The sequence below is a fragment of the Pseudoliparis swirei genome, chromosome 9 (assembly GCF_029220125.1).
Source record: "Pseudoliparis swirei isolate HS2019 ecotype Mariana Trench chromosome 9, NWPU_hadal_v1, whole genome shotgun sequence".
NCBI classification, from domain to species: domain Eukaryota; kingdom Metazoa; phylum Chordata; class Actinopteri; order Perciformes; family Liparidae; genus Pseudoliparis; species Pseudoliparis swirei.
The window spans coordinates 3,321,092-3,465,270 of record NC_079396.1 but is presented as its reverse complement, the minus strand read 5'-3'; the positions used below and the strand labels follow the sequence as shown (position 1 = coordinate 3,465,270).

The window sequence follows — 144,179 nt, the reverse complement described above, 5'->3', positions numbered from 1 at the left end:
TTCCCCCCCCTGAAAGGTTTTTTTTCAATTTCTTGGGAGTTGTTCCTGATCCGATGTGAGGTCAAAGGTCAGGGATGTCGTATGCGTGCGGATTGTAAAGCCCTCTGAGGGGAATTCGTAATTTGTAATATTGGGCGATGCAAAATAAACCGAATTTAATTGAATTATATAGCCTGTAGGTCTGAGTATGAACGACAATAAAGGGACAGAAGTCAATAGAAAGACAAAAATATTGACCCTAAGATGAAATGCGTTATTCAAGCCAAGTCCTTCAGGACTGAGGCAACATGTTCTTGGTGAAGGAGTTCGGATGTGTGACGAATCGCAACCAACGATAAACCGACGGCCTTTGTGCTAGAAGACCTTCTACACCCCACAAAGGTCTTCATTGTCTCCCTTCTACCTGGAACAATGCGTCCTCACCAACGCTGAACAGCAGCCGCGTGCAAAGAAACACCACAAGAGGTTCTGTTGTCTTCTGCCTGAACACCTGGGGAAGACGCTCCAGATACTACAGAGAGACTCGGAGAGTCACCAATGAGGACCTACCCTCACCTCCGGATCGTCATCTCTTCACGTGAGGCTGCATCCAGACCACATCAGGCGTTCTCACCATAGAATTGGAGAAAGAAAAACCCTGTTACTCCTTTTTGTGTCTGTCTGAGTGAGTTTTTTAGGCAACGCAGCTGTAATGTAATGGTACTACTTCATAGACATGCGGATTGATACGGAGGTATGTGTTATCAGAGGGGGGGCGTGAGCAGTCGGCAGTCCGCTCTTGGAGTTGCCCTTATCCAGTCAGTCTCAGTGTTATGTCTGGTTAAGCCAATAAAAGATACTACAAGATACAACGGTCTCACACCCTATTGTTTCATGACACTACAACACTTGGTTTGTTGGAGATCACACGCTAAATCATTTTCCTGGAATACCGTTATTTCCCCGCAGATTTTTCTATGAATCCCGGATGAGAGCATGGCTGAGATGTAACAAGAACATGAATGCAGCACGAGCTCCGACATCTCTTTACTTTCTGGACACGATGGAGTGATCGATCTCCCCTACGATGCATCTTTCAGGGAACCGGCACCCCGTAACGTTGAAACTGTAAACATAAAAAGCAAGTGCCTCCAAAAAAAGACTCCTCAAAAGATGTTTTTCCTGAATCAAACAAGACTAAAGTAAAGCAAATACAGATAATGCAGGTTTTCGGAATTCGTGTTGCGAAAGCGGAGGAGGAATTTATCGGATTTTTTTTTCTCTGCGAGGGTTTGCGGTGCCAAGTATTCACTGAAGATAGAGCGGTAACGTCCGTGAGCCAAGAGGCGATGGGATGTCAGCGAAGACACAGAGAGAACCTGTTTTTTTTTTACGGCCTCAGTGGTCTGATTTATACTTTACAGTCTGTGGTGGATTTACTTGACGGATCCACATCTGCAACTCCATCGAAGGAGATTTGAATTCCCTTGTTAAACAGCAGCAAACAGGTCATCAATCACAGGTCATCAATCCCATCCAGCACGGACTTCTTGGAAGCAAAGGTAGAGGAGAGCAGGAGAAAGCAAAAGAATAGAAGAATCTGTTTAGTGCCCACATGACAAACAGGTCAACGACTTCTAGAAAGAAGTATGACGGGTAAACATTGCCCACACAGCCACTCAAGACGCTGCATTATGTAAATCCTCAGTAAATGCTTTTTATACCGCATTCATGTAGCTATTTTAAACAGGGTTAATCTACTGGCTGAGGGGATTTAATGGGGATATTAATCTGTCAGCAAAGTCCCACACATACAGACATAATTCTGCTGTTTAAAAAAAAATCACGGCTGAATAGCCACCGAGGTTCCTCAATGGCGCTCAGGATGATGAAATCCTTTCGCTTCCCACTGGATTGTTGTACGGACGCAATAGGTGGATCAGGAATGCTGTTTTTTGGCAAATAACAGAGGAGATAATATAACAATAATCAAATAATAACTGCGTACGAAAGCCCTCGCATACTCCCACGTTTAATACAGAGCGACTTCCAGAAGATCCCCCAGCTCGGTGTCATTTGCTTTGTTGGTTTGCGTGTTTGATTTTAGTTTCTTTACGTCCGCCACACATACGCACACGGCCCTCGTTTCATCATTAAATCACGATTTGTCTCCGTTTTGGATTCTTTGAAGGGGAAAGAAACTAATTATTCTTTAAGTATTGAAGATAACACAGACTGAGTACTTCCTTTTAGAATAGTTTGTGGATTAAGTGGCCCTTTAATGTGTACTTATTCCATATGTTTCAAATTATAGACATTTTTTGACAATTTTTAAATAGTTCTCAATTTAATTCCTTGTTCTTCTAAAGATGTGTATAAATTCCGGTGCATTCTTTTTGTTTTTTGTTCGTTGCTAATATCAAATACGCTACTTTGTTTTTTACCTCATACTTTTTGAACAATGATAACAAGTAATAATACTTGTATAATAATAAATAATACTTACAGATAACAATTTGCACGTGCAGCATTTACTTTTATTGTATTTTCTCTATTTGAATACATTTTTTATTTTATTTTATTTTCTCTATTTGAATACATTTTTATTTTATTGTATTTACTCTATTTGCACCCTTTATTATTTTATTGTATTTTCTCTATTTGCAGTTTTTTCCATTTTATTGTATTTTCTCTATTTGCACACTTTGTATTTTATTGTATTTTCTGTATTTGCACCATTTTTTATTTTATTGTATTTTCTCTCTTCCCACGATTTTTATACTTCATTGTATTTTCTCTATTTGCAACATTTTGTATTTTTGCGTATTTTCTCTATTCGCAGCCTTTTTTTCTAAATGCTGCACACAGCATTTTGTGTGTGTGTGTTTCTTTTCCTATTTGCATGTGTTGTCTTACTGTGCAGTGTGTTGAGCCCTCGGGGCCACCGTAGGATTTTCAGGCCCCGTAACGCACAAAGCGTGTCAAAGCGGGTCGAAGTGGGCCGAAGTGGGCCGAAGTGGGCCCGGAGCTTGTGGCTTCCTCCTCTGCTCAGAACAAATCTATAAAAGCAGATTATCGTCGTTCTCCACCAGCGAGGCTAACTGCTTCCACATGGGCCTTTTCTCTCTTTTCTTTTTTCAGAACCCGCTGCTATTCTGGAATTTCGTTTATGTTCATTGTCAAACCTTCTCACACTGTGAGAATAAAGGCATACAAGCAATTAGGGGCCGGGGAGAGGCGAGAGCGAGAGCATAGACAAGGAGGGGGAGGCAAACGAGAAGCTGCATGTGATGTGCGGTGCCAGGCCCTGGTGGGGTTTGGGGGGGATGTGATGCTATGTGTGTGTGTGTGTGTGTGTTAGGGGTTGGGGGGGGGGGGGATCCCTCTGTGTTTCCATTCACACGGGAAGCAGAGCGGTGCATCCTGCTTCTGGAGGATCCTCTGGACCAACAGCTCCAGGCTTCGGGTCCATCTGATACCTCAACTCCCCGAGTCTCCTCTGACCGCCGCCGTCCCGCCCCCCCGACTTCACGCGGGGGTCCTGGGAACACGCACACACAGGAAGGAGGCGTCCCGCTACACACACCCCCGCGTTCTCACTTTTCATTTCTTTAAAAAAGCATCTACAAGCCTCAAAAACCTTAATTCAGAGATGTGGGGGAACTTTGAATCCTGATCGTGTTCTCCGTGTTCACACAGATAAATAATGGTTCTAAAATGGTTCTTTAAAAGGCTTTGTGGTTCTACGCAGAACCATAACCTACTGAAGACCTATTCTTTCAATTTAGACACCCTTATAGGTTCTTTGAAAAACTCTTTAAGGAAATGGTTCTTTAAAGAACCGTGGTTTGAAAGGTTTTGTCGAACCAGCAATGGTGCCTTAAAGAACCGTTTTTTAGGGTTCTTTGAGACACATTCATAGGTTATTTGAAATGGTTCCTTAAAGAACCATTTCTGGTTCCACAAATAACCTTTCAAACCAGGGTTCTTTAAAGAACCATTTCCTTAAAGAGTTCTTCAAAGAACCGACAATGGTTCTTCAAGAAATAGTTCTTTAAGGAACCATTTCTGGTTCCACAAAGAACCTTTCAAACCAGGGTTCTTTAAAGAACCATGTGTTTAAAGAGTTCTTCAAAGAACCTATAATGTGCCTCAAATGAAATTGATGGTTCTTCAGTATACGTATTGGTTCTTAGTAGAACCACACATCCTTTTAAAGAACCATTTAAGAACCATCATTGTTCTGTGTGTATACAAGCAATAGAAGGAGAAATAGCTGTGGAGTTGAGGAGGTTGATGAAGAGGTCCAAATGTAAAGAACGTGCATGATGATGATGATGAGCATGTGCGGGAGGAAGAGGACGAGCCGGATGCCGGGAGAAAGAAGCCGCCGCCCACCTCCCATCAGCCCTCACCGAGCAGCTCCTCTTCCTCTCTGCTCTTCTTAAAGAGAGCTGATGGCGAGCGAAAGAAAGGCAAAACTTCCCCCGGGCTATAATTAGCAACCCTCAATTTGACTCATCGTAGGCACTGTGCATGTGTGTGTGTGTGTGTGTGTGTGTGTGTGTGTGTGTGTGTGTGTGTGTGTGTGTGTGTGTGTGTGTGTGTGCAAGCCATGTGTTTAACTCTGACATAGCTATCAAGTCTTTGGGAACGTAACATGATTGTAAGTCGCTTTGGATAAAAGCGTTAGCTAAAACGAAATGTAAAGTTTCAAACTCTTTGCAACCAGAATCCTGTTGGGCTCCAGCGGATTTTTGGGATCGGGAGGAGTGTATATATTCTTCCCAAAGTTTTGGCTGTCCGACCTCTGCAGAGTTCAGATTAGAAACACAATGTTTTGTGTGATAAGACTGGAATTTGAGAGTAGAAAAGTAAGAATCTATATTCATACACATATGGGATCTATATATATTTATATTTATATACATATATATATAATCCCAAATGATATATATATATACAAAATAGTATATTATATGTATATACAGGACTGTCTCAGAAAATTAGAATATTGTGATAAAGTTCTTTATTTTCTGTAATGCAATTAAAAAAACAAAAATGTCATGCATTCTGGATTCATTACAAATCAACTGAAATATTGCAAGCCTTTTATTATTTTAATATTGCTGATTATGGCTTACAGCTTAAGAAAACTCTAAAATCCTATCTCATAAAATTTTAATATTTCCTCAGACCAAGTAAAAAAGATTTATAACAGCTGAGTGTTTGTCAAGGCTCAGGAAACCCTTGCAGGTGTTTCGAGTTAATTAGACAATTCAAGTGATTTGTTTAATACCCTACTAGTATACTTTTTCATGATATTCTAATATTTAGAGATAGGATATTTGAGTTTTCTTAAACTGTAAGCCATAATCAGCAATAAATCAGAATAAAAGGCTTGCAATATTTCAGTTGATTTGTAATGAATCCAGAATGCATGACATTTTTGTTTTTTTAATTGCATTACAGAAAATAAAGAACTTCATCACAATATTCTAATTTTCTGAGACAGTCCTGTATATATATGTATACAGTATGTATATATATACAAAATGGTACATTATATATATATGTATATAAATATAAATATATATAGATATATGTGTATATATAGATTCTTACTTTTCTACTTGGGGAAATCTCCACTTATCACACAAAACATTGTGTTTCTAATCTGAACTCTGCAGAGTGTCGGACAGCCAAAACTCTTGGGAAGAACATAACACTTCCTCCCGATCCCAAAAGGTCCGCTTCGTGGAGCCCAACAGGATTCTGGTTGCAAAGACGGCTTCTTGAAACTTTACATTTCGTTTTAGCTAACGCTTTTATCCAAAGCGACTTACAATCATGTTACGTTCACACACCGTAGACGCAGCTACAGGGAGCAACTCAGGGTTAAGAGTCTTGCTCAAGGACACATGGACTAGGGCGGGGATTGAACCGCCAACGGAACTTCTAACCACCGACGCTCTCAAAGCCCAACAAATACAACAATATGTTGTATAGTTTAATAGAAATGAACCTCTTCTGGAAAATGTGTCTCCTTGTTTCAGTTTTTTTCTGGGCAAATCTTACCGGTGCCCCCCAGGGTCAGAACCAGAACCCACTTGAGCGATTACTTCATTTGGCCTGTGGATGCAGGGCCATGACAGGAGGCCGGCCCACCAGGCAGGAGGCACCAGACCCAGACAGGTCCAATGGACCCTATGAGACGTGAAGTCACAAGGACTCTAGGGAGGAAGCAGAGTTAGTAATGTGTGATGGAGAGATGTGAATTCATCCACAAGAAGAGATAGAAGAGGAGAGAGGTGCTCAGTGTATCCTAGAGGAGATATGTGCTCAGTGTATCCTAGAGGAGATAGGTTCTCAGTGTATCCTAGAGGAGATAGGTGCTCAGTGTATCATAGAGGAGAGAGGTGCTCAGTGTATCCTAGAGGAGAGAGGTGCTCAGTGTATCCTAGAGGAGAGAGGTGCTCAGTGTATCCTAAGTGTCCCCCAGCAGCCTCTCAGCCTGTAGCAGCATCTCTAGGTCTGGACCAGGTGACCCTGACTCAGCTCTAACTATAAGACCATCAAGAGGAAAGTATTCAGTCTCATGAGGCGACTGTGTCTGAAGGTGAAGCTGGTTCCTTCATCGAGGAGCTTTGACTAGAACATGGATATTTGGATGGATAGTTGGATTGGACTACTCGACCGTAAATCAACAACAGTATCTTTCCATCTGGGTCCCTGTCACTACATTACACAGCAGGGGGTGTGGTGACTGAGTGTCTATGTGTTTGAGCCTTCTGACATTTTTGTTTGCAATATATCAAAAGAGACGTTGGATAGAAAGAACACCTGTTATGCTTCCTCTACCTTGGCGTCTCCCGAACATGAAAACCAGAACCTCCTCATCGCGAGTCTGCAAAACCGAACCGTACTCGCAGTATAAGTTTAAAGCTTAATGCTTTTCTTCTTTTTTTTCATAGTCCCTGGAGTCATTTCATTTTCAAAATTGCTTATTATCATTATATTTTTTCTGGTTTGCAAAGAGCTTTTTTCCCATGCTCCATTTGTCTGTTTAATACAGCACATCTGGTGGATCCATTCTGGTCGTCGCGGCGATGGAGGGGTGGGGGGGGGGGGGGGGGCGTGGAATCCTGCACAGGCCCCTCGGGCGAGAGGCACTATACAGCTTCATATGAGTGATGGACCGCCTCGGTGCTGAGCCAGCGGAGCACATTGTTATGGCAACATCACAGTGAGTGTGTTTAGACTGCGCTGCACATGAGGTCATGCCTGTGATGCAACTCCAAGGAAGCCAACGAGGGAGAGAGAGAGAGAGAGAGAGAGAAGGGAGGGGGGACGGCGGACTGTAGGGGGCACCGGTTGGAATTGGCATTAATGTTTGCCAGACCATAAGCACTCCCAGTGTTATGTAGGAAACACAAACTAGCCGCCCAGTAACAGAGCTGTTCCAGGCAACGTCTTTGCTTTGACTTTGTTTGTTTTTGTGAAGTTCCATCATCATAAAGAGCTCAACTAAAATTCAGCAAGGATTTAGGTTGGAGGGAATTTCCTCATCCAAAAGTCCCAATAATCACAATAGTGTCAAATGTGCGCCCGCTGATTTTGTGCCATGTGTATTAACCGACAGTTTGTATTAACGTCAGAATATAGTCGACAACTTAGTGTCAAATTAAATAAAGAAAAGTTCAATTGGATAACATCTAAACCACAGGCGTCAAACACGATTCCGGCCCGCCACGTCATTTTATGTGGCCCCTGACAGCTTGAAAGACACATGATCACCTTTCCTTTAAGAAATGGAAGAGAAATAGCCTGCGCTTTTGTTTTGAAGGTTTAAAATTAATGGATTTATGTTTTTATAAAAAGGAAATGTTCTTATGTACAATATTTCTACACTCAAATAAAAAATAATCAAATGCAAAAAGAGTTATTTAACAATATGTTTGAAATTGAAGAAAACTATCCTGCGCTTTTATTTTGAAGGTTTAAAATTAGATGGATTTATGTTATAATATAAGATAAATGTTCTTTTGTACAATTTTTCTACACTCAAATAAAAATAACAACATGCAAAGAGAGTTATTTAACAATATGTTCAGGTGTAGTTTATACTGAGTTTCAGTACCGGCCCTTTAAGAGGCAGCCTTGGTGCTGATGTGGCCCACGGTGAAAATGAGTTTGACCCTCCTGATATAAACACTATTTATTATTACAGGTTTCAAATTTAACTGGATTAATTATCAATAAAACATACTCTAACTAGAATGGGCACTCGGTAGAGCGCATACCTTCGCATACCACAAGATTGGGCATTGAATTATGAACATTTTGGCATTAGTTGCATGCCAATTGGATAAACATTTACCGTGCTATGGTAAAAAGAAGATGTTGACCTTTTCATGACCTTGACCTTTGACCCGATTAATCCCAAAATCTAATCAAATGGTCCCCGGATAATAACCAATCATCCCACCGAATTTCATGCGATTCGGTTTAATACTTTTTGTGTTATGCGAATAACACGCATACAAATAAATAAATAAATACACGGCGATCAAAACATAACCTTCCGCATTTTCAATGCGAAGGTAATAATAAATATGTTACTTTATCTTATTTGAAGTGGAATGAAAGGCCGGATTTCAAACAGAAAGCTTTTGAGGAATGTAGATAAGAAGTTGATGTCGTCGTTGTGATGTCACTCATCGGCCTTGAGGTCAACAATTTGGCGATCGCCATCTTGAATTTGACATTTCATTTTTTTGGAAACATTGATCAAAAAGGAGAAACACAACGGTGCCTCCTCATGCTACAATATTTATTATTTAAATGTATTATCATTGTAGTTATTGAGCTTATTAATGAACTAATTAACCTTTATCCGCCCAACTTGTCACCTGTATGTCACACAGCCAAAAGAGAAAAGATAACGAGAAGTAGAACTGTTCCGTATCTGCATCATATATCATTTAAATCATCATACATCATCAACAATACAAATCGATAATTTAATTTCATGACTCCCGTGACAGTGACGGTTCCCTTACACACCGGAGACCCGACAAAGTAAACGTCAAGCGCTCTGCCTCATGGCTTTGTTTACATACACGACCGTTCAAAAGTTTGGGGTCACTTAGAAATGTCTTTATTTTTCAAAGAAAAGCACTGTTTTTTCAAAAAAGATAACATTAATCAAAAATACACACTATACATTGTTAATGTGGTAAATGACTATTCTAGGTGGAAACGTCTGGTTTCTAATGACATATCTCCAGAGGTGTATAGAGGCCCATTTCCATCAACTATCACTCCAGTGTTCTAATGGTACATTGTGTTTGCTCATCGCCTTAGAAGACTAATGTCTGATTAGAAAACCCGTGCAATTATGTTAGCACAGCTGAAAACAGTTATGCTGGTGATATAAGCAATACAACTGGCCTTCCTTTGAGCTTGAAGTTTGAAGAACAAAATTAATACTTCAAATATGAATCATTATTTCTAACCTTGTCAATGTCTTGACTATATTTTCTATTCAATTTTCAATTCATTTGATAAATAAAAGTGAGTTTTCATGGAAGACACGACATTGTCTGGATGACCCCAAACTTGTGAACGGTAGTGTACATGTGCATTGTGTTTGTAAAATGATGTTTGTAATACACGATGACAGAAGGCTCATCAAAGAAAAGCCAGACATCTTTCCGACTGTCTCGGATCCAGGAGGCTCACACAGCCTCCGTCACGGAGTTAGATTACGAGCACGTCTGTAACGACCCTAAAATAACACGCGGCATTTCTTTTGTTGAGCTGCTGATTCAATGACCTCATAACGACTATTCCTAATCACCTTTCCTCGACCTAATCAACGTAGTTCTGATGCGACGGCAGGCGCGTGTTAGCGATGTCGGTCTTCAGGATTAAAACGACAATGTTCTGAAGATGGACGACAAAAAAACGCTTCTTAGAAACTTCGTATGTTGTGTCGCGCAGACGACGTAAACACCTCGGTTGGAATTGAAATTATAGAAGGAATATTAAAGCTGCAAGCAGCGATGAACGGGTCCTCTTCCTGCTTCGCATGTCGGGGGTGCTGGCCGGACGCCGGCCCCCTCGGCCGAGAGCGCACGCACGGCGTTCGGGCGTTTGACCGTTTGTCACGCGACACTGATTTTACTTTGCTAGTCGGTGGCGCTTTGACTCCGAGTGAAAAAAGGCTTGTTGATATCCTCAGGCCTTGAATTCTACGAAGCATGAGAAGTTTGGAGCAGATTTGAGCGAGCCCAGGGTTGCCAGCTGTGACAATTTGAACATATACATGCATCATGTGTATCCATGTGAAGTCTCGACCTTGTCATGTAAATTACATGTGAATGTGATTCAACGTGTCGCTACGAGCTCCACAGGGAAGCATCATCAAGGGCTTAGGTCTATTCTGGTATATTTTGAGAGGGATCTGAATAATCTGCGAGGAGCAGTGTATAAAAGTAAAAAACATGTAACTTCCTAGTGCCACTAGTTGGCGCTATGACCAGAATAAGAAATTAGCATATGGATGTCTTCAGGGTCAGTATGTCATGACGTATGAGAAATATGGAGCAGATTACATAATGTATGGCCGAGTTACAACAACGTCAATTTTCATGGCGAATGGCGTTTTTTGCCGGTCCGGCAAACGCACATAGTTTAATATTTTTGAAATCTTTCAAAGATTTTTCAAGACAAAGGTCTTAAGACAATACTGGCCAAGTTTGGAATAAATCGGGTTTAAGCTCTAGGAGGAGTTAACTGTTTTACAACCCCTAAAAACATGAAAAAGGCATATTTTGAGGGATTGATTGTAGCGCCCCCTAATGTTCAAATATTATGAAAAAATCAAGGTAGGTTAAGGGTGTCCTTGTGGACATAGGCTACCAATTTGGTGAAGATAGACCAAGTGATTTGGAAGTTAGGTGTCTTTACATATTAGACCACACCCCTTGGATGTTCATTGGTCCATATCTTCTAAAAACAATGACATATCAACAATCTTTCAAACATGATTTCTGATGGCATTGAACCAATAATGAAACACAACAAGTTGTGTATGATTCGGACGAAGCGTTTAGGAGGAGTTAAACAAAAAGTGTTTTTCACAAAATTCAAAATGGCGGAAAATCTAAGTAGGCGGAGCTTAGGGGTGATATGGGCAATGTTGTAGAGCAGGTCCAAGCGGATATGTATGGCAAATTTCAAGTGAATCCGTCATTGGCGAAAAAAATCGTGGATATAAAACAATATAGGGGGCGCTAGAGAGAATTTTTTCATAAACAAATATGAAAACTCAATAATCTAAAAATTTTCGCCAGTCTGCTTGTGCATGTGGAATTTCAGTCTGCTGGGGCGCACGGTGTGCGGCCAGTCGACGTTTTCGGGGAGAGATTAATAATAATCCTTTGAAAAACAATAGGTTCCTCTACGACGAAGTCGACGAGGACCCTAATAAAAGTAAAACAAGGGGAATGTCACGTAGAGTACAACGCTACTAAACTGTCTCGTTGATCACTTTACAGCAGCTTGATCACTTTACAGCAGTTTTACCACTTTACAGCAGCTTGATCACTTTACAGCAGTTTGATCACTTTACAGCAGCTTGATCACTTTACAGCAGTTTGATCACTTTACAGCAGTTTGATCACTTTACAGCAGCTTGATCACTTTACAGCAGTTTGATCACTTTACAGCAGCTTGATCACTTTACAGCAGTTTGATCACTTTACAGCAGCTTGATCACTTTACAGCAGTTTTACCACTTTACAGCAGCTTGATCACAGAGTGGAATCACAGATGGAGCAGCGCGACACCAGGCGCCTATGGCAGGGGCTACGGACTATCACAGACTACCAGAGCAGACCCCGCGCAATGGTGAGTGCCGACGCATCCCTAGCGGACGACCTGAACTCATTTTATGCACGGTTTGAGGCTAGCAACAACAGCGCTAGCTCGCCGGCTAACAACAACACCGTTAGCGTAGCCGAGGTGAGTTCTACCGCTGGGGATGAACACACACTCTCTGTGACCGAGCACAGTGTGAGGAGGGCTCTGTTGAGGGTGAACACCAGGAAAGCTGCAGGTCCAGATGGCATATCTGGGCGAGTACTGAAGACCTGTGCTAACCAGCTAGCTCCAGTGTTCACCACAATATTCAACCTCTCCTGGCTGAGTCCGTGGTCCCCGCCTGCTTCAAGAGATCCACTATTGTCCCTGTGCCCAAGAATGCTTCTCCAGCATGTATGAATGACTACCGACCGGTGGCCCTCACCTCGGTGGTCATGAAATGCTGAGAGGCTGATAAAGGACTACATCTGCGCCTTCCTCCCTTCCTCCATGGACCCGCTGCAGTTTGCTTATCGCCCAAACAGATCCACGGATGATGCTGTCTCCCAGGTACTGCACACCACACTCTCTCATCTGGACAGCCAGAGGGGGCTATGTGAGACTGCTGTTCATTGATTATAGTTCAGCTTTCAACACCATAGTCCCCTCCAGACTGGCCGGCAAGCTGATTGAGCTGGGACTGAACACCCCTGTGTGCTTGGATCCTGGACTTCCTGACCGCCAGGCCACAGGTGGTCAGGGTGGGCAGACACACCTCCAAACCCCTCACCCTGAACACAGGATCCCCCCAGGGTTGCGTCCTCAGCCCCCTACTGTACTCCCTGTACACACATGACTGTGTGGCCAGGTTCAGCTCCAACACCATCATCAAGTTTGCAGATGACACAGTGGTGGTGGGCCTGATCTCCGACAATGACGAGAAGGCCTACCTGGAGGAAGTTGCTGATCTGTCACTCTGGTGCCAGGACAACAGCCTCCTCATGAATGTCACCAAAACTAAGGAGCTGATTGTGGACTTTAGGAGGGTACAACAACAGAGGACGTACTCACCACTGGGGATTAACGGGACTACTGTGGAGAGGGTGAGCGGGTATAAATACCTGGGAGTCCACATCACCGAGGATCTGACATGGTCAACGAACACAGACACTCTGGTGAGAAAGGCAAGGCAGCGCCTCTACCACCTCAGGCAGCTGAGGAAATTTAAAGTTTCCCAGAGGATCCTTCAGTCCTTCTACTCTGGAGCTGTAGAGAGCGTCCTGACAGGAAGCATCACAGCCTGGTTTGGCAACTGCTCCGCTCAGGACAGGAAGGCTCTGCAGAGAGTAGTGCGTTCGGCTGAACGCACTATTGGAACTACACTCCCACCCTGCAGGACTTGTACACCAGGAGGTGCAGAACCAGAGCCGGCAGGATCATGAAGGATCCTCACCACCCCAACAACAGACTGTTTCAGCTGCTGCGGTCAGGCAGGCGCCTCCGTAGTCACGCTGCAAGAACAGAGAGACTGAGACGGAGTTTCTTTCCTCAGGCCATCAGGACTGTGAACTCCGACCTCACCAGGACCCCCACATAGACCCACACAACTGCCCCTCTTAGGCACACACACACACACACACACACTTAGTGTAAATATTGTACTGTAAATATTGTGTTGTTTTTTATTGTAAATAGTGTGTACTTGTTGCCCTTGCACATTCCTGCTGAGCATTGCCACTTTCATTTCACTGCACACCCTGTGTGTGTATGTGACAAATAAAACATCTTGAATCTTGAATCTTGAATCTTGAATCTTTACAGCAGCTTGATCACTTTACAGCAGTTTTACCACTTTACAGCAGCTTGATCACTTTACAGCAGTTTGATCACTTTACAGCAGCTTGATCACTTTACAGCAGCTTGATCACTTTACAGCAGTTTGATCACTTTTTGGTTTGATCACTTTACAGCAGCTTGATCACTTTACAGCAGTTTGATCACTTTACAGCAGTTTGATCACTTTACAGCAGCTTGATCACTTTACAGCAGTTTGATCACTTTACAGCAGCTTGATCACTTTACAGCAGTTTGATCACTTTACAGCAGCTTGATCACTTTACAGCAGTTTGATCACTTTACAGCAGTTTGATCACTTTACAGCAGCTTGATCACTTTACAGCAGTTTGATCACTTTACAGCTTGATCACTTTACAGGAGTTTGATCACTTTACAGCAGTTTGATCACTTTACAGCAGCTTGATCACTTTACAGCAGCGTGATCACTTTACAGCAGCTTGATCACTTTACAGCAGTTTGATCACTTTACAGCAGTTTGATCACTTTACAGCAGTTTGATCACTTTACAGCAGTTTGGTCACTTTACAGCGATCACTTTACAGCAGTTTGATCACTTTACAGCAGCTTGATCACTTTACAGCAGTTTGATCACTTTACAGCAGCTTGATCACTTTACAGCAGTTTGATCACTTTACAGCAGCTTGATCACTTTACAGCAGTTTGATCACTTTACAGCAGCTTGATCACTTTACAGCAGTTTGATCACTTTACAGCAGCTTGATCACTTTACAGCAGTTTTACCACTTTACAGCAGTTTGATCACTTTACAGCAGTTTTACCACTTTACAGCAGTTTGATCACTTTACAGCAGCTTGATCACTTTACAGCAGTTTGATCACTTTACAGCAGCTTGATCACTTTACAGCAGTTTGATCACTTTACAGCAGCTTGATCACTTTACAGCAGTTTGATCACTTTACAGCAGTTTGATCACTTTACAGCAGTTTGATCACTTTACAGCAGTTTGATCACTTTACAGCAGTTTGATCACTTTACAGCAGCTTGATCACTTTACAGCAGTTTGATCACTTTACAGCAGCTTGATCACTTTACAGCAGTTTGATCACTTTACAGCAGCTTGATCACTTTACAGCAGTTTGATCACTTTACAGCAGTTTGATCACTTTACAGCAGCTTGATCACTTTACAGCAGTTTGATCACTTTACAGCAGCTTGATCACTTTACAGCAGTTTGATCACTTTACAGCAGTTTTACCACTTTACAGCAGTTTGAACCCGACCCGTTTAAATAACCCAGGTGTGTTTTCTGAGTGCAGGTGTGAGGTCATTGAAGGCAGGTCCATGACGCTGGTCCTGCTCAGGCCCCTCCTGAGGCCTTCCTGCTCCCACAGAAACACAGACAGCTAAATAACTACCATGCTTCTTCTTTTTTAAACCCGTCCCATGTCAAACAGCAACTGTGCTCGTTGCTGTTTTCCGGCAGAGAGTTTTTTCCCCCCCCCGTTCGTCGTCGGGAGCTTTTCGATGGGTGTGCCCTCTCCCTCTCTCTCTCTCTCTTGCTCCACTCGGGGACTCGGGGCTGTAATTGCTTGTTTAAAGGATAATAACAGGGGACGACTCTCGGAGGAGCCTCCGCACCGCAATCACCAGCCCCCGAGGCAGGCGGGCATCGGCGCGGCAACCGGGGCGAAGGAGTGGAAGATGAGGGGGGTTGGGATGAGGAACGGGAGGAAGAGCGAGCGAGGCCAGACATGGGTGGTAATTAAGGGCTTATATATATATATATATATATATATATATATATATATATATATATTCCCCTTGCCGACTGAAGAGCATCTGCTCGTCTGAGGCTATACACTTCACGACCACTGGGGTGACGTCTGAGGCATCCTTTAAAAAAATCCTTTACAAATAGTTATTAAATACGCATTCAATCAAATATACATTTACATTCATGAAGTGAATTGTATATATTCACAGGGGGGAGATCAATGAAAAGAGGTTGAGAACTATTGTAATAAACCCAAACTACGTTAACAATAATACATCTCGCCTTCAACGTGTAGAACCTTTTTTATAAAAACTATTGATGAACATCATAAATGAGAAGTAGTCATTTTCTCATAGAGTTCTATACAATCGACACTTTCTTTTGCAACCTGGAGGAGTCGCCCCCTGCTGGCCAGTAGAGAGAATGCAGGTGTTAAGACACAGCTGTAAATTGTGGTTAAATGTACTGGATTCTCATGTGACACAGCTCTGAGGACATTGGAGTTATTAAACATGTCAGGCTTTTATTGTGAAAGGTAAGATCAAAAAGGAGTGGATCTGTTCTGTCAAATTGAAATGAGTAAGAGTGTTCATGGTTCAGACTAAGAAGCCCTATGTGTTATACAATACAGTGTGCATACCTTGTGGCTGGTTGAGTCCTATTATAATAAAACTTGTTCTGGAAAATAATCATCACATGGCTTAAAAAACATATACGCAAATTAGTTTCAGAAAAAAAGAAAGAAAAGAAAAAGGCCTCCGAGGAGACGCCTCCAGCTCCTCAGGGCTCAACCAAGGAGGTGTACAATTTGGTCCAACTGTCACATGGACACACACACACATTTAAAAAAACACACACACTCAAAGGCCATGTTATCAAAACATCACAGCGGGGGGCGGGGCCTCTCCTGTCACTAGCCAGTCAAGCAGGTGTATTCTTGCACTTGTCTGCGCCGCCTTGATCTATGTATTCCCACCGCTGCCCCTCCCCCCACGTTTCTGAATACATACAGAGGTCCTATTAATCCCATTATGCAAATGGAGGTCATAAATCGCACTCTTTTTCTCCCCCCCCCCCTCTCTGTTTTCCCCTTCATTCCTACACATCTTTCTCACCACGCCACCAACACCACCGCACACGGCGTTCCCGCCACTTAATTAAAGCGAAAGCAGCGGGGTCTGTTACACCATGCACGGGAAGAATCCATGACAAATGGGTTTTTGGGGGGGGGGGGGATAGGGGGTTAAAAAGAGGGGTGGGGGGCTAGGTCGTTGACAGATTGGCATCCAGCACGGTGGCGACCCGGAGAGGCCAAACGAGCGTCGGGTAGGTAGATGGATGGCGGGGCGGCGGCGTTGGAGTTGGACGGCGTTCAAACGCATCTCCGTCGCCGCCCATCTGCACATTAGTCACGCCGATGTTTGGACTTTTCACGGGAAAAAAATACTTAGTTTCTTTGAGGAGAGGAATTCATTCAGAAGGACTTCATTTATTCCTTCATGCAAATCCTTTTCTGTCCGTCATATTCTCCCCGAACTTCTGATGCCGAACCCGAAGCAGAGGTCAGCTGACTCGAATCACTCCAAATATACGGCAAGGCTATTTGTTCTACTTAAATTACAAACATACCACAGTAGACTTCAGTAATATCTGCGTGTTGAAGACGGATCCATATTTCTTCTCAGGGAGACTCAATAAAGATGGAATCAAATGTAAAACGGCGAAATGTGGATGTAATACCAATAATTTAAAAACACAGTGTCCCTACCATTATTAGCATGTGTTTCTCAGCTCCTAAACTTTGGTTTCTTTTATGGGAACACAGATTCCTGTACTTCTATCTGTGTGAGGACACTGGTTGACATCATGCATTCCCCGGCCTTTAGATATTCTAGGTTTCTTTTATGGACACACACATACACACACATATTCCTGTCCTTCTATCTTTATGAGGACTAGAAGTAACGTCCTAGATAATGAACATTTATTGACTGTTTAATCAAATTAGTTTTGGTAAGAAACTAAATGAAATACTAACAAACCTCAAATTCAATAAATTCATTTACGTTCTCCTATTAATGTTCACAACCTGAAACAGAAGATATACAATTTCACATTGAAGTAAAAAAAGTATGCTGTAGTTTACTTGCTTTGCATTCTTCAGTTCTGAATGTTAATATGATGGAAGGAAAGTGGGGGCCACAAATATTTGTTCATATTGTTCTTCATGTTGTCTATCATGTGGATGTACCACTCTGTATTGAATAACATTTTAAATCAAATTATGTAAAAAATGACTTGCATCTTTCAAATGATTATTTTGGTTGGTTAATCCTGATGAAATATGACATATTTTGTTAGATTCTTTTGTAGATTGTTAATGAATTATCATCCCAAATGTGGTGATTTCATTTAATACAATTTAAAGGAACAATATTTCATGAGAAAGAGAATATATTCATGTGGTGGATGAAAAGAAAATCAACAATTAAAATCAGAAATTATTGAAGATATAATCATACGTTTCATGTAACCAGAGCACTTCAATACATTTATTAACATGTCATCCTTTTATAAAAAATGAAATATAATTGAGCTTTTACTGTTCAATTCCATGTAGCGTAGAGTTGAACATCTAAAGGCTGGACAATGCATGATGTCAACCAGTGTCCTCACAAAGATAGAAGTACAGGAATATGTGTGTGTGTGTGTGTGTGTGTGTGTGTGTGTGACAGAAGAGAGAAGCAACGTGCCCATGAAAGAAATCAAAGTTTAGGAGCTTAGAAACACATGTGAATAAGGGGAGGGAGACCATGTTTTTACATAATTGGTATTCGATCCACATCTTGGCGTTTTACATTTGATTCCATCGTTGTTATTATGATTTCCGTTTGGTTTTGGATATCCAGACATTAAACAGTCTATGTGTTGTTTTTCAGCCCTCAGGGCATCCGAGTCAGAAATTCTTGAACAAAAGAAATGTACACATGGCTTCAATACGGGTGTAAAAACAACCAGTCGATGATGTTGTTCACTGTCCAGCAGCATGAACAAACATGTGTCAATAATCTTTAATCCGCAACAACAACAAAAACAAGAAGAGTAAGAAAATAACATTTGAAAATAAAAACTATGATATATCTTCTGTATATGTTCCCCGTACTCAGAAGATTATTTAACTCTTTGAATTAAAACCGAATTAAATTAGTATGGAACTCTTTATTATTGCAAAGTTTATTTGTCCTACAGTCAAATTGGCTTAGGTACAGACATCTGGAATAACAAGGCCTCCTGTGACTGTGGCTTCTCCTCCCCCTTGTCCCCAGACCAGAGGCCTGGTGGCGGCTGGCCAATGGAGGGCCACGGGGGGCCGGGCCCCACCCACCTCGAGCGCCAAAATACTTTTTTAAATCCTACAAAAATTATTACAACAACATTAATTATATTTATAAATTATACAAATTGTGAATATTTGTGTTTGTGAATTAAAAATAAATAAATTATACAACAATTATTATTATTATATTAATTATATTTATAAAGGACACAAATTGTGCAAATTTGTTTCTGGAAAAAAAATGAAAAACTATACAAAAATTATAATAATAATATTAATTATATTTATAAATGACACAAATTGTGAATATTTGTGTTTTTGAGATACAGTAATGTTTTTAATATAGGATATATGTGCAATAATATACTGAATTGTATGAGTAAGATGTTCTTATTATGTAAGTGTTATTTAAGCGTGTTATACTATGTAAGTAGTGCTTGTATTGTTATATTATTATACAACGCTTCTTCTATAGTCCTACGTTTATCTCATATTACCATTAAAAACATCATATGGCTCCGGTGGTCTGTTTGTATATTTACCCATAATCGTGATTCTTGTAGCATCACTCTATGATATATTATGAGACTCAACAGCAGCCTGTCAGACGGAGTGTGAGATATTTATTTATTCAGGTTGTAGCAGCAGTGTCCCAGTCAGGATGCTCCTACAGGATTACGCTGTGGGATAAAGGTTCTCCGGCCTGTTGTGTGGGTCTTCCTTCGAGAAAATATTAACTTTTCAATTAGAATAAATTAAATTACATGTATTTTGTATAGTTTAAATCACACATTTTACAATCTGTAGACATGCAACATCCTCAAGAAGGGAAGAAACCTCCAGTAGAGCAACATCAGGATGGACAGAAGTACAATAGATGTTATGTGTACATAATGAACAACATAACAGTGTATATGGCATAAATCTCAAAGAATAAATGAAGTAAAAAAAATGTAATTCTGGAATGCCATTATATACAGTAGATAACATTCAAAAACCAGAGAGACGTTTTAAATATTTTATAGCTAAAAAAATATCTTATTATTAACACAGATCCCGGTTCCATCTGAATGTTGAATTATTGTTATTATTATTTAAAAAAGAAGAAGATTGATAATTACCTCCCAAAAAGGATGTGGACGTTAAAATCGATAAAAATTGCGGCAACCTCCTTATCGCCCTAAAAATCATTAAAAATAATTGGTAACCTTGGACTTGAAACTATCTGCTAAATTGAGAATAATAATGACTCTTGGTGCAAGGTTGAAGAAATGTGGCCCAGTGGTTTGAGGTTTGTGGCTAATTAAGATCAGGTATTACGTGAAGCTTCATAAACTGAAATGGATAAAAGATCCAAATCTATTAGTTCAGTAAAAGTAACAATGCAACTCTGCAGAAATACATCAGTTTGTATGAACATGTTATATATAATAAAACAGCGAGCTCCGGCTGTTTTGGATCGTCGTACTTCTTCATGACATCTCGGATAAAACCGTTTTTTTTCTTAATACAAAGGTTGCTATCATACAGACCCTATAGAAAGGCTCCTAGAGGCCCCTATAGGAGCATATATTCCACCGTTTCACGATTTCATAACTATGGTAAATCTACCTTGGATGCTTACGATCAAATAATCTTCATAAGTCTTCCATTCAGAATATCCATTTTTTATTTTCACTTCTGCAACCTCGCCAGGCTCTATTGTAAGAGATATCAGGACCTGTATGAATAAAGTTCTACACAGAGGGAGACTGTTTGGAGCCAGGGTCCATTAGTATAATTCTTTATCAGGCTTACGCGCACTTAGGTTCTCCATAATATCCCAAACAATACATCAAAATAGCTAGATACAGAACAGAGTCCGCGCTCCTGGAGGACCTGGTCTAAAGAAGCTTGTCAGCTCCATGTCAGCTGCTTCATGGAGCCAGTCCCCTACGCAGCAGCTGTGAGGCTGGGGGACAAAACTTGGGAGGACACGGAACCGTGGAAGCCAACATTTCTGTCCGGAGCAGGCGTGAATTACAATGCACACACACCCAAGAGCTCGCACGCTGACAGATTGTTTGGCATACTCTCTCTCTCTTTCCCAACACACACACACACTTTCTGACCACCCACCACCATTGCACTGGATCTGGTGGTTGCGTGAGTCTCAGACGTCATCAGACTTTTTCGGCGTTTTCGGCGGTTTATTCGTGTTCTGGGTGCATCAGAGGTCACTGAGAACACAGTCAATACAATTCTGGTTATTTCAAAATGTGAGCCATGGTTTCCATCGGGTATGATAACGTTGTACTTGATGAGATCTGGCAACACACAGATATCCCAACAGAGGAGGCAAGTTGGTCTGGTTATACCACAGGACCACATTTTGCTGTTTCATGAAGTTGAACTAAATTGGATGACTTTGTGACTCTTCTCTACCTGCGCTACTGTGGGAGATAGGGAGGTAGGTAGGTAGGTAGGGTTTGAGGATTTTTTCTTTCAATCAACGTTTAGGTTAAGCTCCACATCTACAGGATTTTAGTAGGACCCCCAAATTACGACCCGGAGACGAACAAAAAAGCAGCTCACGAGTGAGGATCAAAAACTTTTCAAGAGCACAACATAACCCGATGATTAAGTCGTGAGAGTGGATAAGAGTCTTGTAAATGATAGCTGCCAGCAGCTTCAGCCCTCACCCTCCTTCCAGTCTTCCAGGACACATTTGCTGCCCCTCCCTACGGACCGGACCAGTAGCTTACGGACCTTAAACGCTACCCCTTCAAAGAACTGGGGAGGGAGGCGGCGAACAAGTGCTCTCACACGGCAGTTCTACTAGCGTGAAGCGTTGGGTGCACTAAGTCTTTGGAGAGCCACAGCCCTTTTGGCCTGGACTGGAGGGGGGACCTGACCCGCGAACGTCCGCCAACAGCCTTCATCCGAGCTGAACTGGAGAAGAGACTGGCGAGCACCAGCCCAAACTCTGCGACAACAACTGATCATGGCATGGCATGTGATGGAACCACCTCCTCCCTCGTTTGTTAGAAAAGTGAGGCTGGAAACCATTGGAGAGAGTGGCACGCCGTGGGAAAGGGTATTGTGGGCAACCTCGACCCATGGGGTGGTCACTCAGGTGTCTGGTTTCCGGGAGGCAGAGACAACGTGGCGTAGTCTGGACAGGCTGGCACCCTATGAGTCGACAAAACTCTTTTTCAAGCGAGAATGAATTGTGGACCCCTGTCGGAAACAATGTGGAAAGTGCCTCTGGATCCTCTGGATGAATCTGCCAAAAAAATCATCAAACCAAGGATGGAATGCGGGGGGGAATCAGCGGAGAACTGGAGCCCATCTTCTTGAGATCTCTTCTTGGTCTTATTCTTATTACAACAAGCGACAAGCCACACATAGCCACATTTTTTGGATGGCCATGGCCAGAAACGTTGTTGAATCTGAACATTTGTTCTTGTACTCCCGGATTGCGGAAAGCACAGATGAGTGTAACGTCTGACTCCACTTGCCAGGAAAGGCTCCGATCACCCGGTTAATGGTCTGGGGCTCTAGAGTGGGGGAGATCGAGGTAAAGACGAGACAAAGCATTTTTTTTTTGATTCTGAGACCGGAAAAGAGAGTGTGAAGTTGAATCATTCCGAGGGGCAGCTTTTACAGCTAACAATTCCTTGTTCCCACTCATATTCCCGCTCTGCGTTGTCAACTTCGCGACAAAAAGATCCGCCTGGGGTCCACTTGAAGGGAACTTAGGAGAAGTCAGACATTGCAGAGAGCAGCAACAGAACTGAAAATAAACTTCTAAGAGTTTAAAATCCTAGGAACTGCTGACCTTTTTTTCCTGGAGTCTGGTGGGCACTGGGGATATGCACTGACTTTTCATGGGATCGACTATGTGTTGTGTCTGTGTGGAACTCCTCTGCCTTGACATACATATGATTATCCATGAGTTTCTGCAAAAAACTGGCGGACATGGTTAACATGAGATTTTAGCCTGGGGGAGAAAAGTAGTCATCATCCAGATACAATCACAAAAATACAAAAAATTTCCGCAAAACCTCATTCACAAAAGCTTGAAAAACAGCATTGCACATTGCAAATTGCAAAAGCATTACCTAGCAGTGACCATCACCATTGAGATGTGTTCTTCCCAGTCCATCCTCCTTTTATTTATTCTACCAAGTGATATGCATTTTAAATCCAACTTGGGAATAATATGGCCGCTTGAAGCAGTTCAAAAGCAGAGTGGACTGTAGTCTCTCTGCAAGAGGTCCTTCTCTTTCACAAAAAAAAAAAAGAATCGCGCTGGCTGGCGATGAGATGAGACGGATAATCCCTGGTGTGAGAAGAGAGTATTCATCCATTGCTGTTCTCTCAGGTCTCAAATCGAGTAAAGTTTCCCTTGGAATGGGGTGCTGAGTGAGACTTGATTGGTGAGCACGATTTTTTCCCGGGGTTGAGTTGTTTGATGACCCGCGCAGTAGAAAAGAAAACCTCCCCCCGACGGCGCTGCTGCCTCCTCTCAGAAAAGCCTGGTTCTTCCAAGCTGCATGGTGGTCCTACATGAGCAAATCCTGGGCGGCGCGGCGCCCTCCGCGGTAATTCTGGAAGGAATGAATAACAAGTTGGGTCGTCGGTCGCTCTCTCTCTTTTTCGAAGGCGGGTATCCGATCCGGATGGCCACAGCGATGGATTTCCATCCGGGGTGTCTCCAGTGGCTGCTGCTCTACGAAACTCTGGGGCAAATCAACCACTGGCCGGTTGAGCTGCGTATTTGAAACGCCTCGTAGCAGGGCATGAGTGGTCAAAAAAAATCGCCTCAGTCTCTCTAAAAATCGCCAATGAGTAACATAGTTCGGTTTGTGTTGAAATGATCAGCACTGTACCAGAAAGGCTCTGTAATCAAAAGTCTCGAAAAATCTCTCGAGAGAGCAGCCAGCAACGGGAGGAAACAGCCTGACCTGGGTCGTCAGCTGGCTGTGGGCGTCACGGAGGAGCAGTTTTGTGATGAGTGAAAAAATTATTCATTAAAAGCGGGCGGCGCGAAGCGTTCTTGGGTGGGCTGGGGTCATGGTCAGGTCAGTTTCGTTCTGTTCTGATCAGACACTTAGGAAAGGGGACCCATTGCACGACCGGGACCAGAGATAAAGTATTGTAAAGTACTTTATTTTTCCAGGATCAGTGAACTGTCCCCTAGATAACCGTCTCTGCTCTGATAATCAAGTGTGAGTGACTGGAAGTGAAAGAGTGGGCTGGGAGAGGGGAAAAGAACCATTGATTAACACTCTACTACCGTAGAGGAGTTTATTGGAATGCCATCATGTCAGATACCCAATCAATACAACATGGTGTCTTTTTCTTTGTGCCTCGCGCCTCATCGGCCCCGCCTCTTTCGTGATGCATCCGTCTTAATGGCCCTGCCTCCGTGGCCCTGCTGATGCCCCTCCTCTCTACCTCCTTACCGTTTACGTGGATCGTGGTCTTTGCCTTCTTCTCATTATTCTGTCATTGATGAACACTTCACTGACGTAGAGGAGTTTATTGGAATGCCAGCATGTAAGGTACCCAATCAATACAACTTTGTGCCTCCTGCCTCATTGGCCCCGCCTCTTTCACCATGCATGATTTTGGGCTACACAAAATAAACTGAATTGAATCTGCGTTCATGAGCCGTCGTCATCGACGTATCCGTGTTGAAGCATCGGAGTCGGGCAGCTGGAGCCACCCACACTGTGGCTCCTCAGACCCCTATGGGTGAAAGAGGGGATGTTCATGTTGTCTATGGGTTTAACAACCAAAACAATCACAAATAAAATGGCTATTTATGATAGGCTGGTTAGGGAAGAGAGTGCATGCCGGGCTGTGAGTCACGTCACTCTGAACACGAACGAGGATCCGGACCGCAGGACGACAAGATAAACCCGTCACGAAGAGAGAGAGAGATAGAGAGACACAGCCGGTCTGCCAGGCGTGTCTGGCTGATTCACGCTGATTCATCCTCGGCTCTCAGCGGCAATGATTTGGAACCGAAGCTGCCGATCGACGGTGATTATCTCCTCGAGTTTATTTTTGGCCATTTCCATGCCAAAAGAAATTCAACAAATTGACAACGCTGTTATGTCGGAATTATCCCCGAGTGACGAGTCTTGGAAACAGAGTGTAGACCACGTGACGCTGAAACTAATTATGACTCCCTCGCAAGGAAACCCGGGAGAAGGACAGAGGAGACGAGCGAGGAAGAACTCTCTACCGGTAGAGAGACGTCAAATGATCATCTTTTGCATGGCTTTAGAAACGTGTCACGCCTTCTTAATCACACTTTGTACCGGTGTAATGTCATTTATAGTCGGATAATAATCAGGCCATAATAGATTTAATTCCAGTAAATTCTTAACGTTTGTGTGTCATCACCATTTCCAAGGATTTTGACTCGGGAGCTCACGAAGGTCACAGTCACTCCGGCAGAGTCAATGCATCCTCACCATCAATGTGTGATGTCTCACTCCTCGTTTTTTTTTCATTTTCTTACAAAATACCTGTCAATTTCCACTAAATACACTTGTATTTTCACAGAAAACTAACGCTTACTTTGTTGGGTATAGGAAAAGGTTGTAATTTGGGATGGAAAAACACGCTCAATCCCACTTTGCTGTCATGAATACTCACACGAGCACCAAATGTGGATTCATCCGCCGCTAAAAATAGTTCCCGACAAATGCACTATTTATTTGTCTTGCCGTCTGTGTAACTTTTGATAAAAGCCACACTGACCAGCTGTACGGAAATTCAACTATTATTAGTTTTTACTATTTTGAAAACGATTTACTTTATTTTAGGTAAAGGGAAGAATCATTTTCATATTACATCAAGATTTAAGAAACTTGCCCCTTGATTTCAATATGTATATATTTACATTTCAGATAAATATATTTATAATACATAGCCTACATACAGCACTAATGTATTTACTCATTTAACATATTTCTTAAAATGCCACTTATACCTATACCTGTATTATATATTTTTATGAAATCATAATGGGTGCCACGCTGCACCTCGATTGAAACGTTTCAGCTGGAATACATTATTTGTATTTTTCCTATAAGCAGCCCAATTAAACTATGATATATGCCTGAGATGTCAAGGAATTTAACCGCAGACAACAAATCAGAAAATAACCTTCTCCGCTCTTGGCTCTGTGATGGCACTACTTTTGACTCCTTGAGATATTTACAATGCAAAAAGTCCAATAAATTGGACTCAAACATCGACACCGAGTCAGAGTGGCAGTCAGCCGCGTGGACGGAACCCCGCAGGACGTCGACCATGAACGTCCAGGTGGCGGTTCACCCGCCCCAGGTCCTCTGCACAGTAACGAGGCAGTGTGAACCTCCTTGGCACGGCTCCCTCCGCCTTCTGGCCTCCTCCTCCTCCGAGGGCAGCGGGATGATGATGATGATGATGATGAGTTGGTTTTTCTGCAGCTCGGCGCAGCGTGACACGTTCACCTCCCCCAGATGGGCCTCACGGTGGATTTCAGTTAGTCGCCTCGTCTGTTGCCGGGCAGCATAGAAACATCACACACACACGTCGTTGGGAGTTCAGTTTCACGTGGCGACGACCAGCAGCCACCAACACGGGGACATGATCCCCCCCCACACACCCCCCCCCCTCGAGAATTCTCATGAGGTCGTATCCAGGACTCTTCGGCGCCAGACAAACTGATCAATGAAACATCTTTCCTGTTATTACTGTTATAATCCATTCATATTTAGTGTGTTATTAAAGTTGCTTAACATATTCTCAGAGTTGAAATAATGCAAAAGTCAGCTGGCCGACTCAGCTCAAAATTACATTAATTAATTTAAAGTGCATCCTGCAAAAGGTTTCTCTGAGTATTTAAACATAATATCTAAAAGAATATTTTGGAGACAATAGCTTAACCAATTATTTGGGAGGAAGGGAGAAATGATCAATGGAAAAAATTTCCTGTTATTACTGTTATAATCATTCATATTGAGTATATTGTTAATTTTGGTTAACATATTCTCAGAGGCCAAAAAGGAAGTTAGAAATAATACAAAAGTCACCTGACCTCAGCTCAAAATTACATATTCTATGCAAAACAAATAAAAATTAGTTAAAGTTAAAGTGCAACCTGCAAAAAGTTTCTCTGAGTATCCAAACATAAAAACTAACCGAACATTTTGGAGACAGTAGCTTACTATCAGAAACACTTTTATTTGATTAAACCACATGCGACAAGGGAACTTCCAAAGCCTGGAGGGTAATGTTGCTATCTATTCAATTTATTAAATCCAGTTATACAATTTTGGTTCCATGAGACCAGACCATGACCTACTCCAATCGTACGGGGTCCGTTTCCAGGGAAGCATCAATTGCAGTTTTCTCAGATAATTCCAATTTTGATATTTTATTTAATCTGACCAGCCGATTCCGTAAGATGTTCTTTCTTATTAACAACTATAATTGACAGCATACAAAAAGCGTATTTGTAACTTTTCATGGACTGATTCAATTTTGTTGTTTTCTAACATGTTCCAGAAGAAAAATTGGGCACCATATCGAAACAATAACCCACTTACTGTCATTTACATCGAAACGTCCATGTAATGCAAAGGTTCAGGGTTTGATACAAACCTGACAGCCAATCAATTCAATTAAATTCAGTTTATTTTATATAGCCCAATATTACAAATTAAGAATTAGCCTGAGAGAGTTTTAGAATCTGTACACACACAACATCCCTGTGAAGTCACAACGACTTCAGGGAGGAAGCAGAGTTAGTAATGTGTGATGGAGAGATGTAAAATCATCCATAAGGAGAGAGAGAAGAGGAGAGAGGTGCTCAGTGTATCCTAGAGGAGAGAGGTGCTCAGTGTATCCTAGAGGAGATAGGTGCTCAGTGTATCCTAGAGGAGAGAGGTGCTCAGTGTATCCTAGAGGAGATAGGTGCTCAGTGTATCCTAGAGGAGATAGGTGCTCAGTGTATGCTAGAGGAGAGAGGTGCTCAGTGTATCCTAGAGGAGAGAGGTGCTCAGTGTATCCTAGAGGAGATAGGTGCTCAGTGTATCCTAGAGGAGAGAGGTGCTCAGTGTATCCTAGAGGAGATAGGTGCTCAGTGTATCCTAGAGGAGAGAGGTGCTCAGTGTATCCTAAGCGTCCCCCAGAAGCCTCTCAGCCTATAGCAGCATCTCTAGGTCTGGACCAGGTGACCCTGACTCAGCTCTAACTATAAGACCATCAAGAGGAAAGTCTTCAGTCTCATGAGGCGACTGTGTCTGAAGGTGAAGCTGGTTCCTTCATCGAGGAGCTTGAGCAATCAGCATCGCCCAACCCGCAAAAGTATGCATTAATGGGCCACCTGAACCTGATCTACTGCACATTGTCATGACTGAGACAAGACAAGTGTGTGTGTGTGTGTGTGTGTGTGTGTGTGTGTGTGTGTGTGTGTGTTTGAGAGAGAGTGAGGAGGTGGGCTATTACACACGGTGAGTTAATAACGCCTCAATCTATAGCGCTTCAGGATCAGACGCCACGGGCCACCGACACGAGTTTAAGTATTTAACCATTGCAAATGACTCCTGTTGGCAAATCACTATTTCACACCAGCGACATGATGAGTGGGGCTGTGATGTTACAGTCTGCGCAACACTAAACCATCATTTATCCATCTGGAACATTTTAATTTCAACAAAAAAAATCACAATTCTCAATACTGACCTAATGCTAACTCATGAGCAAACGAATAAATGCAGGAGGCAAGCAAAACGCTGTGTACGATAACGTCGCCCTCCAAACTCGACACTCAAACATCAATTGAATAGATTCTCCAAAAAAATATTGGAGCAGATCATCTGAGGCCGTCACACTCCCGCATGCTTTTGTGATTAGCACAATGTGCCGTTGCCATGGAGACGGCCATAAACTGAGGGCCGGCCTGGATAATATTCCACCCTGTCGCGTTAACCTGACTCCACACGCCACACGCAGGAACATGAAGGTGCCATCTGGAACCGAAAATGGTTCTTCAGAGTGATGCCACAGAAGAACCATTTCTGGTTCCACAGAGAACCTTTCAAACCAGGGTTCTGTAAAGAACCATGTCCTTAATAATTCTTTAAAGAACCTATAAAGGTGTCTCAAAGAACCTTGAAGAACGGTTCTTTAAGGCACCATTTCTGGTTCCACAAAGAACCTTTCAAACCAGGGTTCTTTAAGGAACCATTTCCTTAAACAGTTATTCAAAGAACCTATAAAGATGTCTCAAAGAACCTTGAAGAACGGTTCTTTAAGGAACCATTTCTGGTTCCACAAAGAACCTTTTAAACCAGGGTTCTTTAAGGAACCATTTCCTTAAACAGTTATTCAAAGAACCTATAAAGATGTCTCAAAGAACCTTGAAGAACGGTTCTTTAAGGAACCATTTCTGGTTCCACAAAGAACCTTTTGAACCAGGGTTCTTTAAGGAACCATTTCCTTAAACAGTTATTCAAAGAACCTATAAAGATGTCTCAAAGAACCTTGAAGAACGGTTCTTTAAGGCACCATTTCTGGTTCCACAAAGAACCTTTTAAACCAGGGTTCTTTAAGGAACCATTTCCTTAAACAGTTATTCAAAGAACCTATAAAGATGTCTCAAAGAACCTTGAAGAACGGTTCTTTAAGGAACCATTTCTGGTTCCACAAAGAACCTTTTGAACCAGGGTTCTTTAAGGAACCATTTCCTTAAATAGTTATTCAAAGAACCTATAAAGGTGTCTCAAAGAACCTTCAAAAAATGGTTCTTGAGTGATGCCACAGAAGAACCATTTCTGGTTCCACAAAGAACCTTTCAAACCAGGGTTCTTTAAAGAACCATGTCCTTAATAGTTATTTAAAGAACCTACAAAGGTGTCTCAAAGAACCTTAAAGAATGGTTATTTCAGGAAACATTTATGGTTTCAAAAAGAACCTTACAAACAAGCGTTCTTTAAAGAACCATTTCCTTAAACAGTTCTTCAAAGAACCTATAAAAGGGCCTCAAAGAACCTTCAAAATGGTTCTTCAGTAGGCGATGGTTCTTCATAGAACCACAAAGCCTTATAGAAAACATTATTTTTCGATGTGCACACATATTTCTCTTTCTCTTCTTCCTGGAATAGTTTCAGTTCGCGCTCCAGACGTGTGATTCAGTCCAGTGCTCACCTCTGGATGAAACTGGCATGGTAGAAAACCTGCTGTGAAGGTGATCTTAAGACAAAAAAGAAGCACCTGTGTTTTTACAACAGCAACACGGATTCAGCTCCAGGAACCGCCGCCCTGATTTTACGAGCTTGGTTTCATTAAAATAAATACCAGTGTTCCAACTAATCGTGCCAGACGTCTTTCAATGTTCATACCGAGAACATTTCTGTCTCTGAGCGGGGAGGACATCGTGTCCCTGGAATTCTTCAGGCGTTGTGAACTCGGTTGCTGCGAAGGGCTATAAATCATTCTGTCAAATCATTATTATTATCATTATTATAATATAATTAGCTTTTAGATATGTCTAACAAATTAATTTCCTTCATTGATGGATAAACAAACATGTCAATACACAATCCTCATTGATGATACATTGAATAAAGAACAGGATTTTACACACACGTGTGTAATGCTAGTCGTAAAATGCTAAATGAAATGTAACTTACCCTGGAAGTTGTTCAGCGTTGTTGTTTTGAAAGATGTTTAAAGAGGAGTGAGTTTGTGTCTTTGGTCCTTCAGGGGGACCGATGGCGGATCAATATCCACTTAGCGCTCCGCTGTTGGACCAGGAGGTCGTCCAGAAGGACGTGAGGGGTTTTCCCATCATGCACAACAGGTTTGCGCAGCATTCTTTTCTCCACCAAAAACATCTTAACAGCTCCAGGCCGGTTCCCAGGACCTTTTTCTGATGCCACTTACCCAGAACACACTGCAGCAAGATCACGCTTGACTGAGACAAAATCTGTAACATCTTATCGCTCGGTCGAGTTTTTCCACGTTTTTCTTTTCCAGTGAAAGGGTTTTTTGGTAGTTTTTCCCGATCTGATGTGAGGTCAAAGGTCAGGGATGTCGTATGTGTACGGATTGTAAAGCCCTCTGAGGCTAATAACGTTTGCATTGAAAATGCGGAAGGTTATGTTTTGATCGCCGTGTATTTATTTATTTATTTATTTGTATGCGTGTTACTCACATAACTCAAAAAGTATTAAACCGAATCGCATGAAATTTGATGGGATAATTGTTTATTATCCGGGGACCATTTGATTAGATTTTGGGATTGATCGGGTCAAAGGTGAAGGTCAAGGTCATGAAAAGGTCAAAATCTTCTTTTTACCAAAGCGCGGTCAATTTCTATCCTATTGGCATGCAACTAATGCCAACATGTTCATAATTCAATGCCCAATCTTGTGATATGCGAAGGTATGCGCTCTACCGAGTGCCCGTTCTAGTTTGTCATTTTTTTATATTGGGCGATACAAAATAAACTGAATGAAACGGTGTTACAGTTCCAGTCTGTCATCGGGTTGTTGTCTGTTGCTTGATTGGAGTTGTATCTGCCAAGGAGACGTGAGGTGGTTCCACAGGTTGACAGTTGGCACGCAAACTGGAAACGGTTGATAAAGCCATAATATTACCGTCTTTGTGTGTGTGTGTGTGTGTGTGTCATCATGGAACAATGGGATCCCGGAGATAAATCCTGTCACAGAGACTGAGTTATTTGGCAGCTGTGTAATTTACTGTCTGTGGACTGATTTGTCACCACAATTAAATCACAACTGCGACACAACACAATTCAGATTTTTTTTCTTTGGCCTGAGCAAGAGCTGCGGAAGTGGAAGGATAGGTAGTCCGGCAAATTATTAATTCAACCCTAATCCCACCAACCAGGGTCCCAGAGGTATATTCTCTCTTCTATCACCTAAAACTAATTTGTAAATAATGACTTCATGTCATTGTTTTCTATTTAAAAAAATAATTATGAAACATTTAAATATTAATTAATTTGTGTCTTGGGGGAAGTCAAAAGCAACCAATTTCAGTTCTAATAGATCGATAAAATAGAGAAATATGTTTGCCCTACGTCATGACATAATGTATGACACACTATCCATTCATTCAAACACACATTCACACACCTCTATTTCCCTTCTATCACGTTCTATGTGTATATAATAGAGGCGACGAGTGGGTAGCAGGTCCGTCAGGGGGTAGGAGGTTCAATCCCCGCCCTAGTCGATGTGTCCTTGAGCAAGACACTTAACCCTGAGTTCCTCCCTGTAGCTGCGTCTACGGTGTATGAACGTAACAGGATTGTAAGTCGCTTTGGATAAAAGCATCAGCTAAACTAGAACGGGCACTCGGTAGAGCGCATACCTTCGCATATCACAAGATTGGGCATTGAATTATGAACATTTTGGCATTAGTTGCATGCCAATTGGATAGACATTGACTGCGCTATGGTAAAGGGAGGATGTTGACCTTTTCATGACCTTTACCTTGACCTTTGACCCGATCGATCCTAAAATCTAATCCAATGATCCCCGGATAATAACCAATCATCTCACCAAATGTCATGCGATTCTGTTAAATACTTTTTGAGTTATGCGAGTAACACGCATACAAATAAATAAATAAATACACGGCGATCAAAACATAACCTTCCGCATTTTCAATGCGAAGGTAATGACATGTTAGGTAATATAGAAGAGAATCGGGCAAGTTGTACGACCTTTTTCTTTCCTAGCACAACCGGACCAATGCTGCAACCGACTGATACATATTTTTTCTTCTGAAGACGAGCTGAGAGACGCGGGACACGTTGAACAAAACCTCCCAGAAGCAGCTCTAAGTCGTTGCTCTCCCTCAGAGAGGAAGTCTTTGACGAAAGGATTACCAGAGTACGACGGGTCATACGACAACACTCACACACTCAGTCGCCCATTCTTCTCGTTCGAGCGAGATATGTTCTCTCCCTCCCGTCACAGCTGCGATGGAATTCCTGCCTTGTAACCGCCCCCCCCCCCCCCCCCCCGACGCTCCGTGCCCAGCTCCGTGCCCACCCTCCGCTCGGCTTTGCGAGCGGCTGTCTGGGACAGATTACGCTGGCAGGTGCCCAGGCCGATGCCAGGCCCTCGTCCACAGAGCGGCCTTTGTGCCGAGATGACAAACCGCAGAGCCGAGCCAACATCTGCGGGGACGGAGGGCCGGAGGCGGGTCGGCGAAGGTCGGCCGAGGGGAGGAAAGACGGAAGGGGAAATGGGCCAGAACTCAGCTGGACGCAGCGCACGAGCCTCCAGAAAAGAGTCTGGAGGAAAGAGGGTGATTTGGATACTCCGACTCATTAATCACAGAAGTGTATGATTCTGATTGGGAAAAGCTGTACATATTAGCACCTGAAAACTACATTTTAGCACCTGATAAACTGTAAATATTTGCACCTGAATAAATATACATATTATCTGAAAAACTGTACATATTAGCAGCTAAAAAACTATACATATTATCTAAAAAACGTTACATATTAGCACCTAAAAAACTATACATATTATCTAAAAAACTACACATTAACGCCTGAAAAACTACATATTAGCACCTGAATAACTATACATATTATCGGAAAAACTGTACACATTAGTAGCTGAATAAATATACATATTATTTGATAAACTATACATATTAGCACCTGAAAAACTGTAGATATTAGTACCTGAATAAATATACATATTATTTGATAAACTGTTCATATTAGCACCTGAAAAACTGTAGATATTAGTACCTGAATAAATATACATATTATTTGATAAACTGTACATATTAGCACCTGAAAAACTGTAGATATTAGTACCTGAATAAATATACATATTATTTGATAAATTGTACATATTAGCACCTAAAAAACTATACATATTATCTAAAAAACTACATATTAACGCCTGAAAAACTACATATTAGCACCTGAATAACTATACATATTATCGGAAAAAACTGTACACATTAGTAGCTGAATAAATATACATATTATTTGATAAACTGTACATATTAGCACCTGAAAAACTGTAGATATTAGTACTTGAATAAATACATATTATTTGATAACTTGTACATATTAGCACCTACAAAACTATACATATTATCTTAAAAACGATATATATTATGATAATATATATCGTTTTTAAGATAATATAATTTCAGGTAATATACAATTATCAAATAATATGTATATTTATTCATATGCTAATATGTACATTTTATCAAATAATATTTATTCAGGTACTAATATCTACAGTTTTTCAGGTGCTGATATGTACAATTTTATATTATCTATAAAATTGTACATATCAGCACCTGAAAAACTGTAGATATTAGTACCTGAATAAATATTATTTGATAAAATGTACATATTAGCATATGAATAAATATACATATTATTTGATAAATTGTACATATTAGCACCTGAAAAACTATACATATTATCTTAAAAACTACATATATTATCTAAAAAACTGGACATATCAGCACCTGAAAAACTGTATATATTAGTACCTGAATAAATATACATATTATTTTATAAATTGTACATATTAGCGCCAAAAACTTGACATATTAACACCTGAAACACTAGACATATTATTTTAAAAACTTTACATATTAGCACCTGATTTATATTATTAACATGCCGTTATATTAGTATCACTTGTCGCCAGTCCACCATGCCTTCCATAGATCTCAGTGTGAATCACTCATGATTATATTCATGATTATATTCATTCAAATGTGGCTGATCAGGCTTGACTCTCAGCATCGATCCATGTCTGTCCATTGGCTGTCATATTTCCACGTTGCCTGTCATATTTCCACGTTGCCTGTCATATTTCCACGTTGCATAATGCAGAACTCTACAGCGCTTTCAATCCTGCGTTCGGTGGCATCAAATATTCATCCTAAAATAAGATCTTGGCGTCGTCATGACATCACTGATCCCAGCTGTAGCGTTTGATTGTTTGATTGATTGAACCCACGATCGGCCATCCCGCCGTCTAGACTCCACGCATCATACTTTTTTGTATTTAATCGCGTGTGGCGTCTCGCGATGCAACAGATACGCTTTCATTCATCCACGCAGATGTCTGCAGAGATGAATTGAAGTGTTTTGAAGGCTTCAATTTCTTTTTGTGACAGCACAATGTGAGCGTGACATTGATGCCCAATGAATAACCGAGTGGCGGCGTTGTCGTCGTCTGTGTGTGGATATCAGTTCTGAGCCAAACACACACTCCATCCAAAACAATACATACGAGGGCTGAAGGGTTTTGAGTGCCGCAATGGAAACATTTGTACTTTTAGCATACACATAATTGCAATCAGATGCAAAACAAGTGGGAGTGTTGGTTTTATTATATCAGTAGCTGGATTTATTTTGTGTATTGGAGTTTGAGACGGGGCAGATTTGTTTTACTTTGCCTAAGAGTGTAACAAAGGACACTGTATGAGTTTAAGTTATTTCTAAAGTGATAAATAGTAATGTCAAGACAAATATGACTTGGATTTTATAGAAAAATATATAAAATCAACAACAAAAAAGATATAAATAAAACTATTTTTAACTAGAACGGGCACTCGGTAGAGCGCATACCTTCGCCGCAGCCACTTTTTTGGCACCTTTTCATGACCGTGACCTTGACCTTTGACCCGATCGATCCCAAAATGTAATCAAATGATCCCCGGATAATAACCAATCATCCCACCAAATTTCATGCAATTCCGTTTAATACTTTATGAGTTATGCGAATAACACGCATACAAATAAATAAATAAATAAATACACAGCGATCGAAACATAACCTTCTGCATTCTCGAACGCGAAGGTAATAAATAAAGCAATTAGGAACATTGAGACATAATCACAAATTAACTAATAAACAAAGCAGTTGAAAAGCTACTTGTATGGAGTTATAAAAATGGATTGAAGACTGAAACTACCCGAATAAAAGGAGGAACAAGTTGTTGTGTTGTGAGTGAAATCCACTTTAAATCTGTCTGGATGGATCAATCCCTATAAAGTTGTGAAACTGCAACGCTCCAAAAAAGCGGAAACTTGACATGTAATATTAAACAATAAGAAAAACTAGAATGGGCACTCGGTAGAGCGCATACCTTCGCATATCAAACAAGATTGGGCATTGAGTTATGAACATTTTGGCATTAGTTGCATGCCAATTGGATACAAATTGACCGCGCTATGGAAAAAAGAAGATGTTGACCTTTTCATGACCTTGACCATGACCTTTGACCCGATCGATCCCAAAATCTAATCAAATGGTTTCCGGATAGTAACCAATCATTCCATCAAATTTCATGCAATTCAAGAAGATGTTGACCTTTTTCATGACCTTGACCTTTGACCCGATGGATCCCAAAATCTAATCAAATGGTCCCCGGATAATAACCAATCATCCCACCAAATTTCATGCGATTCGGTTTAATACTTTTTTACTTATGCGAATAACACGCATACAAATAAATAAATAAATACACGGCGATCAAAACATAACCTTCCGCATTTTCAATGCGAAGGTAATAAGAATACAAGAGATCATTATTAATGTTGGCAGATGAACAACGCGATGAAGGTGCCCAGACATGCGCTTTGATATCAATCACATGAGTGGAGGACAATGGCGTCAGACGGTAAACAAACGTTGCCAGCCAGCAGGTTCTCTGGGCAACTCGCCCAAAGTGAAACTGATCCCCGCTTCTCCAACTGAAGGACCAGACTTCATCTCAAATCGGACAATTTAGCGACTGAAGTTTAGCAACAAATAAATACGCAACCAATCGATTAACCCTGTGACCAACCCACCCATTACATATATTTCCAAAATAAAAGCGCAGGATATTTTTCTTCAATTTCAAACATATTGTTAAATAACTCTTTGCATTTGATTATTGTTTATTTTAGTGTAGAAATATTGTACATTCGAACATTTCTCTTATATTATAACATAAATCCATTTGATTTTAAACCTTCAAAATAAAAGCGCAGGATATTTTTCTAAAATTTCAAACGTATTGTTAAATAACTCTCTTTGCATTTGATTATTGTTTATTTGAGTATAAAACTATTGTACATAAGAACATTTCTCTTATATTATAACATAAATCTATATAATTTGAAACCTTCAAAATAAAAGCGCAGGATATTTTTCTTCAATTTCTTAAAGAAAGGGTGATCATGTGTCTTTCAAGCTGTGAGGGGCCACATTAAATGATGTGGCGGGCTGGATTAGGCTGGGTCTGGTTCCTCCTGTCATGGCCCTGCTGATGAATTGAATCCTAACGCCTACACTAACCTGAACCTCATTCTAAACTGAACCTCAAAACTAATTATCATCCGTCAAACAGGCAGATTGAGCAACATAATCACTTTTTTTTAAAGTGTCCTCACTCTTGAATCTAAAACTCAAATTGGTCCTCACTTAGATAGTTGTATAAACACACACACACACACACATTATACATTATGGACACAACCCATCCTCCTCAGCTGTTTTCCCTGAGCCAACCCCCGATCTAGCTGGTGCGTGACTGCTGCAGTGGGATATTTGGTTACCATGTGAGTGCTGCTGGGTGAGAGTGAAGACGGGGTGGCAGGATTTAGCCCCATGAGATTTACAGGGTCCGGGTTATCTGGGGTATCTATGGCGAGCGTCTTCCCTGAACCTAAGCCCCTCTTCCTGGGCATACGGCGGCCACACCTGTCCACACACATGCAATATCACTTGGCTCACATAGAGACACAGAAGAGAGTGGAGTGGTGTGTAAATGGTGTGTGTGAGTTTGTATAGTCAGACTGTATAACATTGTATAAAGACAGTTAATATGTATGTGTAAGATTTCATTTTTTTTCCATATGGTATGCTCCTTTTTGGAGTCAGCACCAGCATATTGGGAAGGAATGTGGAATTTAGTGTGTGAAAGACGACACATAATATAAACTAGAACGGGCACTCGGTAGAGCGCATACCTTCGCATATCACAAGATTGGGCATTGAATTATGAACATGTTGGCATTAGTTGCATGCCAATTGGATGAAAAATTTACCGCGCTATGGTAAAAAGAAGATTTTGACCTTTTCTTGACCTTTGACCTGATCGATCCCAAAATCTAATCGAATGGTCCCCGGATAATAACCAATCATCCCACCAAATGTCATGCGATTCAAGAAGATGTTGACCTTTTCATGACCTTGATCTTGACCTTTGACCCGATCAATCCCAAAATCTAATCAAATGGTACTCGGATAATAACCAATCATCCCACCAAATTTCATGCGATTCGGTTTAATACTTTTTGAGTTATGCGAGTAACACTCATACAAATAAATAAATAAATACACGGCGATCAAAACATAACCTTCCGCATTTTCAATGCGAAAGTAATGATATAGACATTTTTTCCTAAGTGGAAAAAAACTGAATGCTGAGTGTTTTGCCCCGTCTCCCCAATCAGGCTCTTTAACGCTTTCGTCAACTGAAGACAAAACCGTCTCGTCTTCTTGATAAAATTATAAAAGTTTAGAAAAAAACACACTGCAGAGCAGAACTTATCTCACGTCTTCACGTCGGAGCAGAGGTCGTATCCTCGTTGTCACCACCGTCACAGGAAAACACAAGCACAGAAACTGTGACTCATTCCATTATTCAAACCGCTTATCACACATGCCTCCAGTTTATCACATCTCAGTTGACCTGAGCTGCGTGTCTTTTGGACTGTCGGAGGAAGCCGGAGAACCATGGCTGGAGGCCTCAGATACAGCCAGGTCCAATGGACCCTACGAGAGGGGGAGTCACAGAGACTCCGGGGAGGAAGCAGAGTTAGTAATGTGTGATGGAGAGATGTGAATTCATCCATAAGGAGAGAGAAAATAGGTGCTCAGTGTATCCTAAAAGGGGAAAGGACAGTGTCTACTCAATGTTATTAGTGATATTTTGAAGAAGTAAAAAGGTGCAGTGGACAAGGAATACTAGCATCATTGCTCTCATCCAATGGACCCTATGAGACGTGAAGTCAGGAAGAAGAGTTAGTGACGTACGATAGAGAGATGTAAAGTCATCCATAAGGAGAGAGAGAAGAGGAGAGAGGTGCTCAGTGTATCCTAGAGGAGAGAGGTGCTCAGTGTATCCTAGAGGAGAGAGGTGCTCAGTGTATCCTAGAGGAGAGAGGTGCTCTGTGTATCCTAGAGGAGAGAGGTGCTCAGTGTATCCTAGAGGAGATAGGTGCTCAGTGTATCCTAGAGGAGAGAGGTGCTCAGTGTATCCTAGAGGAGAGAGGTGCTCAGTGTATCCTAGAGGAGAGAGGTGCTCAGTGTATCATAGAGGAGATAGGTGCTCAGTGTGTCCTAGAGGAGAGAGGTGCTCAGTGTATCCTAGAGGTGAGAAGTGCTCAGTGTATCCTAGAGGAGAGAGGTGATCAGTGTATCCTAGAGGAGAGAGGTGCTCAGTGTATCCTAGAGGAGAGAGGTGCTCAGTGTATCCTAGAGGAGAGGTGCTCAGTGTATCCTAGAGGAGATAGGTGCTCAGTGTATCCTAGAGGAGAGAGGTGCTCAGTGTATCCTAGAGGAGAGAGGTGCTCAGTGTATCCTAGAGGAGAGAGGTGCTCAGTGTATCCTAGAGGAGAGAGGTGCTCAGTGTATCCTAGAGGAGAGAGGTGCTCAGTGTATCCTTGAGGAGAGAGGTGCTCAGTGTATCCTAGAGGAGAGAGGTGCTCAGTGTATCCTAGAGGAGAGAGGTGCTCAGTGTATCCTAGAGGAGAGAGGTGCTCAGTGTATCCTAGAGGAGAGAGGTGCTCAGTGTATCCTAGAGGAGATAGGTGCTCAGTGTATCCTAGAGGAGAGAGGTGCTCAGTGTATCCTAGAGGAGAGGTGCTCAGTGTATCCTAGAGGAGAGAGGTGCTCAGTGTATCCTAGAGGTGAGAAGTGCTCAGTGTATCCTAGAGGAGAGAGGTGATCAGTGTATCCTAGAGGAGAGAGGTGCTCAGTGTATCCTAGAGGAGAGAGGTGCTCAGTGTATCCTTGAGGAGAGAGGTGCTCAGTGTATCCTAGAGGAGAGAGGTGCTCAGTGTATCCTAGAGGAGATATGTGCTCAGTGTATCCTAGAGGAGAGAGGTGCTCAGTGTATCCTAAGCGTCCCCCAGAAGCCTCTCAGCCTAAAGCAGCATCTCTAGGTCTGGACCAGGTGACCCTGACTCAGCTCTAACTATAAGACCATCAAGAGGAAAGTCTTCAGTCTCATGAGGTCACTGTGTCTGAAGGTGAAGCTGGTTCCATAAAAGGGGAGGAGCTTGATACCTGAAGGCTCTGGCTCCCATCCTACTTTTTTAGGACTCTAGGAACCACGAGTAGCCCTGCAGCGCAGCCCTCTAGTGGTGCAATATGGTACTACATATAATCCGGCAATTTAACAGCAGCGTTAAAAATATTTGTAGAACCACAATAACACAAAATCATAATGCTCCGATGCTTCAGAGGGATCGCATCATTACATATGACATACAAAATCTCAAACAAAGCTTCACAAAGTAAAAGAGGAACTTTATCTATATTCCAAACCGAAATGAAGAGAAATGGTCAAAACTCAAATCGCTTCAAATTCTTTGGAGAACCCCCAAACCACGAATCGACTAATAGCTTTTATTCACAATGGGGATACAGTGTGAACATGTATCCTGCTGCGTAATATTTAGAAGCATTTTGACTGTTCTTAAGCCTGCATGAAAAGCTCACTCTGTATGCATCGCTAACTGACCGTCTGGCTGTTATTGATTCATACTCGGCATCCCATAATATATTGTAGAGCGAGACTATTGTCTCAAATCACTTCCAGCTATTTCCCTTTTTATTATAGCTTGTTTTTAACTATCTACTGGCTCTCCAGCACTCTGAGATTCTTTTGATCGAAAAGTGCGTTACAAATAAAATGGATTATTATTATTATTATTAGTATTATTATTATTATTATTATTATATGCTACGAATAACACCGGGAAGAACTTTAAGTATAAATATTCTGGGTAAATATACAAACATACTACCTAAAGCCTGTAATGTTTCAGTTTAAGTGTTATGGATGTATCTTAGGCCTGCGATAAAAGATAATATAACAATAAAATCCCAATTTACAAAATACAACATGCTTAAAGACCCCAAACTCTATTTCTTACATTTATATAAGACAAGGAAAATGGTATTCCCTGCAGTGCTTAAGCTGAAATGCTAACGCAGACAAATGTGAGTGTGCAGCAACACACGTGCACTAAGTGAAATATATATGTTGGATCGAGTATCCTTCAGGCCGAGGCTGGAAATAACATTTCCATGGTGGAAAGACGAGAAGCAAAAACCTTCCGTGCTTTGTCTCTGTGTCCAAAACCAGGGCCGTGAAATTACAGTTTACTTTATACAGCCCAGAATCTCAAATTACCCCCCAGAAAAGAGAAGAAACCTTCAGGAGGATAAGCGATTATTTTTCTTTCTGTTTTCTTTTGTTGTCTTTTTCATGCATTTTTCATTTTATGTATGTAATTTTGTAAAATGTTAAATATTATTTAGGTGGAGGCTTCAAATAAGCCGAGTTGGCTTTTTGTCTCTTCTTGGACTGTGATATATTCATTTATCTCTGTTGTGATTTTAATTTTGTTTTATTGTTTGAATTGTGCAAAATAAATAAATAAATAAATAAAAAATATATATATAAATGAAAAATAAATATATAAATGAAAAATAAATATATAAATGAAAAATAAATTATAAATAAATGAAAATAAATACATAAATTATAAATAAATAAATTATCCGTCTCTCCGGATGGACATAAGCAATAGACAATATAGTGGCTGGTGGATTTTTTTGTTTGTTGGTAGAGCCATCCAATTAATTTCAACAAACATCCCATAATGATTCAATGCAACAACAACAACAAATAGCAAACACACATTTGTACTTTGCAGTTAAATATTTAACATTTATTCCGACACTGACATAATGAGAACATCTTAATCATACATTCAGTTCTTGTTTGAAAACAAAAACAGTTGTAATGTTTATTTTCGATTTGCATACACCCCATACAGGTTGAGGTGACTGTGGGTCAGTGGCTAGCAGGTCTGTCTTTCAATCATGGAGGTTGGATGTTTAATTCCCACCCTAGTCGATATGTCATTGAGCAAGACACGTCCAATGGATAATCATGTAAATTAAAGAATACACCCTAGTAGGGCTCCCTCTACATGTCATAATATCCTTCAATTGAGTTTATGTTTTTTAATAAATGGCATCAACACTTCATCTTTGTGATCTTCAGCTCATGCAGGATATATGTCTGCATTGAAATACTATTAAAAATAAAGATCTGTACAGTAAATGGACCTGTACTTGTAAAGCGCTTTTCTAGTCTTCCTTAACAATCCCAGTGCAGCATTGGATAAACAGTTTAACTATGCCAATAATAATACAATCCAAACTTATATCAAGTTAATATGTGTAAAATAATCCAGTGTTTATGATGGAGTTCATCTCATAGAATCTTAAAGGATCGTTTTTTAAGAAGTGCCTTAGAGGACAGGGGCTGTGTATTTGCCGAACTGACAGATCCCTATATATATATATATACATATATATATACATATATATTTATATATATGTATATAGTATGCTACAGAAATACAAATAAAGACTATATATATATATATATATATGTAGTCTTTATTTGTATTTCTGTGATCTGGATAGAGGGAAAGGAAAAACCAAGAATGAATTGTTGTTGGACGGTTCCGTCTGTTATTCCAGATCGCTCTGTTGAAATGTACCCCCCCCCCCCCCCCCACACACACACACACACACTCCAATGTTCAGCTGGAGAGAAGCATATATCTACAGTATGTGATTACACTGTTCTCTCTACCTTTAACTTAGTGTGCGCTGACTTCATTTTTGTTGGACGTGAAGACATCGCTCTCAGGGGGGGTACTGAGGAATGCTGGGAGAAAAAAGATGGATATATTATGCTTGACGGAAACAGAACCTGGTCCCACGCTCCTGACCTCCAGGGCCATGTCAGTTGGGTTGCCAGTCAGAAGGAGACCCCATGCTTGGCCTGAAAAGCAAAGAGGTGTGTGAACGATGGAGTGAGAACAAGAGCGAGGAGGGATACTGTGTGTGTGAAAAGGCATTCATTCAAAAATAAGAGGTTTTTATTACAGTTACAGGGCATTTAAATACAGAGAGGTGAAGTCACAAGGACTCCGGGGAGGAAGCAGAGTTAGTCATGTGTGATGGAGAGATGAAAATTCATCCATAAGGAGAGTGAGAAGAGGAGATAGGTGATCAGTGTATCCTAGAGGAGAGAGGTGCTCAGTGTATCCTAGAGGAGAGAGGTGATCAGTGTATCCTAGAGGAGAGAGGTGCTCAGTGTATCCTAGAGGAGATAGGTGCTCAGTGTATCCTAGAGGAGAGAGGTGCTCAGTGTATCCTAGAGGAGAGAGGTGATCAGTGTATCCTAGAGGAGATAGGTGCTCAGTGTATCCTAGAGGAGAGAGGTGCTCAGTGTCTCCTAGAGGAGAGAGATGCTCAGTGTATCCTAGAGGAGAGAGGTGCTCAGTGTATCCTAGAGGAGATAGGTGCTCAGTGTATCCTAGAGGAGAGAGGAGCTCAGTGTATCCTAGAGGCGATAGGTGCTCAGTGTATCCTAGAGGAGAGAGGTGATCACTGTATCCTAGAGGAGAGAGGTGCTCAGTGTATCCTAGAGGAGAGAGGTGATCACTGTATCCTAGAGGAGAGAGGTGATCACTGTATCCTAGAGGAGATAGGTGCTACATGATTTTTTCCTCCAACCAGCTGAAAATATTTTACAGGGGATACATAATTAATAAAAGGTTGAGAACCATCGCTCTAGTCCTCTGGTCCTCTGGTCCTCTAGACTACAGGACCAGATAACTAAAAGACTAGCAGGTCCTCTAGTCTTTGAGTCCTCTCGTTCTCTAGTCTTCGAGTCATCTCGTCCTCTTGTCCTCTGGTCCTGTAGTTTTCTGGTCATCTAGTCCTTTAGTCTTCTAGTCCTCTGATCCTCTAGTCTTCTAGTCCTCTCGTATCCTAGTCCTCTAGTCTTCTAGTCCTCCAGTCCCCTAGTCCTCTAGTATCCTCGTCCTCTAATCTTCTATTCCTCTGGTCTTCTAGTCCTCTAGTATCCTAGTCCTTTAGTCTTCGAGTCCTCTGATCCTATAGTCTTCTAGTCCTCTTGTATCCTAGTCCTCTAGTCTTCTAGTCCTCCAGTCCCCTAGTCCTTTAGTCCTCTATCCTAGTCCTCTAATCTTCTATTACTCTGGTCTTCTCGTCCTCTAGTGCTCTAGTATCCTAGTCCTCTAATCTTCTATTCCTCTGGTCTCCTAGTCCTCTGGTCTTCTAGTCTTCTAGTCGTCTAGACAGGACTTCTATATGTGGATAAACTGAAAAAAGGAAGTCATTATGAATCCTTGAGGGTTTTACTTTATGTATTTGTAAAGGAAGCCACGAGTGGTAAATACACTGAGCCGATGAGACGCGTCAGAGTGAGACAGTGTGAGACAGGGTGAGACAGAGTAAGACACATAAGAGTGAGACAGGGTGAGACAGAGTGAGACAGGGTGAGACAGAGTAAGACACATAAGAGTGAGACAGGGTGAGACAGAGTGAGACAGGGTGAGATACGGTGAGACACGGTGAGACAGAGTGAGACACATAAGAGTGAGACAGGGTGAGACACATTAGAGTGAGACAGAGTGAGACACATTAGAGTGAGACACATTAGAGTGAGACACATAAGAGTGAGACAGGGTGAGACAGAGTGAGACACATTAGAGTGAGACAGAGTGAGACACATTAGAGTGAGACAGGGTGAGACACGTCAGAGTGAGACAGAGTGAGACAGGGTGAGATTGACACATGGCGTTTATCCATCCCATACACCAGCTCATTAAAACACCCTCTACTCTCATCTTTTTAATGAACCTCCATATTCCGCGTGGATCTTCTGAACGAGTCTCATCCAGCATGTTTCATGTTTTGGGTCTAATCAATACTCGAGTGATTAGAGCTGATGTCGCCGTATGGAGCTCCAGCCTCCGGGCGCCGCGGCCTCGTTATCTCTTTGCTCTTTCTGTACATTCACAGCGGGATCAAAAGATCTCCAAGTGCGTCCATAACACAGGATTACGATTACTTTCTCAGCCAATTTTTTTTTATCAGTAAACTGTCTCCTAATCCCACTGGGGGTAAAAAAAAAAAGAAACACCCTCTTCTTCTTCTTGTGATGCTGAAAGGAGACTGAAACGTCTCTCCAGCGACGCAACCCCCGAAAGGCATCGAAAGACAGTCGCAAATGATTTCTAAAGAGCTCCAAAATTATCTTGGGAAAAAAAGCATGCTCTTTGAATTCCTAAATACTCAGTGTGTAATCTCGTAAAACAAATTTTTTTTTTTTAAATGCATCTTTGCCGTTACTCTCCACGAACCAATCAGATAACGGTTCCCCATCCATCGCCACCAACGGGGGGAGAGGGCTTTGACCGTAATGCATTTCACACGTGCTTCAGTTCTCCCACGGTGGGAGAAAATGAGGTGATTTCTCTACTTTGCTTTCTTTTGCCCGTTAAGGAAAACCCAACATGGAAATGTCACATTTAACTTTTTTTTGGAGGAAATGCATTAAGACCAATCCCGTCATAGAGTGAATAAATGATACCTGGGTCTGGGCCATTTGCAGAGAGAGAAGCATCTCAGAATGAAGTGTTTCAGGGATGAGGGATTATTCTCGTGGAGGGGAGGAGGCGCGCAGCCAGGATCCAGCGCCGCTCTGGCTCCGGGAGGTGGATTCTCTGGACGGGTGTGGGGGTTGAAACTCGTCGCCTGCGGTGATGTCATCACATGTTCGGATTTTTTTTCACTCCCCTCCTGTTACCTTCACATTTACTAACATATTTTACCCTCGGGGGTCAATTTGACCCCAGCAATTAAAACCTCCAGAAAAGTATTCGAATTAATATTGTTTCCCAAGTTTAAGTGTGAGGTACTTTATGTTTGTTTGTTGACTACCTAAATAGTCCTTTAAATATATAAAAAAGTTGATATTTCTTATACGTTTGACAGTGAAAAACAGCCTGGGGTCAAATTGTCCCCAAAGAACACCGACATTAAACATTGAATGGGGTCAAATTGACCCTAAAGGTAACAGGAGGGTTAAAGACACTTTTTTTTCATCCTTCAAACTAAAAGGCTTAAAGGACTATTATCTGAACACAAAAAAATTAGTTTTTAGATTACATTCCATTGCTCTGTGGGGCGGCCGTGGCTCAGTGGCGAGCGGGGGCGGCGGTTCGATCCCCAGCTCGTCCGTGTCGATGTGTCCTCGGCCGAGACGCTGAACTCCACTCTCACTGTGCCTCCAGTGTATGAATGACTTATTTTATATATCACAACTTATGAATTTGGCAGAATGGAGAAGACTCTTGTCGGAGTATCATCGGCCTCAGCAGAGAGACCTACCCCTCATACTCATGTTGCCATGGAGACCGTGTGTTTGTGAGGTTGTGTGCACTAATTGATTCTTGCATGCTATTGCAATGATTAAATTATTGATCCAGCGTGACATTGAGCATCATGTAAGAACGACTCGTTTAACCCTCCTGTGACCTTCAAATGTACTAACATCTTTTACCCTTGGGGTCAATTTGACCACAGCAATTAAGATAGATATATACTTTATTAATCCCCAAGGGGAAATTTGTCGTCACAGTAGCAGCACCAATAAACTAAACACACGAGAATAAAATATAAATGTAAAATATAAAAAACAGGGATAAAAGATATAGATGTATACAAGTCAAATACAAAATGAAGTATATATATGTATGTAAAATGAAACATCTATGTGTAGCACCCCAACACTTTGAATTAGAAAGATGGGGTGGTTGGGTTCATGTCTCCATTATTATTGAGCATAATTTTAGTGATCAATTGGATCGACCATATAGGAAATTACCAGACTGACCCCAGATGACCGCTTTTAGTGAACACCATTTGTTTACTGATATAAATGATATATCCAACAATACAATCAAAACAAACAAAACAATCAAACTAAGAAACCGGATTTCTCCAAACAAATTGCTAACATTGATGATGGTGATTAATTACTTAATTTACCCCCCCATTGGGCCCACGTACACACTCACACACACTCACGCTCCCCAACACGTTGCAGGCCTGTTGCAGCTCCTTCCTTCCAGCGCCGTCCTTCTTTCGGGTGCCGTGTCTTTCTGCAGCCGTGTCTTTCTGCAGCCGTGTCTTTCTGCAGCCGTGTCTTTCTGCAGCAGTGTCTTTCCGCAGCCGTGTCTTTCCGCAGCCGTGTCTTTCCGCAGCCGTGTCTTTCCGCAGCCGTGTCTTTCCGCAGCAGTGTCTTTCCGCAGCCGTGTCTTTACGCAGCCGTGTCTTTCTGCAGCCGTGTCTTTCTGCAGCCGTGTCTTTCCGCAGCCGTGTCTTCCCGCAGCAGTGTCTTTCTGCAGCCGTGTCTTCCCGCAGCCGTGTCTTCCCGCAGCAGTGTTTTTCCGCAGCCGTGTTTTTCCGCAGCCGTGTCTTTCCGCAGCAGTGTCTTTCCGCAGCCGTGTCTTTCCGCAGCAGTGTCTTTCCGCAGCAGTGTCTTTCCGCAGCCGTGTCTTTCCGCAGCCGTGTTTTTCCGCAGCCGTGTCTTTCTTCAGCCGTGTCTTTCTGCAGCCGTGTCTTTCCGCAGCCGTGTCTTTCCGCAGCCGTGTCTTTCCGCAGCAGTGTCTTTCCGCAGCAGTGTCTTTCCGCAGCCGTGTCTTTCCGCAGCAGTGTCTTTCCGCAGCCGTGTCTTTCCACAGCCGTGTCTTTCTGCAGCAGTACGCACCTTTACACTTCATTCACCCATCATCTCTCATCTCTCCCACTCTCTCCTTTCACCTTTTAACTTCTAAACCCCGCCCCACCAGGTGAGATCAATTGACACCTGTGTGCCCAATCAATCAATCAAGACAATATATATATATAAATATATAGATCTTTGTGGCTTATTTTTATTCTTATTATTATTACCCCCCAGGGCTACATATATATATATATATATATACACACACACACAAATATAATACAATGACTGTGCAAAGTATCCAAAGTAAAATATAAAATACAAAATAAAATCTCTCTCTCTCCCTCACTCTCTCTCTACCTCACTCTCTCTCTCCCTCACACTCTCCCTCACTCTCTCTATCTCTCCATCTCCCTCTGTCCTTCTCTCTCCATCTCACCCGCTCTCTCTCCCTCTCTCCATCTACCTCTCTCTCTCTCACCATCTCCTTCTCTCTCTCGCTCTCTCTTCCTCTCTCTCTCCATCTCCCTCTCTCTCTCCCCCTCTCTCTTTCCCCCTCTCCCTCTATCTCTCCCTCTGTCTATCTCCCTCTCTCTATATCTCTCTATCTCTACCTCTCTCTATCTCCTTCTCTCTCTTTCCCTCTCTCCATCTCCCCCTCTCTCTCTCCCTCTCTAATTGTATTGTCTCTTTCTCTCTCCATCTATAATTGTGTTGTCTCTTTCTCTCCCTCTCTAATTGTGTGTTCTCTCTCTCTCCCTCTCTAATTGTGTTCTCTCTCTCTCTCTCTCTCTCTCCCTCAGCGCTGCTGGAGAGCTTTAAACATTGTTTTTCTTCTACAGAAAACAGATCCGTGTGGGGGGCGAACGAAGAATGTGAGCGAGCATCGTCTCCGCAAACAAACGTGAACAACGACGGAGCAGCTCGAGCTGATTTCTGTAGAAACTGAACCCCTGTAGAGGGGGGGGGGATACAGAAAGGGCCCGGGGTAGACAGTGGAGAAAGGCAGAGAGAGAGAGAGAGAGAAAGGAGGTATTAGGAGCGCCCCCCGTCAGCCACCTGGAGTTCCTGCAGCCTCCCAGTTCATTCCAGGGATCATGAAAACGAGGGCGAGGGAGGGTGGGGTGGGGGGGGGGGGTGGGAGAAGGGTTGTTATTAAGGAGGAGGCCCAGATGATACAGGCTACCCCCCCCGCTGGCTCTGCTCCTTTCACTGAATACACAAGACGACAGGGTCGGCCTCTCCATCCGAACCCACCCCCGGAGGAGCGCTCCTTCTGCCCTCCTCCGCTGCCCTATTGGAGGCGCTCGGCCGGGAGGAGACGCGGGACAACGAAAGCAGGCCTCTGACTGACACCGGATCGGGAGGAAGAAAGAGAGACAGTCAAAGAGCTGAGAGGCCACGTATGAACAGAATATAGCAGGAGGGGACTGATGACATGGGGGGGGGGGGGTCACTCATCATTCTGGCTTTCGTCTGCACCCAAACACACAAGACAGATTATACGTACACAGACTGTTGACTGAGATAAATCCTGCAGATTTAATTTATTTTATGAACTAACATGAGTTCATAAACCTGGACGTACCGAGAGACGCTTCCTGCTCCGCCGCCTCACGTCCGTCATGTGCTGTTGACTTTTTGTGTGTTTTTTTGCTGTTTTTGTTTTATTAATTATTATTATTGTTTTAGTAATTTAATGTAGCCTTAAATTAGGACTTAAATGAACCTGCTGGACTTAAAAAGACCTGGTGGACTTTAAAAAAAATGCTGGACTTAAAGAAACCTGCTGGACTCGGCAGACGATTATCAGTTCTCAGCTGAGAGGGATTCATCTCATTGCATCACGAGTCTTTCAGTTTTGGGTAAATGTAGCAATTTCTAAGGATTTCAGTTTTTTTACGACAGCATGTTGTTTGTATTTGTATTTTTTAAAATACCTTCCCGATTATTAAATGTTGGAATATTTGGGTCCAGGCTTAGTGTGTATGCTTTTTACAGGAAACATCATTATCTCTGAAGTTATAGAATAATTAAAATGTTCTAGAGGCTAAATAGACATTTCAATTTAACCCTAAAGTAGTGTTATTGTAATTTTAATGTTTAATAAAAGTACATTCACAGTGTGTGTTTCAGCCCTCTGTTGGGAGTCCAACGGCCCCCTAGTGGTCAACAGCTGCACCATGCAGCTTTAAAATGTCCATCGGAGAGGAAAACATTCAGGATTATCGATATAAAACCAGATTAGATGATTTCGCTCACAGAGAAAAAAGCAAAAAAATAATAACGAACTCTTTGCTTTTCGAGGTTTTATCACAATCACGTCGAGTCCGAAGAGCTATTGCGTCACACGTGTTAACCCTTTCACGACGCACGGCTTCACCTCGCCAGATTAATATTTATATCAGATGGGAAGAGAGCTTGTACTCACCCCCCCCCCCCCCTCACACACACACACACACACACATCATATGCTTGTCTTTTCATCAAATGTAGAAAACCTCTCGAGGAATGGTTGTACACATGTTTGTGTTTGCATACTCACACACACACACACACACACACACTCACGCCGTTTCAAGTACACTCCTGCAGGCTCACGTGCTCTGGAGGGCCCTCGTGATCACGCCCATACAAGAGCCCTCTCTTTTGTCTGAGCGGTCCCCTGGCAGAGCCAAACAATGCCCTCCATATGTTTGCAAGTGAGCCTCCTCCATCAACAACCACACACACACACACACACACACACACACATGACATCATGGCGGAGGTATTCCAGTTGGGACCAATGGGGATTAGGAAGTGGAGGGAGCTCGAACTTCTCCAGTAAAAAATAAATAATCTCTGCACTTCCCAGCTTCGTATCCAGCTACTCCCCCCCCCCCCCCTCTCTGCACCTGCTACCAGTTATTACCCCCCCCCTCCTCAGAGCCGGAGCTTTTCAAACGTCCTATTCAGAAGGGGACCGTCGGGGTGCGAGCCCGTGAGCCTCCTCCTTGGTGCCGTGGTGGGTGTTCTGTGTGTGTTTGGACCGGGTCAGGCTCCGAGTGTGAAAGAGACGGCGCCGGCTTTGCTTCCTGTTTTTTTACCTCGCAGCCCAGATATATGGCCTCACTGAGACCACCTGGAGGAGCAAAGGCTTACCGGGAATGAAAAGGGAACCGCCGTGTCCCCCGCGGACGTAGCTACCCCGCCTGTGGCGGCTGTCGGGTTCTGTCTTTACTCAGGAAAATAAAAGGCATGTGACAAAAACAACGACCACGGGGGCTATGATGGTGTCTTTAGTCTCACTGTGGCACTTCCCAAGGACTCACGAGCATGGCACTAGAATACTAACCATGGTGAATGTTGTACACTATGGTACTAACCACGGTGAATGTTGTACACTATGGTACTAACCATGGTGAATGTTGTATACTATGGTACTAACCATGGTGAATGTTGTACACTATGGTACTAACCATGGTGAATGTTGTACACTATGGTACTAACCATGGTGAATGTTGTATACTATGGTACTAACCATGGTGAATGTTGTACACTATGGTACTAACCATGGTGAATGTTGTACACTATGGTACTGACCATGGTGAATGTTGTATACTATGGTACTAACCATGGTGAATGTTGTATACTATGGTACTAACCATGGTGAATGTTGTATACTATGGTACTAACCATGGTGAATGTTGTATACTATGGTACTGACCATGGTGAATGTTGTATACTATGGTACTGACCATGGTGAATGTTGTATACTATGGTACTAACCATGGTGAATGTTGTACACTATGGTACTGACCATGGTGAATGTTGTACACTATGGTACTAACCATGGTGAATGTTGTATACTATGGTACTAACCATGGTGAATGTTGTACACTATGGTACTGGCCATGGTGAATGTTGTATACTATGGTACTAACCATGGTGAATGTTGTACACTATGGTACTAACCATGGTGAATGTTGTACACTATGGTACTAACCATGGTGAATGTTGTATACTATGGTACTAACCATGGTCAATGTTGTACACTATGGTACTAACCATGGTGAATGTTGTATACTATGATACTAACCATGGTGAATGTTGTACACTATGATACTAACCATGGTGAATGTTGTACACTATGGTACTAACCATGGTGAATGTTGTACACTATGATACTAACCATGGTGAATGTTGTATACTATGGTACTAACCATGGTGAATGTTGTATACTATGGTACTAACCATGGTGAATGTTGTACACTATGGTACTGGCCATGGTGAATGTTGTATACTATGGTAATAACCATGGTGAATGTTGTACACTATGGTACTGGCCATGGTGAATGTTGTATACTATGGTACTAACCATGGTGAATGTTGTATACTATGGTACTAACCATGGTGAATGTTGTACACTATGGTACTGGCCATGGTGAATGTTGTATACTATGGTAATAACCATGGTGAATGTTGTATACTATGGTACTAACCATGGTGAATGTTGTACACTATGGTACTGGCCATGGTGAATGTTGTATACTATGGTAATAACCATGGTGAATGTTGTATACTATGGTACTAACCATGGTGAATGTTGTACACTATGGTACTAACCATGGTGAATGTTGTACACTATGATACTAACCATGGTGAATGTTGTATACTATGGTACTAACCATGGTGAATGTTGTATACTATGGTACTAACCATGGTGAATGTTGTATACTATGGTACTAACCATGGTGAATGTTGTACACTATGGTACTAACCATGGTGAATGTTGTATACTATGGTACTAACCATGGTGAATGTTGTACACTATGGTACTAACCATGGTGAATGTTGTACACTATGGTACTGGCCATGGTGAATGTTGTACACTATGGTACTAACCATGGTGAATGTTGTACACTATGATACTAACCATGGTGAATGTTGTATACTATGGTACTAACCATGGTGAATGTTGTATACTATGGTACTAACCATGGTGAATGTTGTATACTATGGTACTAACCATGGTGAATGTTGTACACTATGGTACTAACCATGGTGAATGTTGTACACTATGGTACTAACCATGGTGAATGTTGTACACTATGGTACTAACCATGGTGAATGTTGTATACTATGGAACTAACCATGGTGAATGTTGTATACTATGGTACTAACCATGGTGAATGTTGTACACTATGGTACTGGCCATGGTGAATGTTGTATACTATGGTAATAACCATGGTGAATGTTGTATACTATGGTACTAACCATGGTGAATGTTGTATACTATGGTACGAAATAATAAAAATACATTTTGTTTGTAACGCATTCAAAAGAATCTCAGAGTGCTACAGAGCCAGTAGATTGTTAACAGCAAACTACAATAAAAAAAGAAAATATCTGTCAGTGATTAAGTGAAGGAACCTCCTCTGGTACCCTGGTGAGTAGGAACACCTTCAGGTATTCAGTCAGATGGATGGATGTCAAAGAGTCCAGATGGAGAGAAGCTTATTGATCATCTGCTCAATTCTTCTCGATTTGTCTTTGACAAGAAAACAACACAGCGGTTAAGATTCCTCCATTCTTTGCATTTCAGCCCCACGAGGACGCCCATTCACATCCAGCATCGGGGATCCACAATGGAGCGTCCTCCTCGCCATGTGCGCTTCATTCGGGGGTCTCGGTTCCTATTTGTCAGATGACAAAAATGTTTTTTTCCCAACCACTTTTGACAGCAAAATAGCGACCGAAGAATGTCCCAGCGCGGCCTTCTTCGTCTCCGCTTTGCAAACTGGTATCGCCGAGCAACACGAGTCGATCGGAGCCGCGCCCCCGACCACACCGGGCGAGAGGGTTTTAACGTCTGGATCTCCTTGAAGACCTCACACGGAATAGGCCTCTCTCCTTTTCTCCTGCCCTCTATTCCTCATTGTCTAATTCAAGTGTCAGTTTTCAGCCGGCGCCGGCGCCGACCCTTTGTTTCCGCTGTTGTCTCGGCCCGGCGGGGCGGGATTCCTCCCACTTAATCGTTGATCCAATTAATTTGGGGGACCTTTTCATCCGCTTTTCTTTTTTACAACAAATGAATGCTCCCGAATGAAGGAAAAAAAGTGGTAACAAAAGAAAGTGAGTTAACACATGAGCGGCGGTGTCATTGATTGACACCGGTGCCCCCCAAATAAAATGTCCGCCGTGTTGCCATTATGCCGCATCGAGTTACGGAACCTTTAGGAGAGAGAGGGGGCGTCTCATCAACTCAAATAAGAGTTTCGAGTGACTCAACCAAACCCGCAGCTCTCTAATGGTGTTGCCCCCTGGTAGGGCTTTTTTATTTCATTTTTAAATGGGCAGCAGTTTATTAATCTGATGTCATTTAATCTTCTTTTTGGGGGGTTTCTGCAGCACACCTGGCATCTCTATGCACCAGGGTCTCTATTGGCTGGGGCGACAGTAGGTTTTTAAACTGCCAACACCGCAGGGGGGGGGGGGGGCTAAACTCTACAAGAAGAGCTATTCCGACACTTGTCAGAATGTAACTATGCCTGTCTTTTTTGTTCAATTGGGATTGACTTAACCTTTTCGTTTTTTTAAGGCCTAATTGGTCATATTCCCAAAGACCAAATCCATAATAATTAGGATAAGACCATAATTAGCCGCCTGTAAAGTTGCACAGCTGTATACACAGAAAGGCCCGAGTTTCTCTCTCTCTCTCTCTTGTAATTCCTTCATTATTTAATCACGCTGGCTAATTGGGAGCCAGGGTTGAATAATACATCACATGGGTCAGAAAAACGCAATCGAGCAGACCGGACTGAATCAATAGAGGGCCACATAATTCAGTTCTTCCAAAGGGATTAACAGATTCTGTGTGTGTGTGTGTTTTTAATCCATGTTGTGTCTGGACATGAATGCATCATCGGGGGAGATGCCTTCAAATGCGTCAAAGAGGAATCTGGACCCAGATGACATGTGCATTCAGGTGGTTCTTGTGGGGGAAATGAGAAATGCATATTTGATGTGAAGTGATGGTGGTCTTTCTTTGTGGAACACCAGATTTGATATTATTCTTTTGTCCTTTTTTCATGAACACCGGCTCACATTCACGGGAACAATGCAGACTTCATCCCGGTACCTTTCTGAATAGCCGACGTGTACTTGAATGCCACGTATTCTCATTTAAAAGATGAATCACGTTGACTTTGTGTGATCCCCTGATTATTTCTACAGGGTTGGTTTAGAATTTAAATATCTTCACCATTTTTTTCTGGAAAGGATTGGCAAACAATTTAATTAAGAGACGTACATGATCCATAAGGATGTTCCACAAAGGTCAAAAAGGAATACATTCTAATTTCCTTGACCTTTTTTAAATATTGCGCCACCATGAGGTCAGATTTCAGCACATTCACACTCTCCTCGGTCAATGCTTTAAAAACTATGACGCTCTTACTCCAGCGGTCAGTTTCGGACGTTTTTGACTAAATATACAGTTTCCACTTGTGTCTTTTCTTAATTAACTTAAATGTATACTAACTTAATTTTTAGGTTTGCCTCAGGGGAAACGTTGTGGTTTGTTTGAAAATGAGAATGTTTTTTTAAGTAACTAGGTCAAGTAAAATATGTTGAAATGTAAAAAATAAGAAAGTTTCTTATGTAACTGGGTCAAGTAAAATATGTTGAAATATAAAATATAAGTTATAGGAAGTCCAAGTAGGATATATAACGTTTTGAGTTATTTTTTAAGCCTAGACAATACATAAAAAAATAGCCACAGAGTGTGAAATGTCTACATGGCAAAATAATGTACACACAAAAAAAATTAAACAGGTCGTACAATATTTCTTGAAAAAATAAATAAAAAATACATAATTGAGTTTGCTTTTACCCGAGCCACGAATTTTAGTCTCCTGGTTGAAATTCAATGTATATCTTCAACTTCCAGAAGCCCTATGTGTACTACGCTATTTATGCATCCATCATACTATTTATCCTGATGTGTTTTTAATATTGGAGGTATTGAAAGCCGGTGAAGTATATATATATAATATATATATATATATATTATATATATATAAGTCCCTCACAGACTCTTAATGACGCCTCCTTCAAGTGCAGAGCAGCGACGAGGACGTCCCCTTTGTGAAGAACACTCTCCGTGTGACATACGCACAAAAGCAACCCATACGCATAAACATAAATATGATATAAGTCTCGTTGATATTGTAGACAACCCCATGAGCACTGAATAAAAGGGGCATGGCTGTTAACCGCTTTGTATAAGCGGTTCACAACAGTCTTCATAGGGGGCCCCGGGGAGTCGAGAGGCGACTCCGGCTCTGTCAATAACAATCAAATAATCCGATGACACCCACATTCATGAAAGGCCCTTTTGTCTTGAGTGGCGTGAGTCTGAAGTTAATTTGAATTTGGGAGTTAATGAATCTTTTTTTCCAGCGGAGTTCATTCGGTCTCCGTGTTGACGAGCAGATCGCCGACAACGGATCAGCGGTCCTCGCTTTGGCTGCACGACAAGTTTCATCCATCTTTTTGCATTATTTAACCACTTTTATTTCACTTGGTTTGGTACACAATATGAGCTGACATAAATAGTGGATAGGTATATATATATTGCATATTATTCATATCTTTTAAATATTTAATTGAATGTTCATGAAGCTTGTATTGTATGTATGTATGTATATATATATGTATGTATGTGTGTGTATGTCTGTGTGTATATATTTTTTTATGTTTATGTCTGACATTTTTGTATTTGTTTTATGTTTTTATGTCTAAACGAAAAAAACAATTTCAGTAAAAATAATAATAAAGCTTGTATTTATTGTATGAATTAGAAATGATTAAAACCCTTGTTTTCTTCTTTCTCGTGCAGATTAATATTAATTACCTTTTGTATATGTATTAGAAGTAAGGACCGCCTCACTATTTATTTATTGTTGTTGTTGTTGTTATTCAATTCAATTCAGTGTATTTGTATAGCCCAATTTCACAAATTACAAATTTGTCTCAGAGTGCTTTACAGTCTGTACACATAGACATCCCTGACCTTTGACCTCACATCGGATCAGGAAAAACTCCCAAATAACACTTCAGGGGGAAAAAAAGGGAAGAAACCTTCAGGAGAGAACAGAGGAGGATCCCTCTCCAGGATGGACAGAACAATAGATGTCATGTGTACAGAAGGACAGATTTAGAGTTAAAATACATTCAATGAATGTGACAGAGTGTATGAATAGTTGGTCGTCGGCATATTCCACGATGGAGACCTCCACGACCCATCAGGCAGATGGAGGTAGAGAGGAGGAGTGGGCGGAGTCTCAACAGGGCAGTGGCATAGTTGGTAGTAGACATATTCCACGATCCTGACCTCGATGATCCATCAGGCAGATAGGATCTATGCCGTCTCATAGGGTCCGTGACCCCATGAGACGTGAAGTCAAAAGGACTCCGGGGAGAAAGCAGAGTTAGAAATGTGCGATTGAGAGATAAAAACGCATCCCTAACCCCAAGCTGTTCGCTCCATATATCCGTGGCTTCCTCTGTATGACCATGCAAAAGAGTTGCAGTGACGATAGCTCGTGTTTTAGTGTGAAATCCACAGGATATCTCTAATAATACACCCCTCTCTCCGCTCCCAGCCACCTGTGACTTCCCTCGAAGTGGCTGCAGGTGAGGACGCACCATCACTCCCGTCTTTCCCCTTTTTTGGTTGTCAGTGGGCGGATAAACAAGCGGCGTGCAGAGCGACTAATTATACCACTACGTAAAATGTAAAGTGCGGGAGGCGTAATCAAGCGTCTTTGTTTTAAATACCAGGCCACGGAAATACGGCTGTCACGTCTGATGGTGTTTTGCCACCCCACCAACACCACCTGCAGGAGTAACAACATGAAGGACGTCTTTGCTAGTGGATATATGATAAGCTCTTTTAACATTTAATTAATAGCAATAATATCAATTATAGATATCCACACAAAAAAATTGTTAGAACTCTAAGCCAACATATCCATCATGTAATTTGGATTTGTAGCAATTAATGTTTCCATAAGTAAGAAATGTATAACTTTAATAATGTATTGCTTATGGAAACTTTCATTTATATCTCTGTAACTTAATTACAACAAGTTACAGATATTATTATTATTACATTTTGACATATTATTATGTCAATAATACTTCATGATGTAATTTTGACTGATTAATGATATGTACAACAATAGTTTCAAGAGTGGAAAAGGTCATTAAAAACTGTAATCTCAATTGTTGATAAAGAATGCAATTCCTATTCGTGACAATGTTCATTTTAGATATTCATAATTTCTGTCATAATATGTTTACATTGTTTTGTCTTCTTTATATAATACAAAAATCTTTACATTCATTCATCCACGTCATTCTATATGGCCCCTGACGGCTTGAAAGACACATGATCAACTTTTCTTAAATAAATATTTGTTTAAAATTATATACTTTTATTTTGAAAGTTTCAAATTAAACGGGTTTATCTTATAATATTAGAGAAATGTTCTTATGTACAATATTTCTACCCTCAAATAAACAATAATTAAATGCAAAGAGAGTTATTTAACTATATGTTCGGGAGTAGTTTATACAGTTTCAGTTACACCGGCCCTTTAAGAGGCGGCCGTGATGCTGAAGTGGCCCACGGTGAGAGTGAGTTTGACACCCTTGATTTAAATGTTGCTCCTTGTGTAAAACACAATCTTTTCTAGTGGGATTAACACAGATCGCATATGCCATTTTTCTTTATCCAGATTAAATGTCTGAAAAAAAGGTAAAAGGTGGTGTCTTATGATATGGCAGTTTAACCTGCACCTTTCTACAGTTAATGTAAATATGTTTTTTACATGTTTACATACGTCACTGTTAAAAAAACATAATTTTTCCCAGACTGCCTGTTGAATATCCCTATATTCAAGAGTCTCTATGCTTCTCTTTCCACTTCCCTCCCATTGGCTGGAGTGCTTCGGGTGACTCTAGTAGCGCAGGCTCATCCTTCAATCAAAAAGATCGGTGGTTCGATTCCCCGGCTCCGCTAGTCCATGTCGATGTGTCCTTGAGCGAACACACTTTACCCTGATCTTCGCCTGCAGGCCATTCCTGTGGTGTGTGAATGAGTATGAATCTGCGATAGTCCTGGACCTTGCACGGTAGCCCCTGTCATCAGTGTAGCAACGGGTGAATGATGTCAAGTCGTGTTAAAGCCCTTTCACTGGTTGCAAGACTAGAAAATTGCTGTACAAGTACAGCTCCAATGACCATTTAACCATTCAGTCCCATTCCTGTGAGTAGGGGGAATTACAATGGTGTATTGTCAGTGACACAAACAGGCATAGGGCAAATTCACTGAGTCTAAATGTAGCCCCCATTAGAGTATTCATATTTCACATCATGCTGCATTTATTCCCTCTCTTTTCTAGCATTGGGTCTCCAGCAGTGACGCTGTGAGATAATTACACAAGGTGATAATAGAGGTCCAGCCAACCGGGCTCCCTCGCCTGGTCTCAATGGTAAACGGACCTTTACTTGCATAGATCTTTTCTTGTCTTCGGACCACTCGAAGCACTTTACTACCACATGACATCATCCACCCATTCAGACCCATTGCAAGTGTTCAGATAATAGTGCTGTGGATTAAAATGTGTGCATGTCTCCCACAGTTTTTTTGGTATTAAGAGTTTAAAGTCAGAACATGTGATGACATCACCGTCGGCGAGGAGTGTAACCCCCACGCCTTTTCCTCGGCCTGTCCAGAGAATCCACGTCCGAGAGCCAAAGCAGTGCTGGATCCCTCAGCTAGACTAAATGGTAAATGCTTGTCTAGTCTTTTACGACCACTCAAAGCGCTTTAACACAGCAGAAAAGCCAATCTCAATTCATGCTCAATGTTGAGCTCTTGTTTTGAAGGGCAACAATGGAAAAGCCAATCTCAATTCATGCTCACTGTTGAGCTTTTGTTTTAAAGGGCAACAGCGGAAAAGCCAATCTCAATTCATGCTCAATGTTGAGCTCTTGTTTTGAAGGGCAACAGCGGAAAAGCCAATCTCAATTCATGCTTAATGTTGAGCTCTTGTTTTGAAGGGCAACAGCGGAAAAGCCAATCTCAATTCATGCTTAATGTTGAGCTCTTGTTTTGAAGGGCAACAGCGGAAAAGCCAATCTCAATTCATGCTCAATGTTGATCTTTTGTTTTGAAGGGCAACAGCGGAATAGCCAATCTCAATTCATGCTTAATGTTGAGCTCTTGTTTTGAAGGGCAACAGCGGAAAACCAAATCTCAACTCATGCTCAATGTTGATCTTTTGTTTTGAAGGGCAACAGCGGAATAGCCAATCTCAATTCATGCTTAATGTTGAGCTCTTGTTTTGAAGGGCAACAGCGGAAAACCAAATCTCAATTCATGCTCAATGTTGAGCTCTTGTTTTGAAGGGCAACGGCGGAAAAGCCAATCCCCACGGAGATTGTGTTTTGGCATAATGCCAATAATCTCGGCCGTCGTGCGAGCGGAAGCGTAACTTGTCATCGTAACGTAAACATGTCCACGACGTTAAAGGCATATCACACCATATTTATTAATCTCTTAGTTTTACGTCTGTGTACTTTGAACTTGTGTATTATGTGAAATCATCAATAAATGTCTTTCTGCATTTCCTCCTGCGCCCCACCTGTAGTACCACTGCGCCCCACTAGAGAACCCACTGCTCTAATCACTCTGGACAAAAGTGTTGGACAAACAAAAAGTAACCTTTCCTTCTCTCCCGCTGCTGCCTGACAGAAAGATAGAGCTACAGCAGACTGAAGAGACCGCGAACAAGGTCTCCCGACCCTCTGGGGGGGGGGGGGGGGGGGAGGTTAGAGATCTTGCTCCTGGGACCAGAGAACAGCGTGAGCGAAGCACGACATCCCCATGTCCTTCCCTTCCTCCCCATCACGCTGAGATGGGGCTCAGATCAGTTGACCTCTCAGCAGGGGGCCAAGCAGCAGCTAATTAGCAGCAGTCCGTCTGTCTCTCTCTCTCTCTCTCTCTCTCTCTCTTTATGAATTTCCACTGAAACGAGTCGTAACGCGAACTGAAGTGAGATCGGAGTTACGGATCGTATTAAACTCGTACACGTGAACATCTGAGCGTCGATGCACTCTCGATGCGTTCACGCCACGGATTTAAATTAGACTAGTACTAGAAGGAAATAGCTTAGGCACAGGTGTCAAACACAAGGCCCGCGGGCCAAATCCGGCCCGCCGCATCGTTTTATGTGGCCCCTGACGGCTCGAAACACATGTGATCCCCTTTCCTTAAAGAAATTGAAGAAACATTTCCCGTGCTTTTATTTTGAAGGTTTCAAATGAAATGGATTTATGCTGTATTATTAGGGAAATTAGGGTCCGACGGAAACATTTGAAACTTTGAATTAAAATGGTCACAGATACACTCCATACACCCATGGAGTGTAGTGTCTCTTATAAGTAAAAAGGGTTCTAAAAGCATGAAACACAAACACGAGAGAGAAGTCTGAAAACGAAACATAATGTGGAAAAGACATAATTTGTTCTCCTTTATTATTCCTGTAACCCTGGAGATTAACCTGACCCCTGTATTGGGAACCAGTGATTTAACTGGGACGTAAAATACAGAAGGATTAGAACAGCATGCGGGCGCAGAAAAGAAATGAGTGAAAACAAAGTGAAAGGAAAAGGTCGAGTCCGTCACGCCGGGGCGTAAAAGTGCAAGAACATTATGTCTTTATAGAAATAATAAACTGTGCGTATTAGAGCTCCACTCCACGCTCAAATTGCAGGATTTCACCTTTGATTATGCTTCTTTCACGAGCGAGTCGCGACCTCGTGAGGGGGTGGGCTTTATTGACCCAGAAATAGGGATTTTTTAATACGAAGCAAGAAAAATAAAAAAAATTTACGAACCTATATTACTCATGTCTACATGTCACCCACTCATCATACGAAAACAAACAGCCAAAGACGACGCATTAAGCTGGAGGGAAGGGAAAGAAATGGAAACGCAACAAGAGAACAGTCGCCCACCGCCAATTTCCGGGTGTCATGCTCGCAGCTCTTTGATGTCTCGAGTTTGCCAAAGAAACGTTCCGTCTGTTCGCTCGTCGAAATGATTTCCGTCTGCGGCGCGATGAAAAGGATTCAGAGGAGTCTACCACGCCGTGTGGGCCGCCGCTTGGCTGCAGCTGCTGCCCACCTCTGGAGCCGGATGTTCTGTGGAAGCGCCGCGCTCCAGATGGATTCAGAAATCCTGTTGATCTGAGATTAAAGGGCCTTTAAAAACGGTAACATTTGGCAAATAAACGGGATTATTTGGTTGTGCGTTCGCCCACAAATGTCCAGCAACACGAGAATGTGTTTGCTCATTGCGTGCATGCAGTCAGAATACACAACACATAGTCGCAACGCTCTACTCGCTTGACTATTTGTGGTTTATTCGCTTTATTCGCGCCTTAAAGGGGGCGGGGCTTCTCTCTGTGGTTTAACAGTTATCATTTCCTTCATCTACCACGGAAGAACTCACCACTAGTTCTGCTTTATACTTGTTGAGGACATCCCACACACGTCTGAACATGTAACCTCCTCGTGTTTGGGTTCATAACATTAATATAAATATACACGACCGTTCAAAAGTTTGGGGTCACCCAGACAATTTCATGTCTTCCATGAAAACTGACACTTTTATTTATCAAATGAATTGAACATTTCATAGAACATATAGTCAAGACATTGACAGAGAAATAAATTTGGTTTATTATAATGTAATTTTTGTTCTTCAAAGCTCAGCTCAAGGCCAGTATAGTTGTTTATATCATTATACAGCATGTTTTTTCTGTTTTCTGCTGCATAATTGCAACGTTTTTCTTTTCAGATATTATAAGTCTCTATTAGCACACACAAAACACATTAGAACAAATACTGTGATGAGTGATGATTGAAATGATACATGCCTATAGAGATATATTTAGAAACCAAATATTTCCAAACCAAACGTCATTACCTAGAATAATACACATTGTAGTGTGTATTTGTATTTATTTTTATTTTATGAAAAAACAGTGCTTTCTTTTGAAAAAAAAAAAAAAAAAAGAACCCCCAACTTAAACTTTTGAGTGTATATATATATATATATATATACACCACATCAGGCGTCAATCGCTTAATTTGTGTCTTAAAGGGGGCGGGGCTTATCTCTGTGGCTTATCTCCGTGGAAACAGTTATCATTTCCTTCATCCGCCATGAAGAACTCACCACTAGTTCTGCTTTATACTTGTTGAGGATATCCCACAAACGTCTGAACATCTAACGCCCTCGTGTTCGGGTTCATAACATTAATATCATATATATATTTATACATGACGTCACCCGTAGGCTCACACAGCTCGGTGACTTTCACCGACTACGTCTTAATAACTGTCTCTTCCAGCTCCACTAGAGCAGCAGTTAGATTCACCAGCGGCGAAACATCTCAACCCTGATTGGCTTTCACAACTCGGCGTCGGGCGAATTTTCTTCCGCCAAAGTTTAAATATTTCAAATTTAAGCGAATGAGGCGAATTTTTCGCATTGCGCAATTCGCGTCATTCGCTTTGCAATCAAGTCGTGAACGTGGATCTCTACACATCATCGTTTTTTTTCAAGAAGTTTCATAATGCATTCTGTTAGTACTACGACTAATATTATTATTATTAAATAAGGCCTTTTCAGGGTGCTTATTCAGACAATTTCACGCATTACATAGGAGTCGACTCCCCACCAGAAGCCATATAATCCATCACAAGTGTTGGGAATGATTAGAGAATGTGTTAATTAAGTTTCACGTCGACAAGATAACGAACCATCTGCTCCGAAGATTCAATTAATTATCATTTCAGATCATGTGAAATTCACAGAAGTTTTTTTTTATCTGACCCAATGAGAAGATAAAAAGCGTTTATTTGACTCCACGATTGATTCCTTTAACCCGACGTGAGGGACGATGTGATGAAGAGGAGGCAGCACGGCCCTGGCACCTCTCTGTCTGACCGACCAGGACGCATCCGTATTTAATCAAATCAGCTCGTGAATCCACTCCGGCGCGGACGTCTCCCCCTTCGTCGGCCATCTGAAGGAGTCGTAAAACCTAGGCGGCGGGGGGAGGGCGGGATGGAGGAAACCGCACTGGGGCCGCAAAGTGTCTTAAGTGGTATGAAAAAATAAAATCCCACGCCGCATTAATTTGCAAATGAAGCACAGCCTGCCAGCACCCATTCTCGTCCTTTGTCGTAAAGGGATCGACGTGGAGGTTACCGCCGCCGCCGCCGCCGTCGTGATGTGCCTCAACCCTTCGGGGGTTCCTCTCTGGATCTGCTCCCCCCGGGCTGCTGTTGTCTCTGTATGTCCTGTGCTCCAGCCAATTAGCATGCTGCGTTAGCAAGCATGCACCACGCAGGGCTGAATATGCCCAAACCTGCCTCTCACATTTCCATAATTGCACTGTGGCCTCATTATCTCATCCAGCTAAGGCCATGTGGATTGGTGTGTGTGTGTGTTGTTTTTGCTTATGCCGTGCATTAAATTACATCAGCTGGTGAAGTCACCGCTACCGCCGGCGCATACAGCTGTACGGCTTCCCGAAAAAAAAGTACTCTTCCCTTCCGTCCAGTAAGAACGGAGAGTTGGTTCGCAGCACTGAGTGCAAAGCGGCTGGCAGCCGTGTGCGTATGATTCATTTTTGTGGATGCAGAGAGGTGGGCAAATGGCACTGATTGTCTCTTAGCGGTTCGTTAAGCAGCAATAAGGTCGGCCATTAGCCCCCCAGCCGTATGATATTCATGGTTGCTGATACCACTTAGCCCAACATCTGCCTCTGCTGCTCACGTCAAAGTCGATCTTTAAACAAGCCCGAATCAATACGCCGGTGAAAGGTTGGGCTTAGTATGCACAAACATAAACGCACAACGCCGAGCCTACAGGACATGGCGAGGGAAGATCAGACCACACGGCATCATGAAGTCATGAGAAGACGAATGTCGAGAGCATCGGGTTAGACGGAATACATATACATGTCTAGGAGCTAACCGGATTGAGCTTGATTTATTCAACCTGCACATCTCCACCCGGTAAAGTACCTCAGAAATGAGTTTTCATAATCAATAAACTGTGCAGAAGTACTGTAAACTCAAATGGAACATGTTTACCTTCGCATTGAAAATGCGGAAGGTTATGTTTTGATCGCCGTGTATTTATTTGTATGCGTGCGTGCTATTCGCATAACTCAAAAAGTATTAAACCGAATCGCATGAAATTTGGTGCGATGATTGGTTATTATCCGGGGACTATTTGATTAGATTTTAGGATCGATCAGGTCCAAGGTCAAGAAAAGGTCAACATCTTCTTTTTACCATAGCGCGGTCAATTTGTATCCAATTGGCATGCAACTAATGCCAAAATGTTCATAATTCAATGCCCAATCTTGTGATATGCGAAGGTATGCACTCTACCGAGTGCCCGTTCTAGTTACCTTCGCATTGAAAATGCCGGAAGGTTATGTTTTGATCGCCGTGTATTTATTTATTTATTTATTTATTTGTATGCGTGTTATTCGCAAAACTCAAAAAGTATTGAACCAAATCGCATGCAATTTGGTGGGATTATTGTTTATTATCCGGGGACCAGTTGATTAGATTTTGGGATCGATCGGGTCAAAGGTCAAGGTCAAAGGTCATGAACAGGTCAACATCTTTCGCAGAACTCAAAAAGTATTGAACCGAATCGCATGAAATTTGGTGGGATGATTGTTTATTATCCGGGGACCAGTTGATTAGATTTTGGGATCGATCGGGTCAAAGGTCAAGGTCAAAGGTCATGAACAGGTCAAATCTTCTTGAATCACATGGAATTTGGTGGGATGATTGGTTATTATCCGGGGACCATTTGATTAGATTTTGGGATCAATCGGGTCAAAGGCAAGGTCAAGGTCATGGAAAGGTCAAAATCTTTTTTTTTACCATAGCACGATACATTTTTGTCCAATTGGCATGCAACTAATGCCAAAATGTTGTTCATAATTCAATGCCCAATCTTGTGATATGCGAAGGTATGCGCTCTACCGAGTGCCCGTTCTAGTTGTATATGTTTAGATGGAACATCTAGTGTGTTTCATATAGTGTTAGAGCAATATGGTTCAATATTTTAGGGAATGCAGCTGTTCACTTTGTCTCAACACCGATCACAGTCAGGAAAGGGTTAGCCTAGCTTAGCATCACAACTCAAAGCAAGGGGGTGCAGCTAGCCGCGCTCTGTCGTAAAAATAGGCATAATACTTCTAAAGTGATTGACAAGGTTAAAACAAGTATAAAGCAGAACTAGTGGTGAGTGCTTCGTGGCGGATGAAGGAGATGATAACTGTTTCCACGGAGTAAAGCCACGGAGATAAGCCCCGCCCCCTCTAAGGCGCGAATGAAGCGAAAAAGCCACAAATGGTGAAGCGAGTAAAGCGGTGAGTATATTCGCTTTCGGGGTGAACGCTTTAAAGCTTTAACCACGTGTTACTATGGTAACCATGTGTTAACATCATCAGCCACCACTTCACAATGTTCTCTTGTTCGCTCTCTTCCTCCTCTCCAGACACATTCCCTCCTCCCTCGCTCCCTTCATCATCATCACCCTCCATCCATCCACCGCATGACTTAAAAATGTGATTTAAAAATGTTAAAAATTATCTTACAGAATACTTGTTCAGGCTTGTTTTGGTGAGGGTTGTTCTCGATGGAATTAATTATGCAAAGGAAAAATGTAAATGGTGAAAAAAAAAAAACATAAATCTTTAATCCAGTTAAAATAGCAAAAGGCCCTTTCACATAATTTACTCCGTAATGTAATCCTAAACTCTGATGGGAGGAAATGTGCTCTTGAAGGGGGGTAAAAAAATAAAAAAAATGTAAATGAAAAGAGACGAGGAGGGAGAAAACACACTCCATTAAATCAATTAAGTCTGCATGCTGCAGGAGCCGGGCAGGAGGATAATTACTTAGGGAGTGATCAGAGACTAATCTAATGATGATGCCCTTTGCTGCCCACCAGCAGAGTGATGGAGCACTCCCAGTGGGATCGGGCCTCGGCTGAGAAACTCAGGAAACACACGACGGGCCGGTGAGGCGGGGACAAAAATTAAACAAGTTCATTTAAAACGTCAAGAACCTTTTTATCTACGCAGTTATGAAGGTGGAGTTGTGTCTTTGTTTCGCAAATGAACCCCAAAAAAGGGTTTGAGAGCAAATTTCTCGTTTGTAAGTAAATTAATTGCTAGTTTTTCTCATGAAACTCGAATGTGTTGCTGCAAATCACCAAATCTTTGCTTTTCAAAATAAAAAACATTTGCTCTAAAACAAAAAACACAACCTGCGCTCTTAAAATGAAAATCTATGAGTTGAGTTTGGACGTAGTGGGTGGGGCTTACGCTGCTGAATGAGAGAGGAGTTTCTATTGGTGGGTTTGGCCCGCCGCGCTAACGTGAGGTTACGGTGAGGAGGACATGAAGGTAGGTTTTTATTTATTTTTTTGCAGTGAAAATGTTTGTTTTTTTGCAGTTTCATGAGCAAAACGTAACAATTAATTTACTTACAGATGAAAAATGTGCTCTCAACAATTAATTTTTGGGGGTTTTCGTAATAAAGATACAAATCTACCTTCATGTGCAGTGTAATATCACAAGAGCTCGGTCCTTAAACCCTCTATTCAAGTTTGAAAAAAACACTTAAGACAGAAAATATGGAAGAAATCTCAGAAACCAACATCATAAAATCCCAGCTGTCGCTTATAATGTGGTCACATGACCTCTCCGCCGTGGAGAGGTGGGCCCTACGTTTCCTCGGTGCTGGTTAACTGACCTGACTGTGAGGTAAATGACACGTTGTTCAACACTATTCCACTGATCCACAGTCCATGATGAACTAATTGAAGAAAAACATGGTATCTATTGAATATCGACGGAAATAGTTTGATTACAGAAATCCCTAAGGGACTTCAAGGTGTTGATCATGTGACGCCACATAAACACAAATATGGGTTTTCCATTGACACTTACGAAGAATGTTTAGGAAATGAAATGTTCATCACGAGTTATTGGAGTTTTGTTAGCATCTATATTCTTCAATAAAGAAGTTTAGTGGGTTTTTTCTCCCTTTTGCACACATGATTACACACAAATGAACTCTATAAATAATAATATAAATATACATAATACATATAAGGGCTGTAATGACAGAAAAGTTGAATATATATTTATATTTTATATTTATTTAATTCAAATTAGAATTGAAACACTGAAGCCAAAAGTGGTCAGTCGTGGTTGACAAGATAAAAAAATGTATTATAGGTAAAAAAAGAAAAGTGTGCATCGAGGCGACTTTAATACCTTCACGGATCGCTCAGTGTGCTTGTGAGAGCACGTGAATATGAATATTGAAGTGTGCTGACCAAGCGGACTCTTTCCACCCTGAAGATGGAAAGATAAATAAAAAGTGTCTTCCTCTTTTTTACAGATAGAAGACAAAATCTTCACTGTGGAATTTTTTCCATCTGCCATTATTCATCCTCCTGGGCCTCGTGTGGATGATTAAGACTTCTGATGTCTGTGCATGAATGAGACATACTTCATATTTATTCATTTAATTAATTAAAATCGGATTATATTTAACTTATTTAACTAACAAGGAGTTGGTTGGTTCATTAACGCGATAAAAATATTGCGAATCACACAAAATCAAAAAAATTATAGAGTATTTTTATGAATATATTTATATAACAGAAGCCGACTGCATGGGGAAAAGTGTCCCGGGAGTTACTGTCGGACCGGCCCACTCAATCCACGACGGGTTGCCCACTCAATGCATCGCACGTATCGACCAATCAGTGGCCTACTTGGAAAAATACCCATACACTTCACATTCATTTGGATGAATACAAAGAAATGGAATGGATAAATAAAATTATACCGGCGATCGTAACTCTCCAAGGTCGGTATAGTTAGATGAATATGCTTAAAGCTCTGGGCTGGTATCAGATGGTTTATACATCCGGAGGCTTTAGAGGAGGAAGACCTCACAGGAAAGGAACTGGATTCACAGGGTAGAATATTATGAGCTGTATTGTAGAAATGAACAGAACAGAACATCAGTGGTATCAGTAGAGCTGCAGAACCTAGACTGACTCTGCCGGCACCGGTGCATCATAGTCACATGGTAATAAAGAACCATATCGGTGTGTTATTATATTCATGTGTTGTTATTACCCCACTACATTCAGGGTTCAAACACTTTTTGACTTTAAACCAAATTATCATGAACAAAAAGTGAGAAAATGTAGGATATAAAACTAACAATGAGAATTCCAAAGAAGAGAGAGAGAGAGAGAGAGAGAGAGAGAGAGAGAGAGAGAGAGATTAGCGTCCGCTAAGGCGTCAAGCTACGGCACAGTCGTCAACATTCTCAACGGCAGGCGTCAAGCCTGTTTTGAATGTGAAGCAGAGAGAGAGAGAGAGAGAGAGAGATTCTTTGGGGGGGGGGGGATATTCAAAAACATATATTTTAGGTATTTATAGTTTTTACAATTTCCTCAAATAAAGTGATAAAAAATAGCAAGTTGATTTGTTTGTTTTTGTTTTTAAAAATATCAGATAATTTATCTGATAAAAAAAAGTGTAAATAACAACTCCTCTTCAACGACAGAACAAACAATATTAACAAACAGAGAGACAAACTCGAGAGAGAGAGAGAGAGAGAGGGAGAGAGAGAGAGACAGAGAGAGGTAAGGTAGAGGGAGGTAGAGAGAGAGAGAAAGATGGAGAGGGAGAGATGGAGAGAGAGATATTTTAGGTAGATAGAGATGGAGAATTTCCTCAAATAGAGTGAGAGAAAGAGAAGTGGATTTGTTTGAGAGATATCAGATAACAATATTAACAAACAGAGAGACAAACTCGAGAGAGAGAGAGAGAGAGAGAGAGAGGGAGAGAGAGAGACACTTGTGCCTTTAATGGACCTCTCTATGAAATATTGAACAGGCTGTGATCATGAGCGCAGTCATCATCTGCTGACAGCGGAGGAGGAGGAAGAGGAGGAAGAGGAGGAGGAGGAGGAGAGGGAGGAGGAGGGCTGCACATCCCTCTATACCCCTCATATTGCACTTCCTGTTGACAAACCAGCCCACTGGCTCTGAACTTGTGATCTCCCTCCAGAACTTTCTCTCCCAGACGAATCGAGGCGTCTGCACTTCCTGATAAAGTCTCATCTTCCTCCCCACAAACTCTCGGGCTCCTCAAGGGAATCCTTCCAGTGAATCACGGGACCCAGACGAACGGAGCCGGTGGCACCAGAGGAATGTTCTTCTGGAATTTCAAAGCAGGGGGCCGCGGGCTCTCATTGGCCCACTGGAACGATCTGGTAGCCCAGAAATAAGACCCGACGGGAGGGAGGGAGAGAGGGGGAGAGAGAGAGAGAGAGAGAGAGAGGGGTCTATTTCGCTTTTATAGTCCAATGAAATGGAATAGTAGAGAGAAGTCCACATGGAGACTCCTGTTTGTTTGACCTGATCGGCTTCATGTCTCTGTTGACGCAGAAATAAAAATCTCTTTTCAAAAACAATTTAGGACTTCACTGTACGTTGCTCCCTTAAGGGAGATAGAGAAATACTAGATGAACCAAGAGGGTATGGTAAATAAATACTCATATGTATTTGACACAAGGAATAACAGAACGATTAGGAAAAACGTGTAGAAATTTGATATATATTTATATATACAGTATATATATATATATAATTATATATTCATATATATATTCATATAAATGTATATATATTTAATATGTATATTTCAAGTATAAAAAAATATTAATATATAAACTGTAAATATATATATAAATAGATAAACATATATTTACATTTTTTATATGAATACGATATATATATATATATTTTAAACTTTTTATTTATTCATTGTATTCATTTTCACTGAACAAAAAAGAACACGACAAAACATTGTAAATGACAAAAAGAGGAGAAATTATTTATAATTTGAAAAATATATCAAATTAAGAAACGACCGACATACAGTAAGTAGAATATATATATATATATATTTCAAGTAGAAATATATATATATATATATTTATAAAAACTTGAAATATATATCTACTGTATATATATTTCTACTTGAAATACAAATATATAAAATTAAGAAACGACCGACATAAATAGAAATATATATATATATATTTCAAGTTTCTATATATAATATATATTTGATAACCAGATGAACAGCTATTTAAAGGTTGTATTTGTCAGTGGGTGATTGAACACACTGGCTGTGTGAGTCAGTGAGACTAAGTGGGGGGGGGGGGGGGGGCTCCACTATCTCCCCTCAGAGCGTCTAGGTAGCTGAAGGGGGCAGCTCCTCCGCCCCCGAGCACCACCAGGCCCGTCTGATCCGCTTCCAGACTCCCACTCGCCCTCCAGGAGCAACGAGTCAGCCTCCGCCACCGAGCTCCATTTAGCAGTTAGTGGGGGGGGAGGGGGGGGGGAGCCGACAGACCCCCCGCCCCCCCCCAGGAGCTTTCAAAAGGCTTTCTCCATCAAAGGCTGAACGACAAACCTGAAAGCCACGCAGTGAAGGCAGAGGAAGCGAGCGCGTGTCGAGCAGATAGCGAGGAGAGAGGAGTGACGCATGTCTGGGTGGAGGAGCGGGAGATGATGGAGGAGGACGAGAGGCCGTGGGCGACGGAGGCGATGACGATGTGAGAGCAGAAGCTTGGTTTTTAAGGAGCGCAAGCGAAAAAACTTTACTTTTAAATATCACAATTTTGAAGTCTGAAAACTTCTCTCAAAATGTGCAAGTTGTGCTGTTTTTGGACGGATTGCTTTGTGTTGTTCTGAGTGTGAACGTTGTTAAATAAAACTATGATGAAATGTGTTCGTCAAAGGCCACGAACAAAACATGGAAGATGAGTAATTTTCTCAGCTGACCTGAGAAGAATTCCTAACATTTTTTAAAGAGTGATTCATGACCCCCTATTAATTTACTATATTATTTCTACTCATGTCTTTCTTTTCTATTGTTGTTTTTTTAATTTTCTTTAATTATTCTTCTTTATTTATTTATTACATTTTTTATATTTGTCATTTACAATGTCTTGTTACGTTCTTTTTTGTTCAGTGAAACTAATAAAAAGTTCGAAATAATAAATAACTCTGTTGGTCAACGACCTTTATTCTCCATGTCTGAGTGATTAAACGCTGTAACTTGACTGAAGACTCTTCATTTTAATTTGACCAAAAAAAAGAAGAATGTAACAAAATATTAAAGACGCAAACTCATCGGGACTCGGAGCAACTTAGGAAATTAAGTGAAAGCAAGAACAGGGCTCGGACGACGGAAACCAGGTGACATGTCTTATACGAGACTGACGGCAAAGATCAATATAATCAATATAAAACAGATTTCCATGACTAAAACTATGACATTTTAAAAAATCAATTCTGTTTTATCTGAATAACAATAAAATAAATGTAGATTTTACAGAGAGAGCAAGTGGCTTTGTTAAATCTAACATTATGTTCACAGGTTTTTCCTCCATCAGCAGAATTCAGGAGAAAACTAGAGTCCTAAAAAGTAGGATGGGAGCCAGAGCCTTCAGGTATCAAGCTCCTCCCCTTTTATGGAACCAGCTTCACCTTCAGACTCAGTCACCTCATGGAGACTGAAGACTTTCCTCTTGATGGTCTTACAGTTAGAGCTGAGTCAGGGTCACCTGGTCCAGACCTAGAGATGCTGCTATAGGCTGAGAGGCTGCTGGGGACGCTTAGGATACACTGAGCACCTCTCTCCTCTAGGATACACTGAGCACCTCTCTCCTCTAGGATACACTGAGCACCTCTCTCCTCTAGGATACACTGAGCACCTCTCTCCTCTAGGATACACTGAGCACCTCTCTCCTCTAGGATACACTGAGCACCTCTCTCCTCTAGGATACACTGAGCACCTATCTCCTCTAGGATACACTGAGCACCTCTCTCCTCTAGGATACACTGAGCACCTCTCTCCTCTAGGATACACTGAGCACCTCTCTCCTCTAGGATACACTAAGCACCTATCTCCTCTAGGAGTAGAGTAGGTGAGGCAGGATTAGAGAACCCAAAGTCTCCACCACGAATACCTTCAAAGTAAGACTGCCCATAGGCGAGCGCCGATAAGCCCATTTGTGCAATTATCGTATATCTTCAACCTCCTAAACACTTCTGCCAACACCATCACACGAGAGAATTGACTCCTCGAGTCAAAGCCCAACTCAGAAATCCCGCCGAAGTGTAAAAAATTGTTTCTGGCGATGCGACGCATCGTTCCACAACCCCCATCTACACACCTGGCACACGCACAGAGCCACCTATTCTGTCTCGATGCCGTCGGAATCCCTCTCGCTTGAAGTGACAAGAGCGAGACGCAGACAAAACCAGTTCAGCCCGAAGTACATCCCGCTTTGTGAGATGTCTTCGGAGCAGAATTGGGCCAGGAGAAAAAAAAGGATTAAAGTCAGGACGCTGTACAGCCGCCGTGTCTGAACAGCTAAAAGAAGATGGGCACGACAGACGTGCTAAGCGGGTTCGTAAAGGGATATTGTCGCTGTCGTTTACTCGCCAACGAACACGACGAGTGCGTAGAGGACCCGAGGGCTGGCGGGCGTTCTAAATGGCGGTTCCATTCTCTCCTGACACATGTGTTCACCGCCTCTCACGGATTTAGAAGCATTGGATTAGTTTTGAGCGTGGGCTTGAAAGAATACGCCGACACAGGGATGTTTTTTTGAGGGAATCTATGATGAACTGAAGGGATTCTTGAGTATCCAGTTTGGACGGTTGCGTCTACGGTTGGGTAGACGCCATCACCCACCGGGGCGTCTGGGTGGCGCTCTCTCTCTTTCGATGTCCTTGGCTATCTCCGGCTCGGCTGGCGGACCGCGTCGGAGAGACATCAGGCGGTTCGGATGCCAGATGATGTCTGGAGGACTCGGCAGCTTTCACCTGGCAAGAAAAAAAGTCAATTCATTGCTCACGTGGAAATATATTTCTCGCGGGATGGTTCTGGTTTGTCGTCGCGTGTGTTTGGTTTTCCGTCGGGGTCGTTGACGTCTGGAACCCGATGGCGTTCTGCGAGGTCGGATCGGCAGCCAGGCGACTACACAGTTTGTTAAACGTCGAAATGTTTAGAAGTGAAAACTAGAAACGCCAAAATGTATGTTCATAATCTCTAACTGAAATAAATGGGAACATCCCTGTTGGAGCTATTTATTTGATATTAGTATTAAGTTATAAGTATTATTGTTTAATCATTCAGGTTGTTTGCTTATATCGATATATTATGATAGCTTTTCCTTGTGATAGTTTTTAGTTTAGTTTAATTTGTTGTTGTTTTGATATATTAATCTTTTGATTGTTTATTTGTTCACTAATTGTGTAACACTGTGGGCACCTGTGGTTGTATGTAGGAGTAGGCCGGTACAGGACCAGCATGCACCTGGGTAGACCTATGGAGGGGCAGCGTGAGGAGTTCCTCTGTTCTTTCGTTTGTTTAGTTGAATAAATGATCAGAAACACAGAATCCTGGATGGACAAAGCTTTCTTTTGGCTGCGTAAACCACGAACCCCCCACGGAGCCTCAGCGGCAATTTGATTTATGTTTGTTTTTGATTTATTGGACGAATTGCCACAACAAGTCCATTGTTCCCAAACCGCCAATAGTCCGAGAAACGTCCCACTGGACCGAAAGAACCATTCGCCCAACAGTCTGTTATCTGAAAAACAAACACAAATAGTTCTATTGGAAGAACAAACTCTCCATGCAGCGTACAGAAGCTCCTGGAGAATTATTATGCAGAATAATGACATCGGACATTTTAGGGCATTTTCTCCCGACTGGCGAAGTCACGCGAAGTCGTGCCTTTTATGATTTCACACCCATGTTCACGAGAGTAGATCCTATAAACAGAGTCAACGTACAGACGCGAGTCGTTGGGTTTGATGGACACTTTAGTCGGGCGGCGCGAATGACGCAAATTGGGAGGTGCGAAAAATTAGCTTAATTCGCCTCAAGTTAAAATATTTCGACTTTGGCGAAAAATTCGCCCGCGAGTTGCGAGAGCCAATCAGCGTTGAGATGCTCCGCGTTGGTGAATCTAACTGCTGCTGCTCTAATGGAGCTGGAAGAGACAGTTAATCAGACATAGAGCTGTGTGAGCCTACGGGTGATGTCATGTATATACATATATAGATATATATATATGATAATAATGTTATCAACCAAGACACGAGGGCATTAGATGTTCAAACGTTTGTGACGATGTCCTCAACAAGAATAACTCAGAACTAGTGGTTACTGTTTCCATGGAGAAAAGCCACGGAGATAAGCCCCGCCCCCTCTAAGGCGCGAATGAAGCGAATGACATAAAAAAAAACACAAATAGTCAGGCGAGTGAACGCAGCATAGGAACTAGTTACCTATAACGAGTTAGGCGTCGGCTTTAGCGTTTGGTGTGGCAGCTGTGGAGGTGTGTGGGGGTGGGGTCTCTAATTGGCCAGCTGCTGAGGCCAATTAAAGACCCCACCCCCACACACCTCCACAGCTGCCACAGTCCGGTTTAGGTTAATAAATATGAGGGTCAGCCAACCAGAGATAGTGTAGGGCGAGCTATGCCTTCACCATCAGAGGACAATAAATATTGTTCCGGATCATTTTGCATTTTTTATAATAATGTTCTTCTGTTTGCTGGAAAGAAAGTTCGTATTTTCTGAGAAATGGGCCTTTGGAACCAGAACAATGGGAGCTTGTTTTTGGAGTTAACTGTAGGACAACCGGGCTTTTCTTTCCACACAGAAGGACCGCCCAGGATCGGGGTGATGAAGATCTCTCGCTATCGTCGTCTTCAGGGGACACGTCATAATGTCTTAATAATGTCATAATAATCTCTTGTTATCAGTACACTAACTTTACCACTTCTGCTAAGCAGATACACTTTTCTTTTGAGAAATGTCAAGGTTTTTGTTCCTGATTTTGTCGACATTTAATGCACAAATTGTCGCGCATTACAACAATTACATGGGTGAAACAGAAATAATCCCAGATGACGTGATTTCAAGGCATTAAAGGATTATAGCGCAGTCGGTTCACTTAAAAATATGAATGAAATGTTCCCCAAATAATCACGAGCTCATGTTCAGAAGTTGCTTGATTCCTCCACTTCCGCTCATCACTTCCTAAAGCGCTCTTCTCTTTTGCCTCGTCACCTGTTGTCTTCTTCTCTTCCTTTTCGTCTCCAGCCCTGGATGACCTCCAACACGTCGCCTCCCGCCGCCATTTTGAATGCGCCACCTGTCGTATACCAAAAAAAAGATTTCAATGTGAAATCAAGACCATTCACTTCCTCCCCATGCCTCAACCAACGTTTTCCACAAAAAAAACCTCCTTTCATATACCAACTGTGAATCTTCATACAACGGCGCTCGCTCATTAACAGCCCTTGAGCGCGAGCTGGAAACTCGGCGGATCGCGTCAAAGCGTTTCCGAAGCAGAGGAGAAGACGGCTCTTTCCCGCCCCCCCTGCTGGTTTTCAGTCTGGCTGCCCTCAAGGTTAGCGGATTAGCATACAACACTAGACGTGGGGTGTTCAGAGGGCTCCAGGAGGCCCGCTCGTGCATATACACGCCGTACCGTGTGTTTTCTGTAAAGTGCTATTTGCATGCGTGCCAGTGATCAGTTATCCGCCTGACAGAACGGCTCGCGTCGCGTATGAAGTCATCACATCGCGGTGCGTGTGTGGCTGTCGACGAGAATCACAGCGTGTGTCACTCTGTGTCATCATGTGAGAAGAAATGCGCATTTTTGGCAAAATGTCCATCCAACATATATACAGGACTGTCTCAGAAAATTAGAATATTGTGATAAAGTTCTTTATTTTCTGTAATGCAATTAAAAAAACAAAAATGTCATGCATTCTGGATTCATTACAAATCAACTGAAATATTGCAAGCCTTTTATTCTTTTAATATTGCTGATTATGGCTTATAGCTTAAGAAAACTCAAATATCCTATTTCTAAATATTAGAATATCATGAAAAAGTATACTAGTAGGGTATTAAACAAATCACTTGAATCGTCTAATTAACTCGAAACACCTGGAAACACATTTTCAAATGTTTGATTTTGTTTTGCTGTTATAAATCACTTGGTCTGAGGAAATATTCAAATTTTATGAGATAGGATTTTAGAGTTTTCTTAAGCTGTAAGCCATAATCAGCAATATTAAAAGAATAAAAGGCTTGCAATATTTCAGTTGATTTGTAATGAATCCAGAATGCATGACATTTTTGTTTTTTTAATTGCATTACAGAAAATAAAGAACTTTATCACAATATTCTAATTTTCTGAGACAGTCCTGTATATATATTTATATATTATATATATATACATTATATATACTGTATATAGAAACTTGAAATATATGTATATATATATATTTTACGTTTATATATTCATATTGTGTTATACTTGAAATATATATATATTTATATATGAATATATATATATATATACAAATATATATATATACATCTATAAATATATATTTATAGATATATATATTTATACATATATATATGTATATATATACTGTATATATAAATATATATCAAGTTTCTATACGTTTTCCCTAATTGACAAAATGTGAGGGGAGCTCTGGTTTTTTTTTCATGAGAAACTTTCCTCAGTTTGAGTCATGGGGCGCTTTATAGTTACAAATATTATATTAGAAACTCCCGCGGAAATATAGAAGCAATATTAATAATATAATATTCTTCCACGAGAGTCTTGCCCGTCGTGTGTCACTCGGTGTTTGGGACTCGTGATGAACGAGGACGATGGAGGCTGTAAAACAACGGAGGGCCGAACCAAATGAGAGGGGAGATCAATAACCAGAGCAGAGGGGGTGGGGGGTGGTGTGTGCGTGAGTGTGTGTGTGTGTGTGGGGGGGGGGGGGGTCTCCTGGCTGACAGCAGTCGTTAACCGCGAAGTGCCAACAGATGCCACAGCTGCCGGAAGCCTAATCTGTGCAATTTACACCCCTGTCAGGTCTGTGCAGATACTCACCTGACACCTCCCCGTGCACACATGTGGCCCCCCGACGAGCACACACACACACACACACACACAGACACACACACACACACGTGTGCACCGCGGACAAATTACCATACGCGGCTGTCAGGAGCACACGCTCAGTCAGACGCGCCCAGATGGGCCGCCCGGGCCATGTTTATGCAGACAGGCCCGCCGCGGCCCCCGGTAGAGCGCGGGAATCCTCAACGGGGGAATAATCTGGGCTCATGTTTCCCTAAACCGAGCTCCGCTGTACATAAAAAAAGTTGCTTGAAGAATGGGTTTTTTGTATGAAAATATATTGAAAATTTAAAGAAAATGTATCGAAAATAATTAAAAAATATATCAAATATATATAGAAAATATATCGAATGTATATAGAAAATATCTAGAAAATATATTGAAAAAATATCGAAAATATATCAAACATATATCAAATGTATATCGTAAATATATAGAAAATGTATTGAAAATATATCGAATGTATATAGAAAATATATCAAAAATATATTGAAAATATAGAGATGTCCCCCCCCTTCCCCCAAAAAAGAACTGCTGGATTCAAATTTAAATTAATACCTATTTAATTTTTTTAATGATAAACTTGTCTCTGTTGGAGCCATATGGGCTGCATAGTAACGAGTATATTAGAAACTAGAAGTTATTCCATGAGTTGGATTATGAACTTCATCTTCCCCGTTGCAATCTGGGTTTTTTTGGGGGCCGTCGCCATCTTTGTTTTTTGTAACCAAGTCCAATGGAAGAGTGACCAAAATGTCATAATGAACTTTTATAAAACACCGTTTTGAGTTATGGGATGTCTCAGACAGGTACCAGAGCCCTCCAGACGCATCGCAGCGCGGATCATCAAATACGTTCAGTTCAATTATATTCAGTTTATTTTGTATATCCTAATATCACAAATTACAAATGTGCCTCAAAGGGCTTTATGTGTGTACGTGTGTATTGGTTGTGTACTCTCGGTGTTTATACAGGGTTCGTACGGTCATGGAAAACATGGAAAAGTCATTGAATTTTTTTAATGGTTTATTTCCAGGTGTGGAAAAAAGTCCAAAGTTTTGGAAAAGTGATGAAAAAGTTGTCATATTCATATGTAAATGAGCACAGAATATAAACTGTATGCTTTGGAATTCTCGTTGTTAGTTTAAATACGACATGTTCTCGCTTTTTCATGTTTACGCCGAGATTTCACAAAATGTTTTGTCCTGGAAATTTGGTTTAAAGTCCTGGAACCCCATTGGTCCACACGTGTATGAGCCCTGTTATGTCATCGTTACATGAAACGTTACGAACTCACACGGAACATTCTATTTTGTACTTTTTGCAGAATGTGTGAATGTGTGTCCGCGTGCGTCTCCTTATCATCTTTGTGTGCAACGGCACTGCGTCTAATATTTTTTTTTAAAACATCCATTCAATCTGCATTCGCTCTTCCTTGTCGTTTGTTACCTTCGCATTGAAAATGCCGGAAGGTTATGTTTTGATCGCCGTGTATTTATTTATTTATTTATTTGTATGCGTGTTATTCGCAAAACTCAAAAAGTATTGAACCGAATCGCATGCAATTTGGTGGGATGATTGTTTATTATCCGGGGACCAGTTGATTAGATTTTGGGATCGATCGGGTCAAAGGTCAAGGTCAAAGGTCATGAACAGGTCAAATCTTCTTGAATCACATGGAATTTGGTGGGATGATTGGTTATTATCCGGGGACCATTTGATTAGATGTTGGGATCAATCCGGTCAAAGGTCAAGGTCAAGGTCATGGAAAGGTCAAAATCTTTTTTTTACCATAGCACGATACATTTTTGTCCAATTGGCATGCAACTAATGCCAAAATGTTCATAATTCAATGCCCAATCTTGTGATATGCGAAGGTATGCGCTCTACCGAGTGCCCATTCTAGTTCATTCATGTTTTTATTCACTCTCACCTGTCGTCGTCGGGCGGATCGTCATCAACAGAAGTGAGTCCAGAGTATGACGACGTCTCGTCCGATCCCCGTCACCACCTGTTCTTCCGACCTGCCGAACAGAGACCACATCAGCGTGAGTCTCAGAGCCCCCCGAGCCCCGCCCCCCTCCTGTTAACCCCCCCCCCCCCTCCTCCAGGGTCCTCACCTGTCAGCATCACATTCAATGCAAACGTATAGAGCCGGCCCTGCATGTCAACGTCAATGTAGGAGCAACCAGGCACTCTGAGATCTCCTCCTCCTCCTCCTCCTCCTCCTCACACTTTCATCCCTCCCTGAGGACCATCAATAATGCAACGTGGAGCCCCTTCCAGCAGCACATGCACCCGAGCACAAAGTCCACGGAGGCACACCAACAGGCCCGAGCACACGCGGCCTTGAAAAAACACACACACACACACACACACACACCTACACACAAGCACACACACACACACACACGCGAAAGGTTCAATTCCCCCGTGTGATGTACAGACGGCCGCTGTGGTGGGGGGGGGGGGGGCTCCTCCAGTGGAGGCCATTATCATGCAGGGAGACACATCTGCAGACATCAATAAGTGAGGCAGAGGGTCTAAGGGGGGGGGATCCCCCCTCAGGCTGTCAAGAGAGAGAGAAGGAGAGGGAGAGGGAGAGACAGAGCGAAATAGAGAGAGAGAGAGCAACAGACAGACAGAAAGAGAGAGAGTCTGAGAGAGTTTGAGAGAGAGAGACAGAGAGACAGAAGGAAAGAGAGAGGGATGATGTTTGTACCTTTTTACTTTTATTTTCTCGTGGTTCTTTATGAATAACTTTTCCCTAAATACAAAGAGAACGAATGGAAATAAACTTTTATATGTTGAATAACATCTTTAAAAAGTGGTGAAAGTATAAATGACGCTCGTCAGGTCACCGAACAACATGGAGCGACCTCGTCTTCACCTTCGTCAGCCGTGCAGACGAAGGTGAAGTAAAGAGTTCGCCTCCACGTCAAGAGGTACCGACGAGCGCCTGAGGGGCGAGGTCATCGACGCTCCTCAGGGTCAGAGGTCATCGACGCTCCTCGGGGTCAGAGGTCACACCGCTGTCTGATGTCGCCCAGGTATAAATGTTATGGTCATTATTTTTATGTTATAAAGAAACATTTGGACTAAGGACTCATAAGATAAATAATCCTTCATTGGCCCCCTAGTGGGGAAATTGCTGAACTACAGCAGCAGGTGGACAGCAGTGAGAGGCCATACAAATAAAAAGTTTTAAAAAACAGCAATAGCAATATAAAATATACACGGTAATAATGTAATAATTAAGTATTTGTTTACCTATTCTTAATTATTACATTATTACCTTGTATATTTTATAAATATACAAGGTAATAATTTAATAATGAAGTATTTATTTACCTATACGGTAGGAAAGGTGTATCGTGTAACACTTTTATTCTGCTTATAATTCAATTCAGTTTATTTTATGTTTAGCCCCGACATAAAAAGTTATGAATTGCCCTCAGAGGGTTTTGCAGTCTGTCCACGTACGACACCCCTGACCTTTGACCTCACACCGGATCAGGAACAACTCCACAAAAAAAAAGTTTCACGGGGTAAAAACAAGTGAAGAAGAAACCTTCAGGAGGAGGATCCCTCTCCAGGATGGACAGAGGGGGGAGAGGGGGAGGAAGAGGGGTGGGGGGGGTCTGAGGGATTTACAGCTTAATCTCCTTCGGCACTTCCCCGTCGGCCGAGCTTCAGACCGCGGCTGAGAGCAGTTCGTGCGACCTTAGCGCAGCTGTCAGGAGAGCCGCCTGCCACCAAATCAATACCCCCCCCCCTCCTCCTCCCTCCTTCCTCTTCCTCTCTCAGGCCTCCTTCAGCTTCTCCTCCTGCCGGCACTAAATCAATGGCTCCCGGAGCTGATTAGCGGAGGTTCAAGTGCGGGTCGCTTCACACACACACACACACACACACGACACGCCGCCGCGAGAGCGGGAACGGCGTGGAGGTCGCGGGGCGGTTTGTTCCCGCTCGCCGCCAAGAGGTCGCGTCTTAATTTGATTTGGTCCATTGGTCCGGCCGCAGCATTAGATCGTCTACGGCCGCGGAGCGAGTGCAGCGGCCCGGTGGTCGCATGGGGGGGGGGGGGGGGGGTACCACGCCGGGGTGGTGCACTCCAGCAAATGATCCCCGGATTCATCACGACCGGAGTTTCACATCAACGGAAATCCAGTAGCGCCCCCGTGTGGACAGACGGGTGCATGACACGCTGTGTGATAGTGTGAGACTCAGTCTGATGCAGCGACACGTCATAGACTGGGTTCCAGCTGGGAGCCTGTGAGATTTATATATTATATATTATATATGAAATATATAAATGACATAAACACAAATATAATAATACAGGCCAAAATTATATATACATATATATATATGATATATATTTATAATATATATGATATAAACATATGATATATATAATATATATATCATACATCACATATAATATATATGATATAAACAGATATATAATATATATATCATATATCACACATATATATTGTGATATATGATATATATGTTTATATCATATATATATGTGTGATATATGATATTTATGTTATATATATATATCATGTTTATATCATATATATATTATCTGTATATATATATGTATGTATATGTATATATATACATATATGTATGTGTATATATATACATATATATCATATATCACACATATATATTTATATATAATTTTGGCCTGTATTATTATATTTGTCTGTGTTTATGTCTGACATTTTTGTATTTTTTTTAAATGTTAATATATATAAACAACAACAAAATCACTTCCTGTTTACAATATACTTTTTTACGCACAGTTTCCACAAGCGCGGCTTTGGGATATTGTAGTTTTTATTTAGAACATACAAGCAAATACAAACTGTTATAAAACTATTCCAGTTCAAAAAGTAAGTCAGTAAGGTGATGTGGATATCCTACAACACACAAGTCTCTTGGCTTCTTCTACGCGGTACAACGAGCTGCTAGCCGCTAGCTGCTAGCCCCATGTGGTCAACACAACACATGGCTGTCACTATGGAAACAAAGGAAGTTAGTGGCGGAGGCTCCTCGTCTCCGACATGTGAACTCTTCCTTCAGGCTTTGCTCCTGTCCGGCTCGTCTTGCTCGCCGCTCGCCGCCTTGCAGCCGAACCGCCGGTTCAGCTCTGACGTCATCACCGAGCAGCACGACTTCTGAAACAGGAAATGGCAAAGCACACACAGTTAGCCACGCGAACACCGACGCCGGCTCGCTAACACTGATGTCAACGTGCTAACGTGTCCCAATGACCACGCTCCGATATCATGCTAACACATGCTAATTACGAAGATAACATTAAATGAATCATAAATCCTCTCTCTACATAGTTAATGTGTAGATGACTATTCTCTGGTGTGTAATGAAGTCTCTACAGAGGTGTGTAGAGGCCCATCTCCATGTTCTAGTGGTACATTGTGTTATCGCCTTAGAAGACTAGCGGAGGGGTAGAAAACCCTTGAAAACCCTTTTTATGTGAGCGCAGCTGAAAACAGTTATGCTGGTGAGAGAAGCTATAAAACTGGTCTTCCTTTGAGCGACAAGTTTGAAGAACAACATTCATATTTTAAATAAATATCAGCGTGACTGAAACATATGAATATGACACATTTTCTATGACTTTTCCAAAACTTTTGGGATTTAATTTCTTTCAAAGACTTTTCCAGGCCGGATATAACTTTTTAAAGACCAAAGTATTGTGCTATAGGAGGTCGGCGGGGTCACCGGGGTCAAACTCTCGCCCACCTTGCTCTCCTTCGCCCGGCCGCGGGCCCTGGAGACGAGCTCCAGCAGGGCGAGCAGGAGCCCGGCGCCGAGCCCCAGGGCGAGCAGCAGGAAGGGGCCCCGCAGCTCGTGGGGCCGCAGGGCCTCGGCGCCGTGGGCCCGGTCGCCGGCCACGCAGCTGCTGGCCCACCACTTCTGACGCAGGTACGCCAGCTCGCCCGACTCACTGAGCTGGAGGATGGCCACGGTCAGGTTCTTGACCAGCGGGGAGCCTGGGGGGTCAGAGAGGCGGGTCAACGCGTCACTGCAGGATCAGAAACTGTCACCACAATAAAAGTACTTTAGGACAGGCGGAGCGGGGACACCTTAAAGAGGGAGAACGGTTTGAGGACCCCATCGTTAATCGAGCATACGCCTACATCTGTACTCGAGCCATTTTAAACATTTTGCAAATTGCCGTCATCTTTAGAAATCCTATTTTTAATGATATTAAAAGCAAATATTTAATAGCAAATGCCACGGGCCCCTGGAGGTCCCTGGACCACGCGTTGAGAGTCATTGTTTTACTTCTTTAAACCCATTTTATAGAACAGCTTTTAAGTTATGTCGTCCTTTTATGCAGTTCTTTGGTTTCCCTATGTTATTTTGTCTGTTTTTAATTTTAATATTATATATTTTTTATATTTGTATCTTACTATTGTATTTGTTTTGCACATATATACACATATATATACATATATATGTATATTACTATATTTATATGTATATATATATCTATATATGTATGTATATATATATGTATATATATATTTATGTGTATATATATATGTTTATATATATATGTATATACATATATACATACATATATATATATACACGTATATACATATATACATACATATATACATATATACACATACATATATATATATATACACATATACGTATATATATATATATATATGTATATATATATGTATACATACATATATATACATATATATATGTATATATATATATCTCAGGGCACATTTAGAGACACACAACCAGTCACGCTCACATTCACACCTGCGTGCAGTTTCCGAGTCTCCAGTGAACCGACGCTGATGGAAACGTTGCGAGAAGAGAGGTTGTGGGTTCCATTCCTCACTCACCCAGAGGCGCCGCGACGCTGTAGGCTCTCATGGCGATGGCGTCCTCCGAGCGTCTCAGCTCACAGTGGCGAGCCACCGCCAGGTCCAGGGACACGGCCTCGCCGATGAAGGCGAAGTTCCCGCCCTGAGCGAGGCGCACGCCCTCCCCCATGCTGGACACGTAGCTCTTCTTGCGCTCCATGTGCTCGTAGATGCGCCGGTACACGGGGTTGTTGGAATTCTGAGGGGTTACAAAAAACATTGCAAAAAAAGAAAAAAACACACATACACGACCGTTAAATAATGTGCGGTCGATTAGAAATGTCCTTATTTTTCAAAGCACTGTTTTCTTCAATGAAGATCACATTAAATGAATCATAAATACTCTCTCTAAGATTGTTAAATGACTATTCTCTGGTGTTTAATGAAGTCTCTACAGAGGTGTGTAAAGGCCCATCTCCAGTGTTGTAATGGTACTTTGTGTTATCGCCTTAGAAGACTAACAGAGGGGTAGAAAACCCTTGAAAACCCTTTTTATCCAAGCGCAGCTGAAAACAGTTATGCTGCTGAGAGAAGTTATAAAACTGACTTTTGAGCTACAAGTTTGAAGAACAACATTAATATTTAAAATAAATATCAGCGTGACTGAAACATATGAATATGACACATTTCCATGACTTTTCCAAAACTTTTGGGATTTAATTTCTTTCAAAGACTTTTCCAGGCCGGATATAACTTTTTTTAAATTCCCTGACTTTTCCAGTTTTTCCACGAATGCTAACACGTGCTCAGCGTGACCTTAAACCAAAGTATTGTATGATTAAAACATTTGCATTCATGGTGGCGCTATGGGACCACCAACAAGAACAACATTAATATTAACAATAAAAAACATTATTTATAACCTCGACTGGATTTTCTATTAATTTTGTATTAATTTGGTAAATAAAAGTGTGGGTTTTCTTGTAAAACACTAAATAGTCCAGGTGACCCCACACCTTGAAGAAGGACATGGTGGAGCCGGCCTCCACGGTGCCGTAGTCCACCCCGTCCTGGTTGGCCAGGTCCTCAAAGGTCCGGATGGAGACGTGTTTGTCGCCGGAGTGCAACGAGGAGCTTAAGTTGCCGAAGTAGCAGGCCAGAAGCAGTACGGCAAACAGCCACCAGGTGGCGCCGATCAGACGTCCGGACGCGGCTTTCGGGTGAGGACCGGCACCTGAGGGCCCAGAGACCAGCAGGACCGTGAAGCCGCTCCTCTAAAGGCTCAACGCTCAGTTCAAAATCATGAACATATGATTATGAGATGATGTGTTACATCACGTCAGGATGTTAAATCACATTCTTATCCAACGATGCACGATGGAAGAAAGTTTTCCTTAAGACTAATTTAAAAATAAATAAATACAGTCATTTGAAATAAATCTAGATAAAATAATAATAATAATTTTTTAAATATTTTTTATATATTAATATATTTATATTTGAATATATCCTAGAGGATAAAGAGACACGACAAGCTGTGAATTTAAAATATAAAGTGTCGATCGATTCAAAACATCTTTTGAGAGTTTTTTTGCACATCGAAGTTGTTCAATATTTAAGGCCTTAATAAAGATAGTAGTGCAGAGAGTGTAAAGAGAGAGTGTGTGTGTGTGTGTGTGTGTGTGTGTGTGTGTTTGAGTGTGTGGTACCTTGCAGGGTGAGAGCTCCAGTGATGTACCAGAAGCTGTGCAGCAGTGTGAAGCTGTGCTCCTCTGTGTCGGGCTCCGCCCATTCAGTGGGACTGATCCTGCAGGAGGAAACAACAACAACAACAACACAGGCCTTAGAACCAGCGAGGGTAAAGCAGCACATGCTGCAACAAGCATATGTACATATTTCTTTTATTTCAGACTTATGAGTCCATGGTAGTTCCATGATACAAGAGAAAAGGTTGTGTGTGTGATTTTGGGGTGTACTGTCCCTTTAAACTGACATTCACCAGGGGCCCCACCCATTCTTTATGGGGTTGCCGTATCCGTGCTCTCACCTGCCCACCAGGAAGATGCAGAGGCCCGTCAGCAGGAAGGCGACCAGGACGCCGACCCACATGTCGGTGGAGAACGGCGCCAGCACGCTGAAGCCGCTCTCCTCGGAGGCGGAGTCTCTGCGCAGCAGGAAGCTGATGCCCGTCTGCATGAAGGGCGTGGTCATGTCCACCGCCGTCTCTCTGGTCGCGGTGAGGGTCAGCGGAGCCACCGCCAGGTCGGCCTCCTGGCGGACGGACAGGAAGTCAACATTCACTTGTTTGATGGGACCGTATCACTCGTGTCAGATACGGTGTGCTTGTCTTGAAGCTCTAAGAACACAAAGTCTCTGATGGAACTGAGTTCAGCTGTCGGGGAAGTCTGGAACACTTTATTGCAAAAACAACAAACAAACAAAAACATTTAAACCATTTAGTTCAAACATTTTAAAATAAAGTGTAATGTATAATAAACTCATAAATACCAAGATAACACATTATTAAACTTATTATTATAAAATTCTATATTATTCCTTTAAAAAAAACACACACAAAAACGTTATAATATATATTTATAATATATATATTTTATAATATATATATATTTATAAATGTAAATATATATATTTGTAATATATATGTATATATATTTATCATATATATATAATATATTTATAATAAATATATATATATTTATACATATCTATAATATACATATCTATAATATAGATATATATACATTATTCATAATACATAATTATTATTTTATTATATTATCTATTAATTTAAGTTTTATTTATTTTTACAATATTTTATTATTTTTTAACATTACACTTTTTGGTCTCCATTCATAGGTTTTCATATCAGGTTGTACTGAGTTCACCTTTTGTCTTATCAAAACAGAAAATTTCTCAGAATGTGATTCCACATGTTGCCATAAGCAGAACACAAGATCATTTCAACTAATACATCTATATATAATAAATATCCACCTGTTCTGATTGACCCGACAACCCGTCATCCTTCTAACTGTTAGAAGATGTGATTACAGACCCCTCCCCCTCCACAGGGGTCCTGCCTAGCGACGAGGAGTCTCACCCCTCTGATGACTTCCCCGATCATGCCGCTCCAGGCGCCGCTGGCGTCCATGGCTCCGTAGCGGTTGTCCTTCACCAGGCTCAGTTTGTACCTGAAGCCCAGCGCCTTGGATAGCTCCGAGATCAGATCCACGCAGTAGCCCTCCAGCTCAGAGCCGCCGCCGCCGCGGCTCATGGTGTACGGCTCTTGCTGAGGAGACGAGAACAAACTTCTGGGGTCAGATCAATTGAAAGACTCACAAATGCAATCAAAGAAAAAATCACAAATACATTCCAATGCACACGATTCATAGAAATGAAAAATCACAAATATATTCCAATGCACACGATTCATAGAAATGAAAAATCACAAATATATTCCAATGCACACGATTCATAGAAATGAAAAATCACAAATATATTCCAATGCACACGATTCATAGAAATGAAAAATCACAAATATATTCCAATGCACACGATTCATAGAAATGAAAAATCACAAATATATTCCCGCAACTCTACGTGGATTTTCCATTCGTTCGTGGACTTGCATTTGTTTGTCGATGGCTCCACATTCGTGTGAATCTTTGTGTTTGCATTTGTGAATCTCATTTTTGTGCAATTTTTTGTGCGACCGAGGTGTAGCAGTATTTAAAAAGATAATTCTGTTGTTTTTGTTACGTGAAAAGTCACGTAATTTTTGTCTTTTAGAATAATTCTTTAATCATCTAGAGTGGCTAGAGTCATTTTCAAGGTGCCAGGATATGGAATTACAATATTTGTAAACAATAACAACGTACCCAACACGGTTGACGCTCAATTACCACACCCCTCGACATTGTGCTAATGTCAGATCAAATATGTGAGTCGATATCAGAGAGCAGTCCCTGTATTGCTGATCACATGGTCACAAATTAGTCTAATTTGCATGTGCAGTAAAAAACACATTTCTACTCATTTCCAATGCAAATCACTTCATTTACGGGATTTTGCACGTTTCATTGTTCACGGTTTCCAGAGCCAGACCGTTGTATCGTCTCTGGGACTATTTAAAAAATAAGAATGTCGTGTTTCTCGACCCTTTTGGATCCTCAAGACACTTTTCTAAAGTTAAGTTAATGAATCGCTCGTAGATTAGAAGAACCTCGACGCGATGACGCAGAACCATTCAACAAGTGGGTTGAGTTAATGTGTGAGAATACCTTGATGGTGGTAATGGTCAACTCCTTGGCATCTAGAGGGGAGGAGGGGGAGGAGGGGGGAGGAAGAACAACAAAGACACACAATTAATGTCTTGAATCCCGCGATGAGGCGAGTGAAACGCAACGGAGCGTCAGGACTTGGTCTCAGCCAGTCGGGTTTCAATGTCTGGGAGCTTGACGTGCAGAACGGCCCCTGAAGCCCCCAGAAGAGGCTCCGAGAGGCTCCTAGAGGCCCCGAGTCCCTTCACGCGGGTCCCTTCATGTGAGAGTTGTAAATCCCCCGCGGGACAAAGAGCGTCTTGTTGTCGGACCCAAAGAGAAGTACTGAGGGGACCGAGGCGAGGTACTAGGAGGAAGGGTGGCCGGGCTTCTGACGGATCAGTCTACTACCCCCCCCCCCCCCCCCCGCCTCCCTGACATTCCCCATGACACCCACAGTTGTTTTTCTTTCTGCTGTAACTGTGACCAATGCTATTCACAGCGTGTCCACCGGGACCTAACATGCCCGGGGCTCGGCCTCAGAAAGGAGATGCCTGTCAGTTCATCGGTCCTCCAGCCCCCCCCCCCCCCCCCCCTTCATTGATCCATCACAGTGCTCTTGTGGACCTCAGCGAGGCGGTGGCCCCTCCACTGGTGAGAAGCGGGGAACTCCGCAGCGAGGAGGCTTTGAGAGGACCCCCGGCGGCGGGGCCCGGGTCTCACAGGTCAGCCAGAAGCCGGCTGGGCTTTGACTCCAGAGACGGTTCTCTGGACAGGAGAGGAGCGCGAGGAGCTCGACACGCCACGGGAACACTGGAGAGAGCGTCGCTTTCCCAAAACACATCGGAATGCTTGGGAAAATATGCAAAAAGGACTTCTTGTAATCAGCAATCCATCAAACTCTCATCCAGACGATGGACAGAACACTTCTGTGACCTCTAAAAGGTCACGGAGGACATAACTCATGGTTCATGCTCCAACGTTCAAAGCTCGGGAACATTTGGTCAAAGTTATTATTGAACATGCAAAAAGACACAAACTCTGGGTTCCCACATGGCTCCGTCCACCACGCCATCTCTTTGACACGACTGCAAAGGCCCATGGGTAATAGGACATAATGCAAACTGTCCAATGTGAACATGAGGAGGAGACTGGCCGGAATTATTCATACATTGTCATCATCATTGAATGTTTATGTGACTGTAACGCTTCCTTCTGGTCACATGACATCTGTTCTGTCCATCCTGGAGAGGGATCCTCCTCTCAAGGGTTCTTCACCTTTTCCCTCTGAAAGGGTTTTTTTTCTCTATTTTTTGTGGAGTTTTTCCTGATTCCAAGTGAGGTCAAAGGTCAGGGATGTCGTACATGAAATGAATGTAAAGCCCGATGAGACTAAAAGAACTATGTAAAATAAACTGAATTGAAATTACAAGCCCCACCCCCTGATCTAACAACCACATTTTGGACAGAAGTAGAATGTTTTCAGTTTTAGAAGAAAATGGAAACCAATACATGCTGCAATATATATATATATATATATATATATATGTATATATACAAATATAAATATATAAATACATATATATACAAATATATACAGATATAAATATATGTATATATACAAATATAAATATATATATATATAAATATATATAAAACTAAAAATATGTTAAAATATATATATATATACAGGACTGTCTCAGAAAATTAGAATATTGTGATAAAGTTCTTTATTTTCTGTAATGCAATTTAAAAAAACAAAAATGTCATGCATTCTGGATTCATTACAAATCAACTGAAATATTGCAAGCCTTTTATTCTTTTAATATGGCTGATTATGGCTTACAGCTTAAGAAAACTCTAAAATCCTATCTCATAAAATTTGAATATTTCCTCAGACCAAGTAAAAAAAAAGATTTATAACAGCTGAGTGTTTGTCAAGGCTCAGGAAACCCTTGCAGGTGTTTCGAGTTAATTAGACAATTCAAGTGATTTGTTTAATACCCTACTAGTATACTTTTTCATGATATTCTAATATTTAGAGATAGGATATTTGAGTTTTCTTAAGCTGTAAGCCATAATCAGCAATATTAAAAGAATAAAAGGCTTGCAATATTTCAGTTGATTTGTAATGAATCCAGAATGCATGACATTTGTTTCTTTAATTGCATTACAGAAAATAAAGAACTTCATCACAATATTCTAATTTTCTGAGAGTCCTGTATATATATAAAACAAAAAACTAAATATATAAAAATATATATACATGTACAGGACTGTCTCAGAAAATTAGAATATTGTGATAAAGTTCTTTATTTTCTGTAATGCAATTTAAAAAACAAAAATGTCATGCATTCTGGATTAATTACAAATCAACTGAAATATTGCAAGCCTTTTATTCTTTTAATATTTAATAATTTTTTAATTGCATTACAGAAAATAAAGAACTTTATCACAATATTCTAATTTTCTGAGACAGTCCTGTATATATATATATATATATATATACACATTTATAAATATCTATAGATATATACAAAATTGATGCAATGAACCACGTTCCACCACGCCGGTGTGGCAAGTCTTACCTGCAGGGACCCTCCACGCAGTCAGCGCCGCCACGCAGAAGAACAAAGCCACGAAGCCCGTCATGTTTCCACGACTCTGAAAACAACAACAACGTATCCTTCAAACATGATCGTCTCACTTTCAGTTGATTTTCAGAATAAAATGCTCCTACAGATTGTCACATAATGCTATGAAAATAAAAAAGTTCCTTACCTCAGTATCGACGTCAGCCGCAACGTGAATTAAAGACCTTTGAGAGTGAGGGCTGCAGGAAAAGTGCTGCAGGAGAGCGGCGGGGAGGGGTTGTGTGCAGAAGACCCTCGTGGGGGTTTATATGGGGGAGCGAGGAGGGAGGAGATAGACCCGCAAAGGGAGAACACACTTCAGATGGATGGCTCAGAGTTTATGCAGAACAACCTCGAAGGAAAGAAGAGTTCTCCGCCTACATGCTCCACCATGTGGATCTTCTGACTGATCCAAAGAAGTCAAATAAACAGAGTTGTTTGTTGGAGTCATTGTTCTAGAGGTCAGGTTTTATTCTCCTGGTGTGATTACGGTTGACGATGAAGAACTCCAGTCCCTCCTCTTCCTCACTAACCCTCAGGGATTACTCAATCCTTCCAGTAACGGTGAGAACGTCTGATGTCTATACTTCATGTGTTAAAGCTGCATTCTCTCTACTGACCACCAGGGGGCGACTCCTCTGGTTGTATGGAAGTCTATGCTTCATGTGTTAAAGCTGCAATCTCTCAACTGACCACCAGGGGGTGAATCCTCTGGTTGTATGGAAGTCTATGCTTCATGTAGTAAAGCTGCATTCTCTCCACTGACCACTAGGGGGCGACTCCTCTGGTTGTATAGAAGTCTATCTAATGACTACTTCTCTCTTGATGTATTCCCTCAGTAAACATTGTAAACATGAGTTCATGTCTCAGTCTCTAGTTTCAAGTCTTCTTCTATACAGCATGATGTCATCATTTATACTTTATGGTCCATTTAGAGTCACACAGACCATAAAGCAGGGGACGCTTTAGGGGCGGGGCTTACTGTGATTGACAGGTCTCTGCCACTACCGGAGACTTCAAAGCATTCGACAAACTGTGGACCGCCTGTTCTCCGGACTCCTCCGACTCGTCACACACACACCGTCCTCTGGTCGTCACGCCGCGTGTCTTTGTCTCGCCGTCTTTAGCGTGAGCTCACAAACTAAATTGGTTTAATTGAAGAAGAAAAAAAGGAGAACCTCCCCTCCCTCCCTAAAAAACAAGTGACTTCATCTCGAGAAGGAGGGGCTGCATTCAACTCTGAGACGACACACACATTCTCCTCGGGCCAGAGGAGCCGCGGGGCTCGCAGCTTGTTTTTCAGCTGAGGGGCCCGAGCCGAGCCAAAGGGTCGAGATAAATGTGGCTCTTAAAGAGGAACTCGTCTTTTGTGTTTGGGTACTGGCTGGAGAGGAGTCCGGGGCGCTCCGGTGGGCGTGTCCCAGTCAGTCTCATAGAGCGGAGGAAGAGGCCGACGATCTTCTCTTAAAACGGACAAACCCTCCAGAGGTCAACGGGCGGCCCGGGAAGGTCAGCGGGGCTCTAAGAGATCACGGGTCGTCAGAGGAGGCCGAGAACACATTTTTATGAGCTTCCTCAAAAATAAAATGACATGGTGCCTCCAGAAGAAAGCAGCAGCATCTACAAAGATATCACCCCCCCCCCACCCCCACACACACACACTTGTTAACTTTAAAGCCATTTATGCATGCGTTTTATCTATTCTTATTTATTTTGAAATGCCTAGTTTAAAATTAGAAATTCCCTTTCTTAATGTTTTTTATACATATATTTATTTTTATTTATTTTTAAACGCCTTGTATTAAATTAGAAATTCCGTTTTAATGTTTTTACCTATATTTACCTAAATTTATATTGATTTATTCTTATTTATTTTGAAATATGTTTTAAATTAGAATGTCCTGTTTTAATGTTTTTATACATGTTTTTGCCAATATTTATTTATTTTAATTGTCTAATATTAATCACAATGTCCTATTTTAATGTTTTTACCAATATTTATTTATTTTAAATGTCTTGTATTAATCAGATTGTCCTGTTTTAATACATGTTTTTACCTATATATATTTATTTTAAATGTATAGCTTTAAATCAAAATGTCCTTTTAAATGTTTTTATACACGTTTTTACATATATATATTTATTTTAATCAGAATGTCCTGTCTTAATGTTTTTACTTGTTGCTGCTCTACTGACTGATCAGTCTGCAACTTAATTTCGTTGTATGTTTTTACAATAACAATAAACATCCTTATTATCATTATATTAGGTTTATTTTCAAAAGGGTTTTTATAAAACACTTATTAGAATATGTATGAGGTTTTACTCCACATACCACATTCTAGGGTCTAAGAAACTTTATGTAAATAGGAAATCTTGGGTGGCACTGAAAAGGTTTTCTCTCTCTCCACCGGTGGAGCTCGACGTTTCTTGTGCAGCTGCGTCTTTGTTCTGGAACATTCCCCCTCCTGCGGGGGGGCTGTATGGTTCAGACCCGAGCCGAGTCCAAATTAGAGCGGCGAGCGGCCTTGGCCCAAACTCAAAGGCGTCTTCCCGCCACGTCAGCTCGCATGAGGCTCACCGGCTCGCTAACGACTCCTCGGGGAGGATTAAACCGAATGAGCGGGCGACGCCGTCGCTGATATTCATTTAGAGATTTATTCAGGTCATAATTACACATCGTGAAACATCGTAGGCACAAACATCTGGGCACGGCAGTGCAAACGATAGAGAAAACGTGCTTTCCATACAGATCCATCTCATCTTGTATTATTGGGACCGCGTGGACCAATGGGAGCGCGGGGATGCGAGGAAAAATAGAAGTTTGGGGTATTAACAAATCTTCATATATATATTTATTTATATTTTTATATATATAAATAAATAAATACATTTATATATAAATTAAATATATATAAATATATGTTTGTAAATATATTTATATTTATTTATATAAATATATATATATATATATTTAAAAAAGGATCTTTGTAAAATTAATTAAAAGCACAGCCTCAGGATAAACATTACAGTGCATTAAAAGACATGCAGCCAACTAAAAAGGGCTAAAGGTGGTTGATGCAGTAGACGACCACCGCTCTGAATGATCTGTGACATGCCGCTCACTGGTGAGCAAAATATTAAAAATACTCTAAATTAATCTGCATTGTAATAATATGTGCCTCCTATTAAAACTGTCAAACAAACATCAATATGATACCATGCCAGCATTTCCTAAATATTGCTAGGAGATGGATGGGGCTGTTATTTTTCAACTCAGTTAAAAACCATTACAGTTCAAGTAGACCCATTGCTACTGTATGCTCGTGTAAAAAAACAAATAGAGTGAACAGTCAACCGCGATATAAAAACACCTGGTACCTCTCACTAAATACATTCTGGCAAATCTCTAACATGTGGCGCCAACAGACGGCAGAGATGCAGTCTAGTTGCTTTTAGGAGACGACGGTGCGGCTTAAAAAGGAAACATGTGGATCTTGCGCAACCTTCCAGCTGTAGAAGTGATCGTTTATGGATCATTATTTATACGGAGCTCAGTGTTGTGCGAGGAGCGGAAAGAATCGGAGTAATTCTGCTGATAGATATGCAACTTTTTTTCATCCAACGAAAAGAAGGAAAAAAAGAGCGTAAGTGTTTTTCTAATTGAGAGGAAAAACCGGAGCGTATTCCAAACAAGTCTCCAGCTGCGTGTCTCACACTCACTGCCAAGTCTGCCGCTTCTTTCAGAGATTGAGTATGAAAAAAACGTCACTGTTCTCGGGGTCCGTGGGGGACTGGGGCCGTCTGGGGGGGGGGGCTCCGCGGTGGGCGAGCTGACTCAGCAGGTCCAGGCCGGAGCAGGGACTCGGGGCCACGCAGCACGCCCCCTCAGGGTTGCCCCGCTCCTCGATGGGGCCCTGGATCCTCAGCCTCTCCTGGGCCTTCTTGGCCCTGTTGGCGATGTAGCGGACGCGGCTCTGGCTCCTCGAGGACGTCCTCCGCACCGGGTTCTCGTCGACGGGCTCCGGGGCGAAGTCGCTGGCGGTCAGCGGCTCCACGTCGGTCAGCCGGCGCAGCTGCTCCGTGAGGTCGTCGGGCGGCCGGCGCCGCTGCACGGCGCCCTTGCGGAGCTGGTCCCTGGCCGGCCGGACCACGAAGCTGCGGCTGATGATGCGGTACTTGCTGTCGAAGTTGCAGGAGATGTCGTCGGAGGTCAGGTCCCCGAGGCTCTTGGACATGGCGGCGGCGGCCGGCGGGGTCGCGGGCGCCGCCTGCTTGAGCCCCTCCATGTAGAGCCGGCTCCAGGTGTTTCTCCTCTGAGTCAGCCGGCCGGGCGAGTCGGCGGCCGCGTCCGGGGGCGGCTGCAGGGGGCGGGGCTGCAGCTCGTCCTCGGGGGGCGGGGCTCCCTGCTGAAGATCGGGGCTGGACGTGCTCTTGCTGACCCGGAGGGCGTCGTAGGAAATCAGCGCCGAGCGGCGGCACGCGGCCCAGTGAGGGTCGCGGGCGGCGGCGGACGGGGGGGCGGCGAAGCTCCTCCTGGCCAGGTTGGGCAGCGACAGGTCGATGACGGTGTCGCTGGACGAGACGCTGGAGGAGGACGACACGCTGTCCCGGTGGCTGCCCGGCTCCAGCTTGCTCCACAGGCGGTCGTTGGCGGTGGCGTCCGTGAAGACCTCCGGCACCGCCGACCGGCCGCGCCCGTCGGAGGCCACGGCCGCCAGCACGTGGCCCTCGCTCTTCGCTCTCCTCACCGGTGCGTCGGGTGGCTGATTGTGAAACGGGGCCCTCCTGGCCTGGACCGCCGGAGCGCCGGGAACCGCCCGGGCACCGGGGGCCGCCGCCGGTCCGCGGTCGGACTTCGCCTCGCCGGCATCGGTTTTCTTTCCGCTCGGAGGTTCGTGGTTCTCCGCGCGCCGCGCGAAGAGCTCGGCGCCTCGGTCGGCGCGGAGGTCTCGACAGCGGGGTTTGTCGAGAGGGGCGACGCCGGGGTTCGGGAAAAGGCCGGGAGGTTTCTCGGGGCCGCCGCTCCACTTGATCGGACTCTGCGCTGCCCCGTTCGAAGGGGCGGCCGGCGGCGCCGCGTTGATTATTGCTGTGCGTGGCGACGGTGGGGAGTGGCGTGAAGACGAGCCTTCTGGACTGGACACGGGGCGGGGGACGCAAGGGGTTCTGGCGGCGTGAGAGCTCAGTGGAAGAGGAGCGGACGGCCTCGGCACTGAGGAGCAACCTGAGGGAAGACAAAGGAAAGGCCTCATTGTCGACGCCCCCAACGGCCCCGACACGCCTTCCGGTGGAGGACGTTGAAAGCCGATCCAAAACATGGATTGGGTTTCAGCGACATCACTGACCCTCTTAAGGTAACATCACACGGTGCGATACGATTGGCTGCTTAAGGCTCCTGCTACTCGTTCTGCTGCTATACAACCGGAGGACCGTATTTAACAGGTTTCTAATGGTTTAGAGGATCTCCAACGACTTACAGTCACGAACAAATTCGCCGAAATAGCCTTCAAACAAAAAGACCGGTTAGCGGCTGCTGGAGCGATTTATTTCAACATCTGTATTTAGTTTTATTCTAAAGTGATATTGATTATTTTATTGCTAATTTAGGTTATATTTTGATACGTTAGAAAAACTTTTTTTTATGATAGTTTTAGTTTATTTCATTGTGATTGTTGTTTTAATATATTTTAGTTTTAGGTTCTCTGATTGCGTAACACTGGGCCCTGTGGTTATATGTGGGGGTGGGTAGCTTCAGGACCAGCATGCACCTGGGCTAAGTCAGCATTTTGTTTGTTCTTTTTGTTTGTTTAGTAAATAAATTATAAGAATAGTGACATACGGAAATGGACATTACTTTCTTTTGGCAATTACATTTATAGTTCTATTTGAGTTATTTGGACAAATGGCGAGAACAGATGGTGTGAGGACCTCAGCCAAGCCGTCTAGTCCATCTACGATTCTTTGGGTCCATGTTCTTCTGGCCCAAACATTTACTTTACTACAACTTGCATCTCATTCTTACAGCTTCTGTGACTGCGCTGTCCTGTAGTAATGTGCAGGATTTAGTTTTGTGTCTTTCTTGTAAAATTTGATTTAGATCTTGATGAAAACTTGCTGAATAATTAAAATGCAAATAAAAACATCGTCCATCAGGAGGCATGATTGGTAGCTGTGTTGATGTTTACGTTGACTTTGTTTACTCGACAAAGTAACTTTGCAAAGCCTGTAAAACAGGCGTTTATTGACCTTTATTTTAATGCCACTGTGTTCCCAGATTAACCGACTGAACAGTGATTATGTTTAACCCTCCTGTGACCTTCAAATGTACTAACATCTTTCACCCTTGGTGTCAATTTGACCACAGCAATTAAAACCTCCAGAAAATGATTAGAATTAATATTGTTTCCCAAGTTTAAGCGTCAGGTACTTTATGTTTGTTTGTTGACTACCTAAATAGACCTTTCAATAATAAAAAAAGTTGATATTTCTTATGTTTTGAACTGTGAAAAACAGCCTGGGGTCAAATTGTAAAGGACATTGAAAACATATCGTCATGTGAATTTTATGTTTACCCAGTAGTCCTCAATAAATTAGGAAAAGTCATGAAATATGAAACAAAAGAAATTATGTCAATCATTCTTTTGGAGACGTTAAATATTGAATGGGGTCAAATTGACCTCAAAGGTAATAGGAGGGTTAAAATAAACCAGAAGTACCTTTAGACAACAGCCACAACACCGTGAAAAGTGATGGACTGGGTTAAAGTCCCGTCTAGACCCGCACCCCGACAGTGATGTGACCCCGGGGCCTTCACTACTCCCACCATTTTGAGTTTTTGCAATATCAAGAATATGTGGATACAAAAACAAACAAAAAAAAGGAGAATTTTGGACGTGACAGGAAGCAGGCTGGTGAAGTGAGGGATGCACAGGATGTATTTTTTTAAAAGGTTGCATGCAGTCAGCGGTTTACCTGGCTCTGGTCATCCCCTCAATTCTGCACTAGTAACAGAGAGAGCGTGCAAAAGGGACAGAGAGGAAAGAAGGAGTTTAGCAACACTGGAAAGAAGAGGAAGAGGAGGAGAGAGCAACAGCTCCCGGGACAGAGAAAGCATCTTCACAGGAGAAGTCATCACAAATCAATCTTCCACAAAATATGAACAAAAAACAACACAATGTAAAAAAAGGTGCAGAGAATATTGATCACGTGTAGATCGGAGAGCATCGTATGAAGAACAGATGTGAGCGGACGCCATGGACTAAAGGAGGCGCCACGAGATTCTGACGGTCACACACTGATGGGCGTCACGTGATGGATGGGTGACGCTGTGCAGCTGTCGCTCGGATATAAAAAAATAAAAAGGAATTCACTGAAATATTTCCGGTGAGGGAGGAAGAGGGGGATTTCTGTCAGAGCTCAGCCAGATGTTGCCGGTCATCCAAACACTCGACGCCATGGACTTCATTATCCTTTAGATGGTTAGAGGACGCAGTCTGTGACGCGGCATTGTATTCATTCGTCTTCTTCTGAAGACACTACAGATTAACATCAGCTTTCACAAGTGTGACGTTCATGAGTGGATTATTTGTTGAGCATTCAATCTTTTTTTATCCCTTTTGGTTGCATAAAGAAACAAGATGTCGACTCGACCCCATTGGTCGACGTCACAGTGACGACGCCCCCTTCTTGCGTAGAGTCGGCATGGTAACCAGGAAGGCGTTCACAGAGAACCAAGAACCAGACCTCACTGCCAGTAGCTGAGCTCGTACCGAACTAAAATAATTAGGTTTAAGAAGCAAGAGCGGTAAAATACTTGAATTGATTTAAGGTTAAAAACTTACCACGTCTCTCATCTGGGGAGCATGCAGGTAGCAGCACATTAACAGTATTTTAAGGCATGGGGGGGAAAAAACATTTGGAAATAGGAATAAGTGTTTCAGGTCAAAACCACACAAGTTAGAATTAAACAATAAAAAATAAATAACTCGGAGTACAGATTGTTCCTTAAACTACCAGGGACACGTGGGACGACTCCATTGGGGACAACATCTTGCAACCAAACAATCATTGGCTTGACCTGTATGGAGGCCATCCAGTCTACTGGAAAGCTACTAGAAGTCTACTGGAAGTCTCCTGGAAGTCTACTGGAAAGCTACTAGAAGGCTACTGGAAGTCTCCTGGAAGTCTCCTGGAAGTCTACCGGAAAGCTACTGGAAGTCTACCGGAAGTCTCCTGGAAATCTACCGGAAGTCTACCGGAAGTCTCCTGGAAGTCTACCGGAAAGCTACTGGAAGTCTACCGGAAAGCTACTGGAAGTCTCCTGGAAATCTACCGGAAGTCTCCTGGAAGTCTACCGGAAGTCTCCTGGAAGTCTACCGGAAGGCTACTGGAAAGCTACTAGAAGGCTACTGGAAGTCTCCTGGAAGTCTCCTGGAAATCTACCAGAAGTCTCCTGGAAGTCTACCGGAAGTCTCCTGGAAGGCTACTGGAAGGCTACCGGAAGTCTCCTGGAAGGCTACTAGAAGTCTACTGGAAGTCTACTGGAAAGCTACTAGAAGTCTTCTGGAAGTCTCCTGGAAGTCTACTAGAAGTCTCCTGGAAGTCTACTAGAAGTCTACTAGAAGTCTACTGGAAGTTTCCTGGAAGTCTACTAGAAGTCTACTGGAAGTTTCCTAGAAGTCTACTGCGCCCTCTACAGCTGCTGCAGGTGTTACCACTAACGCTGCCTCACATGCACCTTACCGGCGAAGAACATTGGGGACTTATGGCGCAACTCTTCCATTTTCTGGGAGAACAGGGCGTTCATCTCGCGCTGCAGGGTGCCCACGGCCTTCTTGCGGCCGTCGAGGACGGAACGTGGAGGCGGCGGCGGCGCAGGGGGCGACTCCAAGCTGCTCAGGCTGCCGAAGCCGTCGCAGCTGCTGCTGCCGTCGCTGAGCGAGAGACCTTTGTGGCCCCGACCCGTTGGGAACGGGGCAGACGTCGGGCCGCAGACGGCGCCGTAGTTGGGCGGGGTCGCTGCCCGCTGCCATCGGAGGCCGGTCCTGCAGTCTGGGGTGAGGCTCGGCGCCGGCGTTACGGTGTTGGCGGAGCGTCGTCGGGGAACGCTGCAGGATCGGAAACCGCTCTGCGGGGCGACTGGCTGGAGTCGGATGTGCTGGGCTCCCAGAGTTTGTCTGGCTTTGGCTCGAGGGAAGGGGACCGGTCGGAGGAGGAGAGCCTCGGGCGAGGCCTCTGTGCGCGGCGGCGGTGACTCGGTCTGGGTAGCGAGCCGTCGGCGCTCTGGCTGAACCGGCTTCTCGGGCGTTTTTTCGCCATCTGCCATTGTGTACTCGCACGCCTGACTAACCCGGAGCTGACCCTTCCTCTCGGCCTCCGGACTCTCCTTGGAGCCGATCACACACGCGATGCAGTTGGAGGACATCCCCACCCTGCCGGAGCTGCTGAGCGCGACGCGGGCGAACACCCCCGGCGGGTCGTGCCCGCCAAGCCGACTCGCTCGTTTCAGAGGCTCGCTGGCGGGATTCCGCCGAGCGAGAAGGGGGCTCTTACCTTTCCCCTCCTCGGGGTGAATAGCCCCGTTGGTGTCAGGTCGGTCCCAGGGGCCCTTGGCTTGGTGGGATGCCGGCGACTCCCCGTTGCGGTCTTGCGGCGGCGCGGGCTGGTGGGAGGCGGCGGCGGCGGCGGCCTTGAGCCGGACCTCGGACTCTCGCTCTTCGCTGGCGCCCTCCGAGTTGTAGTCTTTGGTTTCGATGGCGATCTCCGGGAAGCCCTTCTTGATTTTGGGCTGCTGGCCTTTGATGGGTGCGCTGGCGGTGCGGCGCAGGAGGTGGGCGCCGAACGGGTGCTTACGGCTGTGCTGCGCAGCAGCATGGCTGTCCAGGGAACCCTGCTTTGGGTTTCTGTGAAACAGCCCTTTTATGCCGGTGGCTGCTCTGGCCTGGCAACAAAAAACACACACAAAAAAACAAACAGTCAACACAAAATGGATCACAACAAACCACAATGAAGAAGGCACAGAGACAGAGAACATGTTGCCATAATGCAGGTGGCGCTGGTGCTCGCTGCATTACTGCAATTACACATGGGCAGGTTTTGTATTGTGAGCATGCTTTAAAAACTAATTCCATCAATACTCATTTTACCCAATAAATTGTGTGTAAAAACACGTGTGAATGATCACTCCGCTCTAACAGGATCATTCAGCTGTAACCATGCAGGCTTTGAAGTCCACTGGGATTCAAAGCATCACCCTCATGTCACTTCGATGTCTGTAGACAGCACCCGGAGTCCAAGTCGAACGCCACTGGTAAACAAAGTAGTTCCGATACCGCAATTATTAATATTTCAAAGTGTAAATATTTTCATGTGGGTTTATTTTTCAACATCCAAAAGTCTGAAGGTCCTAGACTTTTTTAATATCCTGGCTTTAACATGAAAAAAAATCCAGATTCTTACGAACCAAAAATAAAGAAAGGCTGAGAAATGATCAGTATTAATCAAACGTTCTAAAGTTCAGATGACGGGTAGTTAAAGAGTGAATAACACGTGATGCATGTTTCTGTGCCTCGAGGTGCTGATGGTCAGACATCAACTGATGACCGTGATGATGACAATCAGACAATGATGAAGTATTAGTATGAATATTGCACAACGTTTGACCACGAAAAGAAATGGTCAAACCAGATGGCGCTTTAGCGGGACGAGGCGTCACACTGTTACCCAACACCCTTGCTGTTCTTAAAAGTTCAAAACAATGTGAAAGAAGTAGATCCAAATAGTCCGTGGGGGAAAAAAGGGAAATATTGGCTGAACTGAACACGACGGCTCAGCCAATCAACGACCGTCAGACTCTATAAACTTGTGTGTGCTTCTGGATTATAAAATCTTTCTGGTCCAGGACCGTTTATTTTAGGTCAAAAACTGAATGTATGGGGGATCCAACGAGGCCAAAACATGTTCCATCTCATTTTTAGAGCAATCGACCCAAAAGGTTAAGATGTGCGACCAACAGACGGGTCTCTTCAGGGGGAGCCATGGTCTTGAGATGCAGAAAGGGCGAGAGAAAAGCACCACATCCCCCGATACAGTGGATGCTGAGGAATTGTGTTGTATGAAATGCAATGTTATGAATTGATTTCATGTTAAAAAAAAGGAAGCAGACTGAGAATGTGTGCCACCTGGTTGAGTGAAGACAGCAAAGTGACTGATGCCGGTCTGTGCCAGTCCCCGGGTCGGTCACGTGACACTAACCCACCGCTCAGAAGACAGTTTCTTACACCGTGTTGAAAAACAAAAGAGGGGTAAACGACCTCGGAGGCGCTGGAGCGCGGCGCCGCTGCAGGGGGAACGTGATGTTCTCTGCAGGCTGCCGGCCCTCTGTGACTCCCTTTAACTGTGTGGAGGTTGATTTGGATCTACTTGGGGAGGGGGGGGGGGCAGTGAAGATGCAGGGGGGTTAAAGTTATAACTCATGAACTACGGCATGAGTTGGCCTCATTTTTTGTAATGCTTGCAGGCAAGAGGGGCTGTGTGTGTGTGGCAGTGAGGGGGGGGGGGGGTCACGTGGGGGTCATGCACGATGCCGACTGGGTCTCACTACACCTGGGCTTTGAGCGGCAGCTTCAGGGCTCCTAAAAATGTCCCTCTTCTAAATGGAGCGTTTGGAAATAGAGGGGTCCACTGAAATCACAAACAGACACAGGAAGAGAGAGCGGGAATCAGAAAGGGGGGGGGAGAGATAAATGGAGGGGGGGGGGGGGGTAGGGGGGGCGGGGCAAGAGAGAAATCACAACTGAGAGAGAGAGAGAGAGGAAGTTCAGAGCAAGGACAATGTCAACAACAGAGCGTTGGAGACGTCAGAGTCAAAGGGAGGTGAAACCGACGCTCGTGTTGTCGTGGCGACGCCGACATCGATAAAGACTCGAGGACAACATTTAGAAACAGAAACAAAACACATGTGGCTGCACCCAGAGGTGCTCGAACCAGATCTCTCTGGAGCTGGCTTAGGGTACGGCGTCACGAGAGGGACAAACTTAAGCCATCGACACAAAGTCGGAGGCAACATGTCGTTTACTGGATCGTTTACTTTTTTTGGTCGTGAAACAGAATTAAAAACGAAAAAAATGTTCAAACAATAACTCTGGTGTGAGGTGTCGCCTTGAGGGAGTCATGGTTACGGTCGTGTGCGAGGCGACTTCTCACATGATTCAATGTTGACACATTTCGTTTTTTTCAAGGACGCTCCGAGAGCCAATCAGAGACGAGAGAGTAGCAAACGAGTATTGCAAGGTTTCTGTTCAGAGTCGCTGCTCATCCGATCGGCCTTCAGATCGAGAGCTGATCGAGCTGATCGAGATCGGCGGCCGATTGATCGCCATCGTATGTTTACTCTATATAAACGGATACAAAGCCCTGAGCGGTGTTATGAATGATTTGGGTAAATGATCAATACGATCTGCTGGTCCAGTAATAGATTAAGAGATCACACAGCTGCTTATTGATTGATCAGGTCTGATTTGTTCTGAATTGGTTTCAGATGCATTTTATTATGTCGTTTCCTTTGAGGATACAGTGCTCATCATTTTGTGCTTTATTTTTAATTATCCATTTCATTTATAATCTTTTTTTTAAGGTACCTGTTACGTTCACAGACAACTACGGGGAGCAACTCAGGGTTAAGTGTCTTGCTCAAGGACACATCTACTAGGGCGGGGATTGAACCGCCAATCCCCTGACTAGAAGACGGATATATATATAAAAGATATAATATATAACATATATACACATATAATATATATATGTATAAACATATACTATATTATATTGATATATATACATATCACTGTAGTGGATTTCCATGAGGATTGTCATTTGAATGTAAAATATTCTGCTATTTTAACCACAAAGTAAACAACAACAATAACATTTTCTTAAATGTTCGTGTTGTGCATTTCAACAACTGATTTATTATTGGATATTTGGAAAAAGAGACGGTTTCTGTACTATAATTAATATAAAGGTGACATGACTTCAGCTTCCTCCGTGGTACCTACCTTACCAGTGATGTCATTCACAGCTACGTGAACAAAGATGGACGCCTCCTCCATACCTTCCAAGTACACGTGGCGATAACCTACACACACACACACACACACACACGCTCATGTTATTTATAAAGACGTATTTGGCAAAGAATTTAACTGAAAGAACGTTCTACACTTGGCACCCCTAAACAACATGAAATTTTATTTTTCCGCATGTATCCGTTTGTATAGGAATTAATTATTCATACAGTTAAATTCAGTTTTCTTTAACCTCTGAAGCCCGACTTTAACCTCTGAAGCCTGACTTTAACCTAACTTTAACCTCCATCTCACCAAGTTAATGATGTTACTTTCCACAGGGAGAGTTTCAAAGTCTATGGAAAGAACAACGTTTAAAAAGAAGGCGATGAGGTGGGCGGGGCATCTGGCAGCAGGTGAGGTGGGCGGGGCATCTGGCAGCAGGTGCTTCGGCGTCTCACCTGGGATCATGCTGTTGAAGGCGAGCGTGCGCTGGCCGATGAAGTCCTGACCAATGGGGTCGTGATCCCACACGAGGAAGCGCACCAGGGCGAGCTCCGGCATGTGGACCGTGAACACCAGAGTCTCCTCCCACATCGGGTTGAAGCCTGGGGGGGGGGGGGGGGGAGAGAGATGGAGAGAGGAAAAGAGAGAGAGAAAGGTCAAGAGAGGCGGCAGGAGGACGAAGAAGGAGGAAAAGAAATAGAGGGAGTGAAAGAGGGATAGAGAGAGAGTGCATAGAGAGTGGACGGTCAGAGAGCTCAGCCCTCATCAATGATTCAGGGTGTGTGTGTGTGTGTGCAGACTGATTTGTGTGCACGTCTACTTGTGACGAGCTCATCAATTATAGATACACACACACACACACACACCTAACCACAGCTCTCGTGAAAACGCTGTGTCCACAGCACACGGCTCTTCACTCAAGAACAACTTGTGGTGTTTCTCTGGGTTCAACGTGTGACCTCTGAGGTCAGAAGACGGTTCGGTGATGGAGAACCCTTCCTCTGATATCCTGTTGCACCTGTACCCGAGAGGTTGTGCGTAGGCGACGTATCCTATGATTTAGGAATGTTTCCAATACCATGAGTCAGCTGCGGACATCTGATGATGTCATGAACGTCACAACTCGTCCTTCTCGTCTCCGCGTTGGGACGAGTGGACTGGAACTCGGGGGATATTCTAAAGGTGATTCACCTCTGCACCGACTCACCGTTGTCATCCACCACTCTGGTCTGCTCCTTGCAGCAGTCCACTGGGAGGCCGATGACCTCCACCTCCACGAAGGGGTCGATGATCTGAAGACATCACAGTGTCGAGTTATTATTGCTTCACAAAACAGAATAGATCTGTATTGTCAACCCGACGAGGTCTTACTCATCCAAACTGCTCATGTCGTGTCTTCAGTCACTTTTATATACGTTTACTGGACTAAATAAAGACGCAACAGGCATAACAAGTATATATTCTTCCGGGTATGGGTCCTACCTCTCCTCTGTCTCCCAGCATAGAGTCTTTGGGTTTGGGCAGCTGCTGTCCGCTGATGATCTTCAGCACCAGCTGCTTCTTCATCTGACCCGGCCGAGGGTCCTCGAGGCTGGGGTTGAAGGCCCCTGCAGGGGGACGGAGGAAGCACAGCGTTTACGAGTCCTCCCACCTATCCAGGACAGACTTAAAGCGAGGTAAATGATGTGAAGGGATGAGCGCGTCCCATCGGCTGACCTTCGCACATACAGGCCGGCTTCAGGATGTAGCCACAGTTGCCGTTGTTGTAGAACTTGGCTCTGTTGAGCTGGAGCACGCGGCCCTCCGACTGGTAGTTGAGAGCGACTGAAACCAAAAGCAGTTCACCTCATTACCGTCGAGCACTTTAAAGCCTCAGTGGGTCACTTTCATTTAAAGAGCTACTCGTATGTCATGTTTGGTGAATCCTGACAGCAGGACAGACAATCCGGTTCCTCTCATTTTGAAGATGACAAACTAAAACAGAAGAAGAAACTACGTCTTGTGATCTGAGCGTGACGCCAGCCATCGACAGCTGTGTCTCCTCGGCTCCCATTGGTCCATCTTCCTTTCCAAAGAACCGAAATATCATAAGGAGCAAATAAAAGAGGCGGAGAAACCAGATTATTATTATGTTTCTACCCTCCTCATGTACTGCCGTCAGGATATCGTGACTCACTGAGCAATATGATGATATGTTATTCCTTTAAAAAGCGTTAAGCAGCGTCTATAAGCAGCGTCTATAAGCAGCGTGTATAAGCAGCGTGTATAAGCAGCGTGTATATTATAGACGCTGCTTATAGACTCTATAAGCAGCGTCTATAAGCAGCGTCTATAAGCAGCGTCTATAAGCAGCGTCTATAAGCAGCGTGTATAAGCGTCTATAAGCAGCGTGTATAAGCAGCGTGTATAAGCAGCGTGTATAAGCAGCGTGTATAAGCAGCGTGTATTAGCAGCGTGTATTAGCAGCGTGTATAAGCAGCGTGTATAAGCAGCGTGTATAAGCAGCGTGTATAAGCAGCGTGTATAAGCAGCGTCTATAAGCAGCGTCTATAAGCAGCGTCTATAAGCAGCGTCTATAAGCAGCGTGTATAAGCAGCGTGTATAAGCAGCGTGTATAAGCAGCGTCTATAAGCAGCGTCTATAAGCAGCGTGTATTAGCAGCGTTTATAAGCATCTATAAGCGTGTATAAGCCGGTACCGAGCTGGCAGCCGGCGCTCCAGAAGGGCTGCGGGTTGAAGTTGGACGAGTCGACGCGGTACGACGACGGGTAGATGCGGGAGAGCTGCCGCTGGTTGAAGTGGATGAAGGACGCCGCTCGCTGCTGCATCACCTGGTGGGCTTTGGTCTCGCTGAGCGACGACACCTGCCAGCTGCAGCTGGCTGCCGGGGGCGACACACACACAAACAAACACAAGAAGAAATGTGCACTGATTAATAAATTGGTGAAAAATATGACCGGAATGTGATGTGGAGGGTTAAAAAATGGCCTATTTGTTCATTTCTTGTCCAATTTTAATCAGAACTTATTGCAGAGGACACGCCCCCCCCCCCCCCCCCCACACACACACACACAGGTAACCCCATCACTCACCTTGTGCCTCGATGTCATAGAGACCCACAGAGCACGTGTACTTGACCAGGTCAGACAGAGCTCTGGATAACTTCATGGTCTTCTTCTTCCTGTAGCGTCAACAAAAGGTCAAAGGTCACAGGAGGAAACGCATACGGGGCCTATAAGTAGGACATTATTTATACTTTTGACGTGACAGAACTTAAAGATTACGTTCAAAAGGTATCAACATCTGTCCGTCGCGCGTGTGTGTGTGTGTGTGTGTGTGTGTGTGTGTGTGTGTGTGCGCATACTTGTTGTGGTGCAAAGGGGCACGCGAGGCGCTGCCCGAGCTCTCTTGGTCCGTGTCCGTGTCCTCAAAGCTCGACGTCTTCTTCAGCTTGCTCGTCTTTTTCTACAGAGGACAAAGTTGTGAACGCGTGAGAGATCAGAGAACAACAGAGAGACGCAACCGGCCAAAAACACCGAGAGAACAGAACCTGTAAACCCAAAGCTCGGGGGGGATGAAGCGTCCGATTATCAATTAAAAGAAATTAAATAAAGTACATGGAACGAGTACACAAGCAAACCAGAACACGCGTCGACATATCACACACATATGATATTTAAAAAGATGGCATCAGATGTGTCATTCCAGAATATCAGTCTATATCACGTGGACAGATCTTTCGAAATAAATGTAGCGAAAAAAGAGACGGCGTGTATTTTCAAATGTATTTTTAAATGTATTTCTCCATATTTTGATAAATCAGTGCGTCAGGGTCTAGAAAATAAACCCGTTCATGGGGAACGCCATCGTGACGCAACCACCACGTGGGATTGGACTTCTCGGACCACCAACATGCGAGACACAAGGGGCGCACGACCCATGACCCTTGACCTCTGACCCCACAGCACAACGCACACTGAGGCACAAGTGAAAGGCGACCCCATCCGACGCCGCTGTGGATGATGACGTCATATCTAATCTACGGCCTTCTTGTAGTTCGTGGTCGTTGGTAATCTGAACATTATCTGGATTGTTACACATCTGGTTAGATGCTCTAGTTTCTCCCTCAAACAGCATCTTCCCGTATTTAGAAGTTCATGGGAATTGTGGATTTATTAGGTTTTTAATGCTGCTTTCCTGTGTTATGATGCACACCAGTACAGTTTAAAGGCAGAAGACCATCGACACTCATTAAACCTATTTAATGCCCATTTTATGGTTCGATGCAACGAGCCGCTCCGTCACACGACGACATCGACCACGGAGAAGCGCGGTGGACGCTGTTCTCGTTAAAATTTAAAAGACCAAAGTAAGGTGAAACCTCTTAGATGTGCAGAGAGAGAGTAAAAGGCCGACCTTGCGTTTGGAGAAGCTGCCCATGAAGGAGCGCCCCGTGCGCTTGTTGCTGCTCGGGTTGCCCTCGTCCGCCGTGTCCGTGCCGTCCTCACCTTTGACCTGCCGGCGGAGGAGAAACATTTTAGAGATGTGGAACCGATGCAGAATACGGATGAGCTCTCTATCCATCACCCGATGCTTGTGCTGCATTCATATCGTGTAGAATTTCCTCGGGATGATGGAAATAATTAAATTCAAACTGGGAGAATAAATCGCAACACTGTGAGAAACGACAACAACGTGTTGACCCATTTTGTAATTCTAAACTAAATAGTTTTCTCTTCTTAATGAGTCAAAAAAATATGCTGAAAATAATAGTTTAAAGTTCCTCAATATTAAATGTTTTCTTCCAGGTGATTACTAATTTCTCCATAAGAGATTCATATCGTGTGTGTTGGCAAGTTCTGTAAATTAAAAGAAAGCTTTCAGTCCCATAAAGGAACATGGGCTCGCGGTGCACTTCAGCCTCTTGTGGCCAACATGAGTATTACAGCAACAAACATCTTGCCATGAAAAAATACAAGTTTGAATATATATATATATAACTTATATCACCCGACTAAACGTTTCAAATGTTTTCACAGATAAGCAACTTATGAAATGGATCCTGCAGAAAACAATCACCAGATTAGTTTGCTTCACCAAACGTGTTGCTATGTGCAGGTCTTTATCATCATGCGTACGGTTAGACGTCAGACTGTCAACACCAGCCTGCAGGGTCATATTCATGCGCTGCTGCAGAACGTCATTGCAGATCTATGCATCACTCTCTGATTTGTTGGTCCCCAATTTTCTTTTTGATCTACAGTTAGATTCAAATATGTGAGGAACGGCGTCTTATAGCTTCAGATGAAAACAACAAGAGTATTGATCGAAAACTCAATTTAAAAAAGACAGCGAGGTAGAAAAATATGGACGTCTAGTTCAGTTTTGTGAAGAGGCTCCAGGACTCTATTTCAGTGTGAAATGTAGAGAGAAACATTTCACACGCACGCTGCTCCGAGCCGCATTAGAACGAGATGAAACGTGCTGCGTGGAACTCGTCTAAACTTCAGAGAAACATCGAGATTTATTTCTGTTTTCAGACGTCACAAAAAAAACAAATTAAACAATAATCTATTTAAGAACAACATTCTAAGAATCAATCTGTATTTTAAGTGAAACTAAAGTAAAGTTAGTCCTAATAAAAGTACTTAATGGTGAGACGAGTTCAATAGAGCAAGTCGTTAATTTTTTCTTTCTTTAAACTTACTTTTAATGGTTATTTACTTACTTTTAATGTTTTTTATTTCATCATTTTAATGGTTTTTATTACTTAATTTTAATGTGCTGTACTGTAGCGTCTCATTGTGTGTATTTTGTGTTGTTCTTACCACATTTACTGTGTTAGTGTGACTTATCCTGTCCTGTGTGTTATTGTTACCTTCGCATTGAAAATGCGGAAGGTAATGTTTTGATCGCCGTGTATTTATTTATTTATTTGTATGCGTGTTATTCGCATAACACAAAAAGTATTAAACCGAATCGCATGAAATTTGGTGGGATGATTGGTTATTATCCGGGGACCAGTTGATTAGATTTTGGGATCGATCGGGTCAAAGTCATGAAAAGGTCAAACTCTTCTTTTTACCATAGCGCGGTCAATTTTTATCCAATTGGCATGAAACCAATGCCAAAATGTTCATAATTCAATGCCCACTCTTGTGATATGCGAAGGTATGCACTCTACCGAGTGCCCGTTCTAGTTTATGTTTGTTATTGTTTTGTGATTATTATGGTCTACTAAGGGACTACAGATGCAAATTAGCAGTGTAGCTACAATCTGGTCCAGAGCATCACATGGTGACATTTACATTTTAACTGTCCCTTTTTAATAAAGATAATAATTAAAATATATGTTTCGCCACTAGGGGGCTCTTAAATCAGAAGAGTAAGAAGACCATGACTCGTGGGTATTGAAGCAGCAGCGTGGGTTTCGGCTCAGCCTGAGATCCGTTTTCATTCAGACGATATTGATTTGCACGTCTCAGACATTTGGGGGGTATGAAACCTGAGAGCCTGATTGGTCCGCGGGCTTCCCGGCCGGAGGGAGCGCCGCGATGGTGAAGCTGTCCGGGTCCTCTCGGTCTCGGATCTGAGACTCCTTCAGCAGGTTGTCCAGCTTCTTCTTGGCCATGTTCTCCACCTGCTTCCGGTTGGCTGATGTCTGGAGGAGGAGGGGACAGTTACAGAGAGTTATGGTTATGAAATATGATCTTTACGCAACACATGACTATTCCTGTCTGCTAAAAAGTATTGCACTTTTTTTAATACTGATTTAAATGTCCTTCTGCCCTGTGTTCATGGCCCAACAGGTGAAATAAATATTACTTAAAAATATAAATAAAGGTGGAAAAATGGTCATAGTTGGAAAAAAAAGAGTTTTGCCAAGATCATTTATCTAATTAATCATCTAATCTTTTATTATTTGTAATCTATTATAATCTATATATTCATTTATTCTGTGACAGGAGAGGAAACGAGTGAAACCGCAAAATATTTTTATTTTTATATTTTTGTGTCAGGATAATTATTTGGTGTAATACCCATTTTGGCCACAAGAGGCTGAAGTGCACCACTGTCAGTGTGATCCATGCAGGAATAAAGGATTAATGTTTGAATTAATTCATTTCTCACTTCTGTACATTTGCTCCACAACTGAAGTTATATTTTAATTAGTATTTAACTGCATTTGATAGTTTCATGAAGCTTACATAATGTTTATATAAGGCCAGAAGTTTGGGCAGTTTAAAACCATGTGTGTGGAACATTATGAGAGCAAAGACTCGGGAGGATCTTCAACTTCTATCTTTCTCTGTGCTCTTTTTTGTGTATATGTATTGTGTAAATCATTGCAATATTATTCTATATAATATACAAAACAGAAAGACTTAAAAGGTAAAGGTAGAAGCAAAAATGCTTAGATATTCCTATCTTAAATTATTATTATCAAATAATTAATATGAACTAAAGAAAAAAAAGAATTTAAAAATCATATATTCTCTCTTTTTTAGTCCTACTGAGTATTAGGTACTTGACACACGAATTATATACATTATTAATACTTTATATCTATTAAAGCATCCTGAATTCGTCATCTAATATAGCAATCATTAATTTGGTTATCTTATTCTCTTCTTATTCTCGTCGTTTGAAATAAAGGAAAAGTGATTTTAAGATGTCTTTTTGGAATCTGGGAGATTTTGATGGGACATTTGACTATTTTAGTTTATAGACGTAACGAATAACTTAAGAAAAAAATACAGCAAATGTGCAAATCCCTCAAGTCACACTGGAAATTGCAGATTTCAAAAGAAACAAAAAAAAAGGTTTAAAAAAAAAGATGCATTTGTGTAATCGAGGGGAACCAATGAGGCGCCTGGATTTATCGACGGTACCAAAGTGAAGGAGATACGTCAGGATGATGATCGTTCAATCTGAAGGAGGAAAAAAAATCATGCAGGATCCAACCAGAACTCACATTTCACGAGAAAGCAAAGATGAAGCAATGCATCATGGGACATGAGGGGGGGGGGGAGCCCCCCCCGCTTGGTTGATGGATGGACCTCTTTAAGCAATGTCAGCATTTCCCCATGTGAGGTCATGGCAGAGAGTGATGACGGTGGGACACACGCGCATTATGAAACATGAAGTATGTGCTTATTGAGACACCTCCGCTGACAATATGCACATACTCACTTCAGCCACTAGGTAGCAGAGTGTCTCCGTGACACGTCTTCAGTCCACAGGCAACATGCTGGAGACTTTAAGTACTGGGTGCAGATGTGTCAGAATATAACAATATCGAGATTGTCTGGTTGCCGCCCGTCTGATAAGACACGATGCAGTCCGATGACACTTTTATTATACGACTGAGAAACATTAGATTTAATCCGAGTGCTCTGTTCCAATCAGAATCCACACAGTCTACTGTGCATTACGCTTCTTAAAACTCGTTGGACGACACCTGAAGCCTCAGTACTTAAAGACGATTGGGTTAGTGCACCTGTTCCACACATGCTGCCACACACACGTCTCATCAAAGCCTCGCTGGACATCAACGCGTTAACCGCATCGCTCCGTGTTAGAATGTTCTCTCACTTAATCGGCGCCGATGAGCGAAGACGACCTTAAAGGGACAGTGGCGATGTTTTAGACAGGAGAGTACTGCTGCGGGGGGGTTAGACACCTGGAAATATCGATATCAGTTTCCACATACATGTTGAATTTCTTCACCTCTTTCCGAAGGGGAGCTGAAGCCGTCATCGACGCTCTCTTTCAAGACACAGGACTCCTTTGACACACAAACAACGACCTCATAACACAGGAGCTGCTGGTGAGGTTGAGGCGTCGGTGTGAGGGTTCAGATCCACCAGGCAGAGGCAGAACTACATGTACATGTTCGGAGAGGTACAATTACCACTTTTATCATAAAGGAGTCATGCGGCTTGGAAGAGAGCAAATTAAAAGGCTTCAGTTCCCCGTCTGAAAGGAAAAGTAGTGAACACATTCTAAATATAGCCTCACTGATAAAGGTGTCGACCACACGCCCACAGCAGGACGACGCTTTGCTCCGTCTGCTGTAGTAAAACACCAACTGGAGCAGAAGCACACGACAACACACCTGAACCAGCATGCTAGAGACTAGAGTCGCTCAGAACGAAGCCACGATTGAAGAGGCCGAGGAGTCCAGTGACGTGTGTGTGGCTGCAGGAGTCAATACTTTCAAAGCTGTTTGAAGAAATCTTATGTACAAATGTATCTGCCGGGTTGATGACTCGTTTATCATCTTGGTTTTATCAAACATAAAGTTCAGTGCTACCGGCTGTGGAGACATTGGTGCAGCCGTCTATAGAGCGTTCGTAGTGCTATGTGTTTTTTCTTGTGATTGTGTCTGTATTTTATTCTATTTTTATGTTTTGTACCCTCTGGATTGATTGATTCATTATCCCTTCAAACTGTAACATCTACCAGCTCAACAAAGTTCTTCATTCAGAAGTTATGTTGAGACATTCTCCATCAGGCTGAGGGGTGACTTCTGGTGGATTCTGGGACATTATCTCACTGCTCATAACTGACCCACAACACCACCTCTGACAATGTGCATGTGGTGGTTCCAGGTCAAGAAGCATCTTCAGGATGCACTAAGGCAGGCCGAGTGTCTCCAGGGGCCTAACGGTACCACTGTTCACACGGGGGAGCGTATGGCAGATGACCGGGTGAGGTTTTCTGAGTTGGTGGAGGATGAGCTTTTAGTATACAGTACCTTCCACTTTGACAGAAGCGAGCAACAGTTGAAGAGGAAGAAGGGACAAACAGGAAAGAGAGCAGAGCAGGAAATGAGAACAAATAGCCACACGGAGAGAAAGAAGACAGAAGCAAACGGCAGGGATAGCAATATAGGAGATACAGTCCAAGACACGACAAGAGCTCAGTTAGACACGAACCATCGAGAACAGCAAATACAGGCACGGCTCACACTTCATCTGCCCGACAACGGCACATAGGCGCAAGGAGAGGAACGGACCAAACAAGGTACATACGTCTCCGTTCATCAGCTTGCAGTCGTCGTCCATCTCGTCGGCGCTGTCCTCGTCGGAGACGTCTCCCTCCTCGGCGTTCACGTCGATGCTAGAGGGAAGTTTCTTCCCCTGGTGGAGAAGAGGACGAGTCAAACAACGGCCGCAACACGAACAATGAGGTTAGACGGGGGGGGAATCGTGGCGTCGGGGCGGCTTGGGACCGCGACCGTGTGCAATCACCCAGTCTAAGTCCTCTCAGGCGCCCTCTCTACATCGAATCAGGCAACATGGAAGAAAAGTAAGAGTTTAGGTTTTCTGAGGAAGAGCAAATCCGGTGAACAGTTGTCAGAGATGGGGAACAGCAACAGGTGTGGGAGGGAGAGCCAACATGCTGAGGGCCTCGTTCCCTCTGTGGACTCAAAGACGTCTCTGGATTTCAGAGCCACTCTTTGGGGTTTATCATTAAAACACAAGATAAAAGACTCATTCAGAATCCAGAGCATCCCGGTGGCTGCATGTCCGGGGTTTAAATCCGGTCGGAGAGCTTTATTAAAAATGTCACTCCCTGTGCACGACTCGGGAAAAACGGAAAAATAAATGAAGCATCAAGAACATCAACTTTATCTGAGGTCAGATGGAGATGGATGGATAGATAGATGGATGGATAGGTAGATGGATGGATAGGTAGATGGATAGATAGACGGATGGATAGATGGATGGAATGATGGATGGATGGATAGATGATAAATAGATGGATGGACAGAAGGATGGATGGATAGCTAGATGGATAAATAGATAGACGGATGGATAGATGATAGATGGATGCGTGGATGATAGATGGATGGATGGATGATAGATGGAATGATGGATGATAGGTAGGTAGATGGATAGATGATAGATGGATGGGTGGATGATAGATGGAATGATGGATGATAGGTAGGTAGATGGATAGATGATAGATGGATGGGTGGATGATAGATGGAATGATGGATGGATAGATAGAGAACACATATACATACACATATATATGTAGTCTGCAGTAACTAAACACGTTTTATTCTGTCTAAGTTTTTCATTCTCTTCTCCTAATCGTTTCCGTCTCCTTCCTTTGAAGTTTCTGCTCTTTAAGGTTCAAACTCCTGATGAGAAATCAAACTGAAATATTGGCCCGCGGACCGACTCCTGAGCGTCCGTCACCTTTCAAACGTCCACATCGAGCTTTGAGACTTCTCTACCTTGACGAGGATCTTCCCCTTGAGCATCGCCGGCGACGGCAGCCATCCGGACTCGTCCACTTTGATGTTGGACACGTCCAGCTTGTCCCCCAGGATCTCGGTCAGGTACTGGGCCATCTTCTTCTGCTGGGGAACGCTGCAGTGGTTCTCGATGGAGAGGATGACCGGGTAGCTGAGAGACAACCACACAACCCATGAGAGTTACGGGAGGACAGCAGGACACCGACGTCCTTTCGGGTCGGCTGCAGCCCGTGGCGGTGGTCCCGAAACCACAAGGTATCCGGTTCCATCCCCTCGATCAGAGGGAGACGCCAGAAACCTGCCACCATCAAAATCATTCTTCTCCTACTCTCTCGTGTCGAGATGCTTTAGACGCCCATGAACATTAATCGACTCTAAAGTTTCGGCGCATGGCCCAATCCAATCAATCAAGAGCGTCACAACTTTACCCCAAACCTCCTCATCCAACAGCAACAGTAAGAACTACTTTAAAACATCTTTATTCTCATTTTGAGTCCCTTGTGTGGCCTGTAGAAACTCACTTCCATCAGATCGGGGCTCATGCCTGCTCGCCTACCACATGTACAGATAGTCCAAATTGACGCAGTAAAAGAAAAATGATGTTATTGTAATGAATTTAATCTTCAGGGCTACTAAAGTTTAATTAAATTCTTGACACTAAAACGTACACTGACGGCTCCCCACTCTCCAAAGCTATTATTCTAGGGGATCCCAAAAGGTCCTATATAGTAATAATCTCGTCACCAAGTCTTCGGCTTCAAGGTACTTAAAAAATCCACTTCCTCCTCTAGTTGAGGACACTTGGTCTCCAACGATGTCGCTTCAGTCCTCGTATCGCTCGGAGATAAAAGACACCGACGCGATAAAATCGGACCTTTGACCTCGTTTTTGTTGCCGTTAATCATCTTTGTCCACAAGTATGTTTTCATAACACATATACACACACACACACACACACGCAGGATGAACAGGCAGTGAGTGTGTTGCGACGGAATCTAAAAATAGGGATTTTTCTCTGCATCCTCCAGACTCTGCATGCGGATGAAATTATCACATTCTCATGCAGATGTGTGAGAAGGAGGAGGGTAGGGTGGCGCGTGTGTGTGTGTGGGGGGGGGGGGATTTTTGGTTTGCTTTCAGGGATAAACACCTGTCTGTAGATCCAGACGGGTACAACATGACATTTACACCAATGAAACAGGAACTCTCTGCTGAGAACAACTCTCACATACTCCAGGACTACCAGTCCAAGGTCTGGCTGTGCTAAGTGAATATGTCTGTTAGAATATTTAAAATTCAAAGTGATGTGCCTTTTCAACTCTCTGAATCATCCCCATGTTTTGCCAATTGCCATGGAGACAAACGCCCCATTTGCTGGCAGCTAAACGGTACATATTGTACAGCGCTACCCTGAACCATCGAGCGTCTGTCATATATTCATCTGTATCGGACATAAATGCACATTTATCAAATATACTACATTTAGTGAATCTGCAGCAGCAAACTTTACCGGCCTCTCAATGTGGTGATGCGTTTGTTTCGTCTTCACGAGACGGCGTCGCAGGAACAACCGCAACAGAGGTTTTGAGGACTTTGCAAGCGAGGGGCGGGGCTTACTGTGATTGACAGGTCGCTGCTGTTATATACGCGTCTCTACGTCACGCCTCACATTCCAAATATGGTAACGTCTGTTCGTTGGTGGCAAAAAAAAACGTGGCGACGGCGGTAATCCAAGATGACATCATCGAACTCGAGGCTTTAAGACATGTCGACAAACCAACGGGTGACGTCACGATAACGTCGTCCACTTCTTACAGCGTCTGGTCACAACCTTCAGAGGAGTCGATATCAAAATGAAGGCAGAGCTCGATGACGACCGTGAGCCACGTCTCCAAATCCAGCGATGGAGGAGAGATACGGAGCTCCAGGGAACCGTTTAACTCCTCCCACACCCCCCACACCCCCCACACCTCCCTCACCCCCCTCCTCACCTCCTCACCCACCTCCCCCCTCACCTCCTCACCTCTCACCTCCTCACCTCCCTCACCCCCCTCACACCTCCCACACCTCCCTCACCCCCCTCACCTCCCTCACCCCCCTCACCTCCTCACCTCCCTCACCTCCCTCACCCCCCTCACCTCCCACACCCCCCTCACCCCCCTCACCTCCCACCTCCCACCCCTCACCTCCCACCTCCCTCACCTCCCTCACCTCCCACTCCCCCCTCACCTCCCCTCACCCCTCACCTCCCACACCCCCCTCACCTCCCTCACCTCCCACACCTCCCTCACCCCCACCTCCCTCCTCACCTCTTACCTCACCTCCTCACCTCCACACCCCTCACCCCTCACCTCCCACCTCCCTCACCTCCCACACCTCCCTCACCCCCCTCATCTCCCTCATCTCCCACACCACCCTCACCTCCCACACCTCCCACACCACCCTCACCTCCCACACCTCCCACACCTCCCACCTCCCTCACCCCCCACACCTCCCTCACCTCCCACACCTCCCTCACCTCCCTCACCTCCCACACCACCCTCACCTCCCACCTCCCTCACCTCCCTCACCTCCCTCACCTCCCTCAGCTGCATTGTTAGACCAGGAGGACGATCACCGTTAAGTTAACTATATTCTTTGTTCCCCCCTCCTGCCTCTGACAATGCTCCTTCGATCTCGATTTTAAAAAAAGAAGAAGCTTCAAACCTCCCGGTAGAAACTAGTAAGGTCGATCCTCAAACTCTTGCCCCGGCTCAGAGAAAGCGTCGCGTCTTAAAGTGCGTACAGTTCACATGATTGTCGACGATACGGTGCCCAAATATGGACGTGACGTCCACATTCGTCCGATTCAAAAGCTGCATGTGAAAGGTCATGTTTTGTTTTTTAATCCAGCCTCCCTGAAGAGCCGGCCGAGCAGCAGCTGGTTCTAAATATAGCCGTCGAGTCGCAGTCGGGATATTGATCTGAACCAATTTGGGTCCGAGTTGCGCGGCACATTTCATATTGCATTGATTCATGTCGAACACAAGGAAAGATCTCCCTCCTCATGTCTGTCATCAAGGTAAGAAATACATTCTAGATCAGGGGTCAGGAACCTTTTTGACTGGGAGAGCCATAAAAGCCAACTATTTCTAAATATATTTCATTGAGAGCCATATAGTATTTTTAACGTATAATAAATTAAATATGTCTTGCTTTCTTTTAATGAGACTTTTGGTGCTGCATGATGCTACAGGGGGGGGGGGAGGGGGGGGTGCAGATGACTTTTTCTTTGCTCCGCACCGATGCGTGCGCACACGCCGGCATTGGAGCTCTGCGGCGCGCGAGACGGAGAGCCGAGAAGTGTTAACGCGACACGTAGAGACAGAAATGACATGCTGCTGGTTAGATACGATCAATAACAGACGTTTAGTTCAATACAAAACAAAGACGTCTTTAAGAAAAGGACCGTAAATTACTTCTGCTGTAATCTGGCGCGATAGAGAAAATTACAGGGTGGCGGGCGGAGATTATATATTTTTTCAACCCTGGTCTAGATAAAAGGTTTCCCTCATACTTAAGAAAAAAAGACCTTTTGCATACTAGAGAAAGAGATTCTACTAAATAACAAGGGCACACGGTATGACACGAACACCAAGCGGTCTTTGAACGCCTCTAAAGCAAGACACAGTTCAGCCCAATACGTCTCATATAAGCTGTGGAGGCGTGATGCAGTTCAATTCCAAGCCTCATTTCCCCCATTTTACTGCTTTTTACAATCCAACATGATGCAACACTGAGACGAGCAGCGACAGAATAGTGTGTGTGTGTGTGTGTGTGTGTGTGAACTCACTCGTTCTTGACGAAGGCGTACTTGTTGATGGTCTCGATGACGTCCTTGAAGAGGATCTTGGAGGTGAGCGTGTAGCCGTGGTGGACGATGGGCTCGCCGTCCTGACCGTCCCAACAGTCCACTGTGGGCGGCCGTGAAGAGACGGAGGTTAGTAAAGACGGTACGGCGTGCGTCTGGTGGGGATTCAGATCAACGGAGACGGACGACTTGGGGAGGCGGACATTTTTTGTGCGCATCGTTGCCAGTGCAACCGCTTTAGCCGGCTGATGTGTGCATGTTGCCGACTCACTGAGGGGATTAGGAAGCGTAGCCAGTCAGAGTAAATGAGTGCGTTAACAATTTACTGCTTCATGGTGTAATTAGCACGCGAGCTAACAGATGGCTAGTTAGCAAGCTAGCTTGTTCGTTTGCTTTAATGCTACGCTGGTGACAGAAAATAAGGCCAACAAAGGGCCGGTTGCCGTGAGACTGTCATCTGTTCTGTGTTCCTTACCAAAGTTGCAGAATGCTGCCTCAGCAGGACTGTGTTGGTCTTTCACATTATCCTGTAGCGAACTTACACCAAACCCCGAATCCTAAATTCGGGATGTGACCAAACTGTGACTTCTGTCTATCGTTACGCCCGTAATCTTTGACGTGTTTCTACAACAAAAAAGTGTTATGACTAAATCTGACATGTATTGAGCTGTATGATGAGGTAGAATCAATATTATTTTGAGGGTGAAGTGTTCTTCTTTTGGCTCAGCAGAACCTCCGTGGTGGAGGTTCAGTGTGATACCGAGCTAAATAGAAACAGTATTTACCGTGATGAAACATTTGATGGGAACTTCAAAGAATACGGCTTCAACAAGAGGATTTAGAAAGGAATTCAGATTCAATAAAATGCCCCTGAACTCCCCAACGCAGAAAATGATGAAAATGGCCGCTTTAAATCCAAAAGGGCCACCTGGTTTTAAGCTGTGCATGTACGATATGATACAAGATATTCCTTTATTCGTCCCACAGTGGGGAAATTTCAAAAATGTACACGATCACGTGTCCGCGCTGACCTTCGACGCAGCGACAGCCGGCCTGCAGCACCCAGGCGTACATGTCCACCCTGGACTGGGACATCAGCTGGTCGCCCATCAGGTAGGTGTTGTGCGAGGAGGCGATGAAGTAGTTGCACAGCGGCTGGTTCATGTCCTGGTTCACTTCGTAGTGCTCGGGGTTGAAGATGTCGCCCGCCGGGCTGCGAGTGTAGTTCGTGATACCTGGAAGGAAGTCGGACCGCTTTTAATTATCACGTTTCTCTCTATATTTTATTTATTCCGTCTTAGTTTGGTCCCTCGAATGTAACGAGTGGGAATTTGTTCTTTTTGTTTACCCGACGCTGCACATAATTAAAAACACTTAAATTATAATCTAATCTTTGGAGAATCCCAGACTGGGCAATAAAAAAAGATCTCCTCCTGGCATTTAGTATGCAGAAAAAAAGTTGGTTAAAACATTTAACTCTTCAACTTAAAATGGGAAAATATGAATGTGTAATTCATCGGCAGACATGTTTGTCCTCGGGGGAGGGGAGGAGCAACTCATTTAGAGGGCTGCACATGCATTAATATGCAAATGACCACCTGTATGACACTACTTGATGAAACTAACGGCGTTAACGGTAAAGAATTTTAATTAAAGTGGACTTACCATCAATACCCAGAACTTCTTCCTTCTGGTTCTCGGAGCACGGCTCAAACTTGTTGATAATCTCCAGGCAATGGTCCTTGGTCACCTTGGTCATCTACGAATTACAGACATGCAAGTCAACAACAACAACACTACGCATGTGCTCAAGACAGAATGATAACGCATGTATTCCTCAGGGTCACGATGAGGATAGTGTAGCTATGAGATGAGCCTCCATGTCGTCCTCCTGTCCAACCGGTTGTCTGGTTGGTGCTCTGTAAAGCCGCCTGATTGGTCAATCAGATCCCATCTCTGGTAATCATTTAAAAGGGGGGCGGAGCAGGTCGATCCATGCAACACAATGTTTTTAGAGAGGACAACCCCTCATTGTAATATAGATTAGAGAACGCTGTGTGTGTGTGTGTGTGTGTGTGTGTGTGTGTGTGTCGCTCTCAACACTGACTCACTAGGACACACACACTCTGAGAGCTGGTCTCTGTGTTGGAGTTATGTGACCATACGTGTCAACATGAATATAACTCGTTTTTCAGGGTATCTCTGTCTGCCGGTCAGATTAAATAAGCATCATTTACCACTGAAAACGCTAAACGCCCTGAAAGAAATGTCTGTTGACACAAGTCAGTGCTGTTGAGTGACATGACTGAAGTTATAATGATGGGACTCGCGCTCTACCACGACCTACCATGTGAACCGTGTTTCACCTCCACTCGTTTGTCATGTTTTGGGTCTTTAAAAAAAGGCTTTCCGGACAATTATGTTTATTTATATCGCAGCCATTATTTCAGAATGTAGGCATGCCGCTATATGCCGACATACGTCTACATACACTACCGTTCAAAAGTTTGGGATCACCCAGACAATTTCGTGTCTTTCATGAAAAATCACACTTTTATTTATCAAATGAATATAAAATATAGTCAAGACATTGACAAGGTTTGAAATAATGATTAATATTTGAAGTATTAATTTTGTTCTTCAAACTTCAAGCTCAAAGGAAGGCCAGTTGTATAGCTTATATCACCAGCATAACTGTTTTCAGCTGTGCTAACATAATTGCACAAGGGTTTTCTAATCAGTCATTAGTCTTCTAAGGCGATTAGCAAACACAATGTACCATTAGAACACTGGAGTGATAGTTGATGGAAATGGGCCTCTATACACCTCTGGAGATATTTCATTAGAAACCAGACGTTTCCATCTAGAATAGTCATTTACCACATTAACAATGTATAGTGTGTATTTCTGATTAATTTAATGTTATCTTCATTGAAAAAACTGTGCTTTTCTTTGAAAAATAAAGTCATTTCTAAGTGATCCCAAACTTTTGAACGGTAGTGTAGGTCTAACAGTAAGTTAGACACACACCACCGTTCACAAGTGTGGGGTCACTTAGAAATGTCCATATTTTTCACAGTAAAGCATAGGTTTTTTTTCAATGAAGATAACATTAAATTAATAAAAGATACACTTGCCACATAGTTAATGTGTAGATGACTATTCTCTGGTGTTTAATGAAGTCTCTACAGAGGTGTGTAGAGGCCCATCTCCAGTGTTCTAATGGTACATTGTGTTATCGCCTTAGAAGACTAGCGGAGGGGTAGAAAACCCTTGAAAACCCTTTTTATGTGAGCTGAAAACAGTTATGCTGGTGAGCGAAGCTATAAAGCTGGCCTTCCTTTGAGGGACAAGTTTGCAAAAAAACATTAATATTTAAAATAAAAATCATGTCTAACCTTGTCAATGTCTCGACTAGATTTTATATTCATTTGATGAATAAAAGTGTGAGAAACCCCAAATTGTCTGGCTGACCCCAAACTTTTGATCGGTCGTGTATGTGGACAGATTAGATAAGATGAAGAATGATCACTGGTATGATGATGTTAAGTTTGTAAACGTTGAGCCCTGGGAACAGACGGCGGCTCCTGCTCCTCAAGAAACACATTGCAGCCCGTTATCCGTTGCAGCACTTCAACGGACAGAGTGTCTTATTTCTTATTAAGGGCGCAAAGAAACAGATAGCGATGCAGACTGAAGTCAATTATACCGACAGACATCATTTCCAACTGAATTGCTTCCGCCGCGCTCCAATAACAGGAGGATAACCATCTCATTCGCAGAACTAAACGCAGAGTATAATTGGAGGAAAATACAACCCACCTGAGCGGCGCCGGCGGCGTCTGGCTATCCGAACGGAGCCTCCTGCTTCTAAAGCGACGGCGTCGGCACATTAAAACGCTGCCTGCCAGAGGGCAAATGAGCCGACGGAGCGCACGCACACTGGATGTTTCAATAAAAACAAACCGTTTTGCTCGTTTGCTTCGTTTTCTGGCGATGGCATCATTAGTGAGGAGACGCTCGACAACTGAATCTCAAATAATCCCCCGTGATGGCACGGGACTGTTGCTAAGATCCCTGTAGGTACCTCACTGACTGGTTTCCACGATAAGCACCGCTTGAGGGGCCACATGGCCACCTCCCACCTCACAGAAGGTGAAAACAAGGAGCATTGTGGGAGTTTTACTCATCAAACTGATGTTATATTATATATACAGCCATATTCTGTCACTACCTGGACTGACAGGCCACTCCCTGCATCATTTACTTTGAGCTGCTCATTGGCTGTAATCCTGTCTGACGTTGACGAGGTGTTACTTGGCAGAGTGAGAAAGCCAGCAGCCTCCCCCAGGTCCTAGTGCCCCCTGGAATAGGCCTAACGATGCCTCCGTTGGTAACGGTGGGGGAACAGTGGTGGGCATCAGTCAGAATTGAATTATGATTAACTCCATAACTGAAGAGCAAAGCAATGATAAGAGTATTACACGATTTAATCCATTTGTCCCCCATTAATCACATTTGATTGCCTTGTTTTTAAACTCTGCGCCGCTCCACGGCTGATTACGAAAATACTCGTCTCGGCGAAATCGCGGCCTGACATTCTGAATTAGCCGACGAGGGGCCGTTGAATTTAATTGCTTCAGAATTCAGAAAGCACCTCGGGCACCAATTGGCCATCGATCGAATACCACCGCATTAATAAAGTGGGATGATAGCAACGCAAATATCAAAAATAAGGGAAGATGTTGCATTGTGGGCAATGTAGGAAAAGGAAGGAGGAAGAAAAAAGACAACATCCAGTCCACCCCGAGTCCGATGAAACGGTGGCGTATCTTTTCCACGTGGACCTCAGGAGAAACCAAGAGGCCGAGACGAAGACGCGTACCTTCTGCTCGGTCTCCAGGAAGCGGGCCAGGTCGTCGGTGTTGAGGTGGTCCTTGTGGTTGCTGTAGGTGAGCATGAGCAGGTACAGATCCCTGCGGGTCGACATCATCTTGTAGAAGGAGCAGAACTCCTCGAAGCCCAGCGCTCCCTGGTTGTCGTCGGTGTCCGCCTCCTGCACACCAAGAGAAAACACGTTTAATGGTCTTGGGTTTTACCAAACAACAGTTTTTAATTCAGTTTTTTATGACATACTTTCAACATCTGACGAATACTTTAAATTCATTCTTTCACAGTGGACAATGAGTTTGTTTCGCTCAGTTTATGAACATCATTGTCGTGGCCATTTGTCCAAATAACTCAAATACAACTATGAATGTAATTGCCACTGACGCACCGTGTTTATTTTTGAGTTGACGCAGCCAAAAGAAAGTAATGTTTATCTCCGTATGTCGTTATTCTTATAATTTATTTACTAAAGAAACAAAAAGAACCAACAAAATGCTGACTTAGCCTTCCGTGTAAAAAACCATAGGTTTGGTCCTGAAGCTACCCACGCCTACATATAACCACAGTGCCCAATGTTACGCAATCAGAGAACCTAAAACTAAAATATATTTACAAAATAATCACAATGAACTAAACTAAAACTATTATAAGAAAAAAGCTCTTCTAACATATAAAAATGTAACCTAAATAAGCAACGATTAATCAATATTACTTTACAATCAAACTAAATTCAAATGTCAAAATAAATAGCTCCAACAATCATGAATACGGTTATAAAGTTTGAAATCACTACTTTTCTATTACTTTTCAATAAATTACCAAATTCCCCGGTATCACGAGTAAATAAACAATTTGACATTTTCTGAACTACTTTCTGTAAATCTGGGATGTTTCATGAGAATGAGAATTGGATTTAGTTTGATGCATTGTTCATTTTAAATTCATAGGTTTTAGTCATATACAACTTAATTGATTTTATTAAATAGGGGGACCAAAACTCTGGATATTTCCTCTCATCCTCTTCAAGGAATATAAATGTTATAAACTGAATCTTTCCAGACCAACAAGTCAAGATACAAAATAAATCTTAACGAACTCAAAGCCCCATTATTGCTTTAAATTGTTTGTCTTTCCATTTATTTCATCAACGATATATATAAATGTAATAAAAATAATTGATTCATTAAACAGAATCTTTCCATTGAAGATATTCTGCTCCAAAAACAATGTTCATAAGTGTTTAACAATCATCATTACGTTGGGTTTCTATTCCCCACGTGTTTTCTGTAGGTATAACATTTATATTCACAGAATTAGATTTGTTCTATTCAAATTTCCTAAAATAAAAAACACATTGGAAGACCAAGTAATTGCTACAAGGCATTACAAAAGTAGCACATCATGAAATTGGAAAAGAGAAAAAACAACAACCCTATTATTTGACTTACTGAAGCATCATATTCATTTAAATTAGTCTTTTCTTGAAGTTTGTAAGGTTTGTTGTGGTTGCCAGAGTCTTATAGAAATAAAAAGATAACTAGTTTCAGAAAGCCTCTTCCATCTCGCCCTTTTCATGAGAAATGAATTGATTACATTCCAACTCATTAACTGTTTTCAGCTCATTTCACATTGATGGATTTGGACAAGACTAACAAGGCGGGGGGGGGGGGGGAGAGAGAGTAATCCTCGCCCCTTCTTCTTCTTACTGGAGCAGACTGTGACCGGCACCAGATGTCGAGCAGCACCGGAGGGCGCTGACATCTGCGCCGGCCGGGGCCCTCGGCCTCGGGACCGTTTACGAGCCGGTGACGCGTCAGAGAGAAAGTGACCTTCTCCTTCCAGACAGTGAAAATGATTCTACCATCGGAGGAGGGCAAAGAAATGATCTGATGATCCGTTTCTGGATCCAATCCAACTTGTTCAGTGTCCCGACTTAAAGCGCAAAGTGGAAATCTCTCTAAATCCCTTTATTTTTCGATAAACTGTAAAACATTTTTGCCAGGGTGATCATTATTTTTTTTTTTTTAAGCTTTAAGCGGGGGAGTGTTTGATCATTTAGAGAATCATTTCGTTTAGTGTTTGTCTGCCACACAAGATTTAATTAAGGAAACCAATACCAACACAAAAAAATACATCAGCAGAATGTTTTCCCCCCACTTGCCACTCAAATCCTGTGAATCGACAAATGTGAATAAATGAAGGAGAAAAATAGAGAATTTTGGGAAGACGCGGTTTCACGCCGTCCTGCGTCGGCATCCGCTCAGCTTGCTCTGGCCACGGTGAAAACGTCAGAGCGCCGCTCCTGCACTCCCACGAGGACGAGAGTGTCCGGTTGTGTCATCAGTCACCTCCACTAACAGGACGGGAGCATTTGAGTCGGCCTCCGAATCCGCTGACGCATTCAGACTCCCAGCTACCGGCGCCGGGAAGCCAAATGACTCGACGCGAGACAAGACGCCGCCGCCCTGGCCTGTTGTCACTTAGTTGTGACGGAGCGGAAAGAGAACTATTCTCCTCTTTCCATTCAGGACACGTCTTGGGGTGGGGGGGGGGGGGGGGGGGGTAGTAAAGCGGCGGAAGCACAGCTGAATAACGGAGTCGGATTATTGGACGGAAAACATCAATCTGGCCTTATTCACGTCCCCATTCATTATGCATGGAGCCAGGCACTTACGCTGTTAGCAGGCTTGTGCCCTGTGTGTGTGTTTAGGTTTTAACTCTACAGCTAATATGGATTAAATCATCAGTTAGAATCGCAGCTTGCTCTTCTTCCTCTAAAGCTCCCCCCCCCCCCCTCCGGTCTCCAGCGTGATTAATCATTGAACGAATCCTCCGCTGGAGAAGCAGAACTTCTTCGCTGCCACTCGGCCCGTCACATCCAAGCCGCTCCGCCATCGCCCGACAAGGAAACGTCTGTTTTATGTAATTTACCATGAGTTATGGGGACAATTATTGTTTAAAAAATGACAATGTCAGAGCCAATCCCCCTAACGCGACACTGCAGGGTGCAGACACATGTTGAACAATGGATTTCCATGACTTAGCTTAATTACTTTAAACCAAATGTCCATGACCAAACGTATGAAATCTCTGTGTAAACACGAGAATATACCTTAAATCACACAAATGAATGAGAAAGTTTGATTAAAAGAATAAATATTTATATAAATGTTTATTCTTTTAAACTAACTGCGTAAATGAACCTATGAATATAAGAAATTTCCCAAAAATGTCCAATTACATTGTTTTTCCATGACTTTTCAAGGCCTGAAAATAACAATTATTTTAAATTCCATGATTTTTCCAGGTTTTCCATGACGGTACGAAGCCTGGATGACAGTTAAAATGTTCACGTCATTTCGGGAGAGAGACCCCAATCACCAACAGGCTCTGTAGCCGAGCCACGAGAAGGCAAAAGAATAATTCGGTTGTTATTGCCCAGCCACCCAAACGCCGCCGCAGTAAACACACGTTTCAATGTTCACAGACCGAGTTGATCAGGAGCTCCGATGAGTCACTTCATGATTACAACACAAGGGCGCTTTGATGAAATATAATTTAAAGTGTCAGCACACAGCCGTGTTCATCTTCAGCACATTTGCGTTCAGTTACTCGCAAAATAAACTCATAAAGCGTTCCTATCCCATAATCAGTTGCTAGTTAATTAACTCAAAGCGCTGCAATCAATCCCAGCTTCATAGTGGCGTTTGTACCTGGTGCTGTTTATGAATTACGGTCGTACGAGAGTCTGCAGGTGTTTATCGACTCCAATGCTTCGGACAGCACATTAATAAATGTAACTTATTACCTTCGCATTGAAAATGCGGAAGGTTATGTTTTGATCGCCGTGTATTTATTTATTTATTTATTCATTTGTATGCGTGTTACTCGCATAACTCAAAACGTATTAAACTGAATGGCATGAAATTTAGTGAGATGATTGGTTATTATCCGGGGACCATTTGATTAGATTTTGGGATCGATCGGGTCAAAGGTCAAGATCATGAAAAGGTCAACATCTTCTTTTTACCATAGCGCGGTCAATTTCTATCCAATTGGCATGCAACTAATGCCACAATGTTCATAATTCAATGCCCAATCTTGTGATATGTGAAGGTATGCGCTCTACCGAGTGCCCATTTTAGTTGTATTATTTAACCCTATTCATATTGAAAACACATTCAACAATGGGCTGTAAAATATCAGAATATGTACGGCACCGACTTCAAACTGGAACAGCGCTCCAGAGGGTGAAGGCTAAAGAGCGTGTGCCAGATCGGTCCCTGGCGTGTTTACCCAGCATTACCCAGGAGGCCATCTGTTTCCCAGCAGCACCATATGGGGGACCGTCAACACGCCGCTGGACTGAGCGACGGAGAGCTGCCCCGTTGGAGGAGGGGCGAGAACAAGACGCTCAACGCGGCGCCATGTTCATCCCTCTGCTGAGGAGGAGAGTGCGCTTGCCAAGATCTGAGACAGGAAGTGAGGACCCACGGCGGTCCCAAGTAACAGGAAGTGAGGTCTAAAGTGACAGGAAGTGAGGACACACTGCGGTCTCAAGTGACAGGAAGTGAGGACACACTGTGGTCTAAAGTGACAGGAAGTGAGGACACACTGCGGTCCCAAGTGACAGGAAGTGAGGACACACTGCGGTCTCAAGTGACAGGAAGTGAGGACACACTGTGGTCCCAAGTGACAGGAAGTGAGGACACACTGCGGTCCCAAGTGACAGGAAGTGAGGACACACTGCGGTCCCAAGTGACAGGAAGTGAGGTCTAAAGTGACAGGAAGTGAGGACACACTGTGGTCCCAAGTGACAGGAAGTGAGGACACACTGTGGTCCCAAGTGACAGGAAGTGAGGACACACTGCGGTCCCAAGTGACAGGAAGTGAGGTCTAAAGTGACAGGAAGTGAGGACACACTGTGGTCCCAAGTGACAGGAAGTGAGGACACACTGCGGTCCCAAGTGACAGGAAGTGAGGACACACTGCGGTCCCAAGTGACCTATTAACTGGACAGTTTCCAGAGAAGTCCAGACCTTAATCAATCAGACTTATCAGCATGTTGTCCCGAGGTATTGAACTGTTCTTGTACAGAATGTACTGGAAAAGTTACGAGTCTAAACAACCTGTTTGGTAGTTTTGACTCCGAGCCCCGCCCCTCGCTGAGGCTCCGCCCTCGTGGTTTCCGTACCTTAAACATCTGCTTGACCTTCTGTCGCGGCAGGTTGACGTTGAGCTTGTGCAGCAGCTGCATCACCTCGCCGATGCCCAGGCTGCCGTCCCCGTTCTTGTCCGCCTCGGTGAAGGTCTGCTTCAGCCACGTGACGACAAGCCGGGTTAAGGAAAGGCGGCGTGAAGACTCGAGACGGTTTCACTCGGTGGTTAGAGCACGGAGGAGTCTGTACAGAGGCAGGCAAACGCAGCCCATCACGCTTTTAAATTAAACTCTTCACAGATTTTAGCCCCGTGTAACGTTGAAGATGAAACGGACATTCTCTACAGGAAGTTGTGACCTTAACCTTTTAAAGCTTTTTTTGGCCTCTGCTCGGAAAATTGGAAACCCAAACTAAAAAGGCTGCATCTCTGCAACCACTAGGGCTACTTTCACCATTTTTACATTTTTACCTTTTAAAACATCTTTTGTTGATGTTTACAAATCAGTCTATTTGTTACTGGGTAAGAGTAAATGAAGAAGGCTCACATAAAACAAAAATTTCAGGTCTGAATTGAAAAAAAGCACTTCCAGGATGATTATACGTTTGGAATGAGGCAGTTGAAAGGTTTAAAACTCTCACAAATCATATTAACATATGTTACCATTCTCTTCGCCAAGTTCGAATCCAAAAAAGTGAAGCACAACAAAGTTAGAGGTTTTAGTACAAAAACTTCTCTAAAATGTGTCAAAGCGGCCGTTTTGTTTAAACAACCCGCCAGCTCATCAACTCAGCTGTCCAACTGAAGGATATTGGTCTCTGGTGCGCTGCCTCTTGGCCAGGCTGTCCTCGTCGCTGATGCCCGCCATCAGATACTTGAGGCCGGTGATCCAGGTGCGCGCCTCCTCCCCGTTGCCGGACACCAGGTCCAGGGACTCCATGTGCTCTCCGTAGTACAGGCTGAAGCAGCAGTTGGGATCGAAGCTGCCCTCCGAGTAGCGCTGGAAGATCTCAGACTGCTTCCCTTCACGCACCTCGCGGACCGAGTCGACGGAGACTGTCGGAGAGAAAAGCAAAGCAGGGTGTCGGCCGTGACAAAGTTAAACCACTTCAGGACTTGACCATTAGTTCAATGCACGACAAAGAGAAATAATGTACATTCAGCTTCCATCTCGTCGTCAATCCTCAGAGACAAAACATTTGCTTCGATAAAGATGATGGCCAATAAGGTCACCCTTGGTGCCATTCTGACACCTCATGACTACTTCGGCTTCTGATAATTAACGTACATCTTTAACGCTAATACGTGTGTAATGAGTGGCTGATAACACAGGTTAAGTTCTCTTAAACTGTGTTGAGTGGATGGACACACACACACACACACACACACACACTGAAGCAAACGTATCCTTCTGCAGTCTCTGGCATTCTATTGGTTTTTTAGAATTCCGCCCTCTGGCCAAGATGGAGTGAATTGATTGTTGTGGGCATAGAGACTTTAATGAGGCTTCATGATACGCCGGATTAAAAACAGTCAACTCGCCGAGAGAGAGCGCTCCGTTTATTCAGGTGCACCATTCATGAGATGGTAATGACATTTCACGGGACGCCGCCGCCTCGAGGCATTCATTAGTTTCCCTCCCGTGAGCACTTCGGCTTCTCGTTCAGCCGGCGAGGTATTTTGGAACTTCTGCTCGGGTTCAATCACGAATAAAAGACCCACGTCCGGAGGAGGTGTGCGTTTCCCTCCTGGTATCTGCTAGATGAAGATAACCACGACAGCTACTCGCTGTGGGACGAGGACGTCGGGTGATCTACGCACATTTACGCAAATACAACTTAACATAATAAGAAGTTCTTCCATGTGCTTAACCTAGAACTCCAAAAGCCCCAGATTCTGGGAGCTGATGCCGAAAATGCAGATTTTGTCAAATTTGGTATGAAACGTCATCAACATTGACCTTCATGTAAATCTTCACTCGCTGGCTCTTCTTTTATTATTGCCGCTAGAAAACCGCCAAATGCCGGCCAACGTTAGCTCAACTCAAACCGTGGACTGTCCTAATAAATCAGGTACGTTCAAATTAATTGAGACTTAATTTAAAAACACAAACTAACACTAAAGCTGCGTTCACACCAGAGGAGTTGTGAACATAACAGTCGCAACGCTTTACTCGTGTGAGTTTACGCGCTTGACTATTTGTGGCTTTTCGCGTCACTCGCGCCTTAGAGGGGGCGGGGCTTAACTGTGTCCTTACTCCGTGGAAACAGTCATCATTTCCTTCATTTACCACGGAAGAACTAACCACTAGTTCTGCTTTATACTTGTTGTGGATCTCTAATTCGCGTTATTCTTCAGTGACAAGAGACCTGTCAAGGTGCCAAATGAGGGGCACGCACACACACACACACACACACACACACACACACACACACACACACACACACACACACACACACACACACACACACACACACACACACACACACACACACACACACACACACACACACACACACACACACACACACACACACACACACACACACACACACACAATCGTCCTCTCGACTACGAGTCACTTTGCATCTCCAGCTGCGGCGCAGAGAAGACGCATCGCTCCGACTTGGATCAGATGTGCGTGGCATCTGGATTAATCGCTCTCGGAGAGGAATGTCTCCGCTACGCTGTGATAAAGCAGCTCGGTGTCTTGGTGCGCGATTCTTGCACCTTCCGCCAAAAAAAGTTCCTCGTTTGTTTGTGAAAACATTCTTTGGCAATAAACCTGTTTCTGATTCTCTTCTGATTCTTAAACACAAACACACACAAACACACAAAAGCAAAACAACGGCGTTTCTCAGAAAAAAGTCTGGATTGCAGCGTTTGTGTTTCACCTTTTACTCATTCGACCGTAAGAGGTTTAAGATGAAGGATAAAATCGGAGAGTGGGTTTCAGCTTATTTGCAGAAAGCCCCCCCCCCCCCCTCACCTCCCTGTCATTTTCATTTAAGTGGCCAGTGCATGTAAGACACTGTTTGGGCAGATTGAAGCTGATGAATAATTAAGTCGACTTAAGAAGCTTATTAAATCCTGGGCTAGAGAGGAGGGAGAGGAACAGGAAACTGAGCCCTTAAGTCCCCATGTGACCCCCCCCCCCCCACCCCTATCCTCAAACACAGCGGGAAACTGTTTGGTTCTTATTGCACACGTAACACAGAGAAGAGGGAATGTGTTGGAGAAAGTATGAGTAGAGTAGCAGCTCCATCACACCAACAACGCCGGCTCAGTGCAGCATTGAGTGAGTGTTTACCTGTGATGAGCTCGCACCACAACACAGGTAGATTAATAACAGCAGCGCGCTGACATCGGTTTAGCGGCGTTGGGATGCATCACCTCAGCGAGGGCACGTTCTCCTCCATCAACAGGTCACCGCCATCATTTGGATAAAAGGCAGATTATTGTGCACTAAAAGCCTCAGAAATAAATGTGACCCGTGTGTTTTCACTTTGACAAGATAATAGCCTCCGACTGAAAGAGTTGCTGAATCCCTAAACTTCTTTACGGTTTATTTAATTAATACGTGTTGGCACACGTCATTAAATGTAAGACGTCCGTCTGGTTAGCAGAGGCGGGAGCAGTCACTGAGCATGTGACCATCTTCCTTGAGACACGTTGCATTGTTGAAGGCACCGCTGGGTGAAGCGTCTTTGGAGATATGCTTGTGAGAGACATTTTTGTCACTTTGTTGGACCTCCCACCAGTAGGGGGCGGAGGGCCACTGTCAATTAAGACAGGAGCCAATGTAATCGGGGGAGCACTAGGACCCAGGTGTTGCTAGATTGGCAGGAGCACATGTTTTTTTTGGGAGAACAGGTGACAATGTGTTTTGATTTCTTGCATTTTTTTGGAATAAACCAATGGTTTTGGACCAGGAACGTCTATTTACCTTCGCATTGAAAATGCGGAAGGTTATGTTTTGATCGCCGTGTATTTATTTATTTGTATGTGTGCGTGTTTGCGTGTTATTCGCATAAGTCAAAAAGTATTAAACCGAATCACATGAAATCCGGTGGGATGATTGGATATTATCCGGGGACCATTTGATTCGATTTTGGGATCGATCGGGTCAAAGGTCAATGTCAAGGTCATGAAAAGGTCAAAATCTTATTTTTACCATAGCACGGTCAATTGTTATCCAATTGGCATGCAACTAATGCCTAAATGTTCAGAATTCAATGCCCAATCTTGTGATATGCGAAGGTATGCGCTCTACCGAATGCCCGTTCTAGTTTGGTTTGTGTTGGAGGCCACACAACTTTATGAATAAATAACCTTTCACATTACAAACGTTATGGCACGCATCAAAATTAAACCCCCAAACAACCACGGTGATCTTTCTTGATGAGGCGTCACTGCAATGCTCTTAGGGTTGCCCGGCAACGCCGACCAAGCCCTTTGCCCGTCACGAATGGCTTTCCCGTGAGTTTGAACCATGAACACATTTGGATCAAACGGGAGCAAAGAGCCGTCCGTTATGCCGTTTCCCCGAAGAAGACACTCACTCTTGGCCTTTTCATTCTTGCGCGACGGCCTCCAGCGGATGCAGGACTTGTGTTCGTCTAGGAAGAAGAAGCGCACCAGTCCCTTGGAGCCGCCGCGGAGCTTCACCATCTGGGTCCCCATCTGCATGGAGCTCATGCATTTCTCCACTGGAGGCAAGAAGAAGGGGAAAAAAAGCCAGTTAGAAGAAAACAACTTAGAAGGGTTGGAAAGCTGTCAAGAGGGAAAGAAAACCCGCCGGAGTGTGACGTGCAACTGAAAAAAATAGAAAATAAATAGGATGACAGACAAAACATGCCCGTCCCGTGGGAGGAGGCAGAGATGGATGATCGCGAGAGGCAATTCCTCCAAACCTTTTCGTGCGGGAAACCGAGCCAACTCGGCACACACGTTCTCTCCGAAAAATAAGGTTATGGCAGATGACTTTCAACGCTTTCTGCTGCTGAACACAAGTTACTCAGCAGGTCAGTCGTCCAACGCAGCCTGGAGGAAAGGTTTCGGGTAAAGTTGAAATTAAAGCTGCTGTTTAACAACACTGCGAGGACCTGGTGGGCGTATTGTGGGTGTAAGTTCGGCGGTGTCAGAGTTGGTGCAATTTGAAGAAAACTAAAACGATTTTTTTCTTCATCGTTTGAGTTCTCTCCACTTCTAGCCGGTAGGATGTGGCTTCCATGGAGGTTTATACTGCAGAGAAAACAAACAAAAAAGGCAACAGAGAGAAGAACCAACCACCCAAATACGACTCGTGGTTTGGAGGTTTCAGTTTTGATGAGGCTAAATTGCAAAGAAAGTTCAAATTAAACACTAAGAAAGAGAATTGGATCATATCTTGACCCAGTTGACCTGAACGCAACATGCAAAGCCGTGTGGGGGGACCGGCAGTGACGGATTGACTTCACGGAGCATTGATTGTGCCCAGCTGTGGCGAGCCCCACTTCAGGGTATTGTTAGTGTAGTTCAGTTTCGTTCTGCTATCCAACTCAAAGTAAATAAGCAAAGTGCACGTATCTATAAATCCCCCAATGGAAGGATGACACCACAACCAACAGCAGACTGGTGTCACGCAGTGCGCTCTGTAGCGCTCAATAGATCCAGAGGGATATTCAGAGCATCTTTGAAATCCAATTACTAAATATGTCAAGACGCATTTGGGTCCGATACCACAGAGATGTGGGAACACAGCAGTGCTTAAACTCCACAGGAGCAGAGTGCAGATTGTGCCCGTCAACATTTAGCTCGGAGACTTCAGCCCCGGGTTCTGAGAGTTAGGATGAGCGTCGGTGTGTTGCTTCTGAGCTCATTGTGGGATGGACATGGGGTCCTGACCATTTCTACAACATTTCCAAATCTGCAATCTTGCAAGCAAGTGCTGGGTCAGCCGTCTTCCCTCGAGCTCCCTTTCCTGTCATCATCAATTCCTATTTAGGTAAAGTGCAAAGCACATCAATGTAAATGATGTCGTTATAGACGGACGTGTATTGTTGTCAGTCGGACATCTTTTTGGTAACCCTTCAAATGCAAATGCATCTCAGATATGCCCCATCATGTGATTCTTTCTGCCACTGAGCTGTATCGGCTCATACAGACCGTTGTACAAGGCTCCAAACGCTTCGTCCCCAAAAAGTATTTCAACCGTCCCAAAGTCAGTGCAAACAGTCAAAAAAACCTTGAAATCTATCTTTAACTTTGTGGTTATTGACATCTAGATAACATCTGCATAAAAACACACAATTCAAAAAATAGAACAGATTGTATTCTGTAGCTTTTTAGAAAGCTAGAAGCTAAAATGACTAAAAGCATTAATGCTGATCATCCATTCGTATATTCACTACGGATCGTCTCCTACGCTCCATTACACCACTTCAGTTAAGTGGGAAATAATGGACCTGTACTTGTACAGCACTTTTCTAGTCTCCGGACCACAAAGCACTTTAACATGACATCATATGGGAGGAGCTACGGTTCCACCAGCACATCAGGACTAACCAACATTCACACACGGTAGACACAGCAACGGGAGCACATTGGGGTTAAGCCTCTCGCACAAGGACACATCGATATGGGCGAGCGGAGGCGGGGATCGAACCGCCGATCCTCTGAAGGACGACGCTGCTCACCACTGAGCCACAGTGTGAATGGGGAATGATATTTAATGGGCAATCGTAAAATGATGGTTGTGCATGTAGAGCCATGGCCTGACTGGGCTTCTGTACTACCAGCGTACATTTGGCGCTCCTGTTCACCGGCAGACACACAAAGGACAGAAACCATGCCGGCGCCCACAGACTGACTCTTGGTCACAGGGTGCCTTTTGATCCCACCTCTGGATCACTCGGCCTCACACATGCCGAGCTGGGCGACCCAGTTTGGTTGTAGGCAATGTTCTCTGGTTCACGACACACTTAGATTCCCCTGTTTGACCACAGGAGCCTTCCCCATGGACGAGGAACCTTCTGAGGAACGCAATCGACTAGAAACCTTTTGTGTAACTGGTTCAACTAGAGACCTTTTGAGGAACTTCTTGGACTAGAGACCTTTTGAAGAACTCGGACTAGAGACCTTTTGAGGAACTCGGACAAGAGACCTTTTGAGGAACTCGGACTAGAGACCTTTTGAAGAACTCGGACTAGAGACCTTTTGAAGAACTCGGACTAGAGACCTTTTGAAGAACTCGGACTAGAGACCTTTTGAAGAACTCGGACTAGAGACCTTTTGAGGAACTCGGACTAGAGACCTTTTGAAGAACTCGGACTAGAGACCTTTTGAGGAACTCGGACCAGAGACCTTTTGAAGAACTCGGACTAGAGACCTTTTGAGGAACTCGGACTAGAGACCTTTTGAGGAACTCAGACTAGAGACCTTTTGAAGAACTCGGACTAGAGACCTTTTGAGGAACTCGGACTAGAGACCTTTTGAAGAACTCGGACTAGAGACCTTTTGAGGAACTCGGACTAGAGACCCTTTGAAGAACTCGGACAAGAGACCTTTTGAGGAACTCGGACTAGAGACCTTTTGAAGAACTCGGACTAGAGACCTTTTGAGGAACTCTTTGAACTAGAAAGCTGTTTAGGAACTCGGACTAGAAAGCTTTTGAGGAACTTGTTGGACTAGTAACGCTTTTGAGGAACTTGTTGAACTAGAGACCTTTTGAGGAACTCTTTGAACTAGAAAGCGGTTTCGGAACTCGTTGGACTAGAAAGCTTTTGAGGAACTTGTTGGACTAGTAACGCTTTTGAGGAACTTGTTAGACAAGGAACCCTTTGAGGAACTTGTTGAACTAGGAAGCCTTGAAGGAACTCATTGCTTCCCGACCAGAGGGATCAGGGTCTGAGGTTCAGAGGACACCTAACGTCAACTGTAACACTATCATGGTGTGTTCAGATGTCATCTTGGAAAGGTTTTGGGCGAGAAAAATTATATAAAATGTTATATTTTTCTAAAAATAAAAATTAGAATGAGGGGGAGATGTGAGTTACCGTGATAAACGACCTATAGTGATAACAGATCACTATATTCTCCATGAGCCATGACACAAAACACCTGAACAAGGCAATCAAGCCAATTCAGTGACAGATTAGTTATGTTTGGAGGTGAATACCAACTGTGTTGACTCTTGCTGCACCGTACACTACGCACCATGGCTGCGTGGACCAGCTTTCTATTGATTTCCAGGGAAGGCCTGCTCAATGCACCGCGTCGGAAAACCAGAGTGAAACGAGCTGCTGTCAGATGTTGATGACGAGCATCCAGAGTCTGCAGAGCCGTCCTCCCGTCAAAGACCACCTCCACATGCGCCGCTCGACAACCATCACACAGCCTCAGCTGCGCTCACGTCCATGACATTAAGAGGAGGCTGTCGGGACGCCCCACTGTCTCGGCTAAGTGGAGGCAACAGCACAACACACTGGGGTTTTGTGGTCGGCTTTGAACACAACGTACTCGCATAAGAAGAGGAGGAGGAGGAGGAGGAGGAGGCTCAAACCCCCCTGCCAGTGGAGTAGAAGGAGAACGTGTCAGCTCAGGTGAGTGGGGAAACCCCCCCGTGGGAAGTCAACTAACCTTAAATATCCTACTGCGCTCACACAGGAGGAGGTGAAGCGTCTCATTGGACAGATGGGACTTCGCTGTGGCCCACTTTCTTTTTACACTGCGAGGCAATCAAAATCGGATGAAGCAACTAAAATATTGATTTGAATAAATGACGACTGTCACATGATATAAACGTCAATGCAAACTAGAAAACCTGTCATGCGGTATGGAGCCACCTCCACGCAACAAGACACTAGATAAAACATCTGAGGTTCAATGTAGGAGGACATCCTGGTGTTTTTGGCATACTGCTTTTGTAAAATGATAAAGAAAATTAGTATTTAGAGTACAGGAACACACTCATTGATTTTAATTGTAGTTTACGGGTTACCTCGTCCAGGTTTCCTCATTAGTTGGCTTCAAATCTAAAATCTTTTTCATAACTCGCCCTGAACTTTCTGGGAATCAAACTGGCGTTCCTCTGGCCGCCTTCCACCTCGACCGGAACGCGACCTCAACGTTGTCGGCCTTGAACCCTGGCGGGTTAGTCCCTTTATAGAAATAAACATAACATGTTTATAATCTGTAGAGCATCTCAACATTGTTTCCACTTTAATGTGAACGATTCTTTCGAGTCTCGGCTCCGTTTGGATTCAGCCTGCAGGTTCCCGTCATTTGGAAGACGGTCTGAAGACGTTTCGCGGCGACTAACGAGCAGAACGAACGCGTTTCTTCTGTGATGTCCCAAGTGTTCGACATTAACACAGTAATTAGACTCGTAATGAACAACGGAGACGCCCCGCTAACACCGGCGCTCCCTGTCGGGAAAAAGAAACTCTTCAGTCGAGGCTGATGATGTTTCACACACACACAACAGAATGATCCCATCTCTCACTGCTTATGCAGGAAACACCGGCGTCAGATTGATACTCTGACGGTCCGATAACACCCAAAGTGCATCGTAAGTCCTTAGCAGGAAAAAATATGTTTTTTTTTTTTTAAATGGCAGCACGACCAACACGAGAAGCATCTCCATTCTGTAAGTTGCGAAGAGTTCTTGTTATGAAGGCAGAGCCACCGTGGGAACAAAACAAAAAAATAGTAATAGTGCAGATAACAGACGGGGGGGACGCCGCTTAGACGCAGTTTAAGAGAACGAAGAGCGCAGCAGCAAAAGACCTCGGAGGCGAGGGAAGTGGAGCACGAGGCACCGTAGTGCCGTGGGCTCGTTGCCGTGGTTACAACATCAGACTCTGACATGGAGGAGATGCCCGCCGGAACGTCGACCGGGCCGACTCGGGCTCGACTAACGAGAGCGCGAGGGGCCTCGTCGAGAGAGGCGACGACCGGTCGGCGGACCTCCGAGCGGAGGAGGGACCGTTTTAACACCGGCTCGTTTCCACGGACGATGTTTTCAGCGCCTCGTCGACCCGATGTTTTAAAATGGCGTGCGGCTACAAGGCGACTGGACGGGTCAAACAGTTGAAAGTCTTTCAGCAAAAACATAAATGCTGATTTGATGAAAGTAAATCTCCATGTATCTGGTCTAAAAGCAGAGGCGTCAGGCGGGCGGGTGTCACCTCAGTGACTCGACAGGGTCACCATGCAGCAGGCGGCTGCTGTCAGGGCGCCAGGTTAAGCCAGAGGGATTGTCTGGAGGCCATATGTTGTAGCCCCCCCCCCCCCACACACACACACACACAGTTCAGTCCGTGGTGCAGATGGCCGTTTAGCCTGAAGTCAAAGCGGCGACCTCGACCGACCGGGCCGTGAAGGTTAAACACGAGGAGACGCTTTGACGGTCGGGGGAATAAATGGCGGGTACTGCAGAGACGCCCTCGAGCAAGGCACTGCACCTGTGACGGCGCAATTAGACACTTTTTTTTCCTTCCCATTCATACAAAATAAAAAAAAGGTTTTAAAAAATCTTTGGATTTCTTCAAGCGTCAAAGTTGTCAATTAATTTGCACGTCAACAGATGTGCAGGTTTTTTTTACGTACATTCCCCGTGAATAAAATGCATCGACCAATCACGGAATACACACCGCGCGACTGTTTATCAGTGGGAACTTAAATTCACTCAGTGAACTCAATAAAATAGAATCTCGTATCTTAGCGTAGACAGTTTACCTCAGGCTGCTCTGGGTCGAGAGGTCTGCGTCCATTTCATTTAAAAAGTGCCCGTACAAATAGTTTTGAGGTAAATTATTCACAGTTGAGTACAGCTCACATGTTTCTATCAATATTAAGGCCTTGAGGTCGAAGTTATCCGCAGCACTTTTACAGGAAAGCGAGCTGGTCGTCCAACATTTGTGATTTTGTTGCATCTTACACAATGAAGATTGTTAGAAGATAGAAACATTTGGGCTTTTTTGTCAGAGATGACACTAATAAGAGCTTCTTCACTCCTCTAATCCACATTTTATTCAGTGATGATCCGACAGCTTAATAATAACAGTTGTCAGATGAAGGTTTAAGGCACTTTTCACTTTCTCTAAATAAAACCCTCAGACCCTAACCCATCCAGCCGGTGGGACTCTGCTCAGAGCTTACCCACGAAGCCGAGCCTCCACTTGGAGAACGCCACGACGCCGACGCCGCCGATCCAGAGCAGCTCGTCCACGGCGTGGGACAGGAAGGCCGGCTGCCGGCTCTTATGCTCGACCGCCTCCGCCGGGGGGGAGAAAGCCCCCCTGGCCGGGGGGCCGGGCTTGTCTCCGGTGGCGGTGGAACACATCAGCGCCGAGGTCGCCGAGCCGAGGGGGAAAAAGCCGTTCTTCTTCTTGGACGTGTCCATTTAGAACAAGCGAGGAGGCGAGTTCCTCCGGGAGAAAACTAATGTACACATCCGGCTCAAAGTGCTCGGGAGTAAATTGAGAGAAAGCCAAGGGAAGAATTCCTCCGAGTCTCTGAATGGCATCAACAGTTGGTCAATAATCTTGTGACGCTGCGCCGCCATCTCCTCAATATCCCTCCATCTTAAAAGACCAAGGTTTTCAGAGTAAAAATTAGTCTTCGTCACTTCTTTTTTTCTTCTTCGGCGGATGGGCAGCTCACGCAAAGACCAGGTGGAAGAGCCGAGAAGACGCGGAAGCACAACACACACACACACACGGTAACCGTGCAACACGTGTTGGGCGGAGATCCTAAATCCCCACCAAGCAGTAATCCGGGCCGAGGAGATTTGAAACGCCATGAAAAGCCAGACGGGGGAGCAGGTGGGACGCGGCAGAGCCCTCGAGGAGACATGGCTTCGTTTACGCTCCAGGACCAATCAGAAGAGCCCGATGAGGTGTTTACATTTACCTGCAGCCCGGCTCCACGTGAAAGAAGTACGTCCTCATTTACCCTGAACTCACTCTTTAATTCGATTTATTCTATACAGCCCAATATCTCACTTTCCAGCCGGCTCATCAGTCATGATTGGAAACTGTAATTCATCCTTTCGGTGCATTTTAAATCAGTTAGATTAATCTCCCCGTGTGCTTAAAATACACAAAACACTATGTCTCCTTTTTAAGATTCATAAGCCTTCCCCGGCTGCTTAAAAAAAAAAAACTCCCATCACAACATCACCTCTGAAACAAAACTCTCGAGCTGGAGCGCGTGGCCTGCGGCGATGGAAAGGTTTCTCTGACGGGAGAAGATGCCAAGTACAACCAAATGCTGCATAATAAAAAGACAAAAAAGTTACAATTAACTGCCATGAAGTGAAAACATACTGAAAGGGTTAAACGACTCCGCGGTAGCGACCTGTCAATCAAAAGCTAGCCCCGCCCTCAACCACATTCTTGCTTTTTGGCGTATTTGGAAATTAGCATCATGCTGGATTCACGAATTCTTAAATCTAGAGATCGAAACCATCAACTCGTGTTTATAATATTTACTGAGGGAGTAAATCATGAGAGAAGTAGTCATTTTCTCCGAGAGGTCTGTATATATTTATTTTTTATTTTGAAGCAAATCCCAAATTAGCGAATGAATCAAGACAAATACAATAGTATGGGATAATCAAAATGTTGGAATAGTAAAGAGAAGATAATGCACGCTGTCCGCCACTGTTTATTCACTCTACCGCAGCAAAATACACAATAAATTGATAAATTCTGTCTAATAGAAACTATTCGTAGAAAAAGATTGCCATTAATTGACATTCCTTAAAGCGACAGTACCATTGTGTGCCACGTTAATATTTGTGAATAACATTCCATACACCAAAGTGTATCCTACATTGCATGAACAGCAAGGACCACACAAGAATACATCCAACTGGTCAGTAAATGTGTATTAAATAAAATGATATGCAAGTTTCCCTCCCCGCTGCCACATTATTAAACCTGGAAATTGCCTTGAACTTCAGGCCATTGCTTTAGCGTAACTCCACGTGTAGGATGCCGTTGACAGCTAAATCGTTAAATATGGCTTTACCTCCCCGCTGTCATCTATAATTAAGCGCCTGGAATAAAATGATGTGGCGGAATCCAAAACAAGAGCCGCGTGGGCCGAGAACGTGTCAGCCAGCCGACCCCGGGGCGAATTCACCACACCAACGTTAACCGCTGATATACAACTATTTCCGAAATGTTATATTAAATAAATAAATAAATGTAACTAAATATATGAATAAATATCTATAAATAAATATATATATATATATATAAATGAATAAAAATATATAAATGAATAAATAAATATATAAATGAATACATATAAACAATTTAATATATATCTAAATATAAATAAATATATAAATTAAATAAATAATTATATATCTATGAATAAATATATATGAATATATATATATATATGCATGTATATATAAATATGAATAAATATATATATATTTATAAATATGAATATATATATATACATATATATAAATACATATATAAATATGATATATAAACATATATATAAATATGAATATATATATATATAAATTAATACAAATATATAAATGAATAAATAAATATATAAATGAACACATATATATAAACAATTTAATATATATATCTAAATATAAATAAATATATACATTAAATAAATAATTATATATCTATGAATAAATATATATATCTAAATATGAATAAATAAATATATAAATACATATATATATATTAATACATATATATATTAAAATAAATACAAATCTATATATACATGTGTATATATATATATATAAATAAAAATAACTAGATATATATTGTTGGTGACCGTAAAAAGGATAACAAAATATATATACATATATATATTTTTTTCATGATCGTAAAAAACATAAAAAGTCGCATAACGTCACATTATCTCAGACGTGTATGCAAACACGAAGTAAATCGTTGCAATGGCGGAATTCTTTCGGAGTGCGTTTGGCGCTTCAGAGCACTGGAAACGCTCGAGTTCGGACATGAAAGCAAAGATTAGTGGTTCAAAATAATAATAAAATCATTTATCCGACTCACCATGGCCTCGGGATTTGTTTTTTTTCCCACGTTCGCGAGGCAGACATCTCAAAGTGCAGGTCTCGAGCAATAAATTGGGGGCACTGTGTCCTTTCTTCAGCGCCCGGGACAAAGTGGCGTAAACGTGGACTTTCGACGACGTGTCATTGAGGTA

At 43.2% G+C, this 144,179-nt stretch overlaps 2 protein-coding genes across 3 annotated transcripts; both read right to left on the bottom strand.

Moving 5' to 3' along the window:
• Window positions 1-82,783: 82,783 nt before the first annotated feature.
• LOC130199543 (glutamate receptor U1-like) lies at window positions 82,784-92,010 on the bottom strand. Its single transcript, XM_056423136.1, has 10 exons — window positions 91,887-92,010; window positions 91,694-91,769; window positions 89,127-89,158; window positions 87,947-88,135; window positions 86,873-87,096; window positions 86,535-86,632; window positions 85,842-86,059; window positions 84,865-85,084; window positions 83,732-83,982; window positions 82,784-83,142 (listed from the first exon to the last, which is right to left on the bottom strand). The coding sequence occupies exons 2-10, from the start codon at window positions 91,755-91,757 to the stop codon at window positions 83,044-83,046; spliced, it is 1,395 nt and encodes a 464-aa protein (XP_056279111.1). The 5' UTR covers window positions 91,758-91,769; window positions 91,887-92,010; the 3' UTR covers window positions 82,784-83,043.
• Window positions 92,011-94,377: 2,367 nt separating this feature from the next.
• Window positions 94,378-141,674, bottom strand: plch2a (phospholipase C, eta 2a). 2 transcript variants are annotated; one of them, XM_056422327.1, is made up of 23 exons: window positions 141,123-141,674; window positions 134,543-134,689; window positions 130,793-131,036; window positions 130,018-130,147; window positions 124,819-124,989; window positions 121,599-121,692; window positions 120,965-121,168; window positions 119,916-120,036; window positions 116,063-116,234; window positions 114,849-114,956; window positions 111,317-111,472; window positions 109,228-109,326; window positions 108,176-108,276; window positions 107,904-107,992; window positions 107,510-107,692; window positions 106,528-106,635; window positions 106,294-106,418; window positions 106,019-106,103; window positions 105,267-105,413; window positions 104,797-104,876; window positions 101,294-101,681; window positions 98,058-98,075; window positions 94,378-96,953 (listed from the first exon to the last, which is right to left on the bottom strand). In XM_056422327.1, the coding sequence occupies exons 1-23, from the start codon at window positions 141,364-141,366 to the stop codon at window positions 95,482-95,484; spliced, it is 4,686 nt and encodes a 1,561-aa protein (XP_056278302.1). In that variant the 5' UTR covers window positions 141,367-141,674; the 3' UTR covers window positions 94,378-95,481. The 2 variants fall into 2 exon arrangements, with proteins under 2 accessions (XP_056278302.1, XP_056278301.1); XM_056422326.1 differs by lacking the exons at window positions 98,058-98,075; window positions 130,793-131,036; window positions 134,543-134,689; window positions 141,123-141,674 and adding an exon at window positions 130,644-130,763 and having other exon boundaries at window positions 94,378-96,965; window positions 130,018-130,225.
• Between the last annotated feature and the right edge of the window lie 2,505 nt (window positions 141,675-144,179).

Coding starts and splice junctions, on each gene's coding strand:
- LOC130199543 (XM_056423136.1), bottom strand. CDS start 91,757: ATGACGGGCTTCGTGGCTTTGTTCTTCTGCGTGGCGGCGCTGACTGCG. Junction 83,983..84,864: donor CAGCGTCGCGGCGCCTCTGG/GTGAGTGAGGAA, acceptor CTGACCCCCCAG/GCTCCCCGCTGGTCAAGAAC. Junction 83,143..83,731: donor GCCGGGCGAAGGAGAGCAAG/GTGGGCGAGAGT, acceptor TTCCTGTTTCAG/AAGTCGTGCTGCTCGGTGAT.
- plch2a (XM_056422327.1), bottom strand. CDS start 141,366: ATGGACACGTCCAAGAAGAAGAACGGCTTTTTCCCCCTCGGCTCGGCG. Junction 130,148..130,792: donor AGGCAGCGCACCAGAGACCA/ATATCCTTCAGT, acceptor GCTTGTCGTCAC/GTGGCTGAAGCAGACCTTCA. Junction 105,414..106,018: donor CAGAGTGGTGGATGACAACG/GTGAGTCGGTGC, acceptor CCCCCCCCCCAG/GCTTCAACCCGATGTGGGAG.